The sequence below is a fragment of the Procambarus clarkii genome, chromosome 70 (assembly GCF_040958095.1).
Source record: "Procambarus clarkii isolate CNS0578487 chromosome 70, FALCON_Pclarkii_2.0, whole genome shotgun sequence".
Lineage (NCBI taxonomy): Eukaryota > Metazoa > Arthropoda > Malacostraca > Decapoda > Cambaridae > Procambarus > Procambarus clarkii.
The window spans coordinates 7,526,817-7,670,035 of record NC_091219.1 but is presented as its reverse complement, the minus strand read 5'-3'; positions in this window follow the sequence as shown (position 1 = coordinate 7,670,035).

Here is a 143,219-nt window from a genome sequence, read left to right as displayed (position 1 = left end):
TGACCGAACCTAACCAACCCTACCTAACCTAACCTATCTTTATAGGTTAGGTTAGGTTAGGCAGCCGAAAAAGTTAGGTTAGGTAGTCGAAAAAACATTAATTAATGAAAACTTGGCTTATTAGGCAAATCGGGCTTTGCATAGTAGGCTGAGAAGTGCGTTCTGACTAATAATATATATATGTATATATATATTAATGAAACGGAGAAACTTTTGAAAATATTTGGTAACGCTTATTTACCCAGAATCATTGGCATACTTTGAACGAACTCCACACCTGAAGCAGCCTGTGTAAGAATTGTTCTACACCTGAAGCAGCCTGTGTAAGAATTGTTCTACACCTAAGGCAGCCTCTGTAAGAATTGTTCTACACCTGAAGCAGCCTGTGTAAGAATTGTTCTACACCTGAAGCAGCCTGTGTAAGAATTGTTCTACACCTGAAGCAGCCTGTGTAAGAATTGTTCTACACCAGAAGCAGCCTGTGTAAGAATTGTTCTACACCTGAAGCAGCTTGTGTAAGAATTGTTCTACACCTGAAGCAGCCTGTGTTAGAATTGTTCTACACCTGAAGCAGCTTGTGTAAGAATTGTTCTATACCTGAAGCAGCCTGTGTAAGAATTGCTCTATGTGAGATTTTTTTCTACACCTACCTCCCTTAGGAGGTGGACTACAAGTTTAAAGGCTGCTCACGGCAGTTAAGCACGAGTCCAATAGAAAAAGGAAAAGCGGGAGCAAACCGCCAGGCTTCCACCACTAGGGGTGAAAACCTGTCCACAATAGGCCGCTGGCTCCTCCTAGTTAAACAGGACGTTAAAACTAATAAAGGGTAACCGACGGGTTCTCACAATCAAATATTTATATTTGATGTGGCGCTATGAATTGGAATTCGACTTCCCAAGAACAGCCGTCATATCAAAAGATCACATCAACATTCAATCGTATAAAGCAGAGCATGGGTGGAAAAGAATGGTTGAAGGGTTGACATCAAAGACCGTTTTCTATAACATAACTATTTATTAATAACAGGAGACTAAACTACTACAATATCGAGTTTACATTATGATAATGTCCATTCAGTGGCACGATAACAAACAGCTAAATAGCAACCCTTGCTGTGCGGCTGCATACTGAACTAGCCTGAACACAGGTGTGCCCACTGATGACGCAATATTGCAAATCAAAAAATATCACAGACTAAGTTACTCTACAGAGAGTGACTTGTTACTTTAATGTCCATCCAGTTGCAATTTCAACACAGCTATTCAGCAGCCTCTCGAGAAATGACTAATCAGTCATGAAATGACCAATCATTGGTCAGACCTTCGGGCTGACCAATGAACTAACTGAACAATGATGGATGCCTACTGAGGACACAAGCTAGCATTCAATATTGTCACGGCTTCACGGTAACAGATACTATAATCACAAGCTTAAGGGTCCTCCTTCCAAACAGGAGTGCCTCCCGTAACTAGGCGGGTAGTCCAGCAGTGACTTCCCCTATCACACTTAATGTGAACACTCTTTGCAACTCCCTACAAGAAGTTGCACTGTAAACAGTAAACAAAGTCAGGCAAGGTGGGATTCTAGGACACAGCTCCAGTAATCCCTAAGTTACTTTACTCTCGTCACCAGACGATGAACAAAATAAATTGTCTTAATCAATTACAAAATTGATTATGTGATTAATTACATTAATTGACTGATCACAGCAGTCAGCAACAAAGTACTACGTTAATCACAACCAATTGTCTCTCATAGACAACAACATGATGGTACTCTACGTTAAACATTAACACTTGTCTCTCTTAACACAAGTCATCTTGTTAACAATAACTCAAAGCTCTCTTATATTCTATCACACTTGACTCCTTGCAAGTATTCAGTGAGTAATTCTTAATTAAGGTCAAACGGACTACTAATTACATCCCAATTGAGTAACGTTAACTAAGCCTTCCCTAACTTGGTAGCTTCTTAACAGTCTGTGTCAAAATTTACTTTAATGAGTGTTAATTACCCTAATTAACTCTGAGCCATTAATTAACTGTCACCAGGACCGATAATTAATCATACATAAATACGTCTCACTCCGCACTGCCTAAGCAGGTCTCATCAAACACTGTGAATTCACGGGAGAGGGGTTAATTACCCCTAATTAACATAAGTGCATCTTAATCCACTGTCCTCAGACAGGATATGATTAATATAACGATTTATGCTAGCTCCATGATCTCGCTTTATCGAGTTATCTGAGTCCTCAAGACCCCAGACGCTAATTACTCCACTAATTATCATAAGCCACTAATTGCTATATGCCAGAAAGGTAATTAGTCCCGAGCAAATTACGTTAACACAAATACTGACAGACTCTGACAGATCCTCTCCCACTACGTGAAATCATGATGAGAATGCTAATTACATAATTAGCTAGAGTGGTCAATTAGTTGTCACACGGACAATTAATTACACCTGAAACATATCTCACTCAAGCTCAACACTGTTCTCCTATAACAGCTCTCACTCACTCAACAATAAATGTGTACCCCTTTTCCAGTTAATTACCTTTTAATTAACTCACTGAATCCTTAAGTCCTCAACACAACTTAAAGAAACAAAGTAACCCCAGTGTTACATAGGTCACACTTACAATGGCATGTATAACAACACAAATGCACTGCCCACATATGGTTGTGGCTACTGCAACTCGTTAATTACTGTGCCCACACAGTAATGACACACGGTTATGCAACAACAAGAGTATACCAATATTACTGCCCCCCTTATCTTGCAACCGTTGCAAGGGACTACTTCAGCAAGACAATTTACGTTAATATAAAGCACCGTCGCTACGCGGACAGCTGGCACTAATTATCTTAATTAGGCAATTAACAAATCAATTGCTTGCTCTCATTAAGTACTGTGAATTCCCCTGAATAATCAAAGAGGCCCCTTAAAGCCTCAATACAGTTCCTAGGACAGTAATATTGTATACCTGATAACAACACTGTACAAACCTACAGCATAATGATGCCGTCAGCATACCCCCACATGCTAATGACATCATTAGGCAATCAGTCAGCAATCTCATCTACTGACTCACCACACAACACAGTACAAAAACCCATGCAAATGAACACATGGAAATGGCATTCACATAATCAATGAAAACTATATCACCAGAAAAATGTATCCCTAACTACACAGACCTCAGGGTCTCCACTGACATCCCTGCAACACTGGCCTGCCTACCTCTGCAATGATATAATAACATGCTATACTATGATGGCATTAATCAAGTCTGAACGATTATATGGAATCGACAGACTGGATCATTTATATGGTTGATCTCTACACTGACCAGTTACATAACTCGAATCAGTCTACACACTTATATATAACTATATATCAACAGTGTGGTACGTGTACAACATCCATCCCCAGGTACCGCCCAATCAGTCACCTGGACGTGCTACAGACAGCTGTCTCTCAGCTGCTTCCCTAGCCTGGCAGGGCTATGGGACAACACAGCTTTTACCGGAATTTCCACTAGTCCTTAGACACTGTTACACTATGATTATTGTACTCACGTTTTTTAAATCCTCAACACATACATTTCCATGGTCACTACCACTCTGGCTGTAGAACAAACAGTTCGCTCCTCGTGTGTCGACTAGGTGCAGCCCTAGGCTGTCCAGGGAAAGTGGCCAAGTGGAATGGCCAAGGCATGTGGCCACCGCATGGCCCTAAAGGGGGGGGGGTGACCACGGGTAGCGCGGGACGTCACAGAGCTCCACCCGAGCTGAGCTGGTGCGAGGGTGGGGTGGGGTTTGGCCGGGGTGGCCTGGCGCGCAGGTGTCCTGGAGGGTTGCCCCCCCCCACCAACCCCCCCCCCCCCCCCCCCACCCAACTTGGCGGCTGGCCAAGGTGGGCGGCGCGGGGTGGCGTGCACATGGGACTTGCCTCAGGCCAGCTTGGCCAGCACCCACAGGCATACAGAATGGGGATGGGAGAACCATCAAACACCCCCATTAAACAGAGCATGCCTCGCTCATACACTGGAGTGAAAATGGGCGGCGGCATCACCACATGGCGGACCCAACAAGGTGGAATTCAAAGTCCAACAGGGGCCTGTAATAACACCTCACTTACACTACCCTTATTCCACCAATTGTCCATTGCCCATTAACAATACTCAGACCCGATGTGAGGGATCAATCTGATACACCATGAGGCCTGCCTGCTGCCTCAAGGGTGAACACTGTAACTGTCTCTTAGTTTGTTACTGCTCCTGCCGTACTCCTCGGCCCCACTTTCATGCAAATTGGGCCTTGACACAACCCAGGATGGCAGGAGTGCCATGCACTAATGCGTAATGTGACCATGGCGTGATAGCGCACAAAATGAAGTCAGATTTTATACCAGACCGGCGGAGAATTCAAAAGAAGCAGCATGGAGAGTGTATGGAACTGGATGCCAGATCCACTTGCATTCCAGAATTACAGATACAATTACCTACCGAAAGGGAACTACAACTACGACAGAAAACTGCCCTACAACAATCAGTACTGGTCAGAACAAACTCATTATGTCCACGATTAATGGACGTGCCGAAAAAGTCTCCCATTCAAACTATCACTAATAGAGTAACCTCATTCATCTTTGCCAACATACAAGGACTGAAAACATGAACAAACAACAAAGTACAGTTCATAAATGGCCTCCTCACGGAGTCAAATGCAGTATTTGGAGCTTTCACAGAAACCCATGCAGGGGAATTGTTGGACAGTGAGATCTGGATTCCAGGATATAACCTATACAGGTGTGATAGGAAAAATAGGTCACATGGAGGAGTGGGTCTGTATATTAGGGAAGACCTTGTATGCTCGGAGCTCCTAAACGTTACAAATGAGGTGGTAGAGGTACTGGGATTAAAAATAGAGAAAATAAATTTAGTGATTATACTAATATACAAACCGCCAGATGCAACGGCTGAGGAATTCACAGAACAGATAAGCAAAATAGAGAATAGCCTTGATAATTTGGAGAACCCGATACCTGATATTATCTTCCTAGGTGACTTCAACTTGCCTAGTCTCAGGTGGAAAATAACAAACAATAATATTATACCAGGAAATCTATCAGGACCTAACCAACCACAGATTAGAGAACTACTTAGATTCTGTGACAAATTTTCACTCAATCAGCAGATATCGGAGCCAACGAGAAATGAAAATATTCTAGATCTGGTCTTTACGAACAATGAAGACATTATCAGAGACATTACGATATCAGATACCACATACTCAGATCACAAACTCATTGAAGTGCAAACGACCATCAATACTCAGAATAGACCTAAAACGTTGATAAAGCGAGAGGGGCTATTCAGTAAATTCAATTTTAATAATAAAAGGATAGACTGGGAGATAATAAACAGGGAACTTACAAACATTCCATGGGGAACTGTTCTAAATAATACAAGTCCTACAGAAGGAATAGAAAAACTGACTTCAGAAGCGTATCAAGTCTGTCTGAAACATGTTCCTTTGAGGAAAGCCAGAAAGAGATCTAACGTAGAAAGAGAACGCAGACGACACTATAAACGCAGGAAAAAAATAACAGAACTGCTTATGCAGACACGAATTTCCCGTCAAAGAAGGAATAATTTAAATAGGGAGATTGAAGAAATCGAGCGGAAATTGAAACACTCATATGAAACTGAAGAAAGGCAGTTAGAACAGAAAGCAATTCAGGAAATAAAGAAAAATCCAAAATATTTCTTCTCATATGCGAAATCAAAAGCAAAAACCACTGCCAGTATTGGACCTATTCGTACAAGTGAAGGTTCATACACGGAGGATGACAAAGAAATTAGTGAAATCCTAAAAAAGCAGTATGAGGACATGTTTAGCACTCCAATAAACAACATGAAGGTGGAAGATCCAGACAATTTCTTTATGCGGGATATTCAAACCCCTGTAAATATAACTGATATAAACACGAGCGCACTAAATTTTGAAAAAGAAATTGAAAACATGCCCATGCACTCGGCCCCAGGTCCAGACTCATGGAATTCAATATTTATAAAGAAATGCAAAGTGCCGGTAGCACAGGCACTCAGTATAGTGTGGAGGAAGAGCTTGGACACGGGGGAGATACCAGATGCACTTAAAGTAGCAGACATAGCCCCTCTACACAAGGGAGGGAGCAAAGCATTGACAAAAAATTATAGACCAGTTGCACTAACATCGCACATCATAAAAGTATTTGAGAGAGTGATTAGGAGTCAGGTCACCAATTTCATGGAGACCAATGACCTTCACAACCCAGGCCAACATGGATTTCGAGCGGGAAGATCGTGCCTCTCACAGCTACTTGAGCACTACGACAAAGTCACTGAGGCATTAGAAGAAAAACAGAATGCTGATGTGATATACACGGACTTCGCAAAGGCTTTCGATAAATGTGACCATGGCGTGATAGCGCACAAAATGAAGTCAATGGGAATAACCGGCAAAGTAGGACGCTGGATACTCAGTTTTCTGTCAAACAGGACTCAGCGAGTAACTGTCAACCATATAAAATCTAGTCCAAGTTGTTACGAACCCGGATCCAACGTCCGAGCCTGGAGCAGTGACAACCACGCCATCTGTGGGTCAGCTCCCGAAACCCCCGCCAAACGGACGATGACACCTGGTGAGGACAGCGTGTACTGGCCTCGAGGACCAGTTTCCAGTCTGGTTCCACGCTCAACACCGCCGCTCCTGACCTCTGGTGAGGTGGTGCTCCGACGACAGCGCCATCTATGGACTGGATACGTCAGGTGTTTGTGCCCGAGCCCGTAAGTGAGGTGTATTAGTGTCCCGGTTATTGATGACGTGTCTGCTTACAGAGCCGACCTGGGACTACTGTGATGGGAGTCGAGTCAGTCTACCCGAGGCAGCCAGTCTCCATACTGTGAAGTTTGCTGCAGCTGTTGTGACGTCGTCCCCCCGGAAGAACACTGTGGTGTGTTAGCCTGCCAGTGGAGTGGCAGTGAAAGGATTTACCCGGGACCGACTGTTGGAGACGATCATCCACTGGGGTATTGAGGACTGGAGGGTGATTTGTGATATCACACGAGACTCCTGTCTAGGGCGTACCCCTTTTATCGTTCGTGGAGTGGCCGTACCAGCCTTGGTGGCTCAGTACCTGCCAGCAGACCAGCTGGACGTGTGGTTGACGGCCTCCACGACGGTGCCCCCAGTGGACCTGCGTTTTGGCTGACCTGTGGCCCGGGTAGGCTCGGCATTCTCAGAGGACACATCGTGAGGCCACGAAGAAAGCACCGCGGACTCAGCACCTAGCTTCTTGATCCAGTCTTCAGCAGAAGTCTACATTGTGAATAATCCCCTTGTTTAGTGTTAATACCCCTCCCCCTTGTGCACTCCTTAATTTTATATATTTAAACGGTGATGGTGGTAATTATAATGTTAAGTTCTTAACTTTCTTTCCCTACTCCCTTTAAGTTCCTTGCGTCACGGATCTCATCCCTTGATAGCCCCTACTGGCTTGGGAACGGATACAATATATCTTCCTCTAACAACATCAGAGTAAGGACCCCGTTGCGTCCCGAGAGGGCCGTAACATAATTGGCATCCCCAGCGGGATCCGTCCCCTTGTTAAGTATGTTTGACAGGGGTGGTGAAGTGGCGTAATCCCTGTATATAATTCCCCCTGTGTGACGATTGTGACGTTATACGTCCTGTGCGGTGCTCAGAGTGACTAAGTGCGATATTGTGCAGTGCGGTGCTCGCTGTGATTAAGCGATTAAGTGCAATATTGACTAGTGCGGTGCTCAGTGATTTAGTGCAATATTGTAGAGCCAAGTGTTCGCTTGGACTCAGTGCAATATTGGGTAGTGTGGTGCCCGAAGTGATTACTTGCAATATTAGCAAGTGCAGTGTTTGGTGCGATAAAGTGCAATATTGGCGTAGAACAGTGCTCGGTGTGTTAAGTGCTAACGTGTAAGCAGTGTGTTAAGTGCAAAGTGTTCCATCTGTGACAATGGCAGACAAAGCTACCATCGATGATCTGGACGAGGTTCAGGCTTTTCTGAACAGAGAGGATTGTCTTGCCAGATTAAAATATTTGAGCAAACCAGAGCTTGTACTAGTGAGCGCCTACCTGGAGATCAAGATCCGTGCCAGTGATTCCCGTGTGGAGATCTTGTCCAAGGTACACCGGCACCTGAAGGCAGAAGAGAAACAGGAAGGCGAGACTCCTAGTACAAAGGAAAGTGCAGACATAGCTTCCACGGAAAAGGAAGATAAGGGCAGCGACGTTGACAGTGATGCAGGCGAGCTTAATATCAGCTTCCTAACAGTCAAGATGCGTGCCCTAGAGATCAATCGTGAAATAGAATGGAAGAAATTAGAAATGGAACGAGAGAGACAAGATAAAGAATTAGAGATGAGACGTTTAGAATTAGAAGAAAGGAAAGCAGAGAGAGAAAGAGAAGAGAAACGAGAAAGAGAAGAGAGACGAGAACGAGAGAGAGAAGAACGAGAAAGAGAAGAGAGACGAGAGAGAGAAGAACGAGAACGAGAGAGAGAAGAACGAGAACGAGAGAGAGAAGAACGAGAGCGAGAAAGAGAGGAACGAGACAGACAAGAACGACGAGACAAAGAGGAAAGAGAGAGACAACATGAACTAGAAGTTTTGCGATTAGGCGGTGGTCGGAGGCAAACAACGGACACCAGTAGCTTCGATCCGGTACGCAACATCAAAATGGTCCCCAAATTCCATGAGAAGGAAGTGTCAAAATTCTTTGCAGCCTTCGAGAAAGTCGCTGCCTCTTTGGAGTGGCCAAGGGAGAATTGGGCCATCATGATACAGTCAGTCTTGACTGGGAAGGCCCAAATCGCCTACTCTACGTTATCCCTTGACGACTCCAGCGATTACGATATGGTGAAGAAAGTGGTGCTCATGGCGTACCAATTGGTACCTGAGGCATATAGGAAAAAGTTCAGAAACCTGAAGAAGACCTCAGAGCACACTTTCACCGAATTCGCCACCATCAAGGAGCGACTTTTTCAAGAATAGTGTGCCTCTCGGAAGGTGGAGACCAAGGAAGACCTCGAGCAGCTGATTCTGCTCGAGGACTTCAAGGATTGTTTGTCTGGAGACCTCAAGACGTACTTAGAGGAACAGCAGGTATAGACCTTGAGTGCAGCAGCCACCATGGCTGAAGAGTACATCCTGACTCATAGGCCGTCTGCTAAGTACGTCCCAAGGAATTACCAGCGCCGGTTCGACAGACCTCATGATGAAGAAGAAAGACCCGTCCCACAAAGTGCTAAGAAGACGCCCCCAAGTAGCCCTCGAAGAACAAGTCCTAGCAGTCCGAAACACCGGAGCCCGAGGAGGAATATGGTGTGCTGGACTTGTGGGCAGAAAGGGCATATAGCTGCTAGGTGCCGAGGCAGAAGAGGTGGCAGCGCACGAAGGGAGGTGATGATGATGAGCTGTGTTACACCACCAGTAGGAAACCAGTCTGCGACGACGCAGGAAGGACCAAGTTTGTTGGCCCCTCACACTTCAACCGGGTATGTAACGAGTGATCATACTGGTCGATCAATTGTAGTGCTCAGAGATAGTGGAGCAGCCCAGTCCCTGATCGTGAAGAGCTCGTTACCCGAGGGAGTAAGTATGGATGGGCGACAAAAGGTTGTCCTGGTTGGGTTTCCTAGGACGCAGTACATCGCCCCCTTAGTGCCAGTACATCTTGACTCGCCTGATTTCAGCGGCACATGTGCGTTGGCAGTAGTCGATACCCTCCCTGTGGCTGGGATTGACGTGGTACTAGCCAACGACTTGGTGACCGATTGGAGCACCAATCATCCCAAGGTTGCGGACGAGTCTACCAGAACAGCACGGTCTGAGGTAACAGGCAATGGTAATGTCCAGGTAAAGACAGACCCGGATTTGAACATATTTAATTTGTCCTCTCACCCGCAGATCGATGATATTCTAGCAGAGACTTCTAATTCGTCTCTCGACAAGGAACATGAGGTTAAGAAGGCAGAGGTACCTGAGCTAGAAGAGAGGCCTCGTGTGCAGGCACCCACGGATACCAACGAGTCTGGAGCGAAGGCGGAGGTGTGCTTGCGGTATGGCAAGTTACAGCATGTAGTGGACCAGCCAGAGATTCCCCAGACGTCAGAGGTATGTGAGGTGTGTTCAAAAGGTCTAGTGCCCTCTTCTGTCCAAGCCAGGCTAGTGGATGGTGCCGGCTATGGACATGACAAGCTCAGGAAACTTATCCCTCGACTTACCAAATGTTTCCTATCGGTGTTTTGTTTGATTCTCGTATGTGTTCTTGTTTGTGCTCTCAGTGAGGACCGGTGGACGACCCGACGAATGATGGCTCCCATGAACATCGTGAAAAGGTCCCAGGGATTGGAGATTTGTACTGCAAGTGTTGCAGTTGAAGAAGGGACCTGGAAGGTGATGGTTGATACAGGAGGTACGACATATGATAATATGAGTGACTGTTTCCGACAGGTTGACACCCCCCGCGTGATAGCTGAGCCTCAAAACAGCGTTATGCGGAACGTTGGTCGACCTGACGGTGGCAGAGCGAATGCCATCTGCGACGTACGAGCAGCCCTGTGGAAACTAGGTTTAAGCCTAGTAGAAGAGTATGCAGTAAGTACTGACTTGCCCACTGTCGCAATCACTCTGAATTATCAGACTCCTGTATTCCAGGTTCCTGTCTCCCTGAAGGACCATCGGACCGGTACCAGAAATGCCGTCTGTGATCAGCCGTCATCGGTGCCACGACGCAGAGAAGTGTCGAGTCACCCCAGATCGTGTCTACACGGATCCTTACTAGAGAGGTGTAAGATGATGCCCCTGCTTGACATCGCAGTGGAGATGTGGACGATTATATCAGGCAGATCATTGCCTTCTATCTACAAGTTCCCTTTGTGCCAGGGTTCCTCAGTACAGTTCTGTAGACGTGACAGCCTCGCCATCCCAGATTATAAAGCATGTGTGTCCATTTGGAGTTGTGTCGTCGTACTAATTTGGTTTGTGTTTCTTTTTATAGAACCCCAAACCAAATTCTTTTTGGTGGGGAGGTGTTACGAACCCGGATCCAACGTCCGAGCCTGGAGCAGTGACAACCACGCCATCTGTGGGTCAGCTCCCGAAACCCCCGCCAAACGGACGACGACACCTGGTGAGGACAGCGTGTACTGGCCTCGAGGACCAGTTTCCAGTCTGGTTCCGCGCTCAACACCGCCGCTCCTGACCTCTGGTGAGGTGGTGCTCCGACGACAGCGCCATCTATGGACTGGATACGTCAGGTGTTTGTGCCCGAGCCCGTAAGTGAGGTGTATTAGTGTCCCGGTTATTGATGACGTGTCTGCTTACAGAGCCGACCTGGGACTACTGTGATGGGAGTCGAGTCAGTCTACCCGAGGCAGCCAGTCTCCATACTGTGAAGTTTGCTGCAGCTGTTGTGACGTCGTCCCCCCGGAAGAACACTGTGGTGTGTTAGCCTGCCAGTGGAGTGGCAGTGAAAGGATTTACCCGGGACCGACTGTTGGAGACGATCATCCACTGGGGTATTGAGGACAGGAGGGTGATTTGTGATATCACACGAGACTCCTGTCTAGGGCGTACCCCTTTTATCGTTCGTGGAGTGGCCATACCAGCCTTGGTGGCTCAGTACCTGCCAGCAGATCAGCTGGACGTGTGGTTGACGGCCTCCACGACGGTGCCCCCAGTGGACCTGCGTTTTGGCTGACCTGTGGCCCGGGTAGGCTCGGCATTCTCAGAGGACACATCGTGAGGCCACGAAGAAAGCACCGCGGACTCAGCACCTAGCTTCTTGATCCAGTCTTCAGCTGAAGACTACATTGTGAATAATCCCCTTGTTTAGTGTTAATACCCCTCCCCCTTGTGCACTCCTTAATTTTATATATTTAAACGGTGATGGTGTTAATTATAATGTTAAGTTCTTAACTTTCTTTCCCTACTCCCTTTAAGTTCCTTGCGTCACGGATCTCATCCCTTGATAGCCCCTACTGGCTTGGGAACGGATACAATATATCTTCCTCTAACAATATCAGAGTAAGGACCCCGTTGCGTCCCGAGAGGGCCGTAACACAAGTGCAGTGAAAAGCTCTGTACCTCTGGGTACAGTCCTTGCACCACTGCTTTTCCTTATTCTCATATCAGATATAGACAAAAATACAAGTCACAGCTTCGTATCATCCTTTGCAGATGACACAAAAATCAGTATGAAAATTACCTCGGCTGAGGACATTGAAAAACTTCAAGATGATATTAATAAAGTTTTCGACTGGGCATCAGAAAATAACATGATGTTTAACAGTGATAAATTCCAGGTACTCAGGTACGGTAAAAATGAGGACCTTAAACATAATACAGAGTACAAAACACAATCAAATGTACCCATAGTAGGAAAACAGCATGTAAAGGATTTGGGAATAATAATGTCTGACGACCTAACGTTTAAGGAGCATAACCAAGCAAATATTGCGACAGCCAGAAAAATGATAGGATGGATTACGAGAACTTTCAAATCCAGGGATCCCATCACAATGGTTGTACTCTTCAAGTCACTTGTGTTGTCCCGTCTTGAGTACTGCTCAGTACTCACTTCCCCCTTCAGAGCAGGAGAGATTGTTGAAATAGAGGGAATACAGAGAACATATACGGCACGCATAGACGCAATAAAGCACCTAAATTATTGGGATCGTCTCAAAGCCCTCCAAATGTACTCACTAGAAAGAAGACGAGAGAGATATCAAATAATATACACCTGGAAGATACTGGAGGGCCAAGTACCAAATCTACACAGTAAAATAACAACGTACTGGAGTGAACGACATGGAAGAAAATGTAGAATAGAACCAGTGAAGAGCAGAGGTGCCATAGGCACAATCAGAGAACACTGTATAAACATCAGAGGTCCGCGGTTGTTCAACGTCCTCCCAGCAAGCATAAGAAATATTGCCGGAACAACCGTGGACATTTTCAAGAGGAAACTAGATTTATTCCTTCAAGGAGTGCCGGACCAACCGGGCTGTGGTGGGTATGTGGGCCTGCGGGCCGCTCCAAGCAACAGCCTGGTGGACCAAACTCTCACAAGTCGAGCCTGGCCTCGGGCCGGGCTTGGGGAGTAGAAGAACTTCCAGAACCCCATCAACCAGGTAATCAGGATGACACATTGATTAACGGGGGTGGAGGTGGCAGGCTGCCACCCCACCCAAAAGTCACCTTCCCAGCTTTGCCGCCCAGCTCACACTGACTCTATGGCGGCTAGGGAAAACTCAAAATGCCCATCTCTCCCCCCCTACCTATGTTGACCAATCAGCACAAAGCCGACACTGCTCTCTCGTGCCGCTCCCAATCAAAGCTGTTCGTGCCAAAACTCAGCTAGGAGCAGAGGTGCCTAAACCAATCACAGACGGCCTCACCCTGAGGCGTCCCGTGACGTCACAAAGAGGGGGAGGCCTAGGACTGGCGCAATGTCTCACATGGTGGGGGGGGGGGGCGACGATCACCCCACTGTCCTTCCCCCTCCTAACGGTTTGAGTCAAGTACCCTCTCACACCACTCACTCTCAACTCCCATCCTATTTTCACAGAAATAGGAAAAACTCTGTAACTCCCTTTACAGAGTAATCACAGACTTCATGGCTAGTCTTAAATGATAGTCCTTAACATGAGCTTTCATCCAACACCCCACAAGTGTATGATAGTTTGAAAACTTCTTGACTAGAGTCCCTAGAGCGACTAGCTTAATCTAGAAAACTAGGAAAACTAGCTGAGGGAATCTTCATTCCCTCACACTCTACACCTGAAGCAGCCTGTGTAAGAATTGTTCTACACCTGAAGCAGCCTGTGTAAGAATTGTTCTACACTTGAAGCAGCCTGTGTAAGAATTGTTCTACACCTGAAGCAGCCTGTGTAAGAATTGTTCTACACCTGAAGCAGCCTGTGTAAGAATTGTTCTACACCTGAAGCAGCCTGTGTAATAATTGTTCTACACCTGAAGCAGCCTGTGTAAGAATTGTTCTACACCTAAGGCAGCCTCTGTAAGAATTGTTCTATACCTGAAGCAGCCTGTGTAAGAATTGTTCTACACCTGAAGAAGCCTGTGTAAGAATTATTCTACACCTGAAGCAGCCTATGTAAGAATTGTTCTACACCTGAAGCACCCTGTGTAAGAATTGTTCTACACCTGAAGCAGACTGCGATGTCTGTGTAAAAAAGTAACATTATTGGTAATATATACATGAAAACTGGTAAAGGAAAATATGTGAACCTAATAACGATCCTACACACTCATCTCTTATATATAGATTATATGTTTATTGCCTGCGGTGATAACCGCAGGCAAGCGGTGATAACTGATTGCAGATGATTTGCTGATGATTGATGATTGCTGATGATTTGCAGACTGCGGTGATAACAAAAGCATTGATTACTAATATGGATCTACTTCAAGCTTCCTGCTGCTTATTTTGGAAAAGATGAAATGACATATAATCAAATAGCTGATGAGTGTAACACGAACGAATCAGTCTTAATTGGTGACGTAAATCTGCCTACACCATACTGGGGAGATCCAGTATCTAATAGCTATGGATATAGATTGTTCACAAATTTATTTTAAATCGCACTGTGTTAATTGGTTAATAATCTAACGTGGGCCTCAAATGTCCTGGACATAATTTTATCTTCTAATAAAGATTCTATAAATTATGTACATGTGGACAAAGAATTAAGTTCTAATGATCATCATTGTTTCATCCTGTTTAACATGGAATAAATGCACAAATTATGAGGTAATACAAAATTTGTAAAAAGCTGATTTAAAGAGTGACAAAAGTTATGCTTCCCGAGCAGGAATTATATCACCATAGAATAAACACAAACGAGGCCAGGACCAAGTTAAGCAGTGCAACAACCAAAACTAATATTGAATTACAATCATTGTGTCATCAAGGTGTAGTGTATGTCATCATGCTGAGACATGTCATCATGTCTCAGCATGATGACATGTGGCTGCTGCAGGTGTGTTGCAGTCCAACAGTGAGGCACATGTGGCTGCTGCAGTCCATCAGTGAGGCGCATGTGGCTGCTGCAGATGTGTTGCAGTTCTTCAGTAAGGCACATGTGGCTGCTGCAGTCCATCAGTGAGGCACATGTGGCTGCTGAAGTCCATCAGTAAGGCACATGTGGCTGCTGTAGTCCATCAGTGAGGCACATGTGGCTGTTGCAGTCCATCAGTGAGTCACATGTGGCTGCTGCAGATGTGTTGCAGTCATTCAGTGAGGCACATGTGGCTGTTGCAGGTGTGTTGCAGTCCCTGAGTGAGGCTCATGCGGCTGCTGCAGTCCATCAGTGAGTCACATGTGGCTGCTGCAGATGTGTTGCAGTCCTTCAGTGAGGCACATGTGGCTGTTGCAGGTGTGTTGCAGTCCATCAGTGAGGCACATGTGGCTGCTGCAGATGTGTTGCAGTCCATCAGTGAGGCGCATGTGGCTGCTGCAGTCCATCAGTGAGGCGCATGTGGCTGCTGCAGATGTGTTGCAGTCCTTCAGTGAGGCACATGTGGCTGCTGCAGATGTATTGCAGTCCTTCAGTGAGGCGCATGTGGCTGCTGCAGTCCATCAGTGAGGCGCATGTGGCTGCTGCAGTCCATCAGTGAGGCGCATGTGGCTGTTGCAGTCCATCAGTGAGGTACATGTGGCTGCTGCAGTCCATCAGTGAGGCACATGTGGCTGCTGCAGTCCATCAGTGAGGTACATGTGGCTGCTGCAGTCCATCAGTGAGACACATGTGGCTGCTGCAGTCCATCAGTGAGGCACATGTGACTGCTGCAGTCCATCAGTGAGGCACATGTGGCTGCTGCAGTTCATCAGTGAGGCACATGTGGCTGTTGCAGTCAATCAGTGAGGCGCATGTGGCTGCTGCAGATGTGTTGCAGTCCCTGAGTGAGGCTCATGCGGCTGCTGCAGTCCATCAGTGAGGCGTATGTGGCTGCTGCAGATGTGTTGCAGTCCCTGAATGAGGCGCATGTGGCTGCTGCAGTCCATCAGTGAGGCACATGTGGCTGTTGCAGTCCATCAGTGAGGCACATGTGGCTGCTGCAGTCCATCAGTGAGGCACATGTGGCTACTGCAGATGTGTTGCAGTCCCTGAGTGAGGCGCATGTGGCTGCTGCAGTCCATCAGTGAGGCACATGTGGCTGTTGCAGTCCATCAGTGAGGCACTTGTGGCTGCTGCAGTCCATCAGTGAGGAACATGTGGCTGCTGCAGTCCATCAGTAAGGTACATGTGGCTGCTGCAGTCCATCAGTGAGGTACATGTGGCTGCTGCAGTCCATCAGTGAGGCGCATGTGGCTGCTGCAGTCCATCAGTGAGGCGCATGTGGCTGCTGCAGTCCATCAGTGAGGCGCATGTGGCTGTTGCAGTCCATCAGTGAGACACATGTGGCTGTTGCAGTCCATCAGTGAGGCACATGTGGCTGCTGCAGTCCATCAGTGAGGCACATGTGGCTGCTGCAGTCCATCAGTGAGGCACATGTGGCTGTTGCAGTCCATCAGTGAGGAACATGTGGCTGCTGCAGTCCATCAGTGAGGCACATGTGGCTGCTGCAGTCCATCAGTAAGGCACATGTGGCTGCTGTAGTCCATCAGTGAGGCACATGTGGCTGTTGCAGTCCATCAGTGAATCACATGTGGCTGTTGCAGGTGTGTTGCAGTCCATCAGTGAGGCACTTGTGGCTGCTGCAGATGTGTTGCAGTCCATCAGTGAGGCGCATGTGGCTGCTGCAGTCCATCAGTGAGGCGCATGTGGCTGCTGCAGATGTGTTGCAGTCCTTCAGTGAGGCACATGTGGCTGCTGCAGAAGTGTTCCAGACCTTCAGTGAGGCACATGTGGCTGCTGCAGTCCATCAGTGAGGCGCATGTGGCTGCTGCAGTCCATCAGTGAGGTGCATGTGGCTGCTGTAGTCCATCAGTGAGGTACATGTGGCTGCTGCAGTCCATCAGTGAGGCACATGTGGCTGCTGCAGTCCATTAGTGAGGTACATGTGGCTGCTGCAGTCCATCAGTGAGGCACATGTGACTGCTGCAGTCCATCAGTGAGGCACATGTGGCTGCTGCAGTTCATCAGTGAGGCACATGTGGCTGTTGCAGTCCATCAGTGAGGCGCATGTGGCTGCTGCAGATGTGTTGCAGTCCCTGAGTGAGGCACATGTGGCTGTTGCAGTCCATCAGTGAGGCACATGTGGCTGCTGCAGATGTGTTGCAGTCCCTGAGTGAGGCGCATGTGGCTGCTGCAGTCCATCAGTGAGGCACATGTGGCTGCTGCAGTCCATCAGTGAGGCGCATGTGGCTGTTGCAGTCCATCAGTGAGGCACATGTGGCTGTTGCAGTCCATCAGTGAGGCACATGTGGCTGCTGCAGTCCATCAGTGAGGCGCATGTGGCTGTTGCAATCCATCAGTGAGGCACATGTGGCTGCTGCAGTCCATCAGTGAGGCACATGTGGCTGCTGCAGTCCATCAGTGAGGCGCATGTGGCTGTTGCAGTCCATCAGTGAGGCACATTTGGCTGCTGCAGTCCATCAGTGAGGCACATGTGGCTGCTGCAGTCCATCAGTGAGGCGCATGTGGCTGTTGCAGTCCATCAGTGAGGCACATGTGGCTGCTGCAGTCCATCAGTGAGGAACATGTGGCTGCTGCAGTCCATCAGTGAGGCACATGTGGCTGCTGCAGTCCATCAGTAAGGCACATGTGGCTGCTGTAGTCCATCAGTGAGGCACATGTGGCTGTTGCAGTCCATCAGTGAGTCACATGTGGCTGTTGCAGGTGTGTTGCAGTCCATCAGTGAGGCACTTGTGGCTGCTGCAGATGTGTTGCAGTCCATCAGTGAGGCTTATGTGGCTGCTGCAGTCCATCAGTGAGGCGCATGTGGCTGCTGCAGATGTGTTGCAGTCCTTCAGTGAGGCACATGTGGCTGCTGCAGAAGTGTTCCAGTCCTTCAGTGAGGCACATGTGGCTGCTGCAGTCCATCAGTGAGGCGCATGTGGCTGCTGCAGTCCATCAGTGAGGCGCATGTGGCTGCTGCAGTCCATCAGTGAGGTGCATGTGGCTGCTGCAGTCCATCAGTGAGGTACATGTGGCTGCTGCAGTCCATCAGTGAGGCACATGTGGCTGCTGCAGTCCATCAGTGAGGTACATGTGGCTGCTGCAGTCCATCAGTGAGGCACATGTGACTGCTGCAGTCCATCAGTGAGGCACATGTGGCTGCTGCAGTTCATCAGTGAGGCACATGTGGCTGTTGCAGTCCATCAGTGAGGCGCATGTGGCTGCTGCAGATGTGTTGCAGTCCCTGAGTGAGGCACATGTGGCTGTTGCAGTCCATCAGTGAGGCACATGTGGCTGCTGCAGATGTGTTGCAGTCCCTGAGTGAGGTGCATGTGGCTGCTGCAGTCCATCAGTGAGGCACATGTGGCTGCTGCAGTCCATCAGTGAGGCGCATGTGGCTGTTGCAGTCCATCAGTGAGGCACATGTGGCTGTTGCAGTCCATCAGTGAGGCACATGTGGCTGCTGCAGTCCATCAGTGAGGTACATGTGGTTGCTGCATTCCATCAGTGAGGCACATGTGGCTGCTGCAGTCCATCAGTGAGGAACATGTGGCTGCTGCAGTCCATCAGTAAGGTATATGTGGCCGCTGCAGTCCATCAGTGAGGTACATGTGGCTGTTGCAGTCCATCAGTGAGGCGCATGTGGCTGCTGCAGTCCATCAGTGAGGCGCATGTGGCTGTTGCAGTCCATCAGTGAGGCACATGTGGCTGTTGCAGTCCATCAGTGAGACACATGTGGCTGTTGCAGTCCATCAGTGAGGCACATGTGGCTGCTGCAGTCCATCAGTGAGGCACATGTGGCTGCTGCAGTCCATCAGTGAGGCACATGTGGCTGTTGCAGTCCATCAGTGAGGCACATGTGGCTCCTGCAGTCCATCAGTGAGGCACATGTGGCTGCTGCAGTCCATCAGTGAGGCACATGTGGCTGTTGCAGATGTCTTGCAGTCCATCGGTGAGGCACATGTAGCTGTTGTAGTCAATCAGTGAGGCACATGTGGCTGCTGCAGTCCATCAGTGAGGCACATGTGGCTGCTGCAGTCCATCAGTGAGGCACATGTGACTGCTGCAGTCCATCAGTGAGGCACATGTGGCTGCTGCAGTTCATCAGTGAGGCACATGTGGCTGTTGCAGTCCATCAGTGAGGCGCATGTGGCTGCTGCAGATGTGTTGCAGTCCCTGAGTGAGGCTCATGCGGCTGCTGCAGTCCATCAGTGAGGCGCATGTGGCTGCTGCAGATGTGCTGCAGTCCCTGAGTGAGGCGCATGTGGCTGCTGCAGTCCATCAGTGAGGCACATGTGGCTGTTGCAGTCCATCAGTGAGGCACATGTGGCTGTTGCAGTCCATCAGTGAGGCACATGTGGCTGCTGCAGTCCATCAGTGAGGCACATGTGGCTACTGCAGATGTGTTGCAGTCCCTGAGTGAGACGCATGTGGCTGCTGCAGTCCATCAGTGAGGCACATGTGGCTGTTGCAGTCCATCAGTGAATCCACATGTGGCTGTTGCAGTCCATCAGTGAGGCACATGTGGCTGCTGCAGTCCATCAGTGAGGCACATGTGGCTGCTGCAGTCCATCAGTGAGGCACATGTGGCTGTTGCAGTCCATCAGTGAGGCACATGTGGCTGCTGCAGTCCATCAGTGAGGCAAATGAGGCTGCTGCAGTCCATCAGTAAGGCACATGTGGCTGCTGTAGTCCATCAGTGAGGCACATGTGGTTGTTGCAGTCCATCAGTGAGTCACATGTGGCTGCTGCAGATGTGTTGCAGTCCTTCAGTGAGGCACATGTGGCTGTTGCAGGTGTGTTGCAGTCCATCAGTGAGGCACATGTGGCTGCTGCAGATGTGTTGCAGTCCATCAGTAAGGCGCATGAGGCTGCTGCAGTCCATCAGTGAGGCGCATGTGGCTGCTGCAGATGTGTTGCAGTCCTTCAGTGAGGCACATGTGGCTGCTGCAGATGTGTTCCAGTCCTTCAGTGAGGCACATGTGGCTGCTGCAGTCCATCAGTGAGGCGCATGTGGCTGCTGCAGTCCATCAGTGAGGCGCATGTGGCTGCTGCAGTCCATCAGTGAGGTACATGTGGCTGCTGCAGTCCATCAGTGAGGCACATGTGGCTGCTGCAGTCCATCAGTGAGGTACATGTGGCTGCTGCAGTCCATCAGTGAGACACATGTGGCTGCTGCAGTCCATCAGTGAGGCACATGTGACTGCTGCAGTCCATCAGTGAGGCACATGTGGCTGCTGCAGTTCATCAGTGAGGCACATGTGGCTGTTGCAGTCCATCAGTGAGGCGCATGTGGCTGCTGCAGATGTGTTGCAGTCCCTGAGTGAGGCTCATGCGGCTGCTGCAGTCCATCAGTGAGGCGCATGTGGCTGCTGCAGATGTGTTGCAGTCCCTAGGTGAGGCGCATGTGGCTGCTGCAGTCCATCAGTGAGGTACATGTGGTTGCTGCATTCCATCAGTGAGGCACATGTGGCTGCTGCAGTCCATCAGTGAGGAACATGTGGCTGCTGCAGTCCATCAGTAAGGTATATGTGGCCGCTGCAGTCCGTCAGTGAGGTACATGTGGCTGTTGCAGTCCATCAGTGAGGCGCATGTGGCTGCTGCAGATGTATTGCAGTCCTTCAGTGAGGCGCATGTGGCTGCTGCAGTCCATCAGTGAGGCGCATGTGGCTGCTGCAGTCCATCAGTGAGGCGCATGTGGCTGTTGCAGTCCATCAGTGAGGTACATGTGGCTGCTGCAGTCCATCAGTGAGGCACATGTGGCTGCTGCAGTCCATCAGTGAGGTACATGTGGCTGCTGCAGTCCATCAGTGAGACACATGTGGCTGCTGCAGTCCATCAGTGAGGCACATGTGACTGCTGCAGTCCATCAGTGAGGCACATGTGGCTGCTGCAGTTCATCAGTGAGGCACATGTGGCTGTTGCAGTCAATCAGTGAGGCGCATGTGGCTGCTGCAGATGTGTTGCAGTCCCTGAGTGAGGCTCATGCGGCTGCTGCAGTCCATCAGTGAGGCGCATGTGGCTGCTGCAGATGTGCTGCAGTCCCTGAGTGAGGCGCATGTGGCTGCTGCAGTCCATCAGTGAGGCACATGTGGCTGTTGCAGTCCATCAGTGAGGCACATGTGGCTGTTGCAGTCCATCAGTGAGGCACATGTGGCTGCTGCAGTCCATCAGTGAGGCACATGTGGCTACTGCAGATGTGTTGCAGTCCCTGAGTGAGGCGCATGTGGCTGCTGCAGTCCATCAGTGAGGCACATGTGGCTGTTGCAGTCCATCAGTGAGGCACTTGTGGCTGCTGCAGTCCATCAGTGAGGAACATGTGGCTGCTGCAGTCCATCAGTAAGGTACATGTGGCTGCTGCAGTCCATCAGTGAGGTACATGTGGCTGCTGCAGTCCATCAGTGAGGCGCATGTGGCTGCTGCAGTCCATCAGTGAGGCGCATGTGGCTGCTGCAGTCCATCAGTGAGGCGCATGTGGCTGTTGCAGTCCATCAGTGAGACACATGTGGCTGTTGCAGTCCATCAGTGAGGCACATGTGGCTGCTGCAGTCCATCAGTGAGGCACATGTGGCTGCTGCAGTCCATCAGTGAGGCACATGTGGCTGTTGCAGTCCATCAGTGAGGAACATGTGGCTGCTGCAGTCCATCAGTGAGGCACATGTGGCTGCTGCAGTCCATCAGTAAGGCACATGTGGCTGCTGTAGTCCATCAGTGAGGCACATGTGGCTGTTGCAGTCCATCAGTGAATCACATGTGGCTGTTGCAGGTGTGTTGCAGTCCATCAGTGAGGCACTTGTGGCTGCTGCAGATGTGTTGCAGTCCATCAGTGAGGCGCATGTGGCTGCTGCAGTCCATCAGTGAGGCGCATGTGGCTGCTGCAGATGTGTTGCAGTCCTTCAGTGAGGCACATGTGGCTGCTGCAGAAGTGTTCCAGACCTTCAGTGAGGCACATGTGGCTGCTGCAGTCCATCAGTGAGGCGCATGTGGCTGCTGCAGTCCATCAGTGAGGTGCATGTGGCTGCTGTAGTCCATCAGTGAAGTACATGTGGCTGCTGCAGTCCATCAGTGAGGCACATGTGGCTGCTGCAGTCCATTAGTGAGGTACATGTGGCTGCTGCAGTCCATCAGTGAGGCACATGTGACTCCTGCAGTCCATCAGTGAGGCACATGTGGCTGCTGCAGTTCATCAGTGAGGCTCATGTGGCTGTTGCAGTCCATCAGTGAGGCGCATGTGGCTGCTGCAGATGTGTTGCAGTCCCTGAGTGAGGCACATGTGGCTGTTGCAGTCCATCAGTGAGGCACATGTGGCTGCTGCAGATGTGTTGCAGTCCCTGAGTGAGGCGCATGTGGCTGCTGCAGTCCATCAGTGAGGAAAATGTGGCTGCTGCAGTCCATCAGTGAGGCGCATGTGGCTGTTGCAGTCCATCAGTGAGGCACATGTGGCTGTTGCAGTCCATCAGTGAGGCACATGTGGCTGCTGCAGTCCATCAGTGAGGCGCATGTGGCTGTTGCAGTCCATCAGTGAGGCACATGTGGCTGCTGCAGTCCATCAGTGAGGCACATGTGGCTGCTGCAGTCCATCAGTGAGGCGCATGTGGCTGTTGCAGTCCATCAGTGAGGCACATGTGGCTGCTGCAGTCCATCAGTGAGGAACATGTGGCTGCTGCAGTCCATCAGTGAGGCACATGTGGCTGCTGCAGTCCATCAGTAAGGCACATGTGGCTGCTGCAGTCCATCAGTGAGGCACATGTGGCTGCTGCAGTTCATCAGTGAGGCACATGTGGCTGTTGCAGTCCATCAGTGAGGCGCATGTGGCTGCTGCAGATGTGTTGCAGTCCCTGAGTGAGGCACATGTGGCTGTTGCAGTCCATCAGTGAGGCACATGTGGCTGCTGCAGATGTGTTGCAGTCCCTGAGTGAGGCGCATGTGGCTGCTGCAGTCCATCAGTGAGGCACATGTGGCTGCTGCAGTCCATCAGTGAGGCGCATGTGGCTGTTGCAGTCCATCAGTGAGGCACATGTGGCTGTTGCAGTCCATCAGTGAGGCACATGTGGCTGCTGCAGTCCATCAGTGAGGTACATGTGGCTGCTGCAGTCCATCAGTGAGGAACATGTGGCTGCTGCAGTCCATCAGTAAGGTATATGTGGCCGCTGCAGTCCATCAGTGAGGTACATGTGGCTGCTGCAGTCCATCAGTTAGGCGCATGTGGCTGCTGCAGTCCATCAGTGAGGCACATGTGGCTGCTGCAGTCCATCAGTGAGGCACATGTGGCTGTTGCAGTCCATCAGTGAGTGAGGCACATGTGGCTGCTGCAGTCCATCAGTGAGGCAAATGAGGCTGCTGCAGTCCATCAGTAAGGCACATGTGGCTGCTGTAGTCCATCAGTGAGGCACATGTGGCTGTTGCAGTCCATCAGTGAGTCACATGTGGGTGCTGCAGATGTGTTGCAGTCCTTCAGTGAGGCACATGTGGCTGTTGCAGGTGTGTTGCAGTCCATCAGTGAGGCACATGTGGCTGCTGCAGATGTGTTGCAGTCCATCAGTGAGGCGCATGTGGCTGCTGCAGTCCATCAGTGAGGCGCATGTGGCTGCTGCAGATGTGTTGCAGTCCTTCAGTGAGGCACATGTGGCTGCTGCAGATGTGTTCCAGTCCTTCAGTGAGGCACATGTGGCTGCTGCAGTCCATCAGTGAGGTACATGTGGCTGCTGCAGTCCATCAGTGAGGTACATGTGGCTCCTGCAGTCCATCAGTGAGGCACATGTGGCTGCTGCAGTCCATCAGTGAGGCACATGTGGCTGTTGCAGATGTCTTGCAGTCCATCGGTGAGGCACATGTAGCTGTTGCAGTCAATCAGTGAGGCACATGTGGCTGCTGCAGTCCATCAGTGAGGCACATGTGGCTGCTGCAGTCCATCAGTGAGGCACATGTGACTGCTGCAGTCCATCAGTGAGGCACATGTGGCTGCTGCAGTTCATCAGTGAGGCACATGTGGCTGTTGCAGTCCATCAGTGAGGCGCATGTGGCTGCTGCAGATGTGTTGCAGTCCCTGAGTGAGGCTCATGCGGCTGCTGCAGTCCATCAGTGAGGCGCATGTGGCTGCTGCAGATGTGCTGCAGTCCCTGAGTGAGGCGCATGTGGCTGCTGCAGTCCATCAGTGAGGCACATGTGGCTGTTGCAGTCCATCAGTGAGGCACATGTGGCTGTTGCAGTCCATCAGTGAGGCACATGTGGCTGCTGCAGTCCATCAGTGAGGCACATGTGGCTACTGCAGATGTGTTGCAGTCCCTGAGTGAGACGCATGTGGCTGCTGCAGTCCATCAGTGAGGCACATGTGGCTGTTGCAGTCCATCAGTGAATCCACATGTGGCTGTTGCAGTCCATCAGTGAGGCACATGTGGCTGCTGCAGTCCATCAGTGAGGCACATGTGGCTGCTGCAGTCCATCAGTGAGGCACATGTGGCTGTTGCAGTCCATCAGTGAGGCACATGTGGCTGCTGCAGTCCATCAGTGAGGCAAATGAGGCTGCTGCAGTCCATCAGTAAGGCACATGTGGCTGCTGTAGTCCATCAGTGAGGCACATGTGGTTGTTGCAGTCCATCAGTGAGTCACATGTGGCTGCTGCAGATGTGTTGCAGTCCTTCAGTGAGGCACATGTGGCTGTTGCAGGTGTGTTGCAGTCCATCAGTGAGGCACATGTGGCTGCTGCAGATGTGTTGCAGTCCATCAGTAAGGCGCATGTGGCTGCTGCAGTCCATCAGTGAGGCGCATGTGGCTGCTGCAGATGTGTTGCAGTCCTTCAGTGAGGCACATGTGGCTGCTGCAGATGTGTTCCAGTCCTTCAGTGAGGCACATGTGGCTGCTGCAGTCCATCAGTGAGGCGCATGTGGCTGCTGCAGTCCATCAGTGAGGCGCATGTGGCTGCTGCAGTCCATCAGTGAGGTACATGTGGCTGCTGCAGTCCATCAGTGAGGCACATGTGGCTGCTGCAGTCCATCAGTGAGGTACATGTGGCTGCTGCAGTCCATCAGTGAGACACATGTGGCTGCTGCAGTCCATCAGTGAGGCACATGTGACTGCTGCAGTCCATCAGTGAGGCACATGTGGCTGCTGCAGTTCATCAGTGAGGCACATGTGGCTGTTGCAGTCCATCAGTGAGGCGCATGTGGCTGCTGCAGATGTGTTGCAGTCCCTGAGTGAGGCTCATGCGGCTGCTGCAGTCCATCAGTGAGGCGCATGTGGCTGCTGCAGATGTGTTGCAGTCCCTAGGTGAGGCGCATGTGGCTGCTGCAGTCCATCAGTGAGGTACATGTGGTTGCTGCATTCCATCAGTGAGGCACATGTGGCTGCTGCAGTCCATCAGTGAGGAACATGTGGCTGCTGCAGTCCATCAGTAAGGTATATGTGGCCGCTGCAGTCCGTCAGTGAGGTACATGTGGCTGTTGCAGTCCATCAGTGAGGCGCATGTGGCTGCTGCAGATGTATTGCAGTCCTTCAGTGAGGCGCATGTGGCTGCTGCAGTCCATCAGTGAGGCGCATGTGGCTGCTGCAGTCCATCAGTGAGGCGCATGTGGCTGCTGCAGTCCATCAGTGAGGCGCATGTGGCTGTTGCAGTCCATCAGTGAGGTACATGTGGCTGCTGCAGTCCATCAGTGAGGCACATGTGGCTGCTGCAGTCCATCAGTGAGGTACATGTGGCTGCTGCAGTCCATCAGTGAGACACATGTGGCTGCTGCAGTCCATCAGTGAGGCACATGTGACTGCTGCAGTCCATCAGTGAGGCACATGTGGCTGCTGCAGTTCATCAGTGAGGCACATGTGGCTGTTGCAGTCAATCAGTGAGGCGCATGTGGCTGCTGCAGATGTGTTGCAGTCCCTGAGTGAGGCTCATGCGGCTGCTGCAGTCCATCAGTGAGGCGCATGTGGCTGCTGCAGATGTGCTGCAGTCCCTGAGTGAGGCGCATGTGGCTGCTGCAGTCCATCAGTGAGGCACATGTGGCTGTTGCAGTCCATCAGTGAGGCACATGTGGCTGTTGCAGTCCATCAGTGAGGCACATGTGGCTGCTGCAGTCCATCAGTGAGGCACATGTGGCTACTGCAGATGTGTTGCAGTCCCTGAGTGAGGCGCATGTGGCTGCTGCAGTCCATCAGTGAGGCACATGTGGCTGTTGCAGTCCATCAGTGAGGCACTTGTGGCTGCTGCAGTCCATCAGTGAGGAACATGTGGCTGCTGCAGTCCATCAGTAAGGTACATGTGGCTGCTGCAGTCCATCAGTGAGGTACATGTGGCTGCTGCAGTCCATCAGTGAGGCGCATGTGGCTGCTGCAGTCCATCAGTGAGGCGCATGTGGCTGCTGCAGTCCATCAGTGAGGCGCATGTGGCTGTTGCAGTCCATCAGTGAGACACATGTGGCTGTTGCAGTCCATCAGTGAGGCACATGTGGCTGCTGCAGTCCATCAGTGAGGCACATGTGGCTGCTGCAGTCCATCAGTGAGGCACATGTGGCTGTTGCAGTCCATCAGTGAGGAACATGTGGCTGCTGCAGTCCATCAGTGAGGCACATGTGGCTGCTGCAGTCCATCAGTAAGGCACATGTGGCTGCTGTAGTCCATCAGTGAGGCACATGTGGCTGTTGCAGTCCATCAGTGAATCACATGTGGCTGTTGCAGGTGTGTTGCAGTCCATCAGTGAGGCACTTGTGGCTGCTGCAGATGTGTTGCAGTCCATCAGTGAGGCGCATGTGGCTGCTGCAGTCCATCAGTGAGGCGCATGTGGCTGCTGCAGATGTGTTGCAGTCCTTCAGTGAGGCACATGTGGCTGCTGCAGAAGTGTTCCAGACCTTCAGTGAGGCACATGTGGCTGCTGCAGTCCATCAGTGAGGCGCATGTGGCTGCTGCAGTCCATCAGTGAGGTGCATGTGGCTGCTGTAGTCCATCAGTGAAGTACATGTGGCTGCTGCAGTCCATCAGTGAGGCACATGTGGCTGCTGCAGTCCATTAGTGAGGTACATGTGGCTGCTGCAGTCCATCAGTGAGGCACATGTGACTGCTGCAGTCCATCAGTGAGGCACATGTGGCTGCTGCAGTTCATCAGTGAGGCACATGTGGCTGTTGCAGTCCATCAGTGAGGCGCATGTGGCTGCTGCAGATGTGTTGCAGTCCCTGAGTGAGGCACATGTGGCTGTTGCAGTCCATCAGTGAGGCACATGTGGCTGCTGCAGATGTGTTGCAGTCCCTGAGTGAGGCGCATGTGGCTGCTGCAGTCCATCAGTGAGGCACATGTGGCTGCTGCAGTCCATCAGTGAGGCGCATGTGGCTGTTGCAGTCCATCAGTGAGGCACATGTGGCTGTTGCAGTCCATCAGTGAGGCACATGTGGCTGCTGCAGTCCATCAGTGAGGCGCATGTGGCTGTTGCAGTCCATCAGTGAGGCACATGTGGCTGCTGCAGTCCATCAGTGAGGCACATGTGGCTGCTGCAGTCCATCAGTGAGGCGCATGTGGCTGTTGCAGTCCATCAGTGAGGCACATGTGGCTGCTGCAGTCCATCAGTGAGGAACATGTGGCTGCTGCAGTCCATCAGTGAGGCACATGTGGCTGCTGCAGTCCATCAGTAAGGCACATGTGGCTGCTGCAGTCCATCAGTGAGGCACATGTGGCTGCTGCAGTTCATCAGTGAGGCACATGTGGCTGTTGCAGTCCATCAGTGAGGCGCATGTGGCTGCTGCAGATGTGTTGCAGTCCCTGAGTGAGGCACATGTGGCTGTTGCAGTCCATCAGTGAGGCACATGTGGCTGCTGCAGATGTGTTGCAGTCCCTGAGTGAGGCGCATGTGGCTGCTGCAGTCCATCAGTGAGGCACATGTGGCTGCTGCAGTCCATCAGTGAGGCGCATGTGGCTGTTGCAGTCCATCAGTGAGGCACATGTGGCTGTTGCAGTCCATCAGTGAGGCACATGTGGCTGCTGCAGTCCATCAGTGAGGTACATGTGGCTGCTGCAGTCCATCAGTGAGGAACATGTGGCTGCTGCAGTCCATCAGTAAGGTATATGTGGCCGCTGCAGTCCATCAGTGAGGTACATGTGGCTGCTGCAGTCCATCAGTTAGGCGCATGTGGCTGCTGCAGTCCATCAGTGAGGCACATGTGGCTGCTGCAGTCCATCAGTGAGGCACATGTGGCTGTTGCAGTCCATCAGTGAGTGAGGCACATGTGGCTGCTGCAGTCCATCAGTGAGGCAAATGAGGCTGCTGCAGTCCATCAGTAAGGCACATGTGGCTGCTGTAGTCCATCAGTGAGGCACATGTGGCTGTTGCAGTCCATCAGTGAGTCACATGTGGGTGCTGCAGATGTGTTGCAGTCCTTCAGTGAGGCACATGTGGCTGTTGCAGGTGTGTTGCAGTCCATCAGTGAGGCACATGTGGCTGCTGCAGATGTGTTGCAGTCCATCAGTGAGGCGCATGTGGCTGCTGCAGTCCATCAGTGAGGCGCATGTGGCTGCTGCAGATGTGTTGCAGTCCTTCAGTGAGGCACATGTGGCTGCTGCAGATGTGTTCCAGTCCTTCAGTGAGGCACATGTGGCTGCTGCAGTCCATCAGTGAGGTACATGTGGCTGCTGCAGTCCATCAGTGAGGCACATGTGGCTGCTGCAGTCCATCAGTGAGGTACATGTGGCTGCTGCAGTCCATCAGTGAGACACATGTGGCTGCTGCAGTCCATCAGTGAGGCACATGTGACTGCTGCAGTCCATCAGTGAGGCACATGTGGCTGCTGCAGTTCATCAGTGAGGCACATGTGGCTGTTGCAGTCCATCAGTGAGGCGCATGTGGCTGCTGCAGATGTGTTGCAGTCCCTGAGTGAGGCTCATGCGGCTGCTGCAGTCCATCAGTGAGGCGCATGTGGCTGCTGCAGATGTGTTGCAGTCCCTGAGTGAGGCGCATGTGGCTGCTGCAGTCCATCAGTGAGGCACATGTGGCTGTTGCAGTCCATCAGTGAGGCACATGTGGCTGCTGCAGATGTGTTGCAGTCCCTGAGTGAGGCGCATGTGGCTGCTGCAGTCCATTAGTGAGGAATATGTGGCTGCTGCAGTCCATCAGTGAGGCGCATGTGGCTGTTGCAGTCCATCAGTGAGGCACATGTGGCTGTTGCAGTCCATCAGTGAGGCACATGTGGCTGCTGCAGTCCATCAGTGAGGTACATGTGGCTGCTGCATTCCATCAGTGAGGCACATGTGGATGCTGCAGTCCATCAGTGAGGAACATGTGGCTGCTGCAGTCCATCAGTAAGGTACATGTGGCTGCTGCAGTCCTTCAGTGAGGTACATGTGGCTGCTGCAGTTTATCAGTGAGGCGCATGTGGCTGCTGCAGATGTGTTGCAGTCCTTCAGTGAGGCACATGTGGCTGCTGCAGATGTATTGCAGTCCTTCAGTGAGGCGCATGTGGCTGCTGCAGTCCATCAGTGAGGCGCATGTGGCTGCTGCAGTCCATCAGTGAGGCGCATGTGGCTGTTGCAGTCCATCAGTGAGGTACATGTGTCTGCTGCAGTCCATCAGTGAGGCACATGTGGCTGCTGCAGTCCATCAGTGAGGTACATGTGGCTGCTGCAGTCCATCAGTGAGACACATGTGGCTGCTGCAGTCCATCAGTGAGGCACATGTGACTGCTGCAGTCCATCAGTGAGGCACATGTGGCTGCTGCAGTTCATCAGAGAGGCACATGTGGCTGTTGCAGTCAATCAGTGAGGCGCATGTGGCTGCTGCAGATGTGTTGCAGTCCCTGAGTGAGGCTCATGCGGCTGCTGCAGTCCATCAGTGAGGCGTATGTGGCTGCTGCAGATGTGTTGCAGTCCCTGAATGAGGCGCATGTGGCTGCTGCAGTCCATCAGTGAGGCACATGTGGCTGTTGCAGTCCATCAGTGAGGCACATGTGGCTGTTGCAGTCCATCAGTGAGGCACATGTGGCTGCTGCAGTCCATCAGTGAGGCACATGTGGCTGTTGCAGTCCATCAGTGAGGTACATGTGGCTGCTGCAGTCCATCAGTGAGGCACATGTGGCTACTGCAGATGTGTTGCAGTCCCTGAGTGAGGCGCATGTGGCTGCTGCAGTCCATCAGTGAGGCACATGTGGCTGTTGCAGTCCATCAGTGAGGCACTTGTGGCTGCTGCAGTCCATCAGTGAGGAACATGTGGCTGCTGCAGTCCATCAGTAAGGTACATGTGGCTGCTGCAGTCCATCAGTGAGGTACATGTGGCTGCTGCAGTCCATCAGTGAGGCGCATGTGGCTGCTGCAGTCCATCAGTGAGGCGCATGTGGCTGTTGCAGTCCATCAGTGAGGCGCATGTGGCTGTTGCAGTCCATCAGTGAGACACATGTGGCTGTTGCAGTCCATCAGCGAGGCACATGTGGCTGCTGCAGTCCATCAGTGAGGCACATGTGGCTGCTGCAGTCCATCAGTGAGGCACATGTGGCTGTTGCAGTCCATCAGTGAGGAACATGTGGCTGCTGCAGTCCATCAGTGAGGCACATGTGGCTGCTGCAGTCCATCAGTAAGGCACATGTGGCTGCTGTAGTCCATCAGTGAGGCACATGTGGCTGTTGCAGTCCATCAGTGAATCACATGTGGCTGTTGCAGGTGTGTTGCAGTCCATCAGTGAGGCACTTGTGGCTGCTGCAGATGTGTTGCAGTCCATCAGTGAGGCGCATGTGGCTGCTGCAGTCCATCAGTGAGGCGCATGTGGCTGCTGCAGATGTGTTGCAGTCCTTCAGTGAGGCACATGTGGCTGCTGCAGAAGTGCTCCAGACCTTCAGTGAGGCACATGTGGCTGCTGCAGTCCATCAGTGAGGCGCATGTGGCTGCTGCAGTCCATCAGTGAGGTGCATGTGGCTGCTGTAGTCCATCAGTGAGGTACATGTGGCTGCTGCAGTCCATCAGTGAGGCACATGTGGCTGCTGCAGTCCATTAGTGAGGTACATGTGGCTGCTGCAGTCCATCAGTGAGGCACATGTGACTGCTGCAGTCCATCAGTGAGGCACATGTGGCTGCTGCAGTTCATCAGTGAGGCACATGTGGCTGTTGCAGTCCATCAGTGAGGCGCATGTGGCTGCTGCAGATGTGTTGCAGTCCCTGAGTGAGGCACATGTGGCTGTTGCAGTCCATCAGTGAGGCACATGTGGCTGCTGCAGATGTGTTGCAGTCCCTGAGTGAGGCGCATGTGGCTGCTGCAGTCCATCAGTGAGGCACATGTGGCTGCTGCAGTCCATCAGTGAGGCGCATGTGGCTGTTGCAGTCCATCAGTGAGGCACATGTGGCTGTTGCAGTCCATCAGTCAGGCACATGTGGCTGCTGCAGTCCATCAGTGAGGCGCATGTGGCTGTTGCAGTCCATCAGTGAGGCACATGTGGCTGCTGCAGTCCATCAGTGAGGCACATGTGGCTGCTGCAGTCCATCAGTGAGGCGCATGTGGCTGTTGCAGTCCATCAGTGAGGCACATTTGGCTGCTGCAGTCCATCAGTGAGGCACATGTGGCTGCTGCAGTCCATCAGTGAGGCGCATGTGGCTGTTGCAGTCCATCAGTGAGGCACATGTGGCTGCTGCAGTCCATCAGTGAGGAACATGTGGCTGCTGCAGTCCATCAGTGAGGCACATGTGGCTGCTGCAGTCCATCAGCAAGGCACATGTGGCTGCTGTAGTCCATCAGTGAGGCACATGTGGCTGTTGCAGTCCATCAGTGAGTCACATGTGGCTGTTGCAGGTGTGTTGCAGTCCATCAGTGAGGCACTTGTGGCTGCTGCAGATGTGTTGCAGTCCATCAGTGAGGCGCATGTGGCTGCTGCAGTCCATCAGTGAGGCACATGTGGCTGCTGCAGTCCATCAGTGAGGAACATGTGGCTGCTGCAGTCCATCAGTGAATCCACATGTGGCTGTTGCAGTCCATCAGTGAGGCACATGTGGCTGCTGCAGTCCATCAGTGAGGTACATGTGGCTGCTACAGTCCATCAGTGAGGCACATGTGGCTGCTGCAGTCCATCAGTGAGGAACATGTGGCTGTTGCAGTCTATCAGTAAGGTACATGTGGCTGCTGCAGTCCATCAGTGAGGTACATGTGGCTGCTGCAGTCCATCAGTGAGGCGCATGTGGCTGCTGCAGTCCATCAGTGAGGCGCATGTGGCTGCTGCAGTCCATCAGTGAGGCGCATGTGGCTGTTGCAGTCCATCAGTGAGACACATTTGGCTGTTGCAGTCCGTCAGTGAGGCACATGTGGCTGCTGCAGTCCATCGGTGAGGCACATGTGGCTGCTGCAGTCCATCAGGGAGGCACATGTGGCTGTTGCAGTCCATCAGTGAGGCACATGTGGCTGCTGCAGTCCATCAGTGAGGCACATGTGGCTGTTGCAGATGTCTTGCAGTCCATCAGTGAGGTACATGTGGCTGTTGCAGTTCATCAGTGAGGCACATGTGGCTGTTGCAGTCCATCAGTTTTGAGCATGTTGCTGCTGCAGTCCATCAGTGAGGCACATGTGGCTGCTGCAGTCCATCAGTGAGGCACATGTGGCTGCTGAAGTCCATCAGTAAGGCACATGTGGCTGCTGCAGTCCATCAGTGAGGTACATGTGGCTGCTGCAGTCCATCAGTGAGGCACATGTGGCTGCTGCAGTTCATCAGTGAGGCACATGTGGCTGTTGCAGTCCATCAGTGAGGCGCATGTGGCTGCTGCAGATGTGTTGCAGTCCCTGAGTGAGGCTCATGCGGCTGCTGCAGTCCATCAGTGAGGCGCATGTGGCTGCTGCAGATGTGTTGCAGTCCCTGAGTGAGGCGCATGTGGCTGCTGCAGTCCATCAGTGAGGCACATGTGGCTGCTGCAGTCCATCAGTGAGGCGCATGTGGCTGTTGCAGTCCATCAGTGAGGCACATGTGGCTGTTGCAGTCCATCAGTGAGGCACATGTGGCTGCTGCAGTCCATCAGTGAGGTACATGTGGCTGCTGCATTCCATCAGTGAGGCACATGTGGCTGCTGCAGTCCATCAGTGAGGAACATGTGGCTGCTGCAGTCCATCAGTAAGGTATATGTGGCCGCTGCAGTCCATCAGTGAGGTACATGTGGCTGCTGCAGTCCATCAGTGAGGCGCATGTGGCTGCTGCAGTCCATCAGTGAGGCGCATGTGGCTGTTGCAGTCCATCAGTGAGGCACATGTGGCTGTTGCAGTCCATCAGTGAGACACATGTGGCTGTTGCAGTCCATCAGTGAGGCACATGTGGCTGCTGCAGTCCATCAGTGAGGCACATGTGGCTGCTGCAGTCCATCAGTGAGGCACATGTGGCTGTTGCAGTCCATCAGTGAGGCACATGTGGCTCCTGCAGTCCATCAGTGAGGCACATGTGGCTGCTGCAGTCCATCAGTGAGGCACATGTGGCTGTTGCAGATGTCTTGCAGTCCATCGGTGAGGCACATGTGGCTGTTGCAGTCAATCAGTGAGGCACATGTGGCTGCTGCAGTCCATCAGTGAGGCACATGTGGCTGCTGCAGTCCATCAGTGAGGCACATGTGACTGCTGCAGTCCATCAGTGAGGCACATGTGGCTGCTGCAGTTCATCAGTGAGGCACATGTGGCTGTTGCAGTCCATCAGTGAGGCGCATGTGGCTGCTGCAGATGTGTTGCAGTCCCTGAGTGAGGCTCATGCGGCTGCTGCAGTCCATCAGTGAGGCGCATGTGGCTGCTGCAGATGTGCTGCAGTCCCTGAGTGAGGCGCATGTGGCTGTTGCAGTCCATCAGTGAGGCACATGTGGCTGTTGCAGTCCATCAGTGAGGCACATGTGGCTGCTGCAGTCCATCAGTGAGGTACATGTGGCTGCTGCATTCCATCAGTGAGGCACATGTGGCTGCTGCAGTCCATCAGTGAGGAACATGTGGCTGCTGCAGTCCATCAGTAAGGTATATGTGGCCGCTGCAGTCCATCAGTGAGGTACATGTGGCTGCTGCAGTCCATCAGTGAGGCGCATGTGGCTGCTGCAGTCCATCAGTGAGGCGCATGTGGCTGTTGCAGTCCATCAGTGAGGCACATGTGGCTGTTGCAGTCCATCAGTGAGACACATGTGGCTGTTGCAGTCCATCAGTGAGGCACATATGGCTGCTGCAGTCCATCAGTGAGGCACATGTGGCTGCTGCAGTCCATCAGTGAGGCACATGTGGCTGTTGCAGTCCATCAGTGAGGCACATGTGGCTCCTGCAGTCCATCAGTGAGGCACATGTGGCTGCTGCAGTCCATCAGTGAGGCACATGTGGCTGTTGCAGATGTCTTGCAGTCCATCGGTGAGGCACATGTGGCTGTTGCAGTCAATCAGTGAGGCACATGTGGCTGCTGCAGTCCATCAGTGAGGCACATGTGGCTGCTGCAGTCCATCAGTGAGGCACATGTGACTGCTGCAGTCCATCAGTGAGGCACATGTGGCTGCTGCAGTTCATCAGTGAGGCACATGTGGCTGTTGCAGTCCATCAGTGAGGCGCATGTGGCTGCTGCAGATGTGTTGCAGTCCCTGAGTGAGGCTCATGCGGCTGCTGCAGTCCATCAGTGAGGCGCATGTGGCTGCTGCAGATGTGCTGCAGTCCCTGAGTGAGGCGCATGTGGCTGCTGCAGTCCATCAGTGAGGCACATGTGGCTGTTGCAGTCCATCAGTGAGGCACATGTGGCTGTTGCAGTCCATCAGTGAGGCACATGTGGCTGCTGCAGTCCATCAGTGAGGCACATGTGGCTACTGCAGATGTGTTGCAGTCCCTGAGTGAGACGCATGTGGCTGCTGCAGTCCATCAGTGAGGCACATGTGGCTGTTGCAGTCCATCAGTGAATCCACATGTGGCTGTTGCAGTCCATCAGTGAGGCACATGTGGCTGCTGCAGTCCATCAGTGAGGCACATGTGGCTGCTGCAGTCCATCAGTGAGGCACATGTGGCTGTTGCAGTCCATCAGTGAGGCACATGTGGCTGCTGCAGTCCATCAGTGAGGCAAATGAGGCTGCTGCAGTCCATCAGTAAGGCACATGTGGCTGCTGTAGTCCATCAGTGAGGCACATGTGGCTGTTGCAGTCCATCAGTGAGTCACATGTGGCTGCTGCAGATGTGTTGCAGTCCTTCAGTGAGGCACATGTGGCTGTTGCAGGTGTGTTGCAGTCCATCAGTGAGGCACATGTGGCTGCTGCAGATGTGTTGCAGTCCATCAGTGAGGCGCATGTGGCTGCTGCAGTCCATCAGTGAGGCGCATGTGGCTGCTGCAGATGTGTTGCAGTCCTTCAGTGAGGCACATGTGGCTGCTGCAGATGTGTTCCAGTCCTTCAGTGAGGCACATGTGGCTGCTGCAGTCCATCAGTGAGGCGCATGTGGCTGCTGCAGTCCATCAGTGAGGCGCATGTGGCTGCTGCAGTCCATCAGTGAGGTACATGTGGCTGCTGCAGTCCATCAGTGAGGCACATGTGGCTGCTGCAGTCCATCAGTGAGGTACATGTGGCTGCTGCAGTCCATCAGTGAGACACATGTGGCAGCTGCAGTCCATCAGTGAGGCACATGTGACTGCTGCAGTCCATCAGTGAGGCACATGTGGCTGCTGCAGTTCATCAGTGAGGCACATGTGGCTGTTGCAGTCCATCAGTGAGGCGCATGTGGCTGCTGCAGATGTGTTGCAGTCCCTGAGTGAGGCTCATGCGGCTGCTGCAGTCCATCAATGAGGCGCATGTGGCTGCTGCAGATGTGTTGCAGTCCCTGAGTGAGGCGCATGTGGCTGCTGCAGTCCATCAGTGAGGCACATGTGGCTGCTGCAGTCCATCAGTGAGGTACATGTGGCTGCTACATTCCATCAGTGAGGCACATGTGGATGCTGCAGTCCATCAGTGAGGAACATGTGGCTGCTGCAGTCCATCAGTAAGGTACATGTGGCTGTTGCAGTCCTTCAGTGAGGTACATGTGGCTGCTGCAGTCCATCAGTGAGGCGCATGTGGCTGCTGCAGTCCATCAGTGAGGCGCATGTGGCTGTTGCAGTCCATCAGTGAGGCATATGTGGCTGTTGCAGTCCATCAGTGAGACACATGTGGCTGTTGCAGTCCATCAGTGAGGCACATGTGGCTGCTGCAGTCCATCAGTGAGGCACATGTGGCTGCTGCAGTCCATCAGTGAGGCACATGTGGCTGTTGCAGTCCATCAGTGAGGCACATGTGGCTGCTGCAGTCCATCAGTGAGGCACATGTGGCTGCTGAAGTCCATCAGTGAGGCACATGTGGCTGTTGCAGATGTCTTGCAGTCCATCAGTGGGGCACATGTGGCTGTTGCAGTCCATCAGTGAGGCACATGTGGCTGCTGCAGTCCATCAGTGAGGCACATGTGGCTGCTGCAGTCCATCAGTAAGGCACATGTGGATGCTGTAGTCCATCAGTGAGGCACATGTGGCTGTTGCAGTCCATCAGTGAGTCACATGTGGCTGCTGCAGATGTGTTGCAGTCCTTCAGTGAGGCACATGTGGCTGTTGCAGGTATGTTGCAGTCCATCAGTGAGGCACATGTGGCTGCTGCAAATGTGTTGCAGTCCATCAGTGAGGCGCATGTGGCTGCTGCAGTCCATCAGTGAGGCGCATGTGGCTGCTGCAGTCCATCAGTGAGACACATGTGGCTGCTGCAGATGTGTTGCAGTCCTTCAGTGAGGCACATGTGGCTGCTGCAGTCCATCAGTGAGGTACATGCGGCTGCTGCAGTCCATCAGTGAGACACATGTGGCTGCTGCAGTCCATCAGTGAGGCACATGTGACTGCTGCAGTCCATCAGTGAGGCACATGTGGCTGCTGCAGTTCATCAGTGAGGCACATGTTGCTGTTGCAGTCTATCAAAGAGGCGCATGTGGCTGCTGCAGATGTGTTGCAGTCCCTGAGTGAGGCTCATGCGGCTGCTGCAGTCCATCAGTGAGGCGCATGTAGCTGCTGCAGATGTGTTGCAGTCTCTGAGTGAGGCACATGTGGCTGCTGCAGTCCATCAGTGAGGCACATGTGGCTGTTGCAGTCCATCAGTGAGGCACATGTGGCTGCTGCAGTCCATCAGTGAGGTACATGTGGCTGCTGCAGTCCATCAGTGAGGCACATGTGGCTGTTGCAGTCCATCAGTGAGGCACATGTGGCTGCTGCAGTCCATCAGTGAGGTACATGTGGCTGCTGCAGTCCATCAGTGAGGCACATGTGGCTGCTGCAGTCCATCAGTGAGGAACATGTGGCTGTTGCAGTCCATCAGTAAGGTACATGTGGCTGCTGCAGTCCATCAGTGAGGCGCATGTGGCTGCTGCAGATGTGTTGCAGTCCTTCAGTGACGCACATGTGGCTGCTGCAGATGTGTTCCAGTCCTTCAGTGAGGCACATGTGGCTGCTGCAGTCCATCAGTGAGGCGCATGTGGCTGCTGCAGTCCATCAGTGAGGCGCATGTGGCTGCTGCAGATGTGTTGCAGTCCCTGAGTGAGGCTCATGCGGCTGCTGCAGTCCATCAGTGAGGCGCATGTGGCTGCTGCAGATGTGCTGCAGTCCCTGAGTGAGGCGCATGTGGCTGTTGCAGTCCATCAGTGAGGCACATGTGGCTGTTGCAGTCCATCAGTGAGGCACATGTGGCTGCTGCAGTCCATCAGTGAGGTACATGTGGCTGCTGCATTCCATCAGTGAGGCACATGTGGCTGCTGCAGTCCATCAGTGAGGAACATGTGGCTGCTGCAGTCCATCAGTAAGGTATATGTGGCCGCTGCAGTCCATCAGTGAGGTACATGTGGCTGCTGCAGTCCATCAGTGAGGCGCATGTGGCTGCTGCAGTCCATCAGTGAGGCGCATGTGGCTGTTGCAGTCCATCAGTGAGGCACATGTGGCTGTTGCAGTCCATCAGTGAGACACATGTGGCTGTTGCAGTCCATCAGTGAGGCACATGTGGCTGCTGCAGTCCATCAGTGAGGCACATGTGGCTGCTGCAGTCCATCAGTGAGGCACATGTGGCTGTTGCAGTCCATCAGTGAGGCACATGTGGCTCCTGCAGTCCATCAGTGAGGCACATGTGGCTGCTGCAGTCCATCAGTGAGGCACATGTGGCTGTTGCAGATGTCTTGCAGTCCATCGGTGAGGCACATGTGGCTGTTGCAGTCAATCAGTGAGGCACATGTGGCTGCTGCAGTCCATCAGTGAGGCACATGTGGCTGCTGCAGTCCATCAGTGAGGCACATGTGACTGCTGCAGTCCATCAGTGAGGCACATGTGGCTGCTGCAGTTCATCAGTGAGGCACATGTGGCTGTTGCAGTCCATCAGTGAGGCGCATGTGGCTGCTGCAGATGTGTTGCAGTCCCTGAGTGAGGCTCATGCGGCTGCTGCAGTCCATCAGTGAGGCGCATGTGGCTGCTGCAGATGTGCTGCAGTCCCTGAGTGAGGCGCATGTGGCTGCTGCAGTCCATCAGTGAGGCACATGTGGCTGTTGCAGTCCATCAGTGAGGCACATGTGGCTGTTGCAGTCCATCAGTGAGGCACATGTGGCTGCTGCAGTCCATCAGTGAGGCACATGTGGCTACTGCAGATGTGTTGCAGTCCCTGAGTGAGACGCATGTGGCTGCTGCAGTCCATCAGTGAGGCACTTGTGGCTGTTGCAGTCCATCAGTGAATCCACATGTGGCTGTTGCAGTCCATCAGTGAGGCACATGTGGCTGCTGCAGTCCATCAGTGAGGCACATGTGGCTGCTGCAGTCCATCAGTGAGGCACATGTGGCTGTTGCAGTCCATCAGTGAGGCACATGTGGCTGCTGCAGTCCATCAGTGAGGCAAATGAGGCTGCTGCAGTCCATCAGTAAGGCACATGTGGCTGCTGTAGTCCATCAGTGAGGCACATGTGGCTGTTGCAGTCCATCAGTGAGTCACATGTGGCTGCTGCAGATGTGTTGCAGTCCTTCAGTGAGGCACATGTGGCTGTTGCAGGTGTGTTGCAGTCCATCAGTGAGGCACATGTGGCTGCTGCAGATGTGTTGCAGTCCATCAGTGAGGCGCATGTGGCTGCTGCAGTCCATCAGTGAGGCGCATGTGGCTGCTGCAGATGTGTTGCAGTCCTTCAGTGAGGCACATGTGGCTGCTGCAGATGTGTTCCAGTCCTTCAGTGAGGCACATGTGGCTGCTGCAGTCCATCAGTGAGGCGCATGTGGCTGCTGCAGTCCATCAGTGAGGCGCATGTGGCTGCTGCAGTCCATCAGTGAGGTACATGTGGCTGCTGCAGTCCATCAGTGAGGCACATGTGGCTGCTGCAGTCCATCAGTGAGGTACATGTGGCTGCTGCAGTCCATCAGTGAGACACATGTGGCAGCTGCAGTCCATCAGTGAGGCACATGTGACTGCTGCAGTCCATCAGTGAGGCACATGTGGCTGCTGCAGTTCATCAGTGAGGCACATGTGGCTGTTGCAGTCCATCAGTGAGGCGCATGTGGCTGCTGCAGATGTGTTGCAGTCCCTGAGTGAGGCTCATGCGGCTGCTGCAGTCCATCAATGAGGCGCATGTGGCTGCTGCAGATGTGTTGCAGTCCCTGAGTGAGGCGCATGTGGCTGCTGCAGTCCATCAGTGAGGCACATGTGGCTGCTGCAGTCCATCAGTGAGGTACATGTGGCTGCTACATTCCATCAGTGAGGCACATGTGGATGCTGCAGTCCATCAGTGAGGAACATGTGGCTGCTGCAGTCCATCAGTAAGGTACATGTGGCTGTTGCAGTCCTTCAGTGAGGTACATGTGGCTGCTGCAGTCCATCAGTGAGGCGCATGTGGCTGCTGCAGTCCATCAGTGAGGCGCATGTGGCTGTTGCAGTCCATCAGTGAGGCATATGTGGCTGTTGCAGTCCATCAGTGAGACACATGTGGCTGTTGCAGTCCATCAGTGAGGCACATGTGGCTGCTGCAGTCCATCAGTGAGGCACATGTGGCTGCTGCAGTCCATCAGTGAGGCACATGTGGCTGTTGCAGTCCATCAGTGAGGCACATGTGGCTGCTGCAGTCCATCAGTGAGGCACATGTGGCTGCTGAAGTCCATCAGTGAGGCACATGTGGCTGTTCCAGATGTCTTGCAGTCCATCAGTGGGGCACATGTGGCTGTTGCAGTCCATCAGTGAGGCACATGTGGCTGCTGCAGTCCATCAGTGAGGCACATGTGGCTGCTGCAGTCCATCAGTAAGGCACATGTGGATGCTGTAGTCCATCAGTGAGGCACATGTGGCTGTTGCAGTCCATCAGTGAGTCACATGTGGCTGCTGCAGATGTGTTGCAGTCCTTCAGTGAGGCACATGTGGCTGTTGCAGGTATGTTGCAGTCCATCAGTGAGGCACATGTGGCTGCTGCAAATGTGTTGCAGTCCATCAGTGAGGCGCATGTGGCTGCTGCAGTCCATCAGTGAGGCGCATGTGGCTGCTGCAGTCCATCAGTGAGACACATGTGGCTGCTGCAGATGTGTTGCAGTCCTTCAGTGAGGCACATGTGGCTGCTGCAGTCCATCAGTGAGGTACATGCGGCTGCTGCAGTCCATCAGTGAGACACATGTGGCTGCTGCAGTCCATCAGTGAGGCACATGTGACTGCTGCAGTCCATCAGTGAGGCACATGTGGCTGCTGCAGTTCATCAGTGAGGCACATGTGGCTGTTGCAGTCTATCAAAGAGGCGCATGTGGCTGCTGCAGATGTGTTGCAGTCCCTGAGTGAGGCTCATGCGGCTGCTGCAGTCCATCAGTGAGGCGCATGTAGCTGCTGCAGATGTGTTGCAGTCCTTGAGTGAGGCGCATGTGGCTCCTGCAGATGTGTTGCAGTCCCTGAGTGAGGCTCATGCGGCTGCTGCAGTCCATCAGTGAGGCGCATGTAGCTGCTGCAGATGTGTTGCAGTCTCTGAGTGAGGCACATGTGGCTGCTGCAGTCCATCAGTGAGGCACATGTGGCTGTTGCAGTCCATCAGTGAGGCACATGTGGCTGCTGCAGTCCATCAGTGAGGTACATGTGGCTGCTGCAGTCCATCAGTGAGGCACATGTGGCTGTTGCAGTCCATCAGTGAGGCACATGTGGCTGCTGCAGTCCATCAGTGAGGTACATGTGGCTGCTGCAGTCCATCAGTGAGGCACATGTGGCTGCTGCAGTCCATCAGTGAGGAACATGTGGCTGTTGCAGTCCATCAGTAAGGTACATGTGGCTGCTGCAGTCCATCAGTGAGGCGCATGTGGCTGCTGCAGATGTGTTGCAGTCCTTCAGTGACGCACATGTGGCTGCTGCAGATGTGTTCCAGTCCTTCAGTGAGGCACATGTGGCTGCTGCAGTCCATCAGTGAGGCGCATGTGGCTGCTGCAGTCCATCAGTGAGGCGCATGTGGCTGCTGCAGTCCATTAGTAAGGTACATGTGGCTGCTGCAGTCCATCAGTGAGGCACATGTGGCTGCTGCAGTCCATCAGTGAGGTACATGTGGCTGCTGCAGTCCATCAGTGAGACACATGTGGCTGCTGCAGTCCATCAGTGAGGCACATGTGACTGCTGCAGTCCATCAGTGAGGCACATGTGGCTGCTGCAGTTCATCAGTGAGGCACATGTGGCTGTTGCAGTCCATCAAAGAGGCGCATGTGGCTGCTGCAGATGTGTTGCAGTCCCTGAGTGAGGCTCATGCGGCTGCTGCAGTCCATCAGTGAGGCGCATGTGGCTGCTGCAGATGTGTTGCAGTCCCTGAGTGAGGCGCATGTGGCTGCTGCAGTCCATCAGTGAGGCACATGTGGCTGCTGCAGTCCATCAGTGAGGCGCATATGGCTGTTGCAGTCCATCAGTGAGGCACATGTGGCTGTTGCAGTCCATCAGTGAGGCACATGTGGCTGCTGCAGTCCATCAGTGAGGTACATGTGGCTGCTGCATTCCATCAGTGAGGCACATGTGGCTGCTGCAGTCCATCAGTAAGGTACATGTGGCTGCTGCAGTCTATCAGTGAGGTACATGTGGCTGCTGCAGTCCATCAGTGAGACACATGTGGCTTCTGCAGTCCATCAGTGAGGCGCATGTGGCTGTTGCAGTCCATCAGTGAGGCACATGTAGCTGCTGCAGATGTGTTCCAGTCCTTCAGTGAGGCGCATGTGGCTGCTGCAGTCCATCAGTGAGGCGCATGTGGCTGCTGCAGTCCATCAGTGAGGCGCATGTGGCTGCTGCAGTCCATCAGTGAGGTACATGTGGCTGCTGCAGTCCATCAGTGAGGCACATGTGGCTGCTGCAGTCCATCAGTGAGGTACATGTGGCTGCTGCAGTCCATCAGTGAGACACATGTGGCTGCTGCAGTCCATCAGTGAGGCACATGTGACTGCTGCAGTCCTTCAGTGAGGCACATGTGGCTGCTGCAGTTCATAAGTGAGGCACATGTGGCTGTTGCAGTCCATCAGTGAGGCGCATGTGGCTGCTGCAGATGTGTTGCAGTCCCTGAGTGAGGTGCATGTGGCTGCTGCAGTCCATCAGTGAGGCGCATGTGGCTGCTGCAGTCCATCAGTGAGGCGCATGTGGCTGTTGCAGTCCATCAGTGAGACACATGTGGCTGTTGCAGCCCTTCGGTGAGGCACATGTGGCTGCTGCAGTCCATCAGTGAGGCACATGTGGCTGCTGCAGTCCATCAGTGAGGCGCATGTGGCTGCTGCAGTCCATCAGTGAGGCACATGTGGCTGTTGCAGTCCATCAGTAAGGCACATGTGGCTGCTGCAGTCCATCAATGAGGCACATGTGGCTGCTGCAGTCCATCAGTAAGGCACATGTGGCTGCTGTAGTCCATCAGTGAGGCACATGTGGCTGTTGCAGTCCATCAGTGAGTCATATGTGGCTGCTGCAGATGTGTCGCAGTCCTTCAGTAAGGCACATGTGGCTGTTGCAGGTATGTTGCAGTCCATCAGTGAGGCACATGTGGCTGCTGCAGATGTGTTGCAGTCCATCAGTGAGGCGCATGTGGCTGCTGCAGTCCATCAGTTAGGCGCATGTGGCTCCTGCAGTCCATCAGTGAGGCGCATGTGGCTGCTGCAGATGTGTTGCAGTCCTTCAGTGAGGCACATGTGGCTGCTGCAGTCCATCAGTGAGGTACATGCGACTGCTGCAGTCCATCAGTGAGACACATGTGGCTGCTGCAGTCCATCAGTGAGGCACATGTGACTGCTGCAGTCCATCAGTGAGGCACATGTGGCTGCTGCAGTTCATCAGTGAGGCACATGTGGCTGTTGCAGTCCATCAGTGAGGCGCATGTGGCTGCTGCAGATGTGTTGCAGTCCCTGAGTGAGGCTCATGCGGCTGCTGCAGTCCATCAGTGAGGCGCATGTAGCTGCTGCAGATGTGTTGCAGTCCATCAGTGAGGCGCATGTGGCTGCTGCAGATGTGTTGCAGTCCCTGAGTGAGGCTCATGCGGCTCCTTCAGTCCATCAGTGAGGCGCATGTAGCTGCTGCAGATGTGTTGCAGTCCCTGAGTGAGACGCATATGGCTGCTGCAGTCCATCAGTGAGGCACATGTGGCTGTTGCAGTCCATCAGTGAGGCACATGTGGCTGCTGCAGTCCATCAGTGAGGTACATTTGGCTGCTGCAGTCCATCAGTGAGGCACATGTGGCTGTTGCAGTCCATCAGTGAGGCACATGTGGCTGCTGCAGTCCATCAGTGAGGCACAGGTGGCTGCTGCAGTCCATCAGTGAGGCAAATGTGGCTGTTGCAGTCCATCAGTGAGGCACATGTGGCTGCTGCAGTCCATCAGTGAGGTACATGTGGCTGCTACAGTCCATCAGTGAGGCACATGTGGCTGCTGCAGTCCATCAGTGAGGAACATGTGGCTGTTGCAGTCTATCAGTAAGGTACATGTGGCTGCTGCAGTCCATCAGTGAGGTACATGTGGCTGCTGCAGTCCATCAGTGAGGCGCATGTGGCTGCTGCAGTCCATCAGTGAGGCGCATGTGGCTGCTGCAGTCCATCAGTGAGGCGCATGTGGCTGTTGCAGTCCATCAGTGAGACACATTTGGCTGTTGCAGTCCGTCAGTGAGGCACATGTGGCTGCTGCAGTCCATCGGTGAGGCACATGTGGCTGCTGCAGTCCATCAGGGAGGCACATGTGGCTGTTGCAGTCCATCAGTGAGGCACATGTGGCTGCTGCAGTCCATCAGTGAGGCACATGTGGCTGTTGCAGATGTCTTGCAGTCCATCAGTGAGGTACATGTGGCTGTTGCAGTCCATCAGTGAGGCACATGTGGCTGTTGCAGTCCATCAGTTTTGAGCATGTTGCTGCTGCAGTCCATCAGTGAGGCACATGTGGCTTCTGCAGTCCATCAGTGAGGCACATGTGGCTGCTGAAGTCCATCAGTAAGGCACATGTGGCTGCTGCAGTCCATCAGTGAGGTACATGTGGCTGCTGCAGTCCATCAGTGAGGCACATGTGGCTGCTGCAGTTCATCAGTGAGGCACATGTGGCTGTTGCAGTCCATCAGTGAGGCGCATGTGGCTGCTGCAGACGTGTTGCAGTCCCTGAGTGAGGCTCATGCGGCTGCTGCAGTCCATCAGTGAGGCGCATGTGGCTGCTGCAGATGTGTTGCAGTCCCTGAGAGAGGCGCATGTGGCTGCTGCAGTCCATCAGTGAGGCACATGTGGCTGTTGCAGTCCATCAGTGAGGCACATGTGGCTGCTGCAGTCCATCAGTGAGCCACATGTACCTGTTGCAGTCCATCAGTGAGTCACATGTGGCTGCTGCAGTCCACCAGTGAGGCACAAGTGGCTGTTGCAGTCCATCAGTGAGGCACATGTGGCTGCTGCAGTCCATCAGTGAGGTACATGTGGCTGCTGCAGTCCATCAGTGAGGCACATGTGACTGCTGCAGTCCATCAGTGAGGAACATGTGGCTGCTGCAGTCCATCAGTGAGGAACATGTGGCTGCTGCAGTCCATCATTAAGGTACATGTGGCTGCTGCAGATGTGTTGCAGTCCTTCAGTGAGGCACATGTGGCTGTTGCAGGTGTGTTGCAGTCCATCAGTGAGGCACATGTGGCTGCTGCAGATGTGTTGCAGTCCATCAGTGAGGCGCATGTGGCTGCTTCAGATGTGTTGCAGTCCATCAGTGAGGCGCATGTGGCTGCTGCAGTCCATCAGTGAGGCGCATGTGGCTGCTGCAGATGTGTGGCAGTCCTTCAGTGAGACACATGTAGCTGCTGCAGATGTGTTCCAGTCCTTCAGTGAGGCGCATGTGGCTGCTGCAGTCCATCAGTGAGGCGCATGTGGCTGCTGCAGTCCATCAGTGAGGCGCATGTGGCTGCTGCAGTCCATCAGTGAGGTACATGTGGCTGCTGCAGTCCATCAGTGAGGCACATGTGGCTGCTGCAGTCCATCAGTGAGGTACATGTGGCTGCTGCAGTCCATCAGTGAGACACATGTGGCTGCTGCAGTCCATCAGTGAGGCACATGTGACTGCTGCAGTCCTTCAGTGAGGCACATGTGGCTGCTGCAGTTCATAAGTGAGGCACATGTGGCTGTTGCAGTCCATCAGTGAGGCGCATGTGGCTGCTGCAGATGTGTTGCAGTCCCTGAGTGAGGCGCATGTGGCTGCTGCAGTCCATCAGTGAGGCGAATGTGGCTGCTGCAGTCCATCAGTGAGGCGCATGTGGCTGTTGCAGTCCATCAGTGAGACACATGTGGCTGTTGCAGTCCTTCGGTGAGGCACATGTGGCTGCTGCAGTCCATCAGTGAGGCACATGTGGCTGCTGCAGTCCATCAGTGAGGCGCATGTGGCTGCTGCAGTCCATCAGTGAGGTGCATGTGGCTGTTGCAGTCCATCAGTGAGACACATGTGGCTGTTGCAGTCCTTCGGTGAGGCACATGTGGCTGCTGCAGTCCATCAGTGAGGCACATGTGGCTGCTGCAGTCCATCAGTGAGGCACATGTGGCTGTTGCAGTCCATCAGTGAGGCACATGTGGCTGTTGCAGTCCATCAGTGAGGCACATGTGGCTGCTGCAGTCCATCAGTGAGGCACATGTGACTGCTGCAGTCCTTCAGTGAGGCACATGTGGCTGCTGCAGTTCATAAGTGAAGCACATGTGGCTGTTGCAGTCCATCAGTGAGGCGCATGTGGCTGCTGCAGATGTGTTGCAGTCCCTGAGTGAGGCGCATGTGGCTGCTGCAGTCCATCAGTGAGGCGCATGTGGCTGCTGCAGTCCATCAGTGAGGCGCATGTGGCTGCTGTAGTCCATCAGTGAGGCACATGTGGCTGTTGCAGTCCATCAGTGAGTCACATGTGGCTGCTGCAGATGTGTTGCAGTCCTTCAGTGAGGCACATGTGGCTGTTTCAGGTGTGTTGCAGTCCATCAGTGAGGCACATGTGGCTGCTGCAGATGTGTTGCAGTCCATCAGTGAGGCGCATGTGGCTGCTGCAGTCCATCAGTGAGGCGCATGTGGCTGCTGCAGATGTGTTGCAGTCCTTCAGTGAGGCACATGTGGCTGCTGCTGATGTGTTCCAGTCCTTCAGTGAGGCGCATGTGGCTGCTGCAGTCCATCAGTGAGGCGCATGTGGCTGCTGCAGTCCATCAGTGAGTCGCATGTGGCTGCTGCAGTCCATCAGTGAGGTACATGTGGCTGCTGCAGTCCATCAGTGAGGCACATGTGGCTGCTGCAGTCCATCAGTGAGGTACATTTGGCTGCTGCAGTCCATCAGTGAGACACATGTGGCTGCTGCAGTCCATCAGTGAGGCACATGTGACTGCTGCAGTCCATCAGTGAGGCACATGTGGCTGCTGCAGTTCATCAGTGAGGCACATGTGGCTGTTGCAGTCCATCAGTGAGGCGCATGTGGCTGCTGCAGATGTGTTGCAGTCCCTGAGTGAGGCTCATGCGGCTGCTGCAGTCCATCAGTGAGGCGCATGTGGCTGCGGCAGATGTGTTGCAGTCCCTGAGTGAGGCGCATGTGGCTGCTGCAGTCCATCAGTGAGGCACATGTGGCTGTTGCAGTCCATCAGTGAGGCACATGTGGCTGCTGCAGTCATCAGTGAGCCACATGTGGCTGTTGCAGTCCATCAGTGAGGCACATGTGGCTGCTGCAGTCCATCAGTGAGGTACATGTGGCTGCTGCAGTCCGTCAGTGAGGCACATATGGCTGCTGCAGTCCATCAGTGAGGCACATGTGGCTGTTGCAGTCCATCAGTGAGGCGCATGTGGCTGCTGCAGTCAATCAGTGAGGCACATGTGGCTGCTGTAGTCCATCAGTGAGGCGCATGTGGCTGTTGCAGTCCATCAGTGAGGCACATGTGGCTGCTGCAGTCCATCAGTGAGGCACATGTGGCTGCTGTAGTCCATCAGTGAGGGACATGTGGCTGCTGCAGTCCATCAGTGAGACACATGTGGCTGCTGCAGTCCATCAGTGAGGCACATGTGGCTGCTGCAGTCCATCAGTGAGGCACATGTTGCAGTTGCAGTCCATCAGTGAGGCACATGTGGCTGTTGCAGTCCATCAGTGAGGCGCATGTGGCTGCTGCAGTCAATCAGTTAGGCGCATGTGGCTGTTGCAGTCCATCAGTGAGACACACGTGGCTGCTGCAGTCCATCAGTGAGGAATATGTGGCTGTTGCAGTCCATCAGAGAGGCGCATGTGGCTGCTGCAGTCCATCAGGGAGGCACATATAACTGCTGCAGTCCATCAGTGAGGCGCATGTGGCTGTTGCAGTCCATAAGTGAGGCGCATGTGGCTGCTGCAGATGTGTTGCAGTCCCTGAGATAGGCCCTTGTGGCTGCTGCAGATGTGTTGCATTCCATTAGTGAGGCGTATGTGCCTGCTGCAGTCCATCAGTGAGGCACATGTGGCTGTTGCAGTCCATCAGTGAGGCACATGTGGCTGCTGCATTCCATCAGTGAGGCACATGTGGCTGTTGCAGATGTGTTGCAGTCAATCAGTGAGGCACATGTGGCTGTTGCAGTCCATCAGTGAGGCGCATGCGGCTGCTGCAGTCCATAAGTGAGGCACATGTGGCTGCTGCAGTCCATCAGTGAGGCACATGCGCCTGCTGCAATCCATCAGTGAGGCACATGTGGCTGCTGCAGTCCATCAGTGAGGCACATGTGGCTGTTGCAGTCCATCAGTGAGGCACATGTGGCTGCTGCAGTCCATCAGTGAGGCACATGTGGTTGTTCCACTCCATCAGGGAGGCACATGTGGCTGTTGCAGTCCATCAGTGAGGCACATGTGGCTGTTGCAGTCCATCAGTGAGGCACATGTGGCTGCTGCAGTCCATCAGTGAGGGACATGTGGCTGTTGCAGTCCATCAGTGAGGCACATGTGGCTGCTGCAGTCCATCAGTGAGGCACATGTGGCTGTTGCAGTCCATCAGTGAGGGACATGTGGCTGTTGCAGTCCATCAGTGAGGCACATGTGGCTGCTGCAGTCCATCAGTGAGGCACATGTGGCTGTTGTAGTCCATCAGTGAGGCACATGTGGCTGTTGCAGTCCATCAGTGAGGCGCATGTGGCTGCTGCAGTCCATCAGTGAGACACACATGGCAGCTGCAGTCCATCAGTGAGGCACATGTGGCTGCTGCAGTCCATCAGTGAGGCACATGTGGCTGTTGCAGTCCATCAGTGAGGCACATGTGGCTGCTGCAGTCCATCAGTGAGGTACATGTGGCTGCTGCAGTCCATCAGTGAGGAACATGTTGCTGCTGCAGTCCATCAGTAAGGTACATGTGGCTGCTGCAGTCCATCAGTGAGGTACATGTGGCTGCTGCAGTCCATCAGTGATGCACATGTGGCTGCTGCAGTCCATCAGTGAGGCACATGCGGCTGTTGCAGTCTATCAGTGAGGCACCTGTGGCTGCTGCAGTCCATCAGTAAAGCACATGTGGCTGCTGCAGTCCATCAGTGAGACACATGTGGCTGCTGCAGTCCATCAGTGAGGCACATGTGGCTGCTGCAGTCCATCAGTGAGGCACATGTTGCAGTTGCAGTCCATCAGTGAGGCACATGTGGCTGTTGCAGTCCATCAGTGAGGCGCATGTGGCTGCTGCAGTCCATCAGTGAGGCACATATAACTGATGCAGTCCATCAGTGAGGCGCATGTGGCTGTTGCAGTCCATCAGTGAGGCATATGTTGCTGTTGCAGACCATTAGTGAGACACACGTGGCTGCTGCAGTCCATCAGTGAGGCACATGTGGCTGTTGCAGTCCATCAGAGAGGCGCATGTGGCTGCTGCAGTCCATCAGTGAGGCACATATAACTGATGCAGTCCATCAGTGAGGCGCATGTGGCTGTTGCAGTCCATCAGTGAGGCGCATGTGGCTGCTGCAGATGTGTTGCAGTCCCTGAGTGAGGCGCATGTGGCTGCTGCAGATGTGTTGCAGTCCCTGAGTGAGGCGTATGTGCCTGCTGCAGTCCATCAGTGAGGCACATGTGGCTGTTGAAGTCCATCAGTGAGGCACATGTGGCTGCTGCATTCCATCAGTGAGGCACATGTGGCTGTTGCAGATGTGTTGCAGTCCATCAGTGAGGCACATGTGGCTGCTGCAGTCCATCAGTGAGGCACATGCGCCTGCTGCAGTCCATCAGTGAGGCACATGTGGCTGCTGCAGTCCATCAGTGAGGCACATGTGGCTGCTGCAGTCCATCAGTGAGGCACATGTGGTTGTTCCACTCCATCAGGGAGGCACATGTGGCTGCTGCAGTCCATCAGTGAGGCACATGTGGCTGTTGCAGTCCATCAGTGAGGCACATGTGGCTGCTGCAGTCCATCAGTGAGGCACATGTGGCTGTTGCAGTCCATCAGTGAGGCACATGTGGCTGCTGCAGTCCATCAGTGAGGGACATGTGGCTGTTGCAGTCCATCAGTGAGGCACATGTGGCTGCTGCAGTCCATCAGTGAGGCACATGTGGCTGTTGCAGTCCATCAGTGAGGCACATGTGGCTGTTGCAGTCCATCAGTGAGGCGCATGTGGCTGCTGCAGTCCATCAGTGAGACACACATGGCAGCTGCAGTCCATCAGTGAGGCACATGTGGCTGCTGCAGTCCATCAGTGAGGCACATGTGGCTGTTGCAGTCCATCAGTGAGGTACATGTGGCTGCTGCAGTCCATCAGTGAGGTACATGTGGCTGCTGCAGTCCATCAGTGATGCACATGTGGCTGCTGCAGTCCATCAGTGAGGCACATGTGGCTGTTGCAGTCTATCAGTGAGGCACCTGTGGCTGCTGCAGTCCCTCAGTAAAGCACATGTGGCTGCTGCAGTCCATCAGTGAGACACATGTGGCTGCTGCAGTCCATCAGTGAGGCACATGTGGCTGCTGCAGTCCATCAGTGAGGCACATGTTGCAGTTGCAGTCCATCAGTGAGGCACATGTGGCTGTTGCAGTCCATCAGTGAGGCGCATGTGGCTGCTGCAGTCCATCAGTGAGGCGCATGTGGCTGTTGCAGTCCATCAGTGAGGCATATGTTGCTGTTGCAGACCATTAGTGAGACACACGTGGCTGCTGCAGTCCATCAGTGAGGCACATGTGGCTGTTGCAGTCCATCAGAGAGGCGCATGTGGCTGCTGCAGTCCATCAGTGAGGCACATATAACTGATGCAGTCCATCAGTGAGGCGCATGTGGCTGTTGCAGTCCATCAGTGAGGCGCATGTGGCTGCTGCAGATGTGTTGCAGTCCCTGAGTGAGGCGCATGTGGCTGCTGCAGATGTGTTGCAGTCCCTGAGTGAGGCGTATGTGCCTTCTGCAGTCCATCAGTGAGGCACATGTGGCTGTTGAAGTCCATCAGTGAGGCACATGTGGCTGCTGCATTCCATCAGTGAGGCACATGTGGCTGTTGCAGATGTGTTGCAGTCCATCAGTGAGGCACATGTGGCTGTTGCAGTCCATCAGTGAGGCGCATGCGGCTGCTGCAGTCCATCAGTGAGGCACATGTGGCTGCTGCAGTCCATCAGTGAGGCACATGCGCCTGCTGCAGTCCATCAGTGAGGCACATGGATCTGCTGCAGTCCATCAGTGAGGCACATGTGGCTGTTGCAGTCCATCAGTGAGGCACATGTGGCTGTTGCAATCCATCAGTGAGGCACATGTGTCTGCTGCAGTCCATCAGTGAGGCACATGTGGCTGTTCCAGTCCATCAGGGAGGCACATGTGGCTGCTGCAGTCCATCAGTGAGGCACATGTGGCTGTTGCTGTCCATCAGTGAGGCACATGTGGCGGCTGCAGTCCATCAGTGAGACACATGTGGCTGTTGCAGTCCATCAGTGAGGCACATGTGGCTGCTGCAGTCCATCAGTGAGGCACATGTGGCTGTTGCAGTCCATCAGTAAGGCACATGTGGCTGTTGCAGTCCATCAGTGAGGCGCATGTGGCTGCTGCAGTCCATCAGTGAGACACTCATGGCAGCTGCAGTCCATCAGTGAGGCACATGTGGCTGCTGCAGTCCATCAGTGAGGCACATGTGGCTGTTGCAGTCCATCAGTGAGGCACATGTGGCTGCTGAAGTCCATCAGTGAGGTACATGTGACTGCGGCAGTCAATCAGTGAGGTACATGTGGCTGCTGCAGTCCATCAGTTAGGCGCATGTGGCTGCTGCAGTCCATCAGTGAGGCACATGTGGCTGCTGCAGTCCATCAGTGAGGCACATGTGGCTGTTGCAGTCCATCAGTGAGGCGCATGTGGCTGCTGCAGTCCATCAGTGAGGCGCATGTATCTGCTGCAGTCCATCAGTGAGGCACATGTGGCTGTTGCAGTCCATCAGTGAGTCACATGTGGCTGCTGCAGATGTGTTGCAGTCCTTCAGTGAGGCACATGTGGCTGTTGCAGATGTGTTGTAGTCCCTGAGTGAGGCTCATGCGGCTGCTGCAGTCCATCAGTGAGGCGCATGTGGCTGCTGCAGATGTGTTGCAGTCCCTGAGTGAGGCGCATGTGGCTGCTGCAGTCCATCAGTGAGGCACATGTGGCTGTTGCTGTCCATCAGTGAGGCACATGTGGCTGCTGCAGTCCATCAGTGAGCCACATGTGGCTGTTGCAGTCCATCAGTGAGGCACATGTGGCTGCTGCAGTCCATCAGTGAGGCACATGTGGCTGTTGCAGTCCATCAGTGAGGCACATGTGGCTGCTGCAGTCCATCAGAGAGGTACATGTGGCTGCTGCAGTCCATCAGTGAGGCACATGTGGCTGCTGCAGTCCATCAGTGAGGAACATGTGGCTGTTGCAGTCCATCAGTAAGGTACATGTGGCTGCTGCAGTCCATCAGTGAGGTACATGTGGCTGCTGCAGTCCATCAGTGAGGCGCATGTGGCTGCTGCAGTCCATCAGTGAGGCGCATGTGGCTGCTGCAGTCCATCAGTGAGGCGCATGTGGCTGTTGCAGTCCATCAGTGAGACACATGTGGCTGTTGCAGTCCATCAGTGAGGCACATGTGGCTGCTGCAGTCCATCAGTGAGGTACATGTGGCTGCTGCAGTCCATCAGTGAGGCACATGTGGCTGCTGCAGTCCATCAGTGAGGAACATGTGGCTGCTGCAGTCCATCAGTGAGGCGCATGTGGCTGTTGCAGTCCATCAGTGAGACACATGTGGCTGCTGCAGTCCATCAGTGAGGCGCATGTGGCTGCTGCAGTCCATCAGTGAGGCACATGTGGCTGCTGCAGTCCATCAGTGAGGAACATGTGGCTGCTGCAATCCATCAGTAAGGCACATGTGGCTGCTGTAGTCCATCAGTGAGGCACATGTGGCTGTTGCAGTCCATCAGTGCGTCACATGTGGCTGCTGCAGATGTGTTGCAGTCCTTCAGTGAGGCACATGTGGCTGTTGCAGGTGTGTTGCAGTCCATCAGTGAGGCACATGTGGCTGCTGCAGATGTGTTGCAGTCCATCAGTGAGGCGCATGTGGCTGCTGCTGTCCATCAGTCAGGCGCATGTGGCTGCTGCAGATGTGTTGCAATCCTTCAGTGAGGCACATGTGTCTGCTGCAGATGTGTTGCAGTCCTTCAGTGAGGCGCATGTGGCTGCTGCAGTCCATCAGTGAGGCGCATGTGGCTGCTTCAGTCCATCAGTGAGGCGCATGTGGCTGCTGCAGTCCATCAGTGAGGCGCATGGGGCTGCTGCAGTCCATCAGTGAGGTACATGTGGCTGCTGCAGTCCATCAGTGAGGCACATGTGGCTGCTGCAGTTCATCAGTGAGGCACATGTGGCTGTTGCAGTCCATCAGTGAGGCGCATGTGGCTGCTGCAGATGTGTTGCAGTCCCTGCGTGAGGCTCATGCGGCTGCTGCAGTCCATCAGTGAGGCGCATGTGGCTGCTGCAGATGTGTTGCAGTCCCTGAGTGAGGCGCATGTGGCTGCTGCAGTCCATCAGTGAGGCACATGTGGCTGTTGCAGTCCATCAGTGAGGCACATGTGGCTGCTGCAGTCCATCAGTGAGCCACATGTACCTGTTGCAGTCCATCAGTGAGGCACATGTGGCTGCTGCAGTCCATCAGTGAGGCACATGTGGCTGTTGCAGTCCATCAGTGAGGCACATGTGGCTGCTGCAGTCCATCAGTGAGGTACATGTGGCTGCTGCAGTCCATCAGTGAGGCACATGTGACTGCTGCAGTCCATCAGTGAGGAACATATGGCTGCTGCAGTCCATCAGTGAGGAACATGTGGCTGCTGCAGTCCATCAGTAAGGTACATGTGGCTGCTGCAGTCCATCAGTGTGGTACATGTGGCTGCTGCAGTCCATCAGTGAGGCGCATGTGGCTGCTGCAGTCCATCAGTGAGGCGCATGTGGCTGCTGCAGTCCATCAGTAAGGCACATGTGGCTGCTGTAGTCCATCAGTGAGGCACATGTGGCTGTTGCAGTCCATCAGTGAGTCACATGTGGCTGCTGCAGATGTGTTGCAGTCCTTCAGTGAGGCACATGTGGCTGTTGCAGGTGTGTTGCAGTCCATCAGTGAGGCACATGTTGCTGCTGCAGATGTGTTGCAGTCCATCAGTGAGGCGCATGTGGCTGCTGCAGATGTGTTGCAGTCCATCAGTGAGGCGCATGTGGCTGCTGCAGTCCATCAGTGAGGCGCATGTGGCTGCTGCAGATGTGTGGCAGTCCTTCAGTGAGGCACATGTAGCTGCTGCAGATGTGTTCCAGTCCTTCCTTCAGTGAGGCGCATGTGGCTGCTGCAGTCCATCAGTGAGGCGCATGTGGCTGCTGCAGTCCATCAGTGAGGCGCATGTGGCTGCTGCAGTCCATCAGTGAGGTACATGTGGCTGCTGCAGTCCATCAGTGAGGCACATGTGGCTGCTGCAGTCCATCAGTGAGGTACATGTGGCTGCTGCAGTCCATCAGTGAGACACATGTGGCTGCTGCAGTCCATCAGTGAGGCACATGTGACTGCTGCAGTCCTTCAGTGAGGCACATGTGGCTGCTGCAGTTCATAAGTGAGGCACATGTGGCTGTTGCAGTCCATCAGTGAGGCGCATGTGGCTGCTGCAGATGTGTTGCAGTCCCTGAGTGAGGCGCATGTGGCTGCTGCAGTCCATCAGTGAGGCACATGTGGCTGTTGCAGTCCATCAGTGAGGCACATGTGGCTGCTGCAGTCCATCAGTGAGGTACATGTGGATGCTGCAGTCCATCAGTGAGGCACGTGTGGCTGCTGCAGTCCATCAGTGAGGAACATGTGGCTGCTGCAGTCCATCAGTAAGGTACATGTGGCTGCTGCAGTCCATCAGTGAGGTACATATGGCTGCTACAGTCCATCAGTGAGGCAGATGTGGCTGCTGCAGTCCATCAGTGAGGCGCATGTGGCTGCTGCAGTCCATCAGTGAGGCGCATGTGGCTGTTGCAGTCCATCAGTGAGACACATGTGGCTGTTGCAGTCCTTCAGTGAGGCACATGTGGCTGCTGCAGTCCATCAGTGAGGCACATGTGGCTGCTGCAGTCCATCAGTGAGGCACATGTGGCTGTTGCAGTCCATCAGTGAGGCACATGTGGCTGTTGCAGTCCATCAGTGAGGCACATGTGGCTGCTGCAGTCCATCAGTGAGGCACATGTGGCTGCTGCAGTTCATCAGTAAGGCACATGTGGCTGCTGTAGTCCATCAGTGAGGCACATGTGGCTGTTGCAGTCCATCAGTGAGTCACATGTGGCTGCTGCAAATGTGTTGCAGTCCTTCAGTGAGGCACATGTGGCTGTTTCAGGTGTGTTGCAGTCCATCAGTGAGGCACATGTGGCTGCTGCAGATGTGTTGCAGTCCATCAGTGAGGCGCATGTGGCTGCTGCAGTCCATCAGTGAGGCGCATGTGGCTGCTGCAGATGTGTTGCAGTCCTTCAGTGAGGCACATGTGGCTGCTGCAGATGTGTTGCAGTACTTCAGTGAGGCGCATGTGGCTGCTGCAGTCCATCAGTGAGGCGCATGTGGCTGCTGCAGTCCATCAGTGAGTCGCATGTGGCTGCTGCAGTCCATCAGTGAGGTACATGTGGCTGCTGCAGTCCATCAGTGAGGCACATGTGGCTGCTGCAGTCCATCAGTGAGGTACATGTGGCTGCTGCAGTCCATCAGTGAGACACATGTGGCTGCTGCAGTCCATCAGTGGGGCACATGTGACTGCTGCAGTCCATTAGTGAGGCACATGTGGCTGCTGCAGTTCATCAGTGAGGCACATGTGGCTGTTGCAGTCCATCAGTGAGGCGCATGTGGCTGCTGCAGATGTGTTGCAGTCCCTGAGTGAGGCTCATGCGGCTGCTGCAGTCCATCAGTGAGGCGCATGTGGCTGCGGCAGATGTGTTGCAGTCCCTGAGTGAGGCGCATGTGGCTGCTGCAGTCCATCAGTGAGGCACATGTGGCTGTTCCAGTCCATCAGTGAGGCACATGTGGCTGCTGCAGTCCATCAGTGAGCCACATGTGGCTGTTGCAGTCCATCAGTGAGGCACATGTGGCTGCTGCAGTCCATCAGTGAGGTACATGTGGCTGCTGCAGTCCGTCAGTGAGGCACATATGGCTGCTGCAGTCCATCAGTGAGGAACATGTGGCTGCTGCAGTCCATCAGTAAGGTACATGTGGCTGCTGCAGTCCATCAGTGAGGTACATGTGGCTGCTGCAGTCCATCAGTGATGCACATGTGGCTGCTGCAGTCCATCAGTAAGGCACATGTGGCTGTTGCAGTCCATCAGTGAGGCACATGTGGCTGCTGCAGTCCATCAGTAAGGCACATGTGGCTGTTGCAGTCCATCAGTGAGGCACATGTGGCTGCAGCAGTCCATCAGTGAGGCACATGTGGCTGCTGTAGTCCATCAGTGAGGCACATGTGGCTGCTGCAGTCCATCAGTGAGACACATGTGGCTGCTGCAGTCCATCAGTGAGGCACATGTGGCTGCTGCAGTCCATCAGTGAGGCACATGTTGCAGTTGCAGTCCATCAGTGAGGCACATGTGGCTGTTGCAGTCCATCAGTGAGGCGCATGTGGCTGCTGCAGTCAATCAGTTAGGCGCATGTGGCTGTTGCAGTCCATCAGTGAGGCACATATAACTGCTGCAGACCATCAGTGAGACACACGTGGCTGCTGCAGTCCATCAGTGAGGCACATGTTGCAGTTGCAGTCCATCAGTGAGGCACATGTGGCTGTTGCAGTCCATCAGTGAGGCACATGCGCCTGCTGCAGTCCATCAGTGAGACACACGTGGCTGCTGCAGTCCATCAGTGAGGCATATGTGGCTGTTGCAGTCCATCAGAGAGGCGCATGTGGCTGCTGCAGTCCATCAGTGAGGCACATATAACTGCTGCAGTCCATCAGTGAGGCGCATGTGGCTGTTGTAGTCCATAAGTGAGGCGCATGTGGCTGCTGCAGATGTGTTGCAGTCCCTGAGATAGGCCCTTGTGGCTGCTGCAGATGTGTTGCAGTCCATTAGTGAGGCGTATGTGCCTGCTGCAGTCCATCAGTGAGGCACATGTGGCTGTTGCAGTCCATCAGTGAGGCACATGTGGCTGCTGCATTCCATCAGTGAGGCACATGTGGCTGTTGCAGATGTGTTGCAGTCCATCAGTGAGGCACATGTGGCTGTTGCAGTCCATCAGTGAGGCGCATGCGGCTGCTGCAGTCCATCAGTGAGGCACATGTGGCTGCTGCAGTCCATCAGTGAGGCACATGCGCCTGCTGCAATCCATCAGTGAGGCACATGTGGCTGCTGCAGTCCATCAGTGAGGCACATGTGGCTGTTGCAGTCCATCAGTGAGGCACATGTGGCTGCTGCAGTCCATCAGTGAGGCACATGTGGTTGTTCCACTCCATCAGGGAGGCACATGTGGCTGCTGCAGTCCATCAGTGAGGCACATGTGGCTGTTGCAGTCCATCAGTGAGGCACATGTGGCTGCTGCAGTCCATCAGTGAGGGACATGTGGCTGTTGCAGTCCATCAGTGAGGCACATGTGGCTGCTGCAGTCCATCAGTGAGGCATATGTGGCTGTTGCAGTCCATCAGTGAGGCACATGTGGCTGTTGCAGTCCATCAGTGAGGCGCATGTGGCTGCTGCAGTCCATCAGTGAGACACACATGGCAGCTGCAGTCCATCAGTGAGCCACATGTGGCTGCTGCAGTCCATCAGTGAGGCACATGTGGCTGTTGCAGTCCATCAGTGAGGCACATGTGGCTGCTGCAGTCCATCAGTGAGGAACATGTGGCTGCTGCAGTCCATCAGTAAGGTACATTTGGCTGCTGCAGTCCATCAGAGAGGTACATGTGGCTGCTGCAGTCCATCAGTGATGCACATGTGGCTGCTGCAGTCCATCAGTGAGGCACATGTGGCTGTTGCAGTCTATCAGTGAGGCACCTGTGGCTGCTGCAGTCCATCAGTAAAGCACATGTGGCTGCTGCAGTCCATCAGTGAGACACATGTGGCTGCTGCAGTCCATCAGTGAGGCACATGTGGCTGCTGCAGTCCATCAGTGAGGCACATGTTGCAGTTGCAGTCCATCAGTGAGGCACATGTGGCTGTTGCAGTCCATCAGTGAGGTGCATGTGGCTGCTGCAGTCCACCAGTGAGGCGCATGTGGCTGTTGCAGTCCATCAGTGAGGCATATGTTGCTGTTGCAGACCATTTGTGAGACACACGTGGCTGCTGCAGTCCATCAGTGAGGCACATGTGGCTGTTGCAGTCCATCAGAGAGGCGCATGTGGCTGCTGCAGTCCATCAGTGAGGCACATATAACTGATGCAGTCCATCAGTGAGGCGCATGTGGCTGTTGCAGTCCATCAGTGAGGCGCATGTGGCTGCTGCAGATGTGTTGCAGTCCCTGAGTGAGGCGCATGTGGCTGCTGCAGATGTGTTGCAGTCCCTGAGTGAGGCGTATGTGCCTGCTGCAGTCCATCAGTGAGGCACATGTGGCTGTTGAAGTCCATCAGTGAGGCACATGTGGCTGCTGCATTCCATCAGTGAGGCACATGTGGCTGTTGCAGATGTGTTGCAGTCCATCAGTGAGGCACATGTGGCTGTTGCAGTCCATCAGTGAGGCGCATGCGGCTGCTGCAGTCCATCAGTGAGGCACATGTGGCTGCTGCAGTCCATCAGTGAGGCACATGCGCCTGCTGCAGTCCATCAGTGAGGCACATGTGGCTGCTGCAGTCCATCAGTGAGGCACATGTGGCTGTTGCAGTCCATCAGTGAGGCACATGTGGCTGTTGCAATCCATCAGTGAGGCACATGTGTCTGCTGCAGTCCATCAATGAGGCACATGTGGCTGTTCCAGTCCATCAGGGAGGCACATGTGGCTGCTGCAGTCCATCAGTGAGGCACATGTGGCTGTTGCTGTCCATCAGTGAGGCACATGTGGCTGCTGCAGTCCATCAGTGAGGCACATGTGGCTGTTGCAGTCCATCAGTGAGGCACATGTGGCTGCTGCAGTCCATCAGTGAGGCACATGTGGCTGTTGCAGTCCATCAGTAAGGCACATGTGGCTGTTGCAGTCCATCAGTGAGGCGCATGTGGCTGCTGCAGTCCATCAGTGAGACACACATGGCAGCTGCAGTCCATCAGTGAGGCACATGTGGCTGCTGCAGTCCATCAGTGAGGCACATGTGGCTGTTGCAGTCCATCAGTGAGGCACATGTGGCTGCTGCAGTCCATCAGTGAGGCACATGTGGCTGCTGCAGTCCATCAGTTAGGCGCGTGTGGCTGCTGCAGTCCATCAGTGAGGCACATGTGGCTGCTGCAGTCCATCAGTGAGGCACATGTGGCTGTTGCAGTCCATCAGTGAGGCGCATGTGGCTGCTGCAGTCCATCAGTGAGGCGCATGTATCTGCTGCAGTCCATCAGTGAGGCACATGTGGCTGTTGCAGTCCATCAGTGAGTCACATGTGGCTGCTGCAGATGTGTTGCAGTCCTTCAGTGAGGCACATGTGGCTGTTGCAGGTGTGTTGCAGTCCATCAGTGAGGCACATGTGGCTGCTGCAGATGTGTTGCAGTCCATCAGTGAGGCGCATGTGGCTGCTGCAGTCCATCAGTGAGGCGCATGTGGCTGCTGCAGATGTGTTGCAGTCCTTCAGTGAGGCACATGTGGCTGCTGCAGATGTGTTGCAGACCTTCAGTGAGGCGCATGTGGCTGCTGCAGTCCATCAGTGAGGCGCATGTGGCTGCTGCAGTCCTTCAGTGAGGCGCATGTGGCTGCTGCAGTCCATCAGTGAGGTACATGTGGCTGCTACAGTCCATCAGTGAGGCACATGTGGCTGCTGCAGTCCATCAGTGAGGTACATGTGGCTGTTGCAGATGTCTTGAAGTCCATCAGTGAGGCACATGTGGCTGTTGCAGTCCATCAGTGAGGCACATGTGGCTGTTGCAGTCCATCAGTGAGGCACATGTGGCTGTTGCAGTCCATCAGTGAGGCGCATGTGGCTGCTGCAGTCCATCAGTGAGGCACATGTGGCTGCTGCAGTCCATCAGTGAGGCACATGTGGATGCTGCAGTCCATTAGTAAGGCACATGTGGCTGCTGTAGTCCATCAGTGAGGCACATGTGGCTGTTGCAGTCCATCAGTGAGTCACATGTGGCTGTTGCAGGTGTGTTGCAGTCCATCAGTGAGGCACATGTGGCTGCTGCAGATGTGTTGCAGTCCATCAGTGAGGCGCATGTGGCTGCTGCAGTCCATCAGTGAGGCGCATGTGGCTGCTGCAGATGTGTTGCAGTCCTTCAGTGAGGCACATGTGGCTGCTGCAGATGTGTTGCAGTCTTTCAGTGAGGCGCATGTGGCTGCTGCAGTCCATCAGTGAGGCGCATGTGGCTGCTGCAGTCCATCAGTGAGTCACATGTGGCTGCTGCAGATGTGTTGCAGTCCTTCAGTGAGGCACATGTGGCTGTTGCAGGTGTGTTGCAGTCCATCAGTGAGGCACATGTGGCTGCTGCAGTCCATCAGTGACGTACATGTGGCTGCTGCAGTCCATCAGTAAGGTACATGTGGCTGCTGCAGTCCATCAGTGAGGCACATGTGGCTGCTGCAGTCCATCAGTGAGGCGCATGTGGCTGCTGCAGTCCATCAGTGAGGCGCATGTGGCTGTTGCAGTCCATCAGTGAGACACATGTGGCTGTTGCAGTCCTTCGGTGAGGCACATGTGGCTGCTGCAGTCCATCAGTGAGGCACATGTGGCTGCTGCAGTCCATCAGTGAGGCACATGTGGCTGTTGCAGTCCATCAGTGAGGCACATGTGGCTGTTGCAGTCCATCAGTGAGGCACATGTGGCTGCTGCAGTCCATCAGTGAGGCACATGTGGCTGCTGCAGTTCATCAGTAAGGCACATGTGGCTGCTGTAGTCCATCAGTGAGGCACATGTGGCTGTTGCAGTCCATCAGTGAGTCACATGTGGCTGCTGCAGATGTGTTGCAGTCCTTCAGTGAGGCACATGTGGCTGTTTCAGGTGTGTTGCAGTCCATCAGTGAGGCACATGTGGCTGCTGCAGATGTGTTGCAGTCCATCAGTGAGGCGCATGTGGCTGCTGCAGTCCATCAGTGAGGCGCATGTGGCTGCTGCAGATGTGTTGCAGTCCTTCAGTGAGGCACATGTGGCTGCTGCAGATGTGTTGCAGTCCTTCAGTGAGGCGCATGTGGCTGCTGCAGTCCATCAGTGAGGCGCATGTGGCTGCTGCAGTCCATCAGTGAGTCGCATGTGGCTGCTGCAGTCCATCAGTGAGGTACATGTGGCTGCTGCAGTCCATCAGTGAGGCACATGTGGCTGCTGCAGTCCATCAGTGAGGTACATATGGCTGCTGCAATCCATCAGTGAGACACATGTGGCTGCTGCAGTCTATCAGTGAGGCACATGTGACTGCTGCAGTCCATCAGTGAGGCACATGTGGCTGCTGCAGTTCATCAGTGAGGCACATGTGGCTGTTGCAGTCCATCAGTGAGGCGCATGTGGCTGCTGCAGATGTGTTGCAGTCCCTGAGTGAGGCTCATGCGGCTGCTGCAGTCCATCAGTGAGGCGCATGTGGCTGCGGCAGATGTGTTGCAGTCCCTGAGTGAGGCGCATGTGGCTGCTGCAGTCCATCAGTGAGGCACATGTGGCTGTTGCAGATGTGTTGCAGTCCTTCAGTGAGGCACATGTGGCTGCTGCAGATGTGTTGCAGTCCTTCAGTGAGGCGCATGTGGCTGCTGCAGTCCATCAGTGAGGCGCATGTGGCTGCTGCAGTCCATCAGTGAGTCGCATGTGGCTGCTGCAGTCCATCAGTGAGGTACATGTGGCTGCTGCAGTCCATCAGTGAGGCACATGTGGCTGCTGCAGTCCATCAGTGAGGTACATGTGGCTGCTGCAATCCATCAGTGAGACACATGTGGCTGCTGCAGTCTATCAGTGAGGCACATGTGACTGCTGCAGTCCATCAGTGAGGCACATGTGGCTGCTGCAGTTCATCAGTGAGGCACATGTGGCTGTTGCAGTCCATCAGTGAGGCGCATGTGGCTGCTGCAGATGTGTTGCAGTCCCTGAGTGAGGCTCATGCGGCTGCTGCAGTCCATCAGTGAGGCGCATGTGGCTGCGGCAGATGTGTTGCAGTCCCTGAGTGAGGCGCATGTGGCTGCTGCAGTCCATCAGTGAGGCACATGTGGCTGTTGCAGTCCATCAGTGAGGCACATGTGGCTGCTGCAGTCCATCAGTGAGCCACATGTGGCTGTTGCAGTCCATCAGTGAGGCACATGTGGCTGCTGCAGTCCATCAGTGAGGTACATGTGGCTGCTGCAGTCCGTCAGTGAGGCACATATGGCTGCTGCAGTCCATCAGTGAGGAACATGTGGCTGCTGCAGTCCATCAGTAAGGTACATGTGGCTGCTGCAGTCCATCAGTGAGGTACATGTGGCTGCTGCAGTCCATCAGTGATGCACATGTGGCTGCTGCAGTCCATCAGTGAGGCACATGTGGCTGTTGCAGTCCATCAGTGAGGCACATGTGGCTGCTGCAGTCCATCAGTAAGGCACATGTGGCTGTTGCAGTCCATCAGTGAGGCACATGTGGCTGCTGCAGTCCATCAGTGAGGCACATGTGGCTGCTGTAGTCCATCAGTGAGGCACATGTGGCTGCTGCAGTCCATCAGTGAGACACATGTGGCTGCTGCAGTCCATCAGTGAGGCACATGTGGCTGCTGCAGTCCATCAGTGAGGCACATGTTGCAGTTGCAGTCCATCAGTGAGGCACATGTGGCTGTTGCAGTCCATCAGTGAGGCGCATGTGGCTGCTGCAGTCAATCAGTTAGGCGCATGTGGCTGTTGCAGTCCATCAGTGAGGCACATATAACTGCTGCAGACCATCAGTGAGACACACGTGGCTGCTGCAGTCCATCAGTGAGGCATATGGCTGTTGCAGTCCATCAGAGAGGCGCATGTGGCTGCTGCAGTCCATCAGTAAGGCACATGTGGCTGCTGTAGTCCATCAGTGAGGCGCATGTGGCTGTTGCAGTCCATAAGTGAGGCGCATGTGGCTGTTGCAGTCCATAAGTGAGGCGCATGTGGCTGCTGCAGATGTGTTGCAGTCCCTGAGATAGGCCCTTGTGGCTGCTGCAGATGTGTTGCAGTCCATTAGTGAGGCGTATGTGCCTGCTGCAGTCCTTCAGTGAGGCACATGTGGCTGTTGCAGTCCATCAGTGAGGCACATGTGGCTGCTGCTTTCCATCAGTGAGGCACATGTGGCTGTTGCAGATGTGTTGCAGTCCATCAGTGACGCACATGTGGCTGTTGCAGTCCATCAGTGAGGCGCATGCGGCTGCTGCAGTCCATCAGTGAGGCACATGTGGCTGCTGCAGTCCATCAGTGAGGCACATGCGCCTGCTGCAATCCAACAGTGAGGCACATGTGGCTGCTGCAGTTCATCAGTGAGGCACATGTGGCTGTTGCAGTCCATCAGTGAGGCACATGTGGCTGCTGCAGTCCATCAGTGAGGCACATGTGGTTGTTCCATTCCATCAGGGAGGCACATGTGGCTGCTGCAGTCCATCAGTGAGGCACATGTGGCTGTTGCAGTCCATCAGTGAGGCACATGTGGCTGCTGCAGTCCATCAGTGAGGGACATGTGGCTGTTGCAGTCCATCAGTGAGGCACATGTGGCTGCTGCAGTCCATCAGTGAGGCACATGTGGCTGTTGCAGTCCATCAGTGAGGCACATGTGGCTGTTGCAGTCCATCAGTGAGGCGCATGTGGCTGCTGCAGTCCATCAGTGAGACACACATGGCAGCTGCAGTCCATCAGTGAGCCACATGTGGCTGCTGCAGTCCATCAGTGAGGCACATGTGGCTGTTGCAGTCCATCAGTGAGGCACATGTGGCTGCTGCAGTCCATCAGTGAGGAACATGTGGCTGCTGAAGTCCATCAGTAAGGTACATGTGGCTGCTGCAGTCCATCAGTGAGGTACATGTGGCTGCTGCAGTCCATCAGTGATGCACATGTGGCTGCTGCAGTCCATCAGTGAGGCACATGTGGCTGTTGCAGTCTATCAGTGAGGCACCTGTGGCTGCTGCAGTCCATCAGTAAAGCACATGTGGCTGCTGCAGTCCATCAGTGAGACACATGTGGCTGCTGCAGTCCATCAGTGAGGCACATGTGGCTGCTGCAGTCCATCAGTGAGGCACATGTTGCAGTTGCAGTCGATCAGTGAGGCACATGTTGCTGTTGCAGTCCATCAGTGAGGCGCATGTGGCTGCTGCAGTCCATCAGTGAGGCGCATGTGGCTGTTGCAGTCCATCAGTGAGGCATATGTTGCTGTTGCAGACCATTAGTGAGACACACGTGGCTGCTGCAGTCCATCAGTGAGGCACATGTGGCTGTTGCAGTCCATCAGAGAGGCGCATGTGGCTGCTGCAGTCCATCAGTGAGGCACATATAACTGATGCAGTCCATCAGTGAGGCGCATGTGTCTGTTGCAGTCCATCAGTGAGGCGCATGTGGCTGCTGCAGATGTGTTGCAGTCCCTGAGTGAGGCGCATGTGGCTGCTGCAGATGTGTTGCAGTCCCTGAGTGAGGCGTATGTGCCTGCTGCAGTCCATCAGTGAGGCACATGTGGCTGTTGAAGTCCATCAGTGAGGCACATGTGGCTGCTGCATTCCATCAGTGAGGCACATGTGGCTGTTGCAGATGTGTTGCAGTCCATCAGTGAGGCACATGTGGCTGTTGCAGTCCATCAGTGAGGCGCATGCGGCTGCTGCAGTCCATCAGTGAGGCACATGTGGCTGCTGCAGTCCATCAGTGAGGCACATGCGCCTGCTGCAGTCCATCAGTGAGGCACATGTGGCTGCTGCAGTCCATCAGTGAGGCACATGTGGCTGTTGCAGTCCATCAGTGAGGCACATGTGGCTGTTGCAATCCATCAGTGAGGCACATGTGTATGCTGCAGTCCATCAGTGAGGCACATGTGGCTGTTCCAGTCCATCAGGGAGGCACATGTGGCTGCTGCAGTCCATCAGTGAGGCACATGTGGCTGTTGCTGTCCATCAGTGAGGCACATGTGGCTGCTGCAGTCCATCAGTGAGGCACATGTGGCTGCTGCAGTCCATCAGTGAGGCACATGTGGCTGTTGCAGTCCATCAGTGAGGCGCATGTGGCTGCTGCAGTCCATCAGTGAGACACACATGGCAGCTGCAGTCCATCAGTGAGGCACATGTGGCTGCTGCAGTCCATCAGTGAGGCACATGTGGCTGTTGCAGTCCATCAGTGAGGCACATGTGGCTGCTGCAGTCCATCAGTGAGGTACATGTGACTGCGGCAGTCCATCAGTGAGGTACATGTGGCTGCTGCAGTCCATCAGTTAGGCGCGTGTGGCTGCTGCAGTCCATCAGTGAGGCACATGTGGCTGCTGCAGTCCATCAGTGAGGCACATGTGGCTGTTGCAGTCCATCAGTGAGGCGCATGTGGCTGCTGCAGTCCATCAGTGAGGCGCATGTATCTGCTGCAGTCCATCAGTGAGTCACATGTGGCTGTTGCAGTCCATCAGTGAGTCACATGTGGCTGCTGCAGATGTGTTGCAGTCCTTCAGTGAGGCACATGTGGCTGTTGCAGGTGTGTTGCAGTCCATCAGTGAGGCACATGTGGCTGCTGCAGATGTGTTGCAGTCCATCAGTGAGGCGCATGTGGCTGCTGCAGTCCATCAGTGAGGCGCATGTGGCTGCTGCAGATGTGTTGCAGTCCTTCAGTGAGGCACATGTGGCTGCTGCAGATGTGTTGCAGTCCTTCAGTGAGGCGCATGTGGCTGCTGCAGTCCATCAGTGAGGCGCATGTGGCTGCTGCAGTCCATCAGTGAGGCGCATGTGGCTGCTGCAGTCCATCAGTGAGGTACATGTGGCTGATACAGTCCATCAGTGAGGCACATGTGGCTGCTGCAGTCCATCAGTGAGGTACATGTGGCTGCTGCAGTCCATCAGTGAGACACATGTGGCTGCTGCAGTCCATCAGTGAGGCACATGTGACTGCTGCAGTCCATCAGTGAGGCACATGTGACTGTTGCAGTCCATCAGTGAGGCGCATGTGGCTGCTGCAGATGTGTTGCAGTCCCTGAGTGAGGCTCATGCGGCTGCTGCAGTCCATCAGTGAGGCGCATGTGGCTGCTGCAGATGTGTTGCAGTCCCTGAGTGAGGCGTATGTGGCTGCTGCAGTCCATCAGTGAGGCACATGTGGCTGTTGCAGTCCATCAGTGAGGCACATGTGGCTGCTGCAGTCCATCAGTGAGCCACATGTGGCTGTTGCAGTCCATCAGTGAGGCACATGTGGCTGCTGCAGTCCATCAGTGAGGTACATGTGGCTGCTGCAGTCCATCAGTGAGGCACATGTGGCTGCTGCAGTCCATCGGTGAGGAACATGTGGCGGGTGCAGCCCATCAGTAAGGTACATGTGGCTGCTGCAGTCCATCAGTGAGGTACATGTGGCTGTTGCAGATGTCTTGAAGTCCATCAGTGAGGCACATGTGGCTGTTGCAGTCCATCAGTGAGGCACATGTGGCTGTTGCAGTCCATCAGTGAGGCACATGTGGCTGTTGCAGTCCATCAGTGAGGCGCATGTGGCTGCTGCAGTCCATCAGTGAGGCACATGTGGCTGCTGCAGTCCATCAGTGAGGCACATGTGGATGCTGCAGTCCATTAGTAAGGCACATGTGGCTGCTTTAGTCCTTCAGTGAGGCACATGTGGCTGTTGCAGTCCATCAGTGAGTCACATGTGGCTGTTGCAGGTGTGTTGCAGTCCATCAGTGAGGCACATGTGGCTGCTGCAGATGTGTTGCAGTCCATCAGTGAGGCGCATGTGTCTGCTGCAGTCCATCAGTGAGGCGCATGTGGCTGCTGCAGATGTGTTGCAGTCCTTCAGTGAGGCACATGTGGCTGCTGCAGATGTGTTGCAGTCTTTCAGTGAGGCGCATGTGGCTGCTGCAGTCCATCAGTGAGGCGCATGTGGCTGCTGCAGTCCATCAGTGAGGCGCATGTGGCTGCTGCAGTCCATCAGTGAGTCACATGTGGCTGCTGCAGATGTGTTGCAGTCCTTCAGTGAGGCACATGTGGCTGTTGCAGGTGTGTTGCAGTCCATCAGTGAGGCACATGTGGCTGCTGCAGTCCATCAGTGAGGTACATGTGGCTGCTGCAGTCCATCAGTAAGGTACATGTGGCTGCTGCAGTCCATCAGTGAGGTACATGTGGCTGCTGCAGTCCATCAGTGATGCACATGTGGCTGCTGCAGTCCAGCAGTGAGGCACATGTGGCTGCTGCAGTCCATCAGTAAGGCACATGTGGCTGTTGCAGTCCATCAGTGAGGAACATGTGGCTGCTGCAGTCCATCAGTAAGGTACATGTGGCTGCTGCAGTCCATCAGTGTTGCACATGTGGCTGCTGCAGTCCATCAGTGAGGCACATGTGGCTGCTGCAGTCCATCAGTAACGCACATGTGGCTGTTGCAGTCCATCAGTGAGGCATATGTGGCTGCTGCAGTCCATCAGTGAGGCACATGTGGCTGCTGTAGTCCATCAGTGAGGCACATGTGGCTGCTGCAGTCCATCAGTGAGACACATGTGGCTGCTGCAGTCCATCAGTGAGGCACATGCGCCTGCTGCAGTCCATCAGTGAGGCACATGTGGCTGCTGCAGTCCATCAGTGAGGCACATGTGGCTGTTGCAGTCCATCAGTGAGGCGCATGTGGCTGCTGCAGTCCATCAGTGAGGCGCATGTGGCTGTTGCAGTCCATCAGTGAGGAATATGTGGCTGTTGCAGACCATCAGTGAGACACACGTGGCTGCTGCAGTCCATCAGTGAGGCATATGTGGCTGTTGCAGTCCATCAGAGAGGCGCATGTGGCTGCTGCAGTCCATCAGTGAGGCACATATAACTGCTGCAGTCCATCAGTGAGGCGCATGTGGCTGTTGCAGTCCATCAGTGAGGCGCATGTGGCTGTTGCAGTCCATCAGTGAGGCATATGTGGCTGTTGCAGAACATCAGTGAGACACACGTGGCTGCTGCAGTCCATCAGTGAGGCATATGTGGCTGTTGCAGTCCATCAGAGAGGCGCATGTGGCTGCTGCAGTCCATCAGTGAGGCACATATAACTGCTGCAGTCCATCAGTGAGGCGCATGTGGCTGCTGCAGATGTGTTGCAGTCCATCAGTGAGGCGCATGTGGCTGCTGCAGATGTGTTGCAGTCCCTGAGTGAGGCGCATGTGGCTGCTGCAGATGTGTTGCAGTCCCTGAGTGAGGCGTATGTGCCTGCTGCAGTCCATCAGTGAGGCACATGTGGCTGTTGCAGTCCATCAGTGAGGCACATGTGGCTGCTGCATTCCATCAGTGAGGCACATGTGGCTGTTGCAGATGTGTTGCAGTCCATCAGTGAGGCACATGTGGCTGTTGCAGTCCATCAGTGAGGCGCATGCGGCTGCTGCAGTCCATCAGTGAGGCACATGTGGCTGCTGCAGTCCATCAGTGAGGCACATGCGCCTGCTGCAGTCCATCAGTGAGGCACATGTGGCTGCTGCAGTCCATCAGTGAGGCACATGTGGCTGTTGCAGTCCATCAGTGAGGCACATGTGGCTGTTGCAATCCATCAGTGAGTCACATGTGGCTGCTGCAGTCCATCAGTGAGGCACATGTGGTTGTTCCAGTCCATCAGGGAGGCACATGTGGCTGCTGCAGTCCATCAGTGTGGCACATGTGGCTGTTGCAGTCCATCAGTGAGGCACATGTGGCTGCTGCAGTCCATCAGTGAGGCACTTGTGGCTGTTGCAGTCCATCAGTGAGGCACATGTGGCTGCTGCAGTCCATCAGTGAGGCACATGTGGCTGTTGCAGTCTATCAGTGAGGCACATGTGGCTGTTGCAGTCCATCAGTGAGGCGCATGTGGCTGCTGCAGTCCATCAGTGAGACACACATGGCAGCTGCAGTCCATCAGTGAGGCACATGTGGCTGCTGCAGTCCATCAGTGAGGCACACGTGGCTGTTGCAGTCCATCAGTGAGGTACATGTGGCTGCTGCAGTCCATCAGTGAGGTACATGTGGCTGCTGCAGTCCATCAGTGATGCACATGTGGCTGCTGCAGTCCATCAGTGAGGCACATGTGGCTGTTGCAGTCTATCAGTGAGGCACATGTGGCTGCTGCAGTCCATAAGTAAAGCACATGTGGCTGTTGCAGTCCATCAGTGAGGCACATGTGGCTGCTGCAGTCCATCAGTGAGGCACATGTTGCTGCTGTAGTCCATCAGTGAGGCACATGTGGCTGCTGCAGTCCATCAGTGAGACACATGTGGCTGCTGCAGTCCATCAGTGAGGCACATGTGGCTGCTACAGTCCATCAGTGAGGCACATGTTGCAGTTGCAGTCCATCAGTGAGGCACATGTGGCTGTTGCAGTCCATCAGTGAGGCGCATGTGGCTGCTGCAGTCCATCAGTGAGGCGCATGTGGCTGTTGCAGTCCATCAGTGAGGCATATGTGGCTGTTGCAGACCATCAGTGAGACACACGTAGCTGCTGCAGTCCATCAGTGAGGCACATGTGGCTATTGCAGTCCATCAGAGAGGCGCATGTGGCTGCTGCAGTCCATCAGTGAGGCACATATAACTGCTGCAGTCCATCAGTGTGGCGCATGTGGCTGTTGCAGTCCATCAGTGAGGCGCATGTGGCTGCTGCAGATGTGTTGCAGTCCATCAGTGAGGCGTATATGCCTGCTGCAGTCCATCAGTGAGGCACATGTGGCTGTTGCAGTCCATCAGTGAGGCACATGTGGCTGCTGCATTCCATCAGTGAGGCACATGTGGCTGTTGCAGATGTGTTGCAGTCCATCAGTGAGGCACATGTGGCTGTTGCAGTCCATCAGTGAGGCGCATGCGGCTGCTGCAGTCCATCAGTGAGGCACATGTGGCTGCTGCAGTCCATCAGTGAGGCACATGCGCCTGCTGCAGTCCATCAGTGAAGCACATGTGGCTGCTGCAGTCCATCAGTGAGGCACATGTGGCTGCTGCAGTCCATCAGTGAGGCACATGTGGCTGTTGCAGTCCATCAGTGAGGCACATGTGGCTGCTGCAGTCCATCAGTGAGGCACATGTGACTGTTGCAGTCCATTAGTGAGGCACATGTGGCTGCTGCAGTCCATCATTGAGGCACATGTGGCTGTTGCAGTCCATCAGTAAGGCACATGTGGCTGTTGCAGTCCATCAGTGAGGCGCATGTGGCTGCTGCAGTCCATCAGTGAGACACACATGGCAGCTGCAGTCCATCAGTGAAGCACATGTGGCTGCTGCAGTCCATCAGTGAGGCACATGTGGCTGTTGCAGTCCATCAGTGAGGCACATGTGGCTGCTGCATTCCATCAGTGAGGTACATGTGACTGCGGCAGTCCATCAGTGAGGTACATGTGGCTGCTGCAGTCCATCAGTGCGGCGCATGTGGCTGCTGCAGTCCATCAGTGAGGCACATGTGGCTGTTGCAGTCCATCAGTGAGGCACATGTGGCTGCTGCAGTACATCAGTGAGGCACATGTGGCTGTTGCAGTCCATCAGTGAGGCGCATGTGGCTGCTGCAGTCCATCAGTGAGGCGCATGTATCTGCTGCAGTCCATCAGTGAGGCACATGTGGCTGTTGCAGTCCATCAGTGAGGCACATGTGGCTGCTGCAGTCCATCAGTGAGGTACATGTGCCTGCTGCAGTCCATCAGTGAGGCACGTGTGGCTGCTGCAGTCCATCAGTGAGGAACATGTGGCTGCTGCAGTCCATCAGTAAGGTACATGTGGCTGCTGCAGTCCATCAGTGAGGTACATGTGGCTGCTGCAGTCCATCAGTGAGGCGCATGTGGCTGCTGCAGTCCATCAGTGAGGCGCATGTGGCTGCTGCAATCCATCAGTGAGGCGCATGTGGCAGTTGCAGTCCATCAGTGAGACACATGTGGCTGTTGCAGTCCATCAGTGAGGCACATGTGGCTGCTGCAGTCCATCAGTGAGGCACATGTCGCTGTTGCAGTCCATCAGTGAGGCACATGTGGCTGCTGCAGCCCTTCAGTGAGGCACATGTGGCTGCTGCAGTCCATCAGTAAGGCACATGTGGCTGTTGCAGATGTCTTGCAGTCCATCAGTGAGGCAAATGTCGCTGTTGCAGTCCATCAGTGAGGCACATGCGGCTGTTGCAGTCCATCAGTGCGGCACATGTGGCTGTTGCAGTCCATCAGAGAGGCGCATGTGGCTGCTGCAGTCCATCAGTGAGGCACATGTGGCTGCTGCAGTCCATCAGTGAGGCACATGTGGCTGCTGCAGTCCATCAGTAAGGCACATGTGGCTGCTGTAGTCCATCAGTGAGGCACATGTGGCTGTTGCAGTCCATCAGTGAGTCACATGTGGCTGCTGCAGATGTGTTGCAGTCCTTCAGTGAGGCACATGTGGCTGTTGCAGGTGTGTTGCAGTCCATCAGTGAGGCACATGTGGCTGCTGCAGATGTGTTGCAGTCCATCAGTGAGGCGCATGTGGCTGCTGCAGATGTGTTGGAGTCCCTGAGTGAGGCGTATGTGCCTGCTGCAGTCCATCAGTGAGGCACATGTGGCTGTTGCAGTCCATCAGTGAGGCGCATGCGGCTGCTACATTCCATCAGTGAGGCACATGTGGCTGCTGCAGTCCATCAGTGAGGCACATGCGCCTGCTGCAGTCCATCAGTGAGGCACATGTGGCTGCTGCAGTCCATCAGTGAGGCACATGTGCCTGTTGCAGTCCATCAGTGAGGCACATGTGGCTGCTGCAGTCCATCAGTGAGGCACATGTGGCTGTTCCAGTCCATCAGGGAGGCACATGTGGCTGCTGCAGTCCATCAGTGAGGCACATGTGGCTGTTGCAGTTCATCAGTGAGGCACATGTGGCTGCTGCAGTCCATCAGTGAGGCACATGTGGCTGTTGCAGTCTATCAGTGAGGCACATGTGGCTGCTGCAGTCCATCAGTGAGGCACAGGTGGCTGTTGCAGTCCATCATTGAGGCGCATGTGGCTGCTGTAGTCCATCAGTGAGGCACATGTGGCTGTTGTAGTCCATCAGTGAGGCACATGTGGCTGTTGCAGTCCATCAGTGAGGCGCATGTGGCTGCTGCAGTCCATCAGTGAGGCGCATTTGGCTACTGCAGATGTGTTGCAGTACTTCAGTGAGGCACATGTGGCTGCTGCAGATGTGTTGCAGTCCTTCAGAGACGCGCATGTGGCTGCTGCAGTCCATTAGTCAGGCACATGTGGCTGCTGCAGTCCATCAGTGAGGCACATGTGGCTGTTGCAGTCCATCAGTGAGGCGCATGTGGCTGCTGCAGTCCATCAGTGAGGCACATGTGGCTGCTGCAGTCCATCAGTGAGGCACATGTGGCTGCTGCAGTCCATCAGTGAGGCACATGTGGCTGCTGCAGTCCATCAGTGAAGCACATGTGGCTGTTGCAGTCCATCAGTGAGGCACATGTGGCTGTTGCAATCCATCAGTGAGGCACATGTGGCTGCTGCAGTCCATCAGTGAGGCACATGTGGCTGTTCCAGTCCGTCAGGGAGGCACATGTGGCTGCTGCAGTCCATCAGTAAGGCACATGTGGCTGTTGCAGTCCATCAGTGAGGCACATGTGGCTGCTGCAGTCAATCAGTGAGGAACATGTGGCTGTTGCAGTCCATCAGTGAGGCACATGTGGCTGCTGCAGTCCATCAGTGAGGCGCATGTGGCTGTTGCAGTCCATCAGTGAGGCATATGTGGCTGTTGCAGTCCATCAGTGAGGCGCATGTGGCTGCTGCAGTCCATCAGTGAGACACACGTGGCAGCTGCAGTCCATCAGTGAGGCACATGTGGCTGCTGCAGTCCATCAGTGAGGCACAAGTGCCTGTTGCAGTCCATCAGTGAGGCACATGTGGCTGCTGCATTCCATCAGTGAGGTACATGTGACTGCGGCAGTCCATCAGTGAGGTACATGTGGCTGCTGCAGTCCATCAGTGAGGCGCATGTGGCTGCTGCAGTTCATCAGTGAGGCACATGTGGCTGCTGCAGTCCATCAGTGAGGCACATGTGGCTGTTGCAGTTCATCAGTGAGGCGCATGTGGCTGCTGCAGTCCATCAGTGAGGCACATGTGGCTGTTGCAGTCCATCAGTGAGGCACATGTGGCTGCTGCAGTCCATCAGTGAGGCACATGTGGCTGTTACAGTCCATCAGTGAGGCACATGTGGCTGTTGCAATCCATCAGTGAGGCGCATGTGGCTGCTGCAGTCCATCAATGAGGCACATGTGGCTGTTGCAGTTCATCAGTGAGGCACATGTGGCTGCTGCAGTCCATCAGTGAGGCACATGTGGCTGTTACAGTCCATCAGTGAGGCGCATGTGGCCGCTGCAGTCCATCAGTGAGGCGCATTTGGCTACTGCAGATGTGTTGCAGTACTTCAGTGAGGCACATGTGGCTGCTGCAGATGTGTTGCAGTCCTTCAGTGAGGCGCATGTGGCTGCTGCAGTCCATTAGTGAGGCGCATGTGGCTGCTGCAGTCCATCAGTGAGGCGCATGTGGCTGCTGCAGATGTGTTGCAGTCCATCAATGAGGCGCATGTGGCTGCTGCAGATGTGTTGCAGTCCCTGAGTGAGGCGCATGTGACTGCTGCAGATGTGTTGCAGTCCCTGAGTGAGGCGTATGTGCCTGCTGCAGTCCATCAGTGAGGCACATGTGGCTGCTGCAGTCCATCAGTGAGGCGCATGTGGCTGCTGCAGATGTGTTGCAGTCCATCAATGAGGCGCATGTGGCTGCTGCAGATGTGTTGCAGTCCCTGAGTGAGGCGCATGTGACTGCTGCAGATGTGTTGCAGTCCCTGAGTGAGGCGTATGTGCCTGCTGCAGTCCATCAGTGAGGCACATGTGGCTGCTGCAGTCCATCAGTGTTACGAACCCGGATCCAGCGTCCGAGCCTGGAGCAGTGACAAACACGCCATCTGTGGGTCAGCTCCCGAAACCCCCGCCAAACGAACGACGACACCTAGTGAGGACAGCGTGTACTGGCCTCGAGGACCAGTTTCCAGTCTGGTTCAGCGCTCAACACCGCCGCTCCTGACCTCTGGTGAGGTGGTGCTCCGACGACAGCGCCATCTCTGGACTGGATACGTCAGGTGTTAGTATCTGAGCCTGTGAGTGTGGTGTATTAGTGTCCCGGTTATTAATGACGTGTCTGCTTACAGAGCCGACCTGGGACCACTGTGTTGAAGGTGGAGTCAGTCTACCCGAGGCAGCCAGTCTCCATACTGTGAAGTTTGCTGCAGCTGTTGTGACGTCGTCCCCCCGGAAGAACACTGTGGTGTGTTAAGCCTGCCAGTGGAGTGGCAGTGAAAGGATTTACCCGGGACCGACGGTTGGAGACGATAATCCACTGGGGTATTGAGGACAGGAGGGTGATTGGTGATATCACACGAGACTCCTGTCTAGGGCGTACCCCTTATATCGTTCGTGGAGTGGCCGTACCAGCCTTGGTGACTCAGTACCTGCCAGCAGACCTGCTGGACGTGTGGTTGACGGCCTCCACGACGGTGCCCCCAGTGGACCTGTGTTGTGGCTGACCTGTGGCCAGGGTAGACTCGGCGTTCTCAGAGGACACGTCTTGAGGCCACGAAGAAAGCACCGCGGACTCAGCACCTAGCTTCGAGGATCCATAGTCTCCAGCAGAAGACTACAGTGTTGATCCCCTTTGTAAAGTGTTAATACCCCTCCCCCTTGTGTACGTTTTACTTTTATATATTTAAATGGTGAAGGTTATATTATATTATATTAAGTTCTTACCTTTCTTTCCCTACTCCCTTTAAGTTACTTGCGTCACGGATCGCATCCCTTGATAGCCTCTACTGGCTTGGGGCCGGATATATATCTTCCTCTAACTACATCAGAGTAAGAACCCCGTTGCGTCCCGAGAGGGCCGTAACATAATTGGCATCCCCAGCGGGATCCGTCCCCTTGTTAAGTATGTTTGACAGGGGTGGTGAAGTGGCGTAATCCCTGTATATAATTCCCCCTGTGTGACGATTGTGACGTTATACGTCCTGTGCGGTGCTCAGAGTGACTAAGTGCAATATTGACTAGTGCGGTGCTCAGTGATTTAGTGCACTATTGTAGAGCGAAGTGTTCGTTTGGACTCAGTGCAATATTGGGTAGTGCGGTACCCGGAGTGATTACGTGCAATATTGGCAAGTGCAGTGTTTGGTGCGATAAAGTGCAATATTGGCGTAGAACAGTGCTCGGTGCGTTAAGTGCTAACGTGTAAGCAGTGTGTTAAGTGCTAAGTGTTCCATCTGTGACAATGGCAGACAAAGCTACCATCGATGATCTGGACGAGGTTCAGGCTTTTCTGAACAGAGAGGATTGTCTTGCCAGATTAAAATATTTGAGCAAACCAGAGCTTGTACTAGTGAGCGCCTACCTGGAGATCAAGATCCGTGCCAGTGATTAATGTGTGGAGATCTTGTCCAAGATTCACCGGCACCTGAAGGCAGAAGAGAAACAGGAAGGCGAGACTCCTAGTACAAAGGAAAGTGCAGACATAGCTTCCACGGAAAAGGAAGATAAGGGCAGCGACGTTGACAGTGATGCAGGCGAGCTTAATATCAGCTTCCTAACAGTCAAGATGCGTGCCCTAGAGATTAATCGGGAAATTGAATGGAAGAAGTTAGAAATGGAACGAGAATTAAAAGATAAAGAAATGGAGATGAAAGAAAAGGAATTGGCGATGAGGCGTTTAGAATTAGAAAGAGAAGAGAAACGAGAGAGACAAGATAAAGAATTAGAGATGAGACGTTTAGAATTAGAAGAAAGGAAAGCAGAGAGAGGAAGAGAAGAGAAACGGGAGAGAGAAGAACGAGAAAGAGAAGAGAGACGAGAGAGAGAAGAACGAGAAAGAGAGAGAGAAGAACGAGACAGGCAAGAACGACAGGACAAAGAGGAAAGAGAGAGACAACATGAACTAGAAGTTTTGCGATTAGGCGGTGGTCGGAGGCAAACAACGGACACCAGTAGCTTCGATCCGGTACGCAACATCAAAATGGTCCCCAAATTCCATGAGAAGGAGGTGTCAAAATTCTTTGCAGCCTTCGAGAAAGTCGCTGCCTCTTTGGAGTGGCCAAGGGAGAATTGGGCCATCATGATACAGTCAGTCTTGACTGGGAAGGCCCAAATTGCCTACTCTACGTTATCCCTTGACGACTCCAGCGATTATGACAAGGTGAAGAAAGTTGTGCTCATGGCGTACCAATTGGTACCTGAGGCGTATAGGCAAAAGTTCAGAAACCTGAAGAAGACCTCAGAGCACACTTTCACAGAGTTCGCCACGATCAAGGAGCGACTTTTTCAAGAATGGTGTGCCTCTCGGAAGGTGGAGACCAGGGAAGACCTCGAACAGCTGATTCTGCTCGAAGACTTCAAGGATTGTTTGTCTGGAGACCTCAAGACATACTTAGAAGAGCAGCAGGTGGAGACCTTGAGTGCAGCAGCCACCATGGCTGAAGAGTATATCCTGACTCATAGGCCGTCTGCTAAGTACGTCCCGAGGAATTACCAGCGCCGGTTTGACAGACCTCACGACGAAGAAGAAAGACCCGTCCCACAAAGTGTTAAGAAGACTCCCCCAGGTAGCCCTCGAAGAACAAGTCCTAGTAGTCCGAAACACCGTAGTCCAAGGAGGAATATGGTGTGCTGGACTTGTGGGCAGAAAGGGCACATAGCTGCTAGGTGCCGAGGTAGAAGAGGTGGCAGCGCACGAAGGGAGGTGATGTTGGTGAGCTGTGTTACATCACCAGTAGGAAACCAGTCTACGACGACGCAGGAAGGACCAAGTTTGTTGGCCCCTCACACTTCAACCGGGTATGTAACGAGTGATCATACTGGTAGATCAATTGTAGTGCTCAGAGATAGTGGAGCAGCCCAGTCCCTGATCGTGAAGAGCTCGTTACCCGAGGGAGTAAGTGTGGATGGGAGACCAGAGGTGATCCTGGTTGGGTTTCCTAGGACGCAGTACATCGCCCCCTTAGTGCCAGTACATCTTGATTCGCCTTATTTCAGCGGCACATGTGAGTTGGCAGTAGTCGATACCCTCCCTGTGGCTGGGATTGACGTGGTACTAGCCAACGACTTGGTGACCGATTGGAGCACCAATCGTCCCAAGGTTACGGACGAGTCTACCAGAACAGCAAGGTCGGAGGTGACAACAGGCAATGGTAATGTCCAGGTAAAGACAGACCCGGATTTGAACATGTCTAATTTGTCCTCTCCCCCGCAGATCGACAGTTATCTAGCAGTGTCTCCTGATTCTTCTCTCAACAAGGAACATGAGGTTACGATAGCAGAAGTACCTGAGCTAGAAGAGAGGCCTTGTGTGCAGACACCCACGGATACCAACGAGTCTGGAACGAAGGCTGAGGTGTACTTGCGGTATGGCAAGTTTCAGCGTGTAGTGGACCAGCCAGAGATTCCCCAGACGTCAGAGGTATGTGAGGTGTGTTCAAAAGGTCTAGTGCCCTCTTCGGTCCAAGCCAGGCTTGTGGATGTTGCCGGCTATGGACATGACAAATTCAGGAAGCGTATCCCTCAATTGGCCCCATGTTTCTTAGCGATATTTTGTTTGATGCTCATGTGTGTTCCCAGTGTTCTCAGTAAGGATCAGTGGACGACCCGAAGAATGATGGCTCCCATGAACATCGTGAAGAGGTCCCAGGGTTTGGAGATTAGTACTGCAGGTGTTGCAGTTGAAGGAGGGACCTGGAAGGTGATAATTGATACTGGAGGTACGACATGTGATAATATGAGTGACTGTTTCCGACAGGTTGACACCCCCCGCGTGACTGCTGAGCCTCAATGCAGCGTTATGTGGAACGTTGGTCGACCTGACGGTGGCAGAGCGAATGCCTCCTGCGACGTACGAACAGCCCCGTTGGGACTAGGTGTGGACCTAGTAGAGTATGCTGTAAGTACTGTTTTACTCGCGGTCGCTATCACTCTGAATTATCAGACCCCTGTATTCCAGGTTCCTGTCTCCCTGAAGGACCATCGGACCGGTACCAGAAATGCCGTCTGTGATCAGCCATCATCGGTGCCACTACACAGGGAAGTGTCGAGTCACCCCAGATCGAGTCTACACGGATCCTTACTAGAGAGGTGTGTGATGATGTCCCTGTTTGCCATCACAGTGGAGACGTGGAAGACGTGGAAGGTTACGCCAGGCAGGACATCGCCTTCAATCTTCAAGTTGCCATTGTGCCGGAATTGCCCAGTAGGACAGTTCTGTGGACGAGACAGCCTCGCTATTCCAGATCATAAAACATGTGTGTCCATTTGGAGTTGTGTCGTCATACTAATTTGGTTTGTGTTTTTTATAGAACCCCAAACCAAATTCCTTTTGGTGGGGAGGTGTTACGAACCCGGATCCAGCGTCCGAGCCTGGAGCAGTGACAAACACGCCATCTGTGGGTCAGCTCCCGAAACCCCCGCCAAACGAACGACGACACCTAGTGAGGACAGCGTGTACTGGCCTCGAGGACCAGTTTCCAGTCTGGTTCAGCGCTCAACACCGCCGCTCCTGACCTCTGGTGAGGTGGTGCTCCGACGACAGCGCCATCTCTGGACTGGATACGTCAGGTGTTAGTATCTGAGCCTGTGAGTGTGGTGTATTAGTGTCCCGGTTATTAATGACGTGTCTGCTTACAGAGCCGACCTGGGACCACTGTGTTGAAGGTGGAGTCAGTCTACCCGAGGCAGCCAGTCTCCATACTGTGAAGTTTGCTGCAGCTGTTGTGACGTCGTCCCCCCGGAAGAACACTGTGGTGTGTTAAGCCTGCCAGTGGAGTGGCAGTGAAAGGATTTACCCGGGACCGACGGTTGGAGACGATAATCCACTGGGGTATTGAGGACAGGAGGGTGATTGGTGATATCACACGAGACTCCTGTCTAGGGCGTACCCCTTATATCGTTCGTGGAGTGGCCGTACCAGCCTTGGTGACTCAGTACCTGCCAGCAGACCTGCTGGACGTGTGGTTGACGGCCTCCACGACGGTGCCCCCAGTGGACCTGTGTTGTGGCTGACCTGTGGCCAGGGTAGACTCGGCGTTCTCAGAGGACACGTCTTGAGGCCACGAAGAAAGCACCGCGGACTCAGCACCTAGCTTCGAGGATCCATAGTCTCCAGCAGAAGACTACAGTGTTGATCCCCTTTGTAAAGTGTTAATACCCCTCCCCCTTGTGTACGTTTTACTTTTATATATTTAAATGGTGAAGGTTATATTATATTATATTAAGTTCTTACCTTTCTTTCCCTACTCCCTTTAAGTTACTTGCGTCACGGATCGCATCCCTTGATAGCCTCTACTGGCTTGGGGCCGGATATATATCTTCCTCTAACTACATCAGAGTAAGAACCCCGTTGCGTCCCGAGAGGGCCGTAACAATCAGTGAGGCACATGTGGCTGCTGCATTCCATCAGTGAGGCACATGTGGCTGTTGCAGATGTGTTGCAGACCATCAGTGAAACGCATGTGGCTGTTGCAGTCCATCAGTGAGGCGCATGTGGCTGCTGCAGTCCATCAGTGAGGCACATGTGGCTGCTGCAGTCCATCAGTGAGGCACATGCGCCTGCTGCAGTCCATCAGTGAGGCACATGTGGCTGCTGCAGTCCATCAGTGAGGCACATGTGGCTGTTTCAGTCCATCAGTGAGGCACATGTGTCTGTTGCAATTTATCAGTGAGGCACATGTGGCTGCTGCAGTCTATCAGTGAGGCACATGTGGCTGTTCCAGTCCATCTGGGAGGCACATGTGGCTGCTGCAGTCCATAAGTGAGGCACATGTGGCTGTTGCAGTCCATCAGTGAGGCACATGTGGCTGCTGCAGTCCATCAGTGAGGCACATGTGGCTGTTGCAGTCCATCAGTGAGGCACATGTGGCTGCTGCAGTCCATCAGTGAGGCACATGTAGCTGTTGCAGTCCATCAGTGAGGCACATGTGGCTGTTGCAGTCCATCAGTGAGGCGCATGTGGCTGCTGCAGTCCATCGGTGAGACACACATGGCAGCTGCAGTCCATCAGTGAGGCACATGTGGCTGCTGCAGTCCATCAGTGAGGCACATGTGGCTGTTGCAGTCCATCAGTTAGGCACATGTGGCTGCTGCAGTCCATCAGTGAGGCACAGGTGGCTGTTACAGTCCATCAGTGAGGCGCATGTGGCTGCTGCAGTCCATCAGTGAGGCGCATTTGGCTACTTCAGATGTGTTGCAGTACTTCAGTGAGGCACATGTGGCTGCTGCAGATGTGTTGCAGTCCTTCAGTGAGGCGCATGTGGCTGCTGCAGTCTATTAGTGCGGCACATGTGGCTGCTGCAGTCCATCAGTGAGGCACATGTGGCTGTTGCAATCCATCAGTGAGGCACATGTGGCTGCTGCAGTCCATCAGTGAGGCACATGTGGCTGCTGCAGTCCATCAGTGAGGCACATGTGGCTGTTGCAGTCCATCAGTGAGGCACATGTGGCTGCTGCAGTCCATCAGTGAGGCACATGTGGCTGCTGCAGTCCATCAGTGAGGCACATGTGGCTGTTACAGTCCATCAGTGAGGCGCATGTGGCTGCTGCAGTCCATCAGTGAGGCGCATTTGGCTACTGCAGATGTGTTGCAGTACTTCAGTGAGGCACATGTGGCTGCTGCAGATGTGTTGCAGTCCTTCAGTGAGGCGCATGTGGCTGCTGCAGTCCATTAGTGAGGCGCATGTGGCTGCTGCAGTTAATCAGTGAGGCGCATGTATCTGCTGCAGTCCAGCAATGAGGCACATGTGGCTGTTGCAGTCCATCAGTGAGGCACATGTGGCTGCTGCAGTCCATCAATGAGACACATGTGGCTGCTGCAGTCCATCAGTGAGGTACATGTGGCTGCTGCAGTCCATCAGTGAGGCGCATGTGGCTGCTGCAGTCCATCAGTGAGGCACATGTGGCTGCTGCAGTCCATCAGTGAGGCGCATGTGGCTGTTGCATTCCATTAGTGAGGTGCATGTGGCTGCTGTAGTCCATCAGTGAGGCACATGTGGCTGTTGCAGTCCATCAGTGAATCACATGTGGCTGCTGCAGATGTGTTGCAGTCCTTCAGTGAGGCACATGTGGCTGTTGCAGGTGTGTTGCAGTCCATCAGTGAGGCACATGTGGCTGCTGCAGATGTGTTGCAGTCCATCAGTGAGGCGCATGTGGCTGCTGCAGTCCATCAGTGAGGCGCATGTGGCCGCTGCAGATATGTTGCAGTCCTTCAGTGAGGCACATGTGGCTGCTGCAGATGTGTTGCAGTCCTTCAGTGAGGCGCATGTGGCTGCTGCAGTCCATCAGTGAGGCGCATGTGGCTGCTGCAGTCCATCAGTGAGGCGCATGTGGCTGCTGCAGTCCATCAGTGAGGTACATGTGGCTGCTGCAGTCCATCAGTGAGGCACATGTGGCTGCTGCAGTCCATCAGCGAGGTACATGTGGCTGCTGCAGTCCATCAGTGAGACACATGTGGCTGCTGCAGTCCATCAGTGAGGCACATGTGACTGCTGCAGTCCATCAGTGAGGCACATGTGGCTGCTGCAGTTCATCAGTGAGGCATATGTGGCTGTTGCAGTCCATCAGTGAGGCGCATGCGGCTGCTGCAGATGTGTTGCAGTCCCTGAGTGAGGCTCATGCGGCTGCTGCAGTCCATCAGTGAGGCGCATGTGGCTGCTGCAGATGTGTTGCAGTCCCTGAGTGAGGCGCATGTGGCTGCTGCAGTCCATCAGTGAGGCACATGCGGCTGTTGCAGTCCATCAGTGAGGCACATGTGGCTGCTGCAGTCCATCAGTGAGCCACATGTGGCTGTTGCAGTCCATCAGTGAGGCGCATGTGGCTGCTGCAGTCCATCAGTGAGGCACATGTGGCTGCTGCAGTCCATCAGTGAGGCACATGTGGCTGCTGCAGTCCATCAGTAAGGCACATGTGGCTGCTGTAGTCCATCAGTGAGGCACATGTTGCTGTTGCAGTCCATCAGTGAGTCACATGTGGCTGCTGCAGATATGTTGCAGTCCTTCAGTGAGGCACATGTGGCTGTTGCAGGTGTGTTGCAGTCCATCAGTGAGGTGCATGTGGCTGCTGCAGTCCATCAGTGAGGCGCATGCGGCTGCAGCAGTCCATCAGTGAGGCGCATGTGGCTGCTGCAGATGTGTTGCAGTCCTTCAGTGAGGCACATGTGGCTGCTGCAGATGTGTTTCAGTCCTTCAGTGAGGCGCATGTGGCTGCTGCAGTCCATCAGTGAGGCGCATGTGGCTGCTGCAGTCCATCAGTGAGGCGCATGTGGCTGCTGCAGTCCATCAGTGAGGTACATGTGGCTGCTGCAGTCCATCAGTGAGGCACATGTGGCTGCTGCAGTCCATCAGTGAGGTACATGTGGCTGCTGCAGTCCATCAGTGAGACACATGTGGCTGCTGCAGTCCATCAGTGAGGCACATGTGACTGTTGCAGTCCATCAGTGAGGCACATGGGGCTGCTGCAGTTCATCAGTGAGGCACATGTGGCTGTTGCAGTCCATCAGTGAGGCGCATGTGGCTGCTGCAGATGTGTTGCAGTCCCTGAGTGAGGCTCATGCGGCTGCTGCAGTCCATCAGTGAGGCGCATGAGGCTGCTGCAGATGTGTTGCAGTCCCTGAGTGAGGCGCATGTGGCTGCTGCAGTCCATCAGTGAGACACATGTGGCTGTTGCAGTCCATCAGTGAGGCACATGTGGCTGCTGCAGTCCATCAGTGAGGAACATGTTGCAGTTGCAGTCCATCAGTGAGGCAAATGTGGCTGGTGCAGTCCATCAGTGAGGCGCATGTGGCTGCTGCAGTCCATCAGTGAGGCGCATGTGGCTGTTGCAGTCCATCAGTGAGGCATATGTGGCTGTTGCAGACCATCAATGAGACACACGTGGCTGCTGCAGTCCATCAGTGAGGCACATGTGGCTGTTGCAGTCCATCAGAGAGGCGCATGTGGCTGCTGCAGTCCATCAGTGAGGCACATATAACTGCTGCAGTCCATCAGTGAGGCGCATGTGGCTGCTGCAGTCCATCAGTGAGTCGCATGTGGCTGCTGCAGATGTGTTGCAGTCCATCAGTGAGGCGCATGTGGCTGCTGCAGATGTGTTGCAGTCCCTGAGTGAGGCGTATGTGCCAGCTGCAGTCCATCAGTGAGGCACATGTGGCTGCTACAGTCCATCAGTGAGGCACATGTGGCTGCTGCATTCCATCAGTGAGGCACATGTGGCTGCTGCATTCCATCAGTGAGGCACATGTGGCTGCTGCAGTCCATCAGTGAGGCACATGTGGCTGTTACAGTCCATCAGTGAGGCGCATGTGGCTGCTGCAGTCCATCAGTGTGGCGCATTTGGCTACTGCAGATGTGTTGCAGTAATTCAGTGAGGCACATGTGGCTGCTGCAGATGTGTTGCAGTCCTTCAGTGAGGCGCATGTGGCTGCTGCAGTCCATTAGTGAGGCGCATGTGGCTGCTGCAGTCCATCAATGAGGCACATGTGGCGGTTGCAGTCCATCAGTGAGGCACATGTGGGTGTTGCAGTCCATCAATGAGACACATGTGGCTGCTGCAGTCCATCAGTGAGGTACATGTGGCTGCTGCAGTCCATCAGTGAGGCGCATGTGGCTGCTGCAGTCCATCAGTGAGGCACATGTGGCTGCTGCAGTCCATCAGTGAGGCGCATGTGGCTGTTGCATTCCATTAGTGAGGTGCATGTGGCTGCTGTAATCCATCAGTGAGGCACATGTGGCTGTTGCAGTCCATCAGTGAGGCACATGTGGCTGCTGCAGATGTGTTGCAGTCCATCAGTGAGGCGCATGTGGCTGCTGCAGTCCATCAGTGAGGCGCATGTGGCTGCTGCAGATGTGTTGCAGTCCTTCAGTGAGGCACATGTGGCTGCTGCAGATGTGTTGCAGTCCTTCAGTGAGGCGCATGTGGCTGCTCCAGTCCATCAGTGAGGCGCATGTGCCTGCTGCAGTCCATCAGTGAGGCGCATGTGGCTGCTTCAGTCCATCAGTGAGGCACATGTGGCTGCTGCAGTCCATCAGTGAGGTACATGTGGCTGCTGCAGTCCATCAGTGAGACACATGTGGCTGCTGCAGTCCATCAGTGAGGCACATGTGACTGCTGCAGTCCATCAGTGAGGCACATGTGGCTGCTGCAGTTCATCAGTGAGGCATATGTAGCTGTTGCAGTCCATCAGTGAGGCGCATGCGGCTGCTGCAGATGTGTTGCAGTCCCTGAGTGAGGCTCATGCGGCTGCTGCAGTCCATCAGTGAGGCGCATGTGGCTGCTGCAGATGTGTTGGAGTCCCTGAGTGAGGCGCATGTGGCTGCTGCAGTCCATCAGTGAGGCACATGTGGCTGTTGCAGTCCATCAGTGAGGCACATGTGGCTGCTGCAGTCCATCAGTGAGCCACATGTGGCTGTTGCAGTCCATCAGTGAGGCGCATGTGGCTGCTGCAGATGTGTTGGAGTCCCTGAGTGAGGCGCATATGGCTGCTGCAGTCCATCAGTGAGGCACATGTGGCTGCTGCAGTCCATCAGTGAGGCACATGTGGCTGCTGCAGTCCATCAGTAAGGCACATGTGGCTGCTGTAGTCCATCAATGAGGCACATGTGGCTGTTGCAGTCCATCAGTGAGTCACATGTGGCTGCTGCAGATGTGTTGCAGTCCTTCAGTGAGGCACATGTGGCTGTTGCAGGTGTGTTGCAGTCCATCAGTGAGGCACATGTGGCTGCTGCAGATGTGTTGCAGTCCATCAGTGAGGCGCATGTGGCTGCTGCAGTCCATCAGTGAGGCGCATGTGGCTGCTGCAGTCCATCAGTGAGGCGCATGTGGCTGCTGCAGTCCATCAGTGAGGCGCATGTGGCTGCTGCAGTCCATCAGTGAGGCGCATGTGGCTGCTGCAGTCCATCAGTGAGGCGCATGTGGCTGCTGCAGATGTGTTGCAGTCCTTCAGTGAGGCACATGTGGCTGCTGCAGATGTGTTGCAGTCCTTCAGTGAGGCGCATGTGGCTGCTGCAGTCCATCAGTGAGACACATGTGGCTGTTGCAGTCCATCAGTGAGGCACATGTGGCTGCTGCAGTCCATCAGTGAGGAACATGTTGCAGTTGCAGTCCATCAGTGAGGCAAATGTGGCTGGTGCAGTCCATCAGTGAGGCGCATGTGGCTGCTGCAGTCCATCAGTGAGGCGCATGTGGCTGTTGCAGTCCATCAGTGAGGCATATGTGGCTGTTGCAGACCATCAATGAGACACACGTGGCTGCTGCAGTCCATCAGTGAGGCACATGTGGCTGTTGCAGTCCATCAGAGAGGCGCATGTGGCTGCTGCAGTCCATCAGTGAGGCACATATAACTGCTGCAGTCCATCAGTGAGGCGCATGTGGCTGCTGCAGTCCATCAGTGAGTCGCATGTGGCTGCTGCAGATGTGTTGCAGTCCATCAGTGAGGCGCATGTGGCTGCTGCAGATGTGTTGCAGTCCCTGAGTGAGGCGTATGTGCCAGCTGCAGTCCATCAGTGAGGCACATGTGGCTGCTACAGTCCATCAGTGAGGCACATGTGGCTGCTGCATTCCATCAGTGAGGCACATGTGGCTGCTGCATTCCATCAGTGAGGCACATGTGGCTGCTGCAGTCCATCAGTGAGGCACATGTGGCTGTTACAGTCCATCAGTGAGGCGCATGTGGCTGCTGCAGTCCATCAGTGTGGCGCATTTGGCTACTGCAGATGTGTTGCAGTAATTCAGTGAGGCACATGTGGCTGCTGCAGATGTGTTGCAGTCCTTCAGTGAGGCGCATGTGGCTGCTGCAGTCCATTAGTGAGGCGCATGTGGCTGCTGCAGTCCATCAATGAGGCACATGTGGCGGTTGCAGTCCATCAGTGAGGCACATGTGGGTGTTGCAGTCCATCAATGAGACACATGTGGCTGCTGCAGTCCATCAGTGAGGTACATGTGGCTGCTGCAGTCCATCAGTGAGGCGCATGTGGCTGCTGCAGTCCATCAGTGAGGCACATGTGGCTGCTGCAGTCCATCAGTGAGGCGCATGTGGCTGTTGCATTCCATTAGTGAGGTGCATGTGGCTGCTGTAATCCATCAGTGAGGCACATGTGGCTGTTGCAGTCCATCAGTGAGGCACATGTGGCTGCTGCAGATGTGTTGCAGTCCATCAGTGAGGCGCATGTGGCTGCTGCAGTCCATCAGTGAGGCGCATGTGGCTGCTGCAGATGTGTTGCAGTCCTTCAGTGAGGCACATGTGGCTGCTGCAGATGTGTTGCAGTCCTTCAGTGAGGCGCATGTGGCTGCTGCAGTCCATCAGTGAGGCGCATGTGCCTGCTGCAGTCCATCAGTGAGGCGCATGTGGCTGCTTCAGTCCATCAGTGAGGCACATGTGGCTGCTGCAGTCCATCAGTGAGGTACATGTGGCTGCTGCCGTCCATCAGTGAGACACATGTGGCTGCTGCAGTCCATCAGTGAGGCACATGTGACTGCTGCAGTCCATCAGTGAGGCACATGTGGCTGCTGCAGTTCATCAGTGAGGCATATGTAGCTGTTGCAGTCCATCAGTGAGGCGCATGCGGCTGCTGCAGATGTGTTGCAGTCCCTGAGTGAGGCTCATGCGGCTGCTGCAGTCCATCAGTGAGGCGCATGTGGCTGCTGCAGATGTGTTGGAGTCCCTGAGTGAGGCGCATGTGGCTGCTGCAGTCCATCAGTGAGGCACATGTGGCTGTTGCAGTCCATCAGTGAGGCACATGTGGCTGCTGCAGTCCATCAGTGAGCCACATGTGGCTGTTGCAGTCCATCAGTGAGGCGCATGTGGCTGCTGCAGATGTGTTGGAGTCCCTGAGTGAGGCGCATGTGGCTGCTGCAGTCCATCAGTGAGGCACATGTGGCTGCTGCAGTCCATCAGTGAGGCACATGTGGCTGCTGCAGTCCATCAGTAAGGCACATGTGGCTGCTGTAGTCCATCAGTGAGGCACATGTGGCTGTTGCAGTCCATCAGTGAGTCACATGTGGCTGCTGCAGATGTGTTGCAGTCCTTCAGTGAGGCACATGTGGCTGTTGCAGGTGTGTTGCAGTCCATCAGTGAGGCACATGTGGCTGCTGCAGATGTGTTGCAGTCCATCAGTGAGGCGCATGTGGCTGCTGCAGTCCATCAGTGAGGCGCATGTGGCTGCTGCAGTCCATCAGTGAGGCGCATGTGGCTGCTGCAGTCCATCAGTGAGGCGCATGTGGCTGCTGCAGTCCATCAGTGAGGCGCATGTGGCTGCTGCAGATGTGTTGCAGTCCTTCAGTGAGGCACATGTGGCTGCTGCAGATGTGTTGCAGTCCTTCAGTGAGGCGCATGTGGCTGCTGCAGTCCATCAGTGAGGCGCATGTGGCTGCTGCAGTCCTTCAGTGAGGCGCATGTGGTTGCTGCAGTCCATCCGTGAGGTACATGTGGCTGCTGCAGTCCATCAGTGAGGCACATGTGGCTGCTGCAGTCCATCAGTGAGGTACATGTGGCTGCTGCAGTCCATCAGTGAGACACATGTGGCTGCTGCAGTCCATCAGTGAGGCACATGTGACTGTTGCAGTCCATCAGTGAGGCACATGTGGCTGCTGCAGTTCATCAGTGAGGCACATGTGGCTGTTGCAGTCCATCAGTGAGGCGCATGTGGCTGCTGCAGATGTGTTGCAGTCCCTGAGTGAAGCGCATGTGGCTGCTGCAGTCCATCAGAGAGGCACATGTGGCTGTTGCAGTCCATCAGTCAGGCACATGTGGCTGCTGCAGTCCATCAGTCAGGCACATGTTGCAGTTGCAGTCCATCAGTGAGGCAAGTGTAGCTGTTGCAGTCCATCAGTGAGGCGCATGTGGCTGCTGCAGTCCATCAGTGAGGCGCATGTGGCTGTTGCAGTCCATCAGTGAGGCATATGTGGCTGTTGCAGACCATCAGTGAGACACACGTGGCTGCTGCAGTCAATCAGTGAGGCACATGTGGCTGTTGCAGTCCATCAGAGAGGCGCATGTGGCTGCTGCAGTCCATCAGTGAGGCACATATAACTGCTGCAGTCCATCAGTGAGGCGCATGTGGCTGCTGCAGTCCATCAGTGAGGCGCATGTGGCTGCTGCAGATGTGTTGCAGTCCATCAGTGAGGCGCATGTGGCTGCTGCAGATGTGTTGCAGTCCCTGAGTGAGGCGTATGTGCCTGCTGCAGTCCATCAGTGAGGCACATGTGGCTGCTACAGTCCATCAGTGAGGAACATGTGGCTGCTGCATTCTATCAGTGAAGCACATGCGCCTTCTGCAGTCCATCAGTGAGGCACATGTGGCTGCTGCAGATGTGTTGCAGTCCATCAGTGAGGCACATGTGGCTGTTGCAGTCCATCAGTGAGGCGCATGCGGCTGCTACATTCCATCAGTGAGGCACATGTGGCTGCTGCAGTCCATCAGTGAGGCACATGCGCCTTCTGCAGTCCATCAGTGAGGCACATGTGGCTGCTGCAGTCCATCAGTGAGGCACATGTGGCTGTTGCAGTCCATCAGTGAGGCACATGTGGCTGTTGCTATCCATCAATGAGGCACATGTGGCTGCTTCAGTCCATCAGTGAGGCACATGTGGCTGCTGCAGTCCATCAGTGAGGCACATGTGGCTGTTCCAGTCCATCAGGGAGGCACATGTGGCTGCTGCAGTCCATCAGTGAGGCACATGTGGCTGTTGCAGTCCATCAGTGAGGCACATGTGGCTGCTGCAGTCCATCAGTGAGGCACATGTGGCTGTTGCAGTCCATAAGTGAGGCACATGTTGCTGCTGCAGTCCATCAGTGAGGCACATGTGGCTGTTGCAGTCCATCAGTGAGGCACATGTGGATGTTGCAGTCCATCAGTGAGGCGCATGTGGCTGCTGCAGTCCATCAGTGAGACACACATGGCAGCTGCAGTCCATCAGTGAGGCACATGTGGCTGCTGCAGTCCATCAGTGAGGCACATGTGGCTGTTGCAGTCCATTAGTGAGGCACATGTGGCTGCTGCAGTCCATCAGTGAGGTACATGTGACTGCGGCAGTCCATCAGTGAGGTACATGTGGCTGCTGCAGTCCATCAGTGAGGCGCATGTGGCTGCTGCAGTCCATCAGTGAGGCACATGTGGCTGCTGCAGTCCATCAGTGAGGCACATGTGGCTGTTGCAGTCCATCAGTGAGGCGCATGTGGCTGCTGCATTCCATCAGTGAGGCACAGGTGGCTGTTGCATTCCATCAGTGAGGCGCATGTGGCTGCTGCAGTCCCTCAGTGAGGCACATGTGGCTGTTGCAGTCCATCAGTGAGGCACATGTGGCTGTTGCAGTCCATCAGTGAGGCGCATGTGGCTGCTGCAGTCCATCAGTGAGGCGCATTTGGCTACAGCAGATGTGTTGCAGTTCTTCAGTGAGGCACATGTGGCTGCTGCAGATGTGTTGCAGTCCTTCAGTGAGGCGCATGTGGCTGCTGCAGTCCATTAGTGAGGCACATGTGGCTGCTACAGTCCATCAGTGAGGCACATGTGGCTGTTGCAGTCCATCAGTGAGGCGCATGTGGCTGCTGCAGTCCATCAGTGAGGCACATGTGGCTGCTGCAGTCCATCAGTGAGGCACATGTGGCTGCTGCAGTCCATCAGTGAGGCACATGTGTCTGTTACAGTCCATCAGTGAGGCACATGTGGCTGTTGCAATCCATCAGTGAGGCGCATGTGGCTGCTGCAGTCCATCAGTGAGGCACATGTGGCTGTTGCAGTCCATCAGTGAGGCACATGTGGCTGCTGCAGTCCATCAGTGAGGCACATGTGGCTGTTACAGTCCATCAGTGAGGCGCATGTGGCCGCTGCAGTCCATCAGTGAGGCGCATTTGGCTACTGCAGATGTGTTGCAGTACTTCAGTGAGGCACATGTGGCTGCTGCAGATGTGTTGCAGTCCTTCAGTGAGGCGCATGTGGCTGCTGCAGTCCATTAGTGAGGCGCATATGGCTACTGCAGTCCATCAGTGAGGCGCAAGTGGCTGCTGCAGATGTGTTGCAGTCCATCAATGAGGCGCATGTGGCTGCTGCAGATGTGTTGCAGTCCCTGAGTGAGGCGCATGTGGCTGCTGCAGATGTGTTGCAGTCCCTGAGTGAGGCGTATGTGCCTGCTGCAGTCCATCAGTGAGGCACATGTGGCTGCTGCAGTCCATCAGTGAGGCACATGTGGCTGCTGCATTCCATCAGTGAGGCACATGTGGCTGTTGCAGATGTGTTGCAGTCCATCAGTGAAACGCATGTGGCTGTTGCAGTCCATCAGTGAGGCGCATGTGGCTGCTGCAGTCCATCAGTGAGGCACATGTGGCTGCTGCAGTCCATCAGTGAGGCGCATGCGCCTGCTGCAGTCCATCAGTGAGGCACATGTGGCTGCTGCAGTCCATCAGTGAGGCACATGTGGCTGTTTCAGTCCATCAGTGAGGCACATGTGTCTGTTGAAATCCATCAGTGAGGCACATGTGGCTGCTGCAGTCTATCAGTGAGGCACATGTGGCTGTTCCAGTCCATCTGGGAGGCACATGTGGCTGCTGCAGTCCATAAGTGAGGCACATGTGGCTGTTGTAGTCCATCAGTGAGGCACATGTGGCTGCTGCAGTCCATCAGTGAGGCACATGTGGCTGTTGCAGTCCATCAGTGAGGCACATGTGGCTGCTGCAGTCCATCAGTGAGGCACATGTGGCTGTTGTAGTCCATCAGTGAGGCACATGTGGCTGTTGCAGTCCATCAGTGAGGCGCATGTGGCTGCTGCAGTCCATCAGTGAGACACACATGGCAGCTGCACTCCATCAGTGAGGCACATGTGGCTGCTGCAGTCCATCAGTGAGGCACATGTGGCTGTTGCAGTCCATCAGTTAGGCACATGTGGCTGCTGCAGTCCATCAGTGAGGCACATGTGGCTGTTACAGTCCATCAGTGAGGCGCATGTGGCTGCTGCAGTCCATCAGTGAGGCGCATTTGGCTACTGCAGATGTGTTGCAGTACTTCAGTGAGGCACATGTGGCTGCTGCAGATGTGTTGCAGTCCTTCAGTGAGGCGCATGTGGTTGCTGCAGTCTATTAGTGCGGCACATGTGGCTGCTGCAGTCCACAAGTGAGGCACATGTGGCTGTTGCAGTCCATCAGTGAGGCACATGTGGCTGCTGCAGTCCATCAGTGAGGCACATGTGGCTGCTGCAGTCCATCAGTGAGGCACATGTGGCTGTTGCAGTCCATCAGTGAGGCACATGTGGCTGCTGCAGTCCATCAGTGAGGCACATGTGGCTGTTACAGTCCATCATTGAGGCGCATGTGGCTGCTGCAGTCCATCAGTGAGGCGCATTTGGCTACTGCAGATGTGTCGCAGTACTTCAGTGAGGCACATGTGGCTGCTGCAGATGTGTTGCAGTCCTTCAGTGAGGCGCATGTAGCTGCTGCAGTCCATTAGTGAGGCGCATGTGGCTGCTGCAGTTAATCAGTGAGGCGCATGTATCTGCTGCAGTCCATCAATGAGGCACATGTGGCTGTTGCAGTCCATCAGTGAGGCACATGTGGCTGCTGCAGTCCATCAATGAGACACATGTGGCTGCTGCAGTCCATCAGTGAGGTACATGTGGCTGCTGCAGTCCATCAGTGAGGCGCATGTGGCTGTTGCATTCCATTAGTGAGGTGCATGTGGCTGCTGTAGTCCATCAGTGAGGCACATGTGGCTGTTGCAGTCCATCAGTGAGTCACATGTGGCTGTTGCAGGTGTGTTGCAGTCCATCAGTGAGGCACATGTGGCTGCTGCAGATGTGTTGCAGTCCATCAGTGAGGCGCATGTGGCTGCTGCAGTCCATCAGTGAGGCGCATGTGGCCGCTGCAGATGTGTTGCAGTCCTTCAGTGAGGCACATGTGGCTGCTGCAGATGTGTTGCAGTCCTTCAGTGAGGCGCATGTGGCTGCTGCAGTCCATCAGTGAGGCGCATGTGGCTGCTGCAGTCCATCAGTGAGGCGCATGTGGCTGCTGCAGTCCATCAGTGAGACACATGTGGCTGCTGCAGTCCATCAGTGAGGCACATGTGACTGCTGCAGTCCATCAGTGAGGCGCATGTGGCTGCTGCAGTTCATCAGTGAGGCATATGTGGCTGTTGCAGTCCATCAGTGAAGCGCATGCAGCTGCTGCAGATGTGTTGCAGTCCCTGAGTGAGGCTCATGCGGCTGCTGCAGTCCATCATTGAGGCGCATGTGGCTGCTGCAGATGTGTTGCAGTCCCTGAGTGAGGCGCATGTGGCTGGTGCAGTCCATCAGTGAGGCACATGTGTCTGTTGCAGTCCATCAGTGAGGCACATGTGGCTGTTGCAGTCCATCAGTGAGGCGCATGTGGCTGCTGCAGTCCATCTGTGAGGCACATGTGGCTGCTGCAGTCCATCAGTGAGGCACATGTGGCTGCTGCAGTCCATCAGTAAGGAACATGTGGCTGCTGTAGTCCATCAGTGAGGCACATGTGGCTGTTGCAGTCCATCAGTGAGTCACATGTGGCTGCTGCAGATGTGTTGCAGTCCTTCAGTGAGGCACATGTGGCTGCTGCAGATGTGTTGCAGTCCATCAGTGAGGCGCATGTGGCTGCTGCAGTCCATCAGTGAGGCGCATGTGGCTGCTGCTGTCCATTAGTGAGGCGCATGTGGCTGCTGCAGATGTGTTGCAGTCCTTCAGTGAGGCGCATGTGGCTGCTGCAGTCCATCAGTGAGGCGCATGTGGCAGCTGCAGTCCATCAGTGAGGTACATGTGGCTGCTGCAGTCCATCAGTGAGGCACATGTGGCTGCTGCAGTCCATCAGTGAGGTACATGTGGCTGCTGCAGTCCATCAGTGAGACACATGTGGCTGCTGCAGTCCATCAGTGAGGCACATGTGACTGTTGCAGTCCATCAGTGAGGCACATGGGGCTGCTGCAGTTCATCAGTGAGGCACATGTGTCTGTTGCAGTCCATCAGTGAGGCGCATGTGGCTGCTGCAGATGTGTTGCAGTCCCTGAGTGAGGCTCATGCGGCTGCTGCAGTCCATCAGTGAGGCGCATGAGGCTGCTGCAGATGTGTTGCAGTCCCTGAGTGAGGCGCATGTGGCTGCTGCAGTCCATCAGTGAGGCACATGTGGCTGTTGCAGTCCATCAATGAGGCACATGTGGCTGCTGCAGTCCATCAGTGAGGCACATGTTGCAGTTGCAGTCCATCAGTGAGGCAAATGTGGCTGTTGCAGTCCATCAGTGAGGCGCATGTGGCTGCTGCAGTCCATCAGTGAGGCGCATGTGGCTGTTGCAGTCCATCAGTGAGGCATATGTGGCTGTTGCAGACCATCAGTGAGACACACGTGGCTGCTGCAGTCCATCAGTGAGGCACATGTGGCTGTTGCAGTCCATCAGAGAGGCGCATGTGGCTGATGCAGTCCATCAGTGAGGCACATATAACTGCTGCAGTCCATCAGTGAGGCGCATGTGGCTGCTGCAGTCCATCAGTGAGTCGCATGTGGCTGCTGCAGATGTGTTGCAGTCCATCAGTGAGGCGCATGTGGCTGCTGCAGATGTGTTGCAGTCCCTGAGTGAGGCGTATGTGCCTGCTGCAGTCCATCAGTGAGGCACATGTGGCTGCTACAGTCCATCAGTGAGGCACATGTGGCTGCTGCATTCCATCAGTGAGGCACATGTGGCTGCTGCATTCCATCAGTGAGGCACATGTGGCTGCAGCAGTCCATCAGTGAGGCACATGTGGCTGTTACAGTCCATCAGTGAGGCGCATGTGGCTGCTGCAGTCCATCAGTGAGGCACATTTGGCTACTGCAGATGTGTTGCAGTACTTCAGTGAGGCACATGTGGCTGCTGCAGATGTATTGCAGTCCTTCAGTGAGGCGCATGTGGCTGCTGCAGTCCATTAGTGAGGCGCATGTGGCTGCTGCAGTTAATCAGTGAGGCGCATGTATCTGCTGCAGTCCATCTATGAGGCACATGTGGCGGTTGCAGTCCATCAGTGAGGCACATGTGGCTGCTGCAGTCCATCAGTGAGGCACATGTGGCTGCTGCAGTCCATCAGTGAGGCGCATGTGGCTGTTGCATTCCATTAGTGAGGTGCATGTGGCTGCTGTAATCCATCAGTGAGGCACATGTGGCTGCTGCAGATGTGTTGCAGTCCATCAGTGAGGCGCATGTGGCTGCTGCAGTCCATCAGTGAGGCGCATGTGGCTGCTGCAGATGTGTTGCAGTCCTTCAGTGAGGCACATGTGGCTGCTGCAGATGTGTTGCAGTCCTTCAGTGAGGCGCATGTGGCTGCTGCAGTCCATCAGTGAGGCGCATGTGGCTGCTGCAGTCCATCAGTGAAGCGCATGTGGCTGCTGCAGTCGATCAGTGAGGTACATGTGGCTGCTGCAGTCCATCAGTGAGGCACATGTGGCTGCTGCAGTCCAACAGTGAGGTACATGTGGCTGCTGCAGTCCATCAGTGAGACACATGTGGCTGCTGCAGTCCATCAGTGAGGCACATGTGACTGCTGCAATCCATCAGTAAGGCACATGTGGCTGCTGCAGTTCATCAGTGAGGCATATGTGGCTGTTGCAGTCCATCAGTGAGGCGCATGCGGCTGCTGCAGATGTGTTGCAGTCCCTGAGTGAGGCTCATGCGGCTGCTGCAGTCCATCAGTGAGGCGCATGTGGCTGCTGCAGATGTTTTGCAGTCCCTGAGTGAGGCGCATGTGGCTGCTGCAGTCCATCAGTGAGGCACATGTAGCTGTTGCAGTCCATCAGTGAGGCACATGTGGCTGCTGCAGTCCATCAGTGAGCCACATGTGGCTGTTGCAGTCCATCAGTGAGACGCATGTGGCTGCTGCAGTCCATCAGTGAGGCACATGTGGCTGCTGCAGTCCATCAGTGAGGCACATGTGGCTGCTGCAGTCCATCAGTAAGGCACATGTGGCTGCTGTAGTCCATCAGTGAGGCACATGTGGCTGTTGCAGTCCATCAGTGAGTCACATGTGGCTGCTGCAGATGTGTTGCAGTCCTTCAGTGAGGCACATGTGGCTGTTGCAGGTGTGTTGCAGTTCATGAGTGAGGCACATGTGGCTGCTGCAGATGTGTTGCAGTCCATCAGTGAGGCGCATGTGGCTGCTGCAGTCCATCAGTGAGGCGCATGTGGCTGCTGCAGTCCATCAGTGAGGCGCATGTGGCTGCTGCAGATGTCTTGCAGTCCTTCAGTGAGGCACATGTGGCTGCTGCAGATGTGTTGCAGACCTTAAGTGAGGCGCATGTGGCTGCTGCAGTCCATCAGTGAGGCGCATATGGCTGCTGCAGTCCATCAGTGAGGCGCATGTGGCTGCTGCAGTCCATCAGCGAGGTACATGTGGCTGCTGCAGTCCATCAGTGAGGCACATGTGGCTGCTGCAGTCCATCAGTGAGGCACATGTGACTGTTGCAGTCCATCAGTGAGGCACATGGGGCTGCTGCAGTTCATCAGTGAGGCACATGTGGCTGTTGCAGTCCATCAGTGAGGCGCATGTGGCTGCTGCAGATGTGTTGCAGTCCCTGAGTGAGGCGCATGTGGCTGCTGCAGTCCATCAGAGAGGCACATGTGGCTGTTGCAGTCCATCAGTCAGGCACATGTGGCTGCTGCAGTCCATCAGTGAGGCACATGTTGCAGTTGCAGTCCATCAGTGAGGCAAATGTAGCTGTTGCAGTCCATCAGTGAGGCGCATGTGGCTGCTGCAGTCCATCAGTGAGGCGCATGTGGCTGTTGCAGTCCATCAGTGAGGCATATGTGGCTGTTGCAGACCATCAGTGAGACACACGTGGCTGCTGCAGTCCATCAGTGAGGCACATGTGGCTATTGCAGTCCATCAGAGAGGCGCATGTGGCTGCTGCAGTCCATCAGTGAGGCGCATGTGGCTGCTGCAGTCCATCAGTGAGGCGCATGTGGCTATTGCAGTCCATCAGAGAGGCGCATGTGACTGCTGCAGTCCATCAGTGAGGCACATATAACTGCTGCAGTCCATCAGTGAGGCGCATGTGGCTGCTGCAGTCCATCAGTGAGGCGCATGTGGCTGCTGCAGATGTGTTGCAGTCCTTCAGTGAGGCGCATGTGGCTGCTGCAGTCCATCAGTGAGGCGCATGTGGCTGCTGCAGTCCATCAGTGAGGCGCATGTGGCTGCTGCAGTCCATCAGTGAGGTACATGTGGCTGCTGCAGTCCATCAGTGAGGCACATGTGGCTGCTGCAGTCCATCAGTGAGGTACATGTGGCTGCTGCAGTCCATCAGTGAGACACATGTGGCTGCTGCAGTCCATCAGTGAGGCACATGTGACTGCTGCAGTCCATCAGTGAGGCGCATGTGGCTGCTGCAGTTCATCAGTGAGGCATATGTGGCTGTTGCAGTCCATCAGTGAGGCGCATGCAGCTGCTGCAGATGTGTTGCAGTCCCTGAGTGAGGCTCATGCGGCTGCTGCAGTCCATCATTGAGGCGCATGTGGCTGCTGCAGATGTGTTGCAGTCCCTGAGTGAGGCGCATGTGGCTGGTGCAGTCCATCAGTGAGGCACATGTGTCTGTTGCAGTCCATCAGTGAGGCACATGTGGCTGTTGCAGTCCATCAGTGAGGCGCATGTGGCTGCTGCAGTCCATCTGTGAGGCACATGTGGCTGCTGCAGTCCATCAGTGAGGCACATGTGGCTGCTGCAGTCCATCAGTAAGGCACATGTGGCTGCTGTAGTCCATCAGTGAGGCACATGTGGCTGTTGCAGTCCATCAGTGAGTCACATGTGGCTGCTGCAGATGTGTTGCAGTCCTTCAGTGAGGCACATGTGGCTGCTGCAGATGTGTTGCAGTCCATCAGTGAGGCGCATGTGGCTGCTGCAGTCCATCAGTGAGGCGCATGTGGCTGCTGCTGTCCATCAGTGAGGCGCATGTGGCTGCTGCAGATGTGTTGCAGTCCTTCAGTGAGGCGCATGTGGCTGCTGCAGTCCATCAGTGAGGCGCATGTGGCAGCTGCAGTCCATCAGTGAGGTACATGTGGCTGCTGCAGTCCATCAGTGAGGCACATGTGGCTGCTGCAGTCCATCAGTGAGGTACATGTGGCTGCTGCAGTCCATCAGTGAGACACATGTGGCTGCTGCAGTCCATCAGTGAGGCACATGTGACTGTTGCAGTCCATCAGTGAGGCACATGGGGCTGCTGCAGTTCATCAGTGAGGCACATGTGTCTGTTGCAGTCCATCAGTGAGGCGCATGTGGCTGCTGCAGATGTGTTGCAGTCCCTGAGTGAGGCTCATGCGGCTGCTGCAGTCCATCAGTGAGGCGCATGAGGCTGCTGCAGTCCATCAGTGAGGCGCATGTGGCTGCTGCAATCCATCAGTGAGGCGCATGTGGCTGCTGCAGTCCATCAGTGAGGTACATGTGGCTGCTGCAGTCCATCAGTGAGGCACATGTGGCTGCTGCAGTCAATCAGTGAGGTACATGTGGCTGCTGCAGTCCATCAGTGAGACACATGTGGCTGCTGCAGTCCATCAGTGAGGCACATGTGACTGCTGCAGTCCATCAGTGAGGCGCATGTGGCTGCTGCAGCTCATCAGTGAGGCATATGTGGCTGTTGCAGTCCATCAGTGAGGCGCATGCAGCTGCTGCAGATGTGTTGCAGTCCCTGAGTGAGGCTCATGCGGCTGCTGCAGTCCATCATTGAGGCGCATGTGGCTGCTGCAGATGTGTTGCAGTCCCTGAGTGAGGCGCATGTGGCTGGTGCAGTCCATCAGTGAGGCACATGTGTCTGTTGCAGTCCATCAGTGAGGCACATGTGGCTGTTGCAGTCCATCAGTGAGGCGCATGTGGCTGCTGCAGTCCATCTGTGAGGCACATGTGGCTGCTGCAGTCCATCAGTGAGGCACATGTGGCTGCTGCAGTCCATCAGTAAGGCACATGTGGCTGCTGTAGTCCATCAGTGAGGCACATGTGGCTGTTGCAGTCCATCAGTGAGTCACATGTGGCTGCTGCAGATGTGTTGCAGTCCTTCAGTGAGGCACATGTGGCTGCTGCAGATGTGTTGCAGTCCATCAGTGAGGCGCATGTGGCTGCTGCAGTCCATCAGTGAGGCGCATGTGGCTGCTGCTGTCCATCAGTGAGGCGCATGTGGCTGCTGCAGATGTGTTGCAGTCCTTCAGTGAGGCGCATGTGGCTGCTGCAGTCCATCAGTGAGGCGCATGTGGCAGCTGCAGTCCATCAGTGAGGTACATGTGGCTGCTGCAGTCCATCAGTGAGGCACATGTGGCTGCTGCAGTCCATCAGTGAGGTACATGTGGCTGCTGCAGTCCATCAGTGAGACACATGTGGCTGCTGCAGTCCATCAGTGAGGCACATGTGACTGTTGCAGTCCATCAGTGAGGCACATGGGGCTGCTGCAGTTCATCAGTGAGGCACATGTGTCTGTTGCAGTCCATCAGTGAGGCGCATGTGGCTGCTGCAGATGTGTTGCAGTCCCTGAGTGAGGCTCATGCGGCTGCTGCAGTCCATCAGTGAGGCGCATGAGGCTGCTGCAGATGTGTTGCAGTCCCTGAGTGAGGCGCATGTGGCTGCTGCAGTCCATCAGTGAGGCACATGTGGCTGTTGCAGTCCATCAATGAGGCACATGTGGCTGCTGCAGTCCATCAGTGAGGCACATGTTGCAGTTGCAGTCCATCAGTGAGGCAAATGTGGCTGTTGCAGTCCATCAGTGAGGCGCATGTGGCTGCTGCAGTCCATCAGTGAGGCGCATGTGGCTGTTGCAGTCCATCAGTGAGGCATATGTGGCTGTTGCAGACCATCAGTGAGACACACGTGGCTGCTGCAGTCCATCAGTGAGGCACATGTGGCTGTTGCAGTCCATCAGAGAGGCGCATGTGGCTGATGCAGTCCATCAGTGAGGCACATATAACTGCTGCAGTCCATCAGTGAGGCGCATGTGGCTGCTGCAGTCCATCAGTGAGTCGCATGTGGCTGCTGCAGATGTGTTGCAGTCCATCAGTGAGGCGCATGTGGCTGCTGCAGATGTGTTGCAGTCCCTGAGTGAGGCGTATGTGCCTGCTGCAGTCCATCAGTGAGGCACATGTGGCTGCTACAGTCCATCAGTGAGGCACATGTGGCTGCTGCATTCCATCAGTGAGGCACATGTGGCTGCTGCATTCCATCAGTGAGGCACATGTGGCTGCAGCAGTCCATCAGTGAGGCACATGTGGCTGTTACAGTCCATCAGTGAGGCGAATGTGGCTGCTGCAGTCCATCAGTGAGGCACATTTGGCTACTGCAGATGTGTTGCAGTACTTCAGTGAGGCACATGTGGCTGCTGCAGATGTGTTGCAGTCCTTCAGTGAGGCGCATGTGGCTGCTGCAGTCCATTAGTGAGGCGCATGTGGCTGCTGCAGTTAATCAGTGAGGCGCATGTATCTGCTGCAGTCCATCTATGAGGCACATGTGGCGGTTGCAGTCCATCAGTGAGGCACATGTGGCTGCTGCAGTCCATCAGTGAGGCACATGTGGCTGCTGCAGTCCATCAGTGAGGCGCATGTGGCTGTTGCATTCCATTAGTGAGGTGCATGTGGCTGCTGTAATCCATCAGTGAGGCACATGTGGCTGCTGCAGATGTGTTGCAGTCCATCAGTGAGGCGCATGTGGCTGCTGCAGTCCATCAGTGAGGCGCATGTGGCTGCTGCAGATGTGTTGCAGTCCTTCAGTGAGGCACATGTGGCTGCTGCAGATGTGTTGCAGTCCATCAGTGAGGCGCATGTGGCTGCTGCAGTCCATCAGTGAGGCGCATGTGGCTGCTGCAGTCCATCAGTGAAGCGCATGTGGCTGCTGCAGTCGATCAGTGAGGTACATGTGGCTGCTGCAGTCCATCAGTGAGGCACATGTGGCTGCTGCAGTCCAACAGTGAGGTACATGTGGCTGCTGCAGTCCATCAGTGAGACACATGTGGCTGCTGCAGTCCATCAGTGAGGCACATGTGACTGCTGCAATCCATCAGTAAGGCACATGTGGCTGCTGCAGTTCATCAGTGAGGCATATGTGGCTGTTGCAGTCCATCAGTGAGGCGCATACGGCTGCTGCAGATGTGTTGCAGTCCCTGAGTGAGGCTCATGCGGCTGCTGCAGTCCATCAGTGAGGCGCATGTGGCTGCTGCAGATGTTTTGCAGTCCCTGAGTGAGGCGCATGTGGCTGCTGCAGTCCATCAGTGAGGCACATGTAGCTGTTGCAGTCCATCAGTGAGGCACATGTGGCTGCTGCAGTCCATCAGTGAGCCACATGTGGCTGTTGCAGTCCATCAGTGAGACGCATGTGGCTGCTGCAGTCCATCAGTGAGGCACATGTGGCTGCTGCAGTCCATCAGTGAGGCACATGTGGCTGCTGCAGTCCATCAGTAAGGCACATGTGGCTGCTGTAGTCCATCAGTGAGGCACATGTGGCTGTTGCAGTCCATCAGTGAGTCACATGTGGCTGCTGCAGATGTGTTGCAGTCCTTCAGTGAGGCACATGTGGCTGTTGCAGGTGTGTTGCAGTTCATGAGTGAGGCACATGTGGCTGCTGCAGATGTGTTGCAGTCCATCAGTGAGGCGCATGTGGCTGCTGCAGTCCATCAGTGAGGCGCATGTGGCTGCTGCAGTCCATCAGTGAGGCGCATGTGGCTGCTGCAGATGTCTTGCAGTCCTTCAGTGAGGCACATGTGGCTGCTGCAGATGTGTTGCAGACCTTAAGTGAGGCGCATGTGGCTGCTGCAGTCCATCAGTGAGGCGCATATGGCTGCTGCAGTCCATCAGTGAGGCGCATGTGGCTGCTGCAGTCCATCAGCGAGGTACATGTGGCTGCTGCAGTCCATCAGTGAGGCACATGTGGCTGCTGCAGTCCATCAGTGAGGCACATGTGACTGTTGCAGTCCATCAGTGAGGCACATGGGGCTGCTGCAGTTCATCAGTGAGGCACATGTGGCTGTTGCAGTCCATCAGTGAGGCGCATGTGGCTGCTGCAGATGTGTTGCAGTCCCTGAGTGAGGCGCATGTGGCTGCTGCAGTCCATCAGAGAGGCACATGTGGCTGTTGCAGTCCATCAGTCAGGCACATGTGGCTGCTGCAGTCCATCAGTGAGGCACATGTTGCAGTTGCAGTCCATCAGTGAGGCAAATGTAGCTGTTGCAGTCCATCAGTGAGGCGCATGTGGCTGCTGCAGTCCATCAGTGAGGCGCATGTGGCTGTTGCAGTCCATCAGTGAGGCATATGTGGCTGTTGCAGACCATCAGTGAGACACACGTGGCTGCTGCAGTCCATCAGTGAGGCACATGTGGCTATTGCAGTCCATCAGAGAGGCGCATGTGGCTGCTGCAGTCCATCAGTGAGGCACATATAACTGCTGCAGTCCATCAGTGAGGCGCATGTGGCTGCTGCAGTCCATCAGTGAGGCGCATGTGGCTGCTGCAGATGTGTTGCAGTCCCTGAGTGAGGCGTATGTGCCTGCTGCAGTCCATCAGTGAGGCACATGTGGCTGTTGCAGTCCATCAGTGAGGCACATGTGGCTGTTGCAATCCATCAATGAGGCACATGTGGCTGCTGCAGTCCATCAGTGAGGCACATGTGGCTGCTGCAGTCCATCAGTGAGGCACATGTGGCTGTTCCAGTCCATCAGGGATACACATGTGGCTGCTGCAGTCCATCAGTGAGGCACATGTGGCTGTTGCAGTCCATCAGTGAGGCACATGTGGCTGCTGCAGTCCATCAGTGAGGCACATGTGGCTGTTGCAGTCCATAAGTGAGGCACATGTGGCTGCTGCAGTCCATCAGTGAGGCACATGTGGCTGTTGCAGTCCATCAGTGAGGCACATGTGGATGTTGCAGTCCATCAGTGAGGCGCATGTGACTGCTGCAGCCCATCAGTGAGACACACATGGCAGCTGCAGTCCATCAGTGAGGCACATGTGGCTGCTGCAGTCCATCAGTGAGGCACATGTGGCTGTTGCAGTCCATTAGTGAGGCACATGTAGCTGCTGCAGTCCATCAGTGAGGTACATGTGACTGCGGCAGTCCATCAGTGAGGTACATGTGGCTGCTGCAGTCCATCAGTGAGGCGCACGTGGCTGCTGCAGTCCATCAGTAAGGCACATGTGGCTGCTGCAGTCCATCAGTGAGGCACATGTGGCTGTTGCAGTCCATCAGTGATGCGCATGTGGCTGCTGCAGTCCATCAGTGAGGCACAGGTGGCTGTTGCAGTCCATCAGTGAGGCGCATGTGGCTGCTGCAGTCCCTCAGTGAGGCACATGTGGCTGTTGCATTCCATCAGTGAGGCACATGTGGTTGTTGCAGTCCATCAGTGAGGCGCATGTGGCTGCTGCATTCCATCAGTGAGTCGCATTTGGCTACTGCAGATGTGTTGCAGTTCTTCAGTGAGGCACATGTGGCTGCTGCAGATGTGTTGCAGTCCTTCAGTGAGGCGCATGTGGCTGCTGCAGTCTATTAGTGAGGCACATGTGGCTGCTACAGTCCATCAGTGAGGCACATGTGGCTGTTGCAGTCCATCAGTGAAGCGCATGTGGCTGCTGCAGTCCATCAGTGAGGCACATGTGGCTGCTGCAGTCCATCAGTGAGGCACATTTGGCTGCTGCAGTTCATCAGTGAGGCACATGTGGCTGCTGCAGACCATCAGTGAGGCACATGTGGCTGTTGCAGTCCATCAGTGAGGCACATGTGGCTGCTGCAGACCATCAGTGAGGCACATGTGGCTGTTGCAGTCCATCAGTGAGGCACATGTGGCTGCTGCAGACCATCAGTGAGGCACATTTGGCTGCTGCAGTTCATCAGTGAGGCACATGTGGCTGCTGCAGACCATCAGTGAGGCACATGTGGCTGTTGCAGTCCATCAGTGAGGCACATGTGGCTGTTGCAATCCATCAGTGAGGCACATGTGGCTGCTGCAGTCCATCAGTGAGGCACATGTGGCTGTTCCAGTCCATCAGGGAGGCACATGTGGCTGCTGCAGTCCATCAGTGAGGCACATGTTGCTGTTGCAGTCCATCAGTGAGGCACATGTGGCTGCTGCAGTCCATCAGTGAGGCACATGTGGCTGTTCCAGTCCATCAGGGAGGCACATGTGGCTGCTGCAGTCCATCAGTGAGGCACATGTTGCTGTTGCAGTCCATCAGTGAGGCACATGTGGCTGCTGCAGTCCATCAGTGAGGCACATGTGGCTGCTGCAGTCCATCAGTGAGGCACATGTGGCTGTTCCAGTCCATCAGTGAGGCACATGTGGATGCTGCAGTCCATCAGGTAGGTACATGTGACTGCGGCAGTCCATCAGTGAGGTACATGTGGCTTCTGCAGTACATCAGTGAGGCGCATGTGGCTGCTGCAGTCCATCAGGGAGGCACATGTGGCTGCTGCAGTCCATCAGTGAGGCACATGTGGCTGTTGCCGTTCATCAGTGAGGCGCATGTGGCTGCTGCAGTCCATCAGTGAGGCACAGGTGGCTGTTGCAATCCATCAGTGAGGCGCATGTGGCTGCTGCAGTCCATCAGTGAGGCACATGTGGCTGTTACAGTCCATCAGTGAGGCGCATGTGGCTGCTGCAGTCCATCAGTGAGGCGCATTTGGCTACTGCAGATGTGTTGCAGTACTTCAGTGAGGCACATGTGGCTGCTGCAGATGTGTTGCAGTCCTTCAGTGAGGCGCATGTGGCTGCTGCAGTCCATTAGTGAGGCGCATGTGGCTGCTGCAGTCCATCAGTGAGGCGCATGTGGCTGCTGCATTCCATCAGTGAGGCACATGTGGCTGTTGCAGATGTGTTGCAGTCCATCAGTGAGGCACATGTGGCTGTTGCAGTCCATCAGTGTGGCGCATGTGGCTGCTGCAGTCCATCAGTGAGGCACATGTTGCTGCTGCAGTCCATCAGTGAGGCAAATGCGCCTGCTGCAGTCCATCAGTGAGGCACATGTGGCTACTGCACTCCATCTTTGAGGCACATGTGGCTGTTGCAGTCCATCAGTGAGGCACATGTGGCTGTTGCAGTCCATCAGTGAGGCGCATGTGGCTGCTGCAGTCCATCAGTGAGACACACGTGGCAGCTGCAGTCCATCAGTGAGGCACATGTGGCTGCTCCAGTCCATCAGTGAGGCACATGTTGCTGTTGCAGTCCATCAGTGAGGGACATGTGGCTGCTGCAGTCCATCAGTGAAGTACATGTGGCTGCGGCAGTCCATCAGTGAGGTACACGTGGCTGCTGCAGTCCATCAGTGAGGCGCATGTGGCTGCTGCAGTCCATCAGTGAGGCACATGTGGCTGCTGCAGTCCATCAGTGAGGCACATGTGGCTGTTGCAGTCCATCAGTGAGGCGCATGTGGCTGCTGCAGTCCATCAGTGAGGCACAGGTGGGTGTTGCAGTCCATCAGTGAGGCGCATGTGGCTGCTGCAGTCCATCAGTGAGCAACATGTGGCTGTTGCAGTCCATCAGTGAGGAACATGTGGCTGCTGCTGTTCATCAGTGAGGCGCATGTGGCTGCTGCAGTCCATCAGTGAGGCGCATTTGGCTACTGCAGATGTGTTGCAGTCCTTCAGTGAGGCGCATGTGGCTGCTGCAGATGTGTTGCAGTCCCTGAGTGAGGCGCATGTGGCTGCTGCAGTCCATCAGTGAGACACACGTGGCAGCTGCAGTCCATCAGTGAGGCACATGTGGCTGCTGCAGTCCATCAGTGAGGCACATGTTGCTGTTGCAGTCCATCAGTGAGGGACATGTGGCTGCTGCAGTCCATAAGTGAGGTACATGTGGCTGCGGCAGTCCATCAGTGAGGTACATGTGGCTGCTGCAGTCCATCAGTGAGGCACATGTGGCTGCTGCAGTCCATCAGTGAGGCACATGTGGCTGTTGCAGTCCATCAATGAGGCGCATGTGGCTGCTGCAGTCCATCAGTGAGGCACAGGTGGGTGTTGCAGTCCATCAGTGAGGCGCATGTGGCTGCTGCAGTCCATCAGTGAGCAACATGTGGCTGTTGCAGTTCATCAGTGAGGAACATGTGGCTGCTGCAGTTCATCAGTGACGCACATATGGCTGTTACAGTCCATCAGTGAGGCGCATGTGGCTGCTGCAGTCCATCAGTGAGGCGCATTTGGCTACTGCAGATGTGTTGCAGTCCTTCAGTGAGGCGCATGTGGCTGCTGCAGATGTGTTGCAGTCCCTGAGTGAGGCATATGTGGCAGTTGCAGACCATCAGTGAGACACACGTGGCTGCTGCAGTCCATCAGTGAGGCACATGTAGCTGTTGCAGTCCATCAGTGAGGCGCATGTGGCTGCTGCAGTCCATCAGTGAGGCACATGTGGCTGCTGCAGTCCATCAGTGAGGCACATGCGCCTGCTGCAGTCCATCAGTGAAGCACATGTGGCTGCTGCAGTCCATCAGTAAGGCACATGTGGCTGTTTCAGTCCATCAGTGAGGCACATGTGGCTGTTGCAATCCATCAGTGAGGCACATGTGGCTGCTGCAGTCCATCAGTGAGGCACATGTGGCTGTTCCAGTCCATCAGGGAGGCACATGTGGCTGCTGCAGTCCATCAGTAAGGCACATGTGGCTGTTGCAGTCCATCAGTGAGGCACATGTGGCTGCTGCAGTCCATCAGTGAGGCATATGTGGCTGTTGCAGTCCATCAGTGAGGCACATGTGGCTGCTGCAGTCCATCAGAGAGGCACATGTGGCTGTTGCAGTCCATCAGTGAGGCACATCTGGCTGTTGCAGTCCATCAGTAAGGCGCATGTGGCTGCTGCAGTCCATCAGTGAGACACACATGGCAGCTGCAGTCCATCAGTGAGGCACATGTGGCTGCTGCAGTCCATCAGTGAGGCACATGTGGCTGTTGTAGTCCCTCAGTGAGGCACATGTCGCTGCTGCAGTCCATCAGTGAGGCACATGTGGCTGTTACAGTCCATCAGTGAGGCGCATGTGGCTGCTGCAGTCCATCAGTGAGGCACATATGGCTGCTGCAGTCCATCAGTGAGGCGCATGTGGCTGCTGCAGTCCATCAGTGAGGCGCATGTGGCTGCTGCAGATGTGTTGCAGTCCATCAGTGAGGCGCATGTGGCTGCTGCAGATGTGTTGCAGTCCCTGAGTGAGGCGCTTGTTGCTGCTGCAGTCCATCAGTGAGGCATATGTGGCTGCTTCAGTCCATCAGTGAGGCACATGTGGCTGCTGCAGTCCATCAGTGAGGCACATGTGGCTTTTACAGTCAGTCAGTGAGGCACATGTGGCTGCTGCAGTCCATCAGTGAGGCACATGTGGCTGTTGCAGTCGATCAGTGAAGCACATGTGGCTGTTGCAGTCCATCAGTGAGGCACATGTGGCTGCTGCAGTCCATCAGTGAGGCACATGTGGCTGCTGCAGTCCATCAGTGAGGCACATGTGGCTGTTGCAGTCCATCAGTGAGGTACATGTGGCTGCTGCAGTCCATCAGTGAGGTACATGTGGCTGCTGCAGTCCATCATTGAGGCACATGTGGCTGCTGCAGTCCATCGGTGAGGCACATGTGGCTGTTCCATTCCATCAGTGAGGCACATGTGGCTGTTGCAGTCCATCAGTGAGGCACATGTGGCTGCTGCAGTCCATCAGTGAGGCACATGTGGCTGTTGCAGTCCATCAGTGAGGCACATGTGGCTGTTGCAGTCCATCAGTGAGGCACATGTGGCTGCTGCAGTCCATCAGTGAGGCACCTGTGGCTGCTGCAGTCCATCAGTGAGGTACATGTGGCTGCTGCAGTCCATCAGTGAGGCACATGTGGCGGTTCCAGTCCATCAGTGAGGCACATGTTGCTGCTGCAGTCCATCAGTGAGGTACATGTGGCTGCTACAGTCAATCATTGAGGCACATGTGGCTGTTGCAGTCCATTAGTGAGGCACATGTGGCTGCTGCAGTCCATCAGTGAGGCACATGTGGCTGTTGCAGTCCATCAGTGAGGCACATGTGGCTGCTGCAGTTAATCAGTGAGGCACATGTGGCTGCTGCAGTCCATCAGTGAGGCACATGTGGCTGTTGCAGTCCATCGGTGAGTCACATGTGGCTGCTGCAGTCCATCAGTGAGGTACATGTGGCTGCTGCAGTCCATCAGTGAGGCACATGTGGCTGTTGCAGTCCATCAGTGAGGCACATGCGGCTGCTGCAGTCCATCAGTGAGGCACATGTGGCTGTTGCAGTCCATCAGTGAGGCACATGTGGCTGTTGCAGTCCATCAGTGAGGCACATGTGGCTGCTGCAGTCCATCAGTGAGGCACATGTGGCTGTTGCAGTCCATCAGTGAGGCACATGTGGCTGTTGCAGTCCATCAGTGAGGCACATGTGGCTGTTGCAGTCCATCAGTGAGGCACATGTGGCTGCTGCAGTCCATCAGTGAGGCACATGTGGCTGTTGCAGTCCATCAGTGAGGCACATGTGGCTGTTGCAGTCCATCAGTGAGGTACATGTGGCTGCTGCAGTCCATCAGTGAGGCACATGTTGCTGCTGCAGTCTATCAGTTAGGCACATGTGGCTGTTGCAGATGTGTTGCAGTCCATCAGTGAGACACATGTGGCTGTTGCAGTCCATCAGTGAGGCACATGTGGCTGCTGCAGTCCATCAGTGAGGCACATGTGGCTGTTGCAGTCAATCAGTGAGGCACATGTGGGTGTTGCAGTCCATCAGTGAGGCACATGTGGCTGTTGCAGTCCATCAGTGAGGCACATGTGGCTGTTCCAGTCCATCAGGGAGGCACATGTGGCTGCTGCAGTCCATCAGTGAGGTACATATGGCTGCTGCAGTCAATCATTGAGGCACATGTGGCTGTTGCAGTCCATCAGTGAGGTACATTTGGCTGCTGCAGTCCATCAGTGAGGCACATGTAGCTGTTGCAATCCATCAGTGAGGCACATGTGGCTGCTGCAGTCCATCAGTGAGGCACATGTGGCTGCTGCAGTCCATCAGTGAGGCACATGTGGCTGCTGCAGTCCATCAGTGAGGCACATGTGGCTGTTGCAGTCCATCAGTGAGGCACATGTGGCTGTTGCAGTCCATCAGTGAGGCGCATGTGGCTGCTGCAGTCCATCAGTGAGACACACGTGGCAGCTGCAGTCCATCAGTGATACACATGTGGCTGCAGCAGTCCATCAGTGAGGCACATGTTGCTGTTGCAGTCCATCAGTGAGGGACATGTGGCTGCTGCAGTCCATCAGTGAGGTACATGTGGCTGCGGCAGTCCATCAGTGAGGTACATGTGGCTGCTGCAGTCCATCAGTGAGGCGCATGTGGCTGCTGCAGTCCATCAGTGAGGCACATGTGGCTGCTGCAGTCCATCAGTGAGGCACATGTGGCTGTTGCAGTCCATCAGTGAGGCGCATGTGGCTGCTGCAGTCCATCAGTGAGGCACAGGTGGGTGTTGCAGTCGATCAGTGAGGCGCATGTGGCTGCTACAGTCCATCAGTGAGCAACATGTGGCTGTTGCAGTCCATCAGTGAGGAACATGTGGCTGCTGCAGTTCATCAGTGAGGCACATGTGGCTGTTTGTTACGAACCCGGATCCAGCGTCCGAGCAAGGAGCAGTAACAACTACGCCATCTGTGGGTCAGCTCCCGAAACCCCCGCCAAACGAACGACGACACCGGATGAGGACGACGAATATCGGCCACAAGGGCCAGTTTCCAGTCCTGTGCAGCTCACAACACAGCCGCTCCTGACCTCTGGTGAGGTGGTGCTCCGACGACAGCGCCATCTATGGACTGGATACGTCAGGTGTTTGCGCCCAAGCCCGTAAGTGTGGTGTTTTAGTGTCCCTGTTATTGATGACGTGTCTGCTTACAGAGCCGACCTGGGACCGCTGTGTTGAGAGTGGAGTCAGTCTACCCGAGGCAGCCAGTCTCCATACTGTGAAGTTTGCTGCAGCTATTGTGACGTCGTCCCCCCGGAAGAACACTGTGGTGTGTTAGCCTGCCATTGGAGTGGCAGTGAAAGGATTTACCCGGGACCGACTGTTGGAGACGATAATCCACTGGGGTATTGAGGACAGGAGGGGGATTGGTGATACCACACGAGACTCCTGTCTAGGGCGTACCCCTTTTATCGTTCGTGGAGTGGCCGTACCAGCCTTGGTGGCTCAGTACCTGCCAGCAGACCTGCTGGACGTGTGGTTGACGGCCTCCACGACGGTGCCCCCAGTGGACCTGTGTTTTGGCTGACCTGTGGCCAGGGTAGGCTCGGTATTCTCAGAAGACACGTCTTGAGGCCACGAAGAAAGCACCAAGGACTCTGCACCAAGTGGTGTGGCACCAGCGTCTTCAGCAGAAGACTAGATTGTGCATGATCCCCTTGTAAAGTGTTAATACCCCTCCCCCTTGTGTACTCTTTTATTATATATATTTAATCGGTGATGGTGAACATTATAATATTAAGTTCTTAACTTTCTTTCCCTACTCCCTTTTAAGTTACTTGCGTCACGGATCTCATCCCTTGATAGCCACTACTGGCTTGGGAACGGATACATATATCTTCCTCTAACAACATCAGAGTGAGAACCCCGTTGCGTCCCGAGAGGGCCGTAACATAATTGGCATCCCCAGCGGGATCCGTCCCCTTGTTAAGTATGTTTGACAGGGGTGGTGAAGTGGCGTAATCCCTGTATATAATTCCCCCTGTGTGTGACGATTGTGACGTTATACGTCCTGTGCGGTGCTCAGAGTGACCAAGTGCGATATTGTGCAGTGCGGTGCTCGCTGTGATTAAGCGATTAAGTGCAATATTGACTAGTGCGGTGCTCAGTGATTTAGTGCACTATTGTAGAGCGAAGTGTTCGCTTGGACTCAGTGCAATATTGGGTAGTGTGGTGCCCGAAGTGATTACGTGCAATATTGGCAAGTGCAGTGTTTGGTGCGATAAAGTGCAATATTGGCGTAGAACAGTGCTCGGTGTGTTAAGTGCTAACGTGTAAGCAGTGTGTTAAGTGCAAAGTGGTCCATCTGTGACAATGGCAGACAAAGCTACCATCGATGATCTGGACGAGGTTCAGGCTTTTCTGAACAGAGAGGGTTGTCTGGCCAGATTGAAATATTTGAGCAAACCAGAGCTTGTACTAGTGAGCGCCTACCTGGAGATCAAGATCCGTGCCAGTGATTCCCGTGTGGAGATCTTGTCCAAGGTTCACCGGCACCTGAAGGCAGAAGAGAAACAGGGAAGCGAGACTCCTAGTACAAGGGAAGGTGAGGAAATAGCTTCCACGGAAAAGGAAGATAAGGGCAGTGACGTTGACAGTGATGCAGGTGAGCTTAATATCAGCTTCCTAACGGTCAAGATGCGTGCCCTAGAAATTAATCGAGAAATTGAATGGAAGAAGTTAGAAATAGAACGAGAATTAAAAGATAAAGAAATGGAGATGAAAGAAAAAGAATTGGCGATGAGGCGTTTAGAATTAGAAAGAGAAGAAAGAAGAGAAGAACGAGAAAGAGAAAGAGAAGAACGAGAAAGAGAAGAGAGACGAGAAAGAGAAGAGAGACGAGAGAGAGAAGAACGAGAGCGAGAGAGAGAAGAGCGAGAGCGAAAAAGAGAAGAACGAGACAGACAAGAACGACGAGACAAAGAGGAAAGAGAGAGACAACATGAACTAGAAGTTTTGCGATTAGGAGGTGGTCGGAGGCAAACAACGGACACCAGTAGCTTCGATCCGGTACGCAACATCAAAATGGTCCCCAAATTCCATGAGAAGGAAGTGTCAAAGTTCTTTGCAGCCTTCGAGAAAGTCGCTGCCTCTTTGGAGTGGCCAAGGGAGAATTGGGCCATCATGATACAGTCAGTCTTGACTGGGAAGGCCCAAATCGCCTACTCTACGTTATCCCTTGACGACTCCAGCGATTATGACAAGGTGAAGAAGGTTGTGCTCATGGCGTACCAATTGGTACCTGAGGCGTATAGGCAAAAGTTCAGAAACCTGAAGAAGACCTCGGAGCACACTTTCACCGAATTCGCCACGATCAAGGAGCGACTTTTCCAGGAATGGTGTGCCTCTCGGAAGGTGGAGACCAGGGAAGACCTCGAGCAGCTGATTCTACTCGAGGACTTCAAGGATTGTTTGTCTGGAGACCTCAAGACGTACTTAGAGGAACAGCAGGTAGAGACCTTGAGTGCAGCAGCCACCATGGCTGAAGAGTACATCCTGACTCATAGGCCGTCTGCTAAGTACGTCCCAAGGAATTACCAGCGCCGGTTCGACAGACCTCATGATGAAGAAGAAAGACCCGTCCCACAAAGTGCTAAGAAGACGCCCCCAAGTAGCCCTCGAAGAACAAGTCCTAGCAGTCCGAAACACCGGAGCCCGAGGAGGAATATGGTGTGCTGGACTTGTGGGCAGAAAGGGCATATAGCTGCTAGGTGCCGAGGCAGAAGAGGTGGCAGCGCACGTAGGGAGGTGATGATGATGAGCTGTGTTACACCACCAGTAGGAAACCAGTCTACGACGACGCAGGAAGGACCAAGTTTGTTGGCCCCTCACACTTCAACCGGGTATGTATCGAGTGATCATAGTGGTAGATCTGTAGTAGTGCTCAGAGATAGTGGAGCAGCCCAGTCCCTGATCGTGAAGAACTCGGTACCCGAGGGAGTAAGTGTGAACGGGAGACAAGAGGTTGTCCTGGTTGGGTTTCCAAGGACGCAGTACATCGCCCCCTTAGTGCCAGTACATCTCGACACGCCTTATTTCAGCGGCACACGTGCGTTGGCAGTAGTAGATACCCTCCCTGTAGCTGGGATTGACGTGGTACTAGCCAACGACTTGGTGACCGATTGGAGCATCAATCATCCCAAGGTTGCGGACGAGTCTACCGGAACAGCACGGTCTGAGGTAACAGGCAATGGTAATGTCCAGGTAAAGACAGACCCGGATTTGAACATGTCTAATTTGTCCTCTCCCCCGCAGATCGACAGTTATTTAGCAGTGTCTCCTGATTCTTCTCTCGACAAGGAACATGAGGTTACGATGGCAGAAGTACCTGAGCTAGAAGAGAGGCCTTGTGTGCAGACACCCACGGATACCAACGAGTCTGGGGCGAAGGCTGAGGTGTGCTTGCGGTATGGCAAGTTACAGCGTGTAGTGGACCAGCCAGAGATTCCCCAGACGTCAGAGGTATGTGAGGTGTGTTCAAAAGGTCTAGTGCCCTCTTTGGTCCAAGCCAGGCTAGTGGATGGTGCCGGCTATGGACATGACAAGCTCAGGAAACTTATCTCTCGACTTACCAAATGTTTCCTATCGGTATTTTGTTTGTTTTTCGTATGTGTTCTTGTTTGTGCTCTCAGTGAGGACCGGTGGAGGACCCGACGAATGATGGCCCCCATGAACATCGTGAAGAGGTCCCAGGGATTGGAGATTTGGACTGCAGGTGTTGCAGTTGAAGGAGGGACCTGGAAGGTGATAATTGATACAGGAGGTACGACATGTGATAATATGAGTGACTGTTTCCGACAGGTTGACACCCCTCGCGTGATAGCTGAGCCTCAATGCAGCGTTATGCGGAACGTTGGTCGACCTGACGGTGGCAGAGTGAATGCCATCTGCAACGTACAAGCAGCCCTGTTGGGACTAGGTTTAAGCCTAGTAGAAGGGTATGCAGTAAGTACTGTTTTACCCGCTGTCGCTATCACTCTGAATTATCAGACCCCTGTATTCCAGGTTCCTGTCTCCCTGAAGGACCATCGGACCGGCACCAGAAATGCCGTCTGTGGTCAGCCATCATCGGTGCCACGACACAAGGAAGTGTCGAGTCACCCCAGATCGTGTCGAAACCAATCCGTACTAGAGAGATGTGAGATGATGCCCCTGTTTGCCATCGCAGAGGAGGTGTGGAAGATTACGTCAGGCAGGTCATCGCCTGCCATCTACAAGTTCCCTTTGTGCCAGGGTTCCTCAGTACAGTTCTGTAGACAAGACAGCCTCATCACTCCAGTTCATAGTATAAGTAAGTCCATTTGGAGTTGTGTCGCCCTGCTAATTTGGTTTGTGTTTTTATAGAACCCCAAACCAAATTCCTTTTTGGTGGGGAGGTGTTACGAACCCGGATCCAGCGTCCGAGCAAGGAGCAGTAACAACTACGCCATCTGTGGGTCAGCTCCCGAAACCCCCGCCAAACGAACGACGACACCGGATGAGGACGACGAATATCGGCCACAAGGGCCAGTTTCCAGTCCTGTGCAGCTCACAACACAGCCGCTCCTGACCTCTGGTGAGGTGGTGCTCCGACGACAGCGCCATCTATGGACTGGATACGTCAGGTGTTTGCGCCCAAGCCCGTAAGTGTGGTGTTTTAGTGTCCCTGTTATTGATGACGTGTCTGCTTACAGAGCCGACCTGGGACCGCTGTGTTGAGAGTGGAGTCAGTCTACCCGAGGCAGCCAGTCTCCATACTGTGAAGTTTGCTGCAGCTATTGTGACGTCGTCCCCCCGGAAGAACACTGTGGTGTGTTAGCCTGCCATTGGAGTGGCAGTGAAAGGATTTACCCGGGACCGACTGTTGGAGACGATAATCCACTGGGGTATTGAGGACAGGAGGGGGATTGGTGATACCACACGAGACTCCTGTCTAGGGCGTACCCCTTTTATCGTTCGTGGAGTGGCCGTACCAGCCTTGGTGGCTCAGTACCTGCCAGCAGACCTGCTGGACGTGTGGTTGACGGCCTCCACGACGGTGCCCCCAGTGGACCTGTGTTTTGGCTGACCTGTGGCCAGGGTAGGCTCGGTATTCTCAGAAGACACGTCTTGAGGCCACGAAGAAAGCACCAAGGACTCTGCACCAAGTGGTGTGGCACCAGCGTCTTCAGCAGAAGACTAGATTGTGCATGATCCCCTTGTAAAGTGTTAATACCCCTCCCCCTTGTGTACTCTTTTATTATATATATTTAATCGGTGATGGTGAACATTATAATATTAAGTTCTTAACTTTCTTTCCCTACTCCCTTTTAAGTTACTTGCGTCACGGATCTCATCCCTTGATAGCCACTACTGGCTTGGGAACGGATACATATATCTTCCTCTAACAACATCAGAGTGAGAACCCCGTTGCGTCCCGAGAGGGCCGTAACACTGTTACAGTCCATCAGTGAGGCACATGCGGCTGCTGCAGTCCATCAGTGAGGTACATGTGGCTGCTGCAGTCCATCAGTGAGGCACATGTGGCTGTTGCAGTCCATCAGTGAGGCACATGCGGCTGCTGCAGTCCATCAGTGAGGCACATGTGGCTGTTGCAGTCCATCAGTGAGGCACATGTGGCTGCTGCAGTCCATCAGTGAGGCACATGTGGCTGTTGCAGTCCATCAGTGAGGCACATGTGGCTGTTGCAGTCCATCAGTGAGGCACATGTGGCTGTTGCAGTCCATCAGTGAGGCACATGTGGCTGCTGCAGTCCATCAGTGAGGCACATGTGGCTGTTGCAGTCCATCAGTGAGGCACATGTGGCTGTTGCAGTCCACCAGTGAGACACATGTGGCTGCTGCAGTCCATCAGTGAGGCACATGTGCCTGTTGCAGTCCATCAGTGAGGCACATGTGGGTGTTGCAGTCCATCAATGTGGCACATGTGGCTGTTGCAGTCCATCAGGGAGGCACATGTGGCTGCTGCAGTCCATCAGTGAGGTACATATGGCTGCTGCAGTCAATCATTGAGGCACATGTGGCTGTTGCAGTCCATCAGTGAGGTACATGTGGCTGCTGCAGTCCATCAGTGAGGCACATGTGGCTGTTGCAATCCATCAGTGAGGCACATGTGGCTGCTGCAGTCCATCAGTGAGGCACATGTGGCTGCTGCAGTCCATCAGTGAGGCACATGTGGCTGCTGCAGTCCATCAGTGAGGCACATGTGGCTGTTGCAGTCCATCAGTGAGGCACATGTGGCTGTTGCAGTCCATCAGTGAGGCGCATGGGCTGCTGCAGTCCATCAGTGAGACACACGTGGCAGCTGCAGTCCATCAGTGATACACATGTGGCTGCTGCAGTCCATCAGTGAGGCACATGTTGCTGTTGCAGTCCATCAGTGAGGGACATGTGGCTGCTGCAGTCCATCAGTGAGGTACATGTGGCTGCGGCAGTCCATCAGTGAGGTACATGTGGCTGCTGCAGTCCATCAGTGAGGCGCATGTGGCTGCTGTAGTCCATCAGTGAGGCACATGTGGCTGCTGCAGTCCATCAGTGAGGCACATGTGGCTGCTGCAGTCCATCAGTGAGGCACATGTGGCTGTTGCAGTCCATCAGTGAGGCGCATGTGGCTGCTGCAGTCCATCAGTGAGGCACAGGTGGGTGTTGCAGTCCATCAGTGAGGCGCATGTGGCTGCTACAGTCCATCAGTGAGCAACATGTGGCTGTTGCAGTCCATCAGTGAGGAACATGTGGCTGCTGCAGTTCATCAGTGAGGCACATGTGGCTGTTACAGTCCATCAGTGAGGCGCATGTGGCTGCTGCAGTCCATCAGTGAGGCGCATTTGGCTACTGCAGATGTGTTGCAGTACTTCAGTGAGGCACATGGGGCTGCTGCAGATGTGTTGCAGTCCTTCAGTGAGGCGCATGTGGCTGCTGCAGTCCATTAGTGAGGCGCATGTGGCTGCTGAAGTCCATCAGTGAGGCGCATGTGGCTGCTGCAGTCCATCAGTGAGGCACATGTGGCTGTTTGTTACGGCCCTCTCGGGTCGCAACCGGGTTCATTCTTTGATGTAAGTAGAGTTTTGGTGTCCGGCCCCATGCTAGTAGTGGCTTTCAAAAGATGTGATCCGTAACGCAAGTAAATAAAATGGGAAGGGAAATAAAGTCAAAAAGATAATAATATACATACCGCCACCAATAAATAATATATAAAAGGTTACACAGGGGGAGGGGTATAAACACTATTATCTACAAAGTAGTCTTCTTCTGAAGACGCGGAGTGTTCCACGGTGCTCGACGATGCTAAGGTCCTGGTCCTCCTGTGGCCTCACGACGAATCCTTCGATTCTCTGAGTCTACCCTGGCCACAGGCCAGCCAAATCACAGTTCCACTGGGGGCACCGTCGTGGAGGCCATCAACCACAAGTCCAGCCGGTAGCTGGCAGGTTCCAAATCAGCAACACTGGTTAGGCCACTCCACGACCGATACTAGGGTAGCAAGCCCTAGTCAGGAGCCTCGTGTGATCCCACAGACCACTCTCCTTGCCACAACGCCCCAGTGGTTAAGCGTCTCCACCAGTCAGTCCCGGGTACGACAATCCTTCAGCTGCCACGTCACAGGCAGGTTAACACCACAGTGTTCATCCGGGGGGCGACTCACAGCTGCTGCAGCAAATACCTGGAGACAAGACGGCTGCCTTGGGTAGACTGATCCCATGCTCATTACAGCAGTCCCAGGTCGACTCTGTAATCAAACACGTCATCAGTGAGAGGGACACTCTAGGGCACGTCACTTACCGGCTCAGACCCAAACGCCCACCTATCCACTCCATAGATGGTGTTGCTGTCTGAGCGGCAGCTCACCAGAGGTCAGCAGCGGCTGTGTTATGAGCTGATCAGTATGGGAAACTAGCCCTTGTGGCTGGCATTTCTCGTCCTCACTAGGGGGCGGCGTCCATTTGGAGGGGGTTTCGGGAGCTGACCCACAGATGGCGTGGTCGTCACTGCTCCAGGCTCGGACGCTGGATTCGGGTCCGTAACACTGTTGCAGTCCATCAGTAAGGCACATGTGGCTGCTGCAGTCCATCAGTGAGGCACATGTGGCTGTTGCAGTCCATCAGTGAGGCACATGTGGCTGCTGCAGTCCATCAGTGAGGCACATGTGGCTGCTGCAGTCCATCAGTGAGGCACATGTGGCTGCTGCAGTCCATCAGTGAGACACATGTGGCTGCTGCAGTCCATCAGTGAGGTACATGTGGCTGCTGCAGTCCATCAGTGAGGCGCATGTGGCTGTTGCAGTCCATCAGTGAGGCAAATGTGGCTGTTGCAGTCCATCAGTGAGACACACGTGGCTGCTGCAGTCCATCAGTGAGGCACATGTGGCTGCTGCAGTCCATCAGTGAGGCGCATGTGGCTGCTGCAGTCCATCAGTGAGACACATGTGGCTGCTGCAGTCCATCAGTGAGGCACATGTGGCTGCTGCAGTTCATCAGTGAGGCATATGGTGCTGTTGCAGTCCATCAGTGAGGCACATGATGCTGTTGCAGTCCATCAGTAATGCACATTTGGCTGCTGCAGTCCATCAGTGAAGCACATGTGGCTGCTGCAGTCCATCAGTGAGATACATGTGGCTGCTGCAGTCCATCAGTGAGGTACATGTGGATTCTGCAGTCCACATGTGTCTCACTGATGGACTGCATCAGTGAGGCGCATGTGGCTGTTGCAGTCCATCAGTGAGGCAAATGTGGCTGTTGCAGTCCATCAGTGAGACACACGTGGCTGCTGCAGTCCATCAGTGAGGCACATGTGGCTGCTGCAGTCCATCAGTGAGGCGCATGTGGCTGCTGCAGTCCATCAGTGAGGCACATGTGGCTGCTGCAGTCCATCAGTGAGACACATGTGGCTGCTGCAGTCCATCAGTGAGGTACATGTGGCTGCTGCAGTCCATCAGTGAGGCGCATGTGGCTGTTGCAGTCCATCAGTGAGGCAAATGTGGCTGTTGCAGTCCATCAGTGAGACACACGTGGCTGCTGCAGTCCATCAGTGAGGCACATGTGGCTGCTGCAGTCCATCAGTGAGGCGCATGTGGCTGCTGCAGTCCATCAGTGAGACACATGTGGCTGCTGCAGTCCATCAGTGAGGCACATGTGGCTGCTGCAGTTCATCAGTGAGGCATATGGTGCTGTTGCAGTCCATCAGTGAGGCACATGATGCTGTTGCAGTCCATCAGTAATGCACATTTGGCTGCTGCAGTCCATCAGTGAAGCACATGTGGCTGCTGCAGTCCATCAGTGAGATACATGTGGCTGCTGCAGTCCATCAGTGAGGTACATGTGGATTCTGCAGTCCACATGTGTCTCACTGATGGACTGCATCAGTGAGGCGCATGTGGCTGTTGCAGTCCATCAGTGAGGCAAATGTGGCTGTTGCAGTCCATCAGTGAGACACACGTGGCTGCTGCAGTCCATCAGTGAGGCACATGTGGCTGCTGCAGTCCATCAGTGAGGCGCATGTGGCTGCTGCAGTCCATCAGTGAGGCACATGTGGCTGCTGCAGTCCATCAGTGAGACACATGTGGCTGCTGCAGTCCATCAGTGAGGTACATGTGGCTGCTGCAGTCCATCAGTGAGGCGCATGTGGCTGTTGCAGTCCATCAGTGAGGCAAATGTGGCTGTTGCAGTCCATCAGTGAGACACACGTGGCTGCTGCAGTCCATCAGTGAGGCACATGTGGCTGCTGCAGTCCATCAGTGAGGCGCATGTGGCTGCTGCAGTCCATCAGTGAGACACATGTGGCTGCTGCAGTCCATCAGTGAGGCACATGTGGCTGCTGCAGTTCATCAGTGAGGCATATGGTGCTGTTGCAGTCCATCAGTGAGGCACATGATGCTGTTGCAGTCCATCAGTAATGCACATTTGGCTGCTGCAGTCCATCAGTGAAGCACATGTGGCTGCTGCAGTCCATCAGTGAGATACATGTGGCTGCTGCAGTCCATCAGTGAGGTACATGTGGATTCTGCAGTCCACATGTGTCTCACTGATGGACTGCATCAGTGAGGCGCATGTGGCTGTTGCAGTCCATCAGTGAGGCAAATGTGGCTGTTGCAGTCCATCAGTGAGACACACGTGGCTGCTGCAGTCCATCAGTGAGGCACATGTGGCTGCTGCAGTCCATCAGTGAGGCGCATGTGGCTGCTGCAGTCCATCAGTGAGGCACATGTGGCTGCTGCAGTCAATCAGTGAGGCACATGTGGCTGCTGCAGTCCATCAGTGAGGAGCATGTGGCTGCTGCAGATGTGTTGCAGTCCATCAGTGAGGCGCATGTGGCTGCTGCAGATGTGTTGCAGTCCCTGAGTGAGGCGCTTGTGGCTGCTGCAGTCCATCAGTGAGGCACATGTGGCTGCTGCAGTCCATCAGTGAGGCACATGTGGCTGCTGCAGTCCATCAGTGAGGCACATGTGGCTGTTACAGTCAGTCAGTGAGGCACATGTGGCTGCTGCAGTATCAGTGAGGCACATGTGGCTGTTGCAGTCGATCAGTGAGGCACATGTGACTGTTGCAGTCCATCAGTGAGGTACATGTGGCTGCTGCAGTCCATCATTGAGGCACATGTGGCTGCTGCAGTCCATCAGTGAGGCCCATGTGGCTGTTCCAGTCCATCAGTGAGGTAAATGTGGCTGCTGCAGTCCATTTGTGAGGCGCATGTGGCTGCTGCAGTCCATCAGTGAGGCACATGTGGCAGCTGCAGTCCATCAGTGAGGTAAATGTGGCTGCTGCAGTCCATCAGTGAGGCGCATGTGGCTGCTGCAGATGTGTTGCAGTCCCTGAGTGAGGCGCATGTGGCTGCTGCAGATGTGTTGCAGTCCCTGAGTGAGGCACATGTGGCTGCTGCAGTTCGTCAGTGAGGCACATGTGGCTGCTGCAGTTCGTCAGTGAGGCACATGTGGCTGCTGCAGTCCATCAGTGAGGCACGTGTGTCTGTTGCAGATGTGTTGCAATCCATCAGTGAGGCACATGTGGCTGCTGCAGTCCATCAGTGAGGCGCATGTGGCTGTTGCAATCCATCAGTGAGGCACATGTGGCTGCTGCAGTCCATCAGTGAGGTACATGTGGCTGTTGCAGTCCATCAGTGAGGCACATGTGGCTGCTGCAGTCCATCAGTGAGGCACATGTGGCTTTTGCAGTCCATCAGTAAGACACACGTGGCTGCTGCAGTCCATCAGTGAGGCACATGTGGCTGTTGCAGTCCATCAGTGAGGCACATGTGGCTGCTGCAGTCTTCAGTGAGGCACATGTGGCTGGTGCAGTCCATCAGTGAGGCACATGTGGCTGCTGCAGTCCATCAGTGAGGTACATATGGCTGCTGCAGTCCATCAGTGAGGTACATGTGGCTGCTGCAGTCCATTTGTGAGGCGCATGTGGCTGCTGCAGTCCATCAGTGAGGCACATGTGGCTGCTGCAGTCCATCAGTGAGGTACATGTGGCTGTTGCAGTCCATCAGTGAGGCACATGTGGCTGCTGCAGTCCATCAGTGAGGCACATGTGGGTGTTGCAGTCCATCAGTGAGGCACATGTGGCTGCTGTAGTACATCAGTGAGGCACATGTGACTGTTGCAGTCCATCAGTGAGGCACATGTGGCTGTTGCAGATGTGTTGCAGTCCATCAGTGAGGCACATGTGGCTGTTGCAGTCCATCAGTGAGGCACATGTGGCTGCTGCAGTCCATCAGTGAGACACATGTGGCTGCTGCAGTCCATCAGTGAGGCACATGTGGCTGCTGCAGTTCATCAGTGAGGCATATGGTGCTGATCCAGTCCATCAGTGAGGCACATGTTGCTGTTGCAGTCCATCAGTGAGGCGGATGTGGCTGCTGCAGTCCATCAGTGAGGCGCATGTGGCTGTTGCAGTCCATCAGTGAGGCAAATGTGGCTGTTGCAGTCCATCAGTGAGACACACGTGGCTGCTGCAGTCCATCAGTGAGGCACATGTGGCTGCTGCAGTCCATCAGTGAGGCGCATGTGGCTGCTGCAGTCCATCAGTGAGGCACATGTGGCTGCTGCAGTCAATCAGTGAGGCACATGTGGCTGCTGCAGTCCATCAGTGAGGCGCATGTGGCTGCTGCAGATGTGTTGCAGTCCATTAGTGAGGTGCATGTGGCTGCTGCAGATGTGTTGCAGTCCCTGAGTGAGGCGCTTGTGGCTGCTGCAGTCCATCAGTGAGGCACATGTGGCTGCTGCAGTCCATCAGTGAGGCACATGTGGCTGCTGCAGTCCATCAGTGAGGCACATGTGGCTGTTACAGTCAGTCAGTGAGGCACATGTGGCTGCTGCAGTCCATCGGTGAGGCGCATGTGGCTGCTGCAGATGTGTTGCAGTCCATCAGTGAGGTGCATGTGGCTGCTGCAGATGTGTTGCAGTCCCTGAGTGAGGCATATGTGGCTGCTGCAGTTCGTCAGTGAGGCACATGTGGCTGCTGCAGTTCATCAGTGATGCACGTGTGTCTGTTGCAGATGTGTTGCAATCCATCAGTGAGGCACATGTAGCTGCTGCAGTCCATCAGTGAGGCGCATGTGGCTGTTGCAATCCATCAGTGAGGCACATGTGGCTGCTGCAGTCCATCAGTGAGGTACATGTGGCTGTTGCAGTCCATCAGTGAGGCACATGTGGCTGCTACAGTCCATCAGTGAGGCACATGTGGCTTTTGCAGTCCACCAGTAAGACACACGTGGCTGCTGCAGTCCATCAGTGAGGCACATGTGGCTGTTGCAGTCCATCAGTGAGGCACATGTGGCTGCTGCAGTCTTCAGTGAGGCACATGTGGCTGGTGCAGTCCATCAGTGAGGCACATGTGGCTGCTGCAGTCCATCAGTGAGGCACATGTGGCTGTTGCAGATGTGTTGCAGTCCCTGAGTGAGGCACATGTGGCTACTGCAGTTCGTCAGTGAGGCACATGTGGCTGCTGCAGTCCATTAGTGAGGCACGTGTGTCTGTTGCAGATGTGTTGCAATCCATCAGTGAGGCACATGTAGCTGCTGCAGTCCATCAGTGAGGCGCATGTGGCTGTTGCAATCCATAAGTGAGGCACATGTGGCTGCTGCAGTCCATCAGTGAGGTACATGTGGCTGTTGCAGTCCATCAGTGAGGCACATGTGGCTGCTGCAGTCCATCAGTGAGGCACATGTGGCTTTTGCAGTCCATCAGTAAGACACACGTGGCTGCTGCAGTCCATCAGTGAGGCACATGTGGCTGTTGCAGTCCATCAGTGAGGCACATGTGGCTGCTGCAGTCTTTAGTGAGGCACATGTGGCTGGTGCAGTCCATCAGTGAGGCACATGTGGCTGCTGCAGTCCATCAGTGAGGTACATATGGCTGCTGCAGTCCATCAGTGAGGTACATGTGGCTGCTGCAGTCCATTTGTGAGGCGTATGTGGCTGCTGCAGTCCATCAGTGAGGCACATGTTGCTGTTGCAGTCCATCAGTGAGGCGGATGTGGCTGCTGCAGTCCATCAGTGAGGCGCATGTGGCTGTTGCAGTCCATCAGTGAGGCAAATGTGGCTGTTACAGTCCATCAGTGAGACACACGTGGCTGCTGCAGTCCATCAGTGAGGCACATGTGGCTGCTGCAGTCCATCAGTGAGGCGCATGTGGCTGCTGCAGTCCATCAGTGAGGCACATGGGGCTGCTGCAGATGTGTTGCAGTCCTTCAGTGAGGCGCATGTGGCTGCTGCAGTCCATTAGTGAGGCGCATGTGGCTGCTGAAGTCCATCAGTGAGGCGCATGTGGCTGCTGCAGTCCATCAGTGAGGCACATGTGGCTGTTTGTTACGGCCCTCTCGGGTCGCAACCGGGTTCATTCTTTGATGTAAGTAGAGTTTTGGTGTCCGGCCCCATGCTAGTAGTGGCTTTCAAAAGATGTGATCCGTAACGCAAGTAAATAAAATGGGAAGGGAAATAAAGTCAAAAAGATAATAATATACATACCGCCACCAATAAATAATATATAAAAGGTTACACAGGGGGAGGGGTATAAACACTATTATCTACAAAGTAGTCTTCTTCTGAAGACGCGGAGTGTTCCACGGTGCTCGACGATGCTAAGGTCCTGGTCCTCCTGTGGCCTCACGACGAATCCTTCGATTCTCTGAGTCTACCCTGGCCACAGGCCAGCCAAATCACAGTTCCACTGGGGGCACCGTCGTGGAGGCCATCAACCACAAGTCCAGCCGGTAGCTGGCAGGTTCCAAATCAGCAACACTGGTTAGGCCACTCCACGACCGATACTAGGGTAGCAAGCCCTAGTCAGGAGCCTCGTGTGATCCCACAGACCACTCTCCTTGCCACAACGCCCCAGTGGTTAAGCGTCTCCACCAGTCAGTCCCGGGTACGACAATCCTTCAGCTGCCACGTCACAGGCAGGTTAACACCACAGTGTTCATCCGGGGGGCGACTCACAGCTGCTGCAGCAAATACCTGGAGACAAGACGGCTGCCTTGGGTAGACTGATCCCATGCTCATTACAGCAGTCCCAGGTCGACTCTGTAATCAAACACGTCATCAGTGAGAGGGACACTCTAGGGCACGTCACTTACCGGCTCAGACCCAAACGCCCACCTATCCACTCCATAGATGGTGTTGCTGTCTGAGCGGCAGCTCACCAGAGGTCAGCAGCGGCTGTGTTATGAGCTGATCAGTATGGGAAACTAGCCCTTGTGGCTGGCATTTCTCGTCCTCACTAGGGGGCGGCGTCCATTTGGAGGGGGTTTCGGGAGCTGACCCACAGATGGCGTGGTCGTCACTGCTCCAGGCTCGGACGCTGGATTCGGGTCCGTAACACTGTTGCAGTCCATCAGTAAGGCACATGTGGCTGCTGCAGTCCATCAGTGAGGCACATGTGGCTGTTGCAGTCCATCAGTGAGGCACATGTGGCTGCTGCAGTCCATCAGTGAGGCACATGTGGCTGCTGCAGTCCATCAGTGAGGCACATGTGGCTGCTGCAGTCCATCAGTGAGACACATGTGGCTGCTGCAGTCCATCAGTGAGGTACATGTGGCTGCTGCAGTCCATCAGTGAGGCGCATGTGGCTGTTGCAGTCCATCAGTGAGGCAAATGTGGCTGTTGCAGTCCATCAGTGAGACACACGTGGCTGCTGCAGTCCATCAGTGAGGCACATGTGGCTGCTGCAGTCCATCAGTGAGGCGCATGTGGCTGCTGCAGTCCATCAGTGAGACACATGTGGCTGCTGCAGTCCATCAGTGAGGCACATGTGGCTGCTGCAGTTCATCAGTGAGGCATATGGTGCTGTTGCAGTCCATCAGTGAGGCACATGATGCTGTTGCAGTCCATCAGTAATGCACATTTGGCTGCTGCAGTCCATCAGTGAAGCACATGTGGCTGCTGCAGTCCATCAGTGAGATACATGTGGCTGCTGCAGTCCATCAGTGAGGTACATGTGGATTCTGCAGTCCACATGTGTCTCACTGATGGACTGCATCAGTGAGGCGCATGTGGCTGTTGCAGTCCATCAGTGAGGCAAATGTGGCTGTTGCAGTCCATCAGTGAGACACACGTGGCTGCTGCAGTCCATCAGTGAGGCACATGTGGCTGCTGCAGTCCATCAGTGAGGCGCATGTGGCTGCTGCAGTCCATCAGTGAGGCACATGTGGCTGCTGCAGTCCATCAGTGAGACACATGTGGCTGCTGCAGTCCATCAGTGAGGTACATGTGGCTGCTGCAGTCCATCAGTGAGGCGCATGTGGCTGTTGCAGTCCATCAGTGAGGCAAATGTGGCTGTTGCAGTCCATCAGTGAGACACACGTGGCTGCTGCAGTCCATCAGTGAGGCACATGTGGCTGCTGCAGTCCATCAGTGAGGCGCATGTGGCTGCTGCAGTCCATCAGTGAGACACATGTGGCTGCTGCAGTCCATCAGTGAGGCACATGTGGCTGCTGCAGTTCATCAGTGAGGCATATGGTGCTGTTGCAGTCCATCAGTGAGGCACATGATGCTGTTGCAGTCCATCAGTAATGCACATTTGGCTGCTGCAGTCCATCAGTGAAGCACATGTGGCTGCTGCAGTCCATCAGTGAGATACATGTGGCTGCTGCAGTCCATCAGTGAGGTACATGTGGATTCTGCAGTCCACATGTGTCTCACTGATGGACTGCATCAGTGAGGCGCATGTGGCTGTTGCAGTCCATCAGTGAGGCAAATGTGGCTGTTGCAGTCCATCAGTGAGACACACGTGGCTGCTGCAGTCCATCAGTGAGGCACATGTGGCTGCTGCAGTCCATCAGTGAGGCGCATGTGGCTGCTGCAGTCCATCAGTGAGGCACATGTGGCTGCTGCAGTCAATCAGTGAGGCACATGTGGCTGCTGCAGTCCATCAGTGAGGAGCATGTGGCTGCTGCAGATGTGTTGCAGTCCATCAGTGAGGCGCATGTGGCTGCTGCAGATGTGTTGCAGTCCCTGAGTGAGGCGCTTGTGGCTGCTGCAGTCCATCAGTGAGGCACATGTGGCTGCTGCAGTCCATCAGTGAGGCACATGTGGCTGCTGCAGTCCATCAGTGAGGCACATGTGGCTGTTACAGTCAGTCAGTGAGGCACATGTGGCTGCTGCAGTATCAGTGAGGCACATGTGGCTGTTGCAGTCGATCAGTGAGGCACATGTGACTGTTGCAGTCCATCAGTGAGGTACATGTGGCTGCTGCAGTCCATCATTGAGGCACATGTGGCTGCTGCAGTCCATCAGTGAGGCCCATGTGGCTGTTCCAGTCCATCAGTGAGGTAAATGTGGCTGCTGCAGTCCATTTGTGAGGCGCATGTGGCTGCTGCAGTCCATCAGTGAGGCACATGTGGCAGCTGCAGTCCATCAGTGAGGTAAATGTGGCTGCTGCAGTCCATCAGTGAGGCGCATGTGGCTGCTGCAGATGTGTTGCAGTCCCTGAGTGAGGCGCATGTGGCTGCTGCAGATGTGTTGCAGTCCCTGAGTGAGGCACATGTGGCTGCTGCAGTTCGTCAGTGAGGCACATGTGGCTGCTGCAGTTCGTCAGTGAGGCACATGTGGCTGCTGCAGTCCATCAGTGAGGCACGTGTGTCTGTTGCAGATGTGTTGCAATCCATCAGTGAGGCACATGTGGCTGCTGCAGTCCATCAGTGAGGCGCATGTGGCTGTTGCAATCCATCAGTGAGGCACATGTGGCTGCTGCAGTCCATCAGTGAGGTACATGTGGCTGTTGCAGTCCATCAGTGAGGCACATGTGGCTGCTGCAGTCCATCAGTGAGGCACATGTGGCTTTTGCAGTCCATCAGTAAGACACACGTGGCTGCTGCAGTCCATCAGTGAGGCACATGTGGCTGTTGCAGTCCATCAGTGAGGCACATGTGGCTGCTGCAGTCTTCAGTGAGGCACATGTGGCTGGTGCAGTCCATCAGTGAGGCACATGTGGCTGCTGCAGTCCATCAGTGAGGTACATATGGCTGCTGCAGTCCATCAGTGAGGTACATGTGGCTGCTGCAGTCCATTTGTGAGGCGCATGTGGCTGCTGCAGTCCATCAGTGAGGCACATGTGGCTGCTGCAGTCCATCAGTGAGGTACATGTGGCTGTTGCAGTCCATCAGTGAGGCACATGTGGCTGCTGCAGTCCATCAGTGAGGCACATGTGGGTGTTGCAGTCCATCAGTGAGGCACATGTGGCTGCTGTAGTACATCAGTGAGGCACATGTGACTGTTGCAGTCCATCAGTGAGGCACATGTGGCTGTTGCAGATGTGTTGCAGTCCATCAGTGAGGCACATGTGGCTGTTGCAGTCCATCAGTGAGGCACATGTGGCTGCTGCAGTCCATCAGTGAGACACATGTGGCTGCTGCAGTCCATCAGTGAGGCACATGTGGCTGCTGCAGTTCATCAGTGAGGCATATGGTGCTGATCCAGTCCATCAGTGAGGCACATGTTGCTGTTGCAGTCCATCAGTGAGGCGGATGTGGCTGCTGCAGTCCATCAGTGAGGCGCATGTGGCTGTTGCAGTCCATCAGTGAGGCAAATGTGGCTGTTGCAGTCCATCAGTGAGACACACGTGGCTGCTGCAGTCCATCAGTGAGGCACATGTGGCTGCTGCAGTCCATCAGTGAGGCGCATGTGGCTGCTGCAGTCCATCAGTGAGGCACATGTGGCTGCTGCAGTCAATCAGTGAGGCACATGTGGCTGCTGCAGTCCATCAGTGAGGCGCATGTGGCTGCTGCAGATGTGTTGCAGTCCATTAGTGAGGTGCATGTGGCTGCTGCAGATGTGTTGCAGTCCCTGAGTGAGGCGCTTGTGGCTGCTGCAGTCCATCAGTGAGGCACATGTGGCTGCTGCAGTCCATCAGTGAGGCACATGTGGCTGCTGCAGTCCATCAGTGAGGCACATGTGGCTGTTACAGTCAGTCAGTGAGGCACATGTGGCTGCTGCAGTCCATCGGTGAGGCGCATGTGGCTGCTGCAGATGTGTTGCAGTCCATCAGTGAGGTGCATGTGGCTGCTGCAGATGTGTTGCAGTCCCTGAGTGAGGCATATGTGGCTGCTGCAGTTCGTCAGTGAGGCACATGTGGCTGCTGCAGTTCATCAGTGATGCACGTGTGTCTGTTGCAGATGTGTTGCAATCCATCAGTGAGGCACATGTAGCTGCTGCAGTCCATCAGTGAGGCGCATGTGGCTGTTGCAATCCATCAGTGAGGCACATGTGGCTGCTGCAGTCCATCAGTGAGGTACATGTGGCTGTTGCAGTCCATCAGTGAGGCACATGTGGCTGCTGCAGTCCATCAGTGAGGCACATGTGGCTTTTGCAGTCCACCAGTAAGACACACGTGGCTGCTGCAGTCCATCAGTGAGGCACATGTGGCTGTTGCAGTCCATCAGTGAGGCACATGTGGCTGCTGCAGTCTTCAGTGAGGCACATGTGGCTGGTGCAGTCCATCAGTGAGGCACATGTGGCTGCTGCAGTCCATCAGTGAGGCACATGTGGCTGTTGCAGATGTGTTGCAGTCCCTGAGTGAGGCACATGTGGCTACTGCAGTTCGTCAGTGAGGCACATGTGGCTGCTGCAGTCCATTAGTGAGGCACGTGTGTCTGTTGCAGATGTGTTGCAATCCATCAGTGAGGCACATGTAGCTGCTGCAGTCCATCAGTGAGGCGCATGTGGCTGTTGCAATCCATAAGTGAGGCACATGTGGCTGCTGCAGTCCATCAGTGAGGTACATGTGGCTGTTGCAGTCCATCAGTGAGGCACATGTGGCTGCTGCAGTCCATCAGTGAGGCACATGTGGCTTTTGCAGTCCATCAGTAAGACACACGTGGCTGCTGCAGTCCATCAGTGAGGCACATGTGGCTGTTGCAGTCCATCAGTGAGGCACATGTGGCTGCTGCAGTCTTCAGTGAGGCACATGTGGCTGGTGCAGTCCATCAGTGAGGCACATGTGGCTGCTGCAGTCCATCAGTGAGGTACATATGGCTGCTGCAGTCCATCAGTGAGGTACATGTGGCTGCTGCAGTCCATTTGTGAGGCGTATGTGGCTGCTGCAGTCCATCAGTGAGGCACATGTTGCTGTTGCAGTCCATCAGTGAGGCGGATGTGGCTGCTGCAGTCCATCAGTGAGGCGCATGTGGCTGTTGCAGTCCATCAGTGAGGCAAATGTGGCTGTTACAGTCCATCAGTGAGACACACGTGGCTGCTGCAGTCCATCAGTGAGGCACATGTGGCTGCTGCAGTCCATCAGTGAGGCGCATGTGGCTGCTGCAGTCCATCAGTGAGACACATGTGGCTGCTGCAGTCCATCAGTGAGGTACATGTGGCTGCTGCAGTCCATCAGTGAGGCGCATGTGGCTGTTGCAGTCCATCAGTGAGGCAAATGTGGCTGTTGCAGTCCATCAGTGAGACACACGTGGCTGCTGCAGTCCATCAGTGAGGCACATGTGGCTGCTGCAGTCCATCAGTGAGGCGCATGTGGCTGCTGCAGTCCATCAGTGAGACACATGTGGCTGCTGCAGTCCATCAGTGAGGCACATGTGGCTGCTGCAGTTCATCAGTGAGGCATATGGTGCTGTTGCAGTCCATCAGTGAGGCACATGATGCTGTTGCAGTCCATCAGTAATGCACATTTGGCTGCTGCAGTCCATCAGTGAAGCACATGTGGCTGCTGCAGTCCATCAGTGAGATACATGTGGCTGCTGCAGTCCATCAGTGAGGTACATGTGGATTCTGCAGTCCACATGTGTCTCACTGATGGACTGCATCAGTGAGGCGCATGTGGCTGTTGCAGTCCATCAGTGAGGCAAATGTGGCTGTTGCAGTCCATCAGTGAGACACACGTGGCTGCTGCAGTCCATCAGTGAGGCACATGTGGCTGCTGCAGTCCATCAGTGAGGCGCATGTGGCTGCTGCAGTCCATCAGTGAGGCACATGTGGCTGCTGCAGTCCATCAGTGAGACACATGTGGCTGCTGCAGTCCATCAGTGAGGTACATGTGGCTGCTGCAGTCCATCAGTGAGGCGCATGTGGCTGTTGCAGTCCATCAGTGAGGCAAATGTGGCTGTTGCAGTCCATCAGTGAGACACACGTGGCTGCTGCAGTCCATCAGTGAGGCACATGTGGCTGCTGCAGTCCATCAGTGAGGCGCATGTGGCTGCTGCAGTCCATCAGTGAGACACATGTGGCTGCTGCAGTCCATCAGTGAGGCACATGTGGCTGCTGCAGTTCATCAGTGAGGCATATGGTGCTGTTGCAGTCCATCAGTGAGGCACATGATGCTGTTGCAGTCCATCAGTAATGCACATTTGGCTGCTGCAGTCCATCAGTGAAGCACATGTGGCTGCTGCAGTCCATCAGTGAGATACATGTGGCTGCTGCAGTCCATCAGTGAGGTACATGTGGATTCTGCAGTCCACATGTGTCTCACTGATGGACTGCATCAGTGAGGCGCATGTGGCTGTTGCAGTCCATCAGTGAGGCAAATGTGGCTGTTGCAGTCCATCAGTGAGACACACGTGGCTGCTGCAGTCCATCAGTGAGGCACATGTGGCTGCTGCAGTCCATCAGTGAGGCGCATGTGGCTGCTGCAGTCCATCAGTGAGGCACATGTGGCTGCTGCAGTCAATCAGTGAGGCACATGTGGCTGCTGCAGTCCATCAGTGAGGAGCATGTGGCTGCTGCAGATGTGTTGCAGTCCATCAGTGAGGCGCATGTGGCTGCTGCAGATGTGTTGCAGTCCATGAGTGAGGCGCTTGTGGCTGCTGCAGTCCATCAGTGAGGCACATGTGGCTGCTGCAGTCCATCAGTGAGGCACATGTGGCTGCTGCAGTCCATCAGTGAGGCACATGTGGCTGTTACAGTCAGTCAGTGAGGCACATGTGGCTGCTGCAGTATCAGTGAGGCACATGTGGCTGTTGCAGTCGATCAGTGAGGCACATGTGACTGTTGCAGTCCATCAGTGAGGTACATGTGGCTGCTGCAGTCCATCATTGAGGCACATGTGGCTGCTGCAGTCCATCAGTGAGGCCCATGTGGCTGTTCCAGTCCATCAGTGAGGTAAATGTGGCTGCTGCAGTCCATTTGTGAGGCGCATGTGGCTGCTGCAGTCCATCAGTGAGGCACATGTGGCAGCTGCAGTCCATCAGTGAGGTAAATGTGGCTGCTGCAGTCCATCAGTGAGGCGCATGTGGCTGCTGCAGATGTGTTGCAGTCCCTGAGTGAGGCGCATGTGGCTGCTGCAGATGTGTTGCAGTCCCTGAGTGAGGCACATGTGGCTGCTGCAGTTCGTCAGTGAGGCACATGTGGCTGCTGCAGTTCGTCAGTGAGGCACATGTGGCTGCTGCAGTCCATCAGTGAGGCACGTGTGTCTGTTGCAGATGTGTTGCAATCCATCAGTGAGGCACATGTGGCTGCTGCAGTCCATCAGTGAGGCGCATGTGGCTGTTGCAATCCATCAGTGAGGCACATGTGGCTGCTGCAGTCCATCAGTGAGGTACATGTGGCTGTTGCAGTCCATCAGTGAGGCACATGTGGCTGCTGCAGTCCATCAGTGAGGCACATGTGGCTTTTGCAGTCCATCAGTAAGACACACGTGGCTGCTGCAGTCCATCAGTGAGGCACATGTGGCTGTTGCAGTCCATCAGTGAGGCACATGTGGCTGCTGCAGTCTTCAGTGAGGCACATGTGGCTGGTGCAGTCCATCAGTGAGGCACATGTGGCTGCTGCAGTCCATCAGTGAGGTACATATGGCTGCTGCAGTCCATCAGTGAGGTACATGTGGCTGCTGCAGTCCATTTGTGAGGCGCATGTGGGTGCTGCAGTCCATCAGTGAGGCACATGTGGCTGCTGCAGTCCATCAGTGAGGTACATGTGGCTGTTGCAGTCCATCAGTGAGGCACATGTGGCTGCTGCAGTCCATCAGTGAGGCACATGTGGGTGTTGCAGTCCATCAGTGAGGCACATGTGGCTGCTGTAGTACATCAGTGAGGCACATGTGACTGTTGCAGTCCATCAGTGAGGCACATGTGGCTGTTGCAGATGTGTTGCAGTCCATCAGTGAGGCACATGTGGCTGTTGCAGTCCATCAGTGAGGCACATGTGGCTGCTGCAGTCCATCAGTGAGACACATGTGGCTGCTGCAGTCCATCAGTGAGGCACATGTGGCTGCTGCAGTTCATCAGTGAGGCATATGGTGCTGATCCAGTCCATCAGTGAGGCACATGTTGCTGTTGCAGTCCATCAGTGAGGCGGATGTGGCTGCTGCAGTCCATCAGTGAGGCGCATGTGGCTGTTGCAGTCCATCAGTGAGGCAAATGTGGCTGTTGCAGTCCATCAGTGAGACACACGTGGCTGCTGCAGTCCATCAGTGAGGCACATGTGGCTGCTGCAGTCCATCAGTGAGGCGCATGTGGCTGCTGCAGTCCATCAGTGAGGCACATGTGGCTGCTGCAGTCAATCAGTGAGGCACATGTGGCTGCTGCAGTCCATCAGTGAGGCGCATGTGGCTGCTGCAGATGTGTTGCAGTCCATTAGTGAGGTGCATGTGGCTGCTGCAGATGTGTTGCAGTCCCTGAGTGAGGCGCTTGTGGCTGCTGCAGTCCATCAGTGAGGCACATGTGGCTGCTGCAGTCCATCAGTGAGGCACATGTGGCTGCTGCAGTCCATCAGTGAGGCACATGTGGCTGTTACAGTCAGTCAGTGAGGCACATGTGGCTGCTGCAGTCCATCGGTGAGGCGCATGTGGCTGCTGCAGATGTGTTGCAGTCCATCAGTGAGGTGCATGTGGCTGCTGCAGATGTGTTGCAGTCCCTGAGTGAGGCATATGTGGCTGCTGCAGTTCGTCAGTGAGGCACATGTGGCTGCTGCAGTTCATCAGTGATGCACGTGTGTCTGTTGCAGATGTGTTGCAATCCATCAGTGAGGCACATGTAGCTGCTGCAGTCCATCAGTGAGGCGCATGTGGCTGTTGCAATCCATCAGTGAGGCACATGTGGCTGCTGCAGTCCATCAGTGAGGTACATGTGGCTGTTGCAGTCCATCAGTGAGGCACATGTGGCTGCTGCAGTCCATCAGTGAGGCACATGTGGCTTTTGCAGTCCACCAGTAAGACACACGTGGCTGCTGCAGTCCATCAGTGAGGCACATGTGGCTGTTGCAGTCCATCAGTGAGGCACATGTGGCTGCTGCAGTCTTCAGTGAGGCACATGTGGCTGGTGCAGTCCATCAGTGAGGCACATGTGGCTGCTGCAGTCCATCAGTGAGGCACATGTGGCTGTTGCAGATGTGTTGCAGTCCCTGAGTGAGGCACATGTGGCTACTGCAGTTCGTCAGTGAGGCACATGTGGCTGCTGCAGTCCATTAGTGAGGCACGTGTGTCTGTTGCAGATGTGTTGCAATCCATCAGTGAGGCACATGTAGCTGCTGCAGTCCATCAGTGAGGCGCATGTGGCTGTTGCAATCCATAAGTGAGGCACATGTGGCTGCTGCAGTCCATCAGTGAGGTACATGTGGCTGTTGCAGTCCATCAGTGAGGCACATGTGGCTGCTGCAGTCCATCAGTGAGGCACATGTGGCTTTTGCAGTCCATCAGTAAGACACACGTGGCTGCTGCAGTCCATCAGTGAGGCACATGTGGCTGTTGCAGTCCATCAGTGAGGCACATGTGGCTGCTGCAGTCTTCAGTGAGGCACATGTGGCTGGTGCAGTCCATCAGTGAGGCACATGTGGCTGCTGCAGTCCATCAGTGAGGTACATATGGCTGCTGCAGTCCATCAGTGAGGTACATGTGGCTGCTGCAGTCCATTTGTGAGGCGTATGTGGCTGCTGCAGTCCATCAGTGAGGCACATGTTGCTGTTGCAGTCCATCAGTGAGGCGGATGTGGCTGCTGCAGTCCATCAGTGAGGCGCATGTGGCTGTTGCAGTCCATCAGTGAGGCAAATGTGGCTGTTACAGTCCATCAGTGAGACACACGTGGCTGCTGCAGTCCATCAGTGAGGCACATGTGGCTGCTGCAGTCCATCAGTGAGGCGCATGTGGCTGCTGCAGTCCATCAGTGAGGCACATGTGGCTGCTGCAATCAATCAGTGAGGCACATGTGGCTGCTGCAGTCCATCAGTGAGGCGCATGTGGCTGCTGCAGATGTGTTGCAGTCCATTAGTGAGGTGCATGTGGCTGCTGCAGATGTGTTGCAGTTCCTGAGTGAGGCGCTTGTGGCTGCTGCAGTCCATCAGTGAGGCACATGTGGCTGCTGCAGTCCATCAGTGAGGCACATGTGGCTGCTGCAGTCCATCAGTGAGGCACATGTGGCTGTTACAGTCAGTCAGTGAGGCACATGTGGCTGCTGCAGTCCATCAGTGAGGCGCATGTGGCTGCTGCAGATGTGTTGCAGTCCATCAGTGAGGTGCATGTGGCTGCTGCAGATGTGTTGCAGTCCCTGAGTGAGGCACATGTGGCTGCTGCAGTTCGTCAGTGAGGCACATGTGGCTGCTGCAGTCCATCAGTGAGGTACATATGGCTGCTGCAGTCCATCAGTGAGGTACATGTGGCTGCTGCAGTCCATTTGTGAGGCGCATGTGGCTGCTGCAGTCCATCAGTGAGGCACATGTGGCTGCTGCAGTCCATCAGTGAGGTACATGTGGCTGTAGCAGTCCATCAGTGAGGCACATGTGGCTGCTGCAGTCCATCAGTGAGGCACATGTGGGTGTTGCAGTCCATCAGTGAGGCACATGTGGCTGCTGCAGTACATCAGTGAGGCACATGTGACTGTTGCAGTCCATCAGTGAGGCACATGTGGCTGTTGCAGATGTGTTGCAGTCCCTGAGTGAGGCACATGTGGCTACTGCAGTTCGTCAGTGAGGCACATGTGGCTGCTGCAGTCCATTAGTGAGGCACGTGTGTCTGTTGCAGATGTGTTGCAATCCATCAGTGAGGCACATGTAGCTGCTGCAGTCCATCAGTGAGGCGCATGTGGCTGTTGCAATCCATCAGTGAGGCACATGTGGCTGCTGCAGTCCATCAGTGAGGTACATGTGGCTGTTGCAGTCCATCAGTGAGGCACATGTGGCTGCTGCAGTCCATCAGTGAGGCACATGTGGCTTTTGCAGTCCATCAGTAAGACACACGTGGCTGCTGCAGTCCATCAGTGAGGCACATGTGGCTGTTGCAGTCCATCATTGAGGCACATGTGGCTGCTGCAGTCTTCAGTGAGGCACATGTGGCTGGTGCAGTCCATCAGTGAGGCACATGTGGCTGCTGCAGTCCATCAATGAGGTACATATGGCTGCTGCAGTCCATCAGTGAGGTACATGTGGCTGCTGCAGTCCATTTGTGAGGCGTATGTGGCTGCTGCAGTCCATCAGTGAGGCACATGTGGCTGCTGCAGTCCATCAGTGAGGTACATGTGGCTGTTGCAGTCCATCAGTGAGGCACATGTGGCTGCTGCAGTCCATCAGTGAGGCACATGTGGGTGTTGCAGTCCATCAGTGAGGCACATGTGGCTGCTGCAGTACATCAGTGAGGCACATGTGACTGTTGCAGTCCATCAGTGAGGCACATGTGGCTGTTGCAGATGTGTTGCAGTCCATCAGTGAGGCACATGTGGCAGCTGCAGTCCATCAGTGAGGTAAATGTGGCTGCTGCAGTCCATCAGTGAGGCGCATGTGGCTGCTGCAGATGTGTTGCAGTCCCTGAGTGAGGCGCATGTGGCTGCTGCAGATGTGTTGCAGTCCCTGAGTGAGGCACATGTGGCTGCTGCAGTTCGTCAGTGAGGCACATGTGGCTGCTGCAGTCCATCAGTGAGGCACGTGTGTCTGTTGCAGATGTGTTGCAATCCATCAGTGAGGCACATGAGGCTGCTGCAGTCCATCAGTGAGGCGCATGTGGCTGTTGCAATCCATCAGTGAGGCACATGTGGCTGCTGCAGTCCATCAGTGAGGTACATGTGGCTGTTGCAGTCCATCAGTGAGGCACATGTGGCTGCTGCAGTCCATCAGTGAGGCACATGTGGCTTTTGCAGTCCATCAGTAAGACACACGTGGCTGCTGCAGTCCATCAGTGAGGCACATGTGGCTGTTGCAGTCCATCGGTGAGGCACATGTGGCTGCTGCAGTCTTCAGTGAGGCACATATGGCTGGTGCAGTCCATCAGTGAGGCACATGTGGCTGCTGCAGTCCATCAGTGAGGTACATATGGCTGCTGCAGTCCATCAGTGAGGTACATGTGGCTGCTGCAGTCCATTTGTGAGGTGCATGTGGCTGCTGCAGTCCATCAGTGAGGCACATGTGGCTGCTGCAGTCCATCAGTGAGGTACATGTGGCTGTTGCAGTCCATCAGTGAGGCACATGTGGCTGCTGCAGTCCATCAGTGAGGCACATGTGGGTGTTGCAGTCCATCAGTGAGGCACATGTGGCTGCTGTAGTACATCAGTGAGGCACATGTGACTGTTGCAGTCCATCAGTGAGGCACATGTGGCTGTTGCAGATGTGTTGCAGTCCATCAGTGAGGCACATGTGGCTGTTGCAGTCCATCAGTGAGGCACATGTGGCTGCTGCAGTCCATCAGTGAGACACATGTGGCTGCTGCAGTCCATCAGTGAGGCACATGTGGCTGCTGCAGTTCATCAGTGAGGCATATGGTGCTGTTGCAGTCCATCAGTGAGGCACATGTTGCTGTTGCAGTCCATCACTGAGGCGGATGTGGCTGCTGCAGTCCATCAGTGAGGCGCATGTGGCTGTTGCAGTCCATCAGTGAGGCAAATGTGGCTGTTGCAGTCCATCAGTGAGACACACGTGGCTGCTGCAGTCCATCAGTGAGGCACATGTGGCTGCTGCAGTCCATCAGTGAGGCGCATGTGGCTGCTGCAGTCCATCAGTGAGGCACATGTGGCTGCTGCAGTCAATCAGTGAGGCACATGTGGCTGCTGCAGTCCATCAGTGAGGCGCATGTGGCTGCTGCAGATGTGTTGCAGTCCATTAGTGAGGTGCATGTGGCTGCTGCAGATGTGTTGCAGTCCCTGAGTGAGGCGCTTGTGGCTGCTGCAGTCCATCAGTGAGGCACATGTGGCTGCTGCAGTCCATCAGTGAGGCACATGTGGCTGCTGCAGTCCATCAGTGAGGCACATGTGGCTGTTACAGTCAGTCAGTGAGGCACATGTGGCTGCTGCAGTCCATCAGTGAGGCGCATGTGGCTGCTGCAGATGTGTTGCAGTCCATCAGTGAGGTGCATGTGGCTGCTGCAGATGTGTTGCAGTCCCTGAGTGAGGCACATGTGGCTGCTGCAGTTCGTCAGTGAGGCACATGTGGCTGCTGCAGTCCATCAGTGATGCACGTGTGTCTGTTGCAGATGTGTTGCAATCCATCAGTGAGGCACATGTGGCTGCTGTAGTACATCAGTGAGGCACATGTGACTGTTGCAGTCCATCAGTGAGTCACATGTGGCTGTTGCAGATGTGTTGCAGTCCATCAGTGAGGCACATGTGGCTGTTGCAGTCCATCAGTGAGGCACATGTGGCTGCTGCAGTCCATCAGTGAGACACATGTGGCTGCTGCAGTCCATCAGTGAGGCACATGTGGCTGCTGCAGTTCATCAGTGAGGCATATGGTGCTGTTGCAGTCCATCAGTGAGGCACATGTTGCTGTTGCAGTCCATCACTGAGGCGGATGTGGCTGCTGCAGTCCATCAGTGAGGCGCATGTGGCTGTTGCAGTCCATCAGTGAGGCAAATGTGGCTGTTGCAGTCCATCAGTGAGACACACGTGGCTGCTGCAGTCCATCAGTGAGGCACATGTGGCTGCTGCAGTCCATCAGTGAGGCGCATGTGGCTGCTGCAGTCCATCAGTGAGGCACATGTGGCTGCTGTAGTCAATCAGTGAGGCACATGTGGCTGCTGCAGTCCATCAGTGAGGCGCATGTGGCTGCTGCAGATGTGTTGCAGTCCATTAGTGAGGTGCATGTGGCTGCTGCAGATGTGTTGCAGTCCCTGAGTGAGGCGCTTGTGGCTGCTGCAGTCCATCAGTGAGGCACATGTGGCTGCTGCAGTCCATCAGTGAGGCACATGTGGCTGCTGCAGTCCATCAGTGAGGCACATGTGGCTGTTACAGTCAGTCAGTGAGGCACATGTGGCTGCTGCAGTCCATCAGTGAGGCGCATGTGGCTGCTGCAGATGTGTTGCAGTCCATCAGTGAGGTGCATGTGGCTGCTGCAGATGTGTTGCAGTCCCTGAGTGAGGCACATGTGGCTGCTGCAGTTCGTCAGTGAGGCACATGTGGCTGCTGCAGTCCATCAGTGATGCACGTGTGTCTGTTGCAGATGTGTTGCAATCCATCAGTGAGGCACATGTAGCTGCTGCAGTCCATCAGTGAGGCGCATGTGGCTGTTGCAATCCATCAGTGAGGCACATGTGGCTGCTGCAGTCCATCAGTGAGGTACATGTGGCTGTTGCAGTCCATCAGTGAGGCACATGTGGCTGCTGCAGTCCATCAGTGAGGCACATGTGGCTTTTGCAGTCCATCAGTAAGACACACGTGGCTGCTGCAGTCCATCAGTGAGGCACATGTGGCTGCTGCAGTCCATCAGTGAGGCACATGTGGCTGTTACAGTCAGTCAGTGAGGCACATGTGGCTGCTGCAGTCCATCAGTGAGGCGCATGTGGCTGCTGCAGATGTGTTGCAGTCCATCAGTGAGGTGCATGTGGCTGCTGCAGATGTGTTGCAGTCCCTGAGTGAGGCACATGTGGCTGCTGCAGTTCGTCAGTGAGGCACATGTGGCTGCTGCAGTCCATCAGTGATGCACGTGTGTCTGTTGCAGATGTGTTGCAATCCATCAGTGAGGCACATGTGGCTGCTGTAGTACATCAGTGAGGCACATGTGACTGTTGCAGTCCATCAGTGAGGCACATGTGGCTGTTGCAGATGTGTTGCAGTCCATCAGTGAGGCACATGTGGCTGTTGCAGTCCATCAGTGAGGCACATGTGGCTGCTGCAGTCCATCAGTGAGACACATGTGGCTGCTGCAGTCCATCAGTGAGGCACATGTGGCTGCTGCAGTTCATCAGTGAGGCATATGGTGCTGTTGCAGTCCATCAGTGAGGCACATGTTGCTGTTGCAGTCCATCACTGAGGCGGATGTGGCTGCTGCAGTCCATCAGTGAGGCGCATGTGGCTGTTGCAGTCCATCAGTGAGGCAAATGTGGCTGTTGCAGTCCATCAGTGAGACACACGTGGCTGCTGCAGTCCATCAGTGAGGCACATGTGGCTGCTGCAGTCCATCAGTGAGGCGCATGTGGCTGCTGCAGTCCATCAGTGAGGCACATGTGGCTGCTGTAGTCAATCAGTGAGGCACATGTGGCTGCTGCAGTCCATCAGTGAGGCGCATGTGGCTGCTGCAGATGTGTTGCAGTCCATTAGTGAGGTGCATGTGGCTGCTGCAGATGTGTTGCAGTCCCTGAGTGAGGCGCTTGTGGCTGCTGCAGTCCATCAGTGAGGCACATGTGGCTGCTGCAGTCCATCAGTGAGGCACATGTGGCTGCTGCAGTCCATCAGTGAGGCACATGTGGCTGTTACAGTCAGTCAGTGAGGCACATGTGGCTGCTGCAGTCCATCAGTGAGGCGCATGTGGCTGCTGCAGATGTGTTGCAGTCCATCAGTGAGGTGCATGTGGCTGCTGCAGATGTGTTGCAGTCCCTGAGTGAGGCACATGTGGCTGCTGCAGTTCGTCAGTGAGGCACATGTGGCTGCTGCAGTCTATCAGTGATGCACGTGTGTCTGTTGCAGATGTGTTGCAATCCATCAGTGAGGCACATGTAGCTGCTGCAGTCCATCAGTGAGGCGCATGTGGCTGTTGCAATCCATCAGTGAGGCACATGTGGCTGCTGCAGTCCATCAGTGAGGTACATGTGGCTGTTGCAGTCCATGAGTGAGGCACATGTGGCTGCTGCAGTCCATCAGTGAGGCACATGTGGCTTTTGCAGTCCATCAGTAAGACACACGTGGCTGCTGCAGTCCATCAGTGAGGCACATGTGGCTGTTGCAGTCCATCAGTGAGGCACATGTGGCTGCTGCAGTCTTCAGTGAGGCACATGTGGCTGGTGCAGTCCATCAGTGAGGCACATGTGGCTGCTGCAGTCCATCAGTGAGGTACATATGGCTGCTGCAGTCCATCAGTGAGGTACATGTGGCTGCTGCAGTCCATTTGTGAGGCGCATGTGGCTGCTGCAGTCCATCAGTGAGGCACATGTGGCTGCTGCAGTCCGTCAGTGAGGTACATGTGGCTGTAGCAGTCCATCAGTGAGGCACATGTGGCTGCTGCAGTCCATCAGTGAGGCACATGTGGGTGTTGCAGTCCATCAGTGAGGCACATGTGGCTGCTGCAGTACATCAGTGAGGCACATGTGACTGTTGCAGTCCATCAGTGAGGCACATGTGGCTGTTGCAGATGTGTTGCAGTCCCTGAGTGAGGCACATGTGGCTACTGCAGTTCGTCAGTGAGGCAAATGTGGCTGCTGCAGTCCATTAGTGAGGCACGTGTGTCTGTTGCAGATGTGTTGCAATCCATCAGTGAGGCACATGTAGCTGCTGCAGTCCATCAGTGAGGCGCATGTGGCTGTTGCAATCCATCAGTGAGGCACATGTGGCTGCTGCAGTCCATCAGTGAGGTACATGTGGCTGTTGCAGTCCATCAGTGAGGCACATGTGGCTGCTGCAGTCCATCAGTGAGGCACATGTGGCTTTTGCAGTCCATCAGTAAGACACACGTGGCTGCTGCAGTCCATCAGTGAGGCACATGTGGCTGTTGCAGTCCATCAGTGAGGCACATGTGGCTGCTGCAGTCTTCAGTGAGGCACATGTGGCTGGTGCAGTCCATCAGTGAGGCACATGTGGCTGCTGCAGTCCATCAGTGAGGTACATATGGCTGCTGCAGTCCATCAGTGAGGTACATGTGGCTGCTGCAGTCCATTTGTGAGGCGTATGTGGCTGCTGCAGTCCATCAGTGATGCACATGTGGCTGCTGCAGTCCATCAGTGAGGTACATGTGGCTGTTGCAGTCCATCAGTGAGGCACATGTGGCTGCTGCAGTCCATCAGTGAGGCACATGTGGGTGTTGCAGTCCATCAGTGAGGCACATGTGGCTGCTGCAGTACATCAGTGAGGCACATGTGACTGTTGCAGTCCATCAGTGAGGCACATGTGGCTGTTGCAGATGTGTTGCAGTCCATCAGTGAGGCACATGTGGCTGTTGAAGTCCATCAGTGAGGCGCATGTGGCTGCTGCAGTCCATCAGTGAGGCAAATGTGGCTGTTGCAGTCCATCAGTGAGGCACATGTGGCTGCTGCAGTCCATCAGTGAGGCAAATGTGTCTGTTGCAGTCCATCAGTGAGGTACATGTGGCTGCTGCAGTCCATCAGTGAGGCGCATGTGGCTGCTGCAGTCCATCAGTGAGGCGCATGTGGCTGCTGCAGTCCATCAGCGAGGCGCATGTGGCTGCTGCAGTCCATCAGTGAGGCACATGATGTTGTTGCAGTCCATCAGTGAGGTACATGTGGCTGCTGCAGTCCATCAGTGAGGCGCATGTGGCTGCTGCAGTCCATCAGTGAGGCACATGTGGCTGCTGCAGTCCATCAGTGAGACACACGTGGCTGCTGCAGTCCATCAGTGAGGTACATTTGGCTGCTGCAGTCCATCAGTGAGGCAAATGTGGCTGTTGCAGTCCATCAGTGAGGCACATGTGGCTGCTGCAGTCCATCAGTGAGGCAAATGTGTCTGTTGCAGTCCATCAGTGAGGTACATGTGGCTGCTGCAGTCCATCAGTGAGGCGCATGTGGCTGCTGCAGTCCATCAGTGAGGCGCATGTGGCTGCTGCAGTCCATCAGCGAGGCGCATGTGGCTGCTGCAGTCCATCAGTGAGGCACATGATGTTGTTGCAGTCCATCAGTGAGGTACATGTGGCTGCTGCAGTCCATCAGTGAGGCGCATGTGGCTGCTGCAGTCCATCAGTGAGGCGCATGTGGCTGCTGCAGTCCATCAGTGAGGCGCATGTGGCTGCTGCAGATGTGTTGCAGTCCATCAGTGAGGTGCATGTGGCTGCTGCAGATGTGTTGCAGTCCCTGAGTGAGGCACATGTGGCTGCTGCAGTTCGTCAGTGAGGCACATGTGGCTGCTGCAGTCCATCAGTGATGCACGTGTGTCTGTTGCAGATGTGTTGCAATCCATCAGTGAGGCACATGTAGCTGCTGCAGTCCATCAGTGAGGCGCATGTGGCTGTTGCAATCCATCAGTGAGGCACATGTGGCTGCTGCAGTCCATCAGTGAGGTACATGTGGCTGTTGCAGTCCATCAGTGAGGCACATGTGGCTGCTGCAGTCCATCAGTGAGGCACATGTGGCTTTTGCAGTCCATCAGTAAGACACACGTGGCTGCTGCAGTCCATCAGTGAGGCACATGTGGCTGCTGCAGTCCATCAGTGAGGCACATGTGGCTGTTACAGTCAGTCAGTGAGGCACATGTGGCTGCTGCAGTCCATCAGTGAGGCGCATGTGGCTGCTGCAGATGTGTTGCAGTCCATCAGTGAGGTGCATGTGGCTGCTGCAGATGTGTTGCAGTCCCTGAGTGAGGCACATGTGGCTGCTGCAGTTCGTCAGTGAGGCACATGTGGCTGCTGCAGTCCATCAGTGATGCACGTGTGTCTGTTGCAGATGTGTTGCAATCCATCAGTGAGGCACATGTGGCTGCTGTAGTACATCAGTGAGGCACATGTGACTGTTGCAGTCCATCAGTGAGGCACATGTGGCTGTTGCAGATGTGTTGCAGTCCATCAGTGAGGCACATGTGGCTGTTGCAGTCCATCAGTGAGGCACATGTGGCTGCTGCAGTCCATCAGTGAGACACATGTGGCTGCTGCAGTCCATCAGTGAGGCACATGTGGCTGCTGCAGTTCATCAGTGAGGCATATGGTGCTGTTGCAGTCCATCAGTGAGGCACATGTTGCTGTTGCAGTCCATCACTGAGGCGGATGTGGCTGCTGCAGTCCATCAGTGAGGCGCATGTGGCTGTTGCAGTCCATCAGTGAGGCAAATGTGGCTGTTGCAGTCCATCAGTGAGACACACGTGGCTGCTGCAGTCCATCAGTGAGGCACATGTGGCTGCTGCAGTCCATCAGTGAGGCGCATGTGGCTGCTGCAGTCCATCAGTGAGGCACATGTGGCTGCTGTAGTCAATCAGTGAGGCACATGTGGCTGCTGCAGTCCATCAGTGAGGCGCATGTGGCTGCTGCAGATGTGTTGCAGTCCATTAGTGAGGTGCATGTGGCTGCTGCAGATGTGTTGCAGTCCCTGAGTGAGGCGCTTGTGGCTGCTGCAGTCCATCAGTGAGGCACATGTGGCTGCTGCAGTCCATCAGTGAGGCACATGTGGCTGCTGCAGTCCATCAGTGAGGCACATGTGGCTGTTACAGTCAGTCAGTGAGGCACATGTGGCTGCTGCAGTCCATCAGTGAGGCGCATGTGGCTGCTGCAGATGTGTTGCAGTCCATCAGTGAGGTGCATGTGGCTGCTGCAGATGTGTTGCAGTCCCTGAGTGAGGCACATGTGGCTGCTGCAGTTCGTCAGTGAGGCACATGTGGCTGCTGCAGTCTATCAGTGATGCACGTGTGTCTGTTGCAGATGTGTTGCAATCCATCAGTGAGGCACATGTAGCTGCTGCAGTCCATCAGTGAGGCGCATGTGGCTGTTGCAATCCATCAGTGAGGCACATGTGGCTGCTGCAGTCCATCAGTGAGGTACATGTGGCTGTTGCAGTCCATGAGTGAGGCACATGTGGCTGCTGCAGTCCATCAGTGAGGCACATGTGGCTTTTGCAGTCCATCAGTAAGACACACGTGGCTGCTGCAGTCCATCAGTGAGGCACATGTGGCTGTTGCAGTCCATCAGTGAGGCACATGTGGCTGCTGCAGTCTTCAGTGAGGCACATGTGGCTGGTGCAGTCCATCAGTGAGGCACATGTGGCTGCTGCAGTCCAT